This window comes from Zingiber officinale, chromosome 9B, assembly GCF_018446385.1.
Source record: "Zingiber officinale cultivar Zhangliang chromosome 9B, Zo_v1.1, whole genome shotgun sequence".
Classification (NCBI taxonomy): domain Eukaryota; kingdom Viridiplantae; phylum Streptophyta; class Magnoliopsida; order Zingiberales; family Zingiberaceae; genus Zingiber; species Zingiber officinale.
In genome coordinates this window covers 2,942,683-3,083,851 of record NC_056003.1, presented here as the reverse complement: position 1 = coordinate 3,083,851, position 141,169 = coordinate 2,942,683, and the positions used below count along the sequence as shown (strand labels likewise).

The following is a 141,169-nucleotide window of genomic DNA, read 5'->3' as shown; positions in this document are numbered from 1 at the left end:
TCCTCATGGCGACCTCCGCCGGTTTCAGTTTGGCCTCTGCTGCCTCCAGATGCGTGCCCACGACCACTGGACTCACCGGCATCAGCTTACCCTCCCGTGTCACCTTCTCCAAGCTGAGCAGAAAGCTGGTGGTCCGCGCTGAGGAGGAGTCGGCGCCGCCACCAGCTCCAGGCGGAGCTGTGAAGACTGCCGTCAAGGAGCCACCGCCGCCACCAATTGGGCCCAAGAGAGGTGCCAAGGTACAACATCCAATCGTTAATTACTTGCAATTCATCCAAATAATTGACACAAATGACAAAGTTCTGACATTTCTTTCTTCCTCTCTCTTATTGGTCTTTCAGGTGAAGATCCTCCGGAGCGAATCCTACTGGTACAATGGAGTTGGATCAGTAGTGACTGTGGACCAGGTAGATGATTAATAGTTAAGTCATTAATTGTGGCATAAATTTGACAGTAACTTGGAGCTCAATTAATATTCAGGACCCCAAGACTCGCTATCCTGTCGTGGTTCGGTTCAACAAGGTCAATTTTGCAGGCGTCTCCACCAACAATTATGCTTTGGATGAGATACAAGAAGTGTGATCATGTTTGATTCTTGAAGTAATTTGTAATGGTTAATAAGATTATCAGGAAGTATCAAGTTTGTATGATGTACAATTTCTATATATGCAGACTCTCGGGTCTGAATTTTCTTGTGAGTTTGATCCAGTGATGCAAGATGGAAAATGGGTTTCAATAGTATTTTCTATTAGAAAGAAAATACACATATTTTTTTAAAAGGATGCTGTTCAGTCATGCTGAATGGCAACCAAATAAAGATACAAAACTCATATGGAGCCAAGAAGCTGAAATTTGACTACACATCAAATAGTGAGCATAAGGAGAACCATAGATGGATATACAAGTTTAGATGACAAAAGTAGAGCACTGTGAACATATTATTGTTCAATGTGCATAGGAGGGCGAGGCTCATGTGGAACCCTAACTCATTATCCAATTATCTTTCTCAGCCACATCTTTTAGTAACTAGCTAGCTCAGTAACCAAGTTTTGATCAAGGAATTACTAATGTGAATGGCAAAGTTCATTTAGTTCATTGCTCAATCCGTGTCCTTGTGTTTAACACTGATGCCATTTTTCCAGACTATTTTCTTTGGAAGGATACGACAAGAAATCACCCGGGCAAAGTTTTCAGATTTTCTTTGGAAAACTTGACAGTATTCTGTAGGTAAGATAGGACAATTAGCTAGGCCAAGAAAAACAATAAGAATATATTCAACCTTTTTATAGTTTTTGTTGAATTTTCATAGGAGGATTGCAACAATCCAATAGCTTTGGCTTTAGCTTTAGCTTTAGTTTTTGTTGAACTTTTGGAATAAGTGATTGGCCAACTCTAACATGATAATCTTGTTTTATGTTCAAATCTTGCCAATATCATTCAGGTATACTAGTTAAGTTAGGTTAATCCGTGGGGTGTTGGAATTGGCTAGTACAATTCATGTTGTGTGATAACTAGAAATCAGAAAGCCAAAATGATTATCAAATATAGTGATGTGGTGATAAAGGAGGGGTCATCAAGTCCGAGTCAAGGACGGAGATAGCAACTGACGTGGAAGTCAAAGTCCCGATGGTCAACGGTCCCACCAAAGTTGGCTGAGTGGAAATTGACTTCAACCGTCGATCGGGCCTGCAGTGTCCGATCTGTCAAGCGATTTGTCTGAGCGAGTTGCCCGTCTGACCAGGAGCAGTACGACAAGAACATCAAATGCTCATCACGGATCGGAGGAAGACTATGGCGACAGGAGCACTGATCTGGTCGGATGGAAACAATCTACTGAGCCAAGGGATTACAGAGAAGAACAGCTAAGGTCGACCGGGCGGGGATCCCCGGCCGAGCGGCTCCCCACTCGGTCAAACAATGGGACCCCTATCATATCTCTCAATATCTTTTTGGGAGGTAATACCGCAGACAACAGGGCATAGTCAACAGACAAATCGTATGACGGAAGCTTCTATGATCATGTTAGGGATTTACATGTCCTGTTAAGGTATGATGTCAGAGACACTTTTCTAACATGTCCTTTCATAGGATGGTTAAGAAAACGTGTCTGCGTCTTGAGGAACGTGCATGCATGTCACTTACTGTATCACTATATAAAGGGGGGTCGTCCATGCACCGACGAAGGTATGTGTTATTCACTATTCATGCCGTGCTTTCCCTGTTGCTCCATTTTCTTCTACTATTCTGATGACTGACTTGAGTGTCGGAGAGTCAATGCCGAGGATCCTTTCCCTGACTCGGCACTGACATTTTTTATATTACAAATCGGAGCAGAGTTTACACGCGGTCACCCAAGGTGCCACATTCTCAGTAAACCTTCTTCATGATTTTCGGACGGGATCGTATAGTATATAATTAACTCTAACTTATTGGGCGTAACTATTAAACTAATTAAAATGCTTTAGTTCAAATTAGTTCACTCATCTAAGTCCTTCATTATCCTACAACTGTACTTGTGGGGATTAAAATAGGGTATGATTGTCTCACTCATTTATGTTTGTGTTTCCATTGATGCTATAATCCTAAATCATCGCTAATTTCTGGCAAAAATGGTCGTATGTCCAAATGTCTATGTACATCTCGACACCACTTATAGTGATGCACGAAATGAGAGAACTAATTTATTTATTTATTTATTAGGCCTATTGGCTTTTGAATCCTAAGCAAACAACAACAATTTCCCACTAAAAACTAGAGTGCCAAAGTTCGTTCGTTCGTTCCTTCTCTCTCTCTCTTTTTATGAAGATCCAATTCAATCGCCATGCACCAAACTGCATGTGTAACTTCTCTCTACCAATGAAAAACCATGAAATGAGACTGATGCTGGTGCTATTGATCTAGAGTTTCTCTGTTGCCAACCTTTTCAGTTGGGATTTACTTCGTTGCTCTTCATCATTGAATCTAGTGTTGTTTTGTGAGAATTTTTAGTCATTTATTCATACCTCTCTAGCAGTCGACCATTCCGATCCAACAAAATGTAAAAAAAAAAAAAAAATTCAACTCTTTCTACTTAAAAAATGTATATGATTTTCAGAAGATGAAACAGAGCAGGTGAGAGGACATCATATTTAATTCGATTACCAACTTGGTTTCCATGGCCAGGCCACATGCTCTCATCAAAATGTTTGCTACCAGTGCTCTAGTTTTCTTTAAAGCTACATCTATAAAAATTTGGGGGCCTTAATAATGATCATAGAACCCTAAGAATGAGTGGTTAACATGATTAATCATTCAAGATTGAGCAAGAAGGTTCAGCCCAAGTGCATACCACAATCAAGTGCCAGAGGTCAGGGTTGACATCATCATCAACAAAGAGGATAGTGTCTCTCGGTTAGTGGTGAGTGTGACAGGCACCAAAGTGGCTTTTATGGGCAAAGTGAACACATCAGATTACCACTGAAACATTGTGGGGGGCCTTTCTTTTAGGCATGGGCGAAGAAAGGGATTGAGTTTGGTCCATGAGTTACACATGAGCAATCTAGTTCATCAGACTATTTTTTAATAGAGTAAACAATATTTGATGATTTTTGGAGCTAATTGTGGTGTTGATTCTTCAAGCCATGGAGACAGTTAATATAGAGATTTCCCTTAGTCTCAGGATTGTCACTAACATTGTAGCTGAAGGAGGCAACATGGATAACGTCGACGTATTTTTCCTTTAAGAAGCTCTAGTTATTGTTCTAGTACTAGCGGATGGTCAAAGCTCATCAATTGAGAGATAAGTTATTGTGAAATTCGTCATCCTATGGGTCCTCCATGACTGTCCAACACTATCGAAGTAGAGTAAATTAGGAAATCGAAGCTATGTAATTCCTCGATCTTTATTAGAATTCAACCTTTTCTCAATTCTATAAATTTATCATGTGATGATCAACTCGATTATATCCTAGAGGTAATGAAGTGACAAACAACGAAGCTAGAGATGAAGGTGAGCTAGAACGAAAGGAATGCTGTCTTTGGGGAGTACATAGATTGTACTAAATCTAGATTATTAGAGTTGGAATGCGGGTTTAATTTAGAGTTATGAGAGAATTATTAATTTTTATTATCTAGAATGATTTTCAAGATTTAGGAGGATTCTTTTTTATTTTATAGGACGAAAATAAAGTGAAAAATAGATGAACCCCACAAAATAAATAAACAAACAAAAAGGAAGTAGGCATTGGAAAAAGGAAATGATGGATCAAGCAAGGAATGGTGGAGTGAACGTGTCTATTTCAGGCGACGTAGCATAATAGGTAATGATGTTGATCTACACAATGTCTTACTGCCTGATCTCATAGAAAGGGTTACTATTTACCTCTCTTTTAGATCCTGTGAGGCCATCTTAAAGGAGTCTCATGATTAAGGTTATCATCTTTTACCACAAGAGAAGGGATATCTATGTTGAGAATAAAGTGAAATGTGAAATGGATTTTTCCCCCTCTTTTTCTTTGCTTGCTTGAGGTGATCATGGCATGTGGGAAAAGGAGATCAAAGGAGATCCACTATATCATATTTAATTTGTCGCAGAGTTATCAACTTCATAGGAAAAGTTATAATTTAATAAATTAAAAATTAGAGATCCAATGTAATGTAAGGCTAATTGAGGAAACAAAACATGCCAGGGTCAAATTAGGAGTTAGCAAATTTTGGGGGTGATATGGAAATTCCAAAAATATAATATGTAGAGGTGTAAGTAAAATTATTAACAATGTACTAGATTAATTAGGTCAACTAAATTTGGTTGAGTTAATCATCCATTTGATATTATTTAAGGGGCTAAGGAGTACTTTTCCAGATTTTTTTTAATTAATATATACATAGCTATGTACTAGATGATGTGTTTGTGTTGAAATACATCTACCAATACCCAGAATCTAGAACTAAGCATACTGTTCTATCATAACAAATGACTTGATGACTGTGAACTAAAATATAAAAATGTGGCAGTAAGTCACACATACATCCAAGCTAGTCCTTCGTTTAAACTTTTCTTGGTGACCAAACTTTTGCATGGTTTATTCTGATGATCAGCTACTGATCTTGACTAAATCTCACTTGACCAAGCTAGAGAGTAGAGAATCTCACTTGACTAATCATCTTGGTGAATTTTCCACAGTCTAGCAAAACGAAGAGAAGTGGAAATATATCTTGGAATTTGTTCTGAAGCATGTAAACCAAAAGGCACTCTACTTTAGAGAGTTCCACGACATTAATCTAACAGTAAAAAACTAGTCTTGAAGTTCGAGCCCAACGCACACCTTGCACAAAAGTATTAAAATCGATCTTTTCTGGAGTTCGGCAGCTTGTGAGATTGAAAGCTTGCAAGTCTCGTGTCGACCGCTAGTTTGGTTTCTTTCTTTTCCCTTCTTCGCTCTCCCTCTTCAATCCTTCTTCTCAAAGGTGCCTCCTTTTTGATGCTCGGGGAGGAGTGGATGGGGCCAAGAGCGGGGCAGGCGATGTGGAGCCGTGGGCGCGTGCTTACTGGACGGAAATAGATTGAATCAGGCGGATTCGTCGCATAAGGGTCGAAGAAGGCGGAAGAAAAGAAGAAACATAAGGCTCATTTTTCACACGAAGGCATCCCAAGTTGTTTTTTTATCTTTTGTGAATTTTGCCCTTTATCGCGTCTCTTTCGCCGAGGAATTTGACTGGATTTTGTTGGATTCAGTTGATTTGTCTGGTCTTGTTTGAAAGCTATCGTTTTGCTGAAAATGTTAGATTTCTTCGCAGAAAGATGAGGGTTTTGGTGCCGTAACTGACTGAGGCTTCAAGTTTACAGATTGCAATCTTGGGCAATTATCTCGACCGCTGTGGTAGAGAAAGCGATTTGGGACGCGTAAATGTGAACGTTGTAATTGGGAAATTGCTGCCGTCTTTCACGAGAATTCAGTAAAAGTGGAGATGGATTCGGGCTGTCCTAATTTATTGGACCACTTGTGGACTTGTACAGTTCAACTCTGGTTGTGAGAATACCACTCACATGTTTGGTATGCTTAGACTCGTGACTGCAAGCTTTTGTAAGATTATCTGTTTGAGATCAAATTAAGGGAGGTGCAGTTGTGAAACCTCATTTTCCTGATTGCTCGTTCAGCTCACTGATCGGATTCGTTGCTAATAGAAAGTTAAGTTTGACATAGAACAGCCTTCTTCATCTTTGAAGAAATCATCTCCATGAGTTTTTTTTTAGGTGAGAAAACTCCCTGGAGACAAGTTCTAGCTCGGTCTGCTCGTCGATGAGATTGCATCTACAAGTTGCAGAATTCAGGCTCCGGAACTATGAAGGTATGCATGCCTTTTTGTTGCTTTTTTGCTTTTATAGTTTAGCTCATGATTTTGTTTATGTCAGGAAAATGAGGATTTACTATAATTGAAGTGGAGAAGGTGACTAAATGCTTGTATTTTTTTTTCTTGGTTCTCTGAGGCCTCACTTCCATCAGCACCAGCTCTTTAGTCTTATAATTTGATTGCTAAGATGCCAGAGACTTCGACGTTCAGACGAGGTTTTGCTCTGATGATTCTCAAGTTTCTAGTGTTACTGGTTTTCTTGTTCACTGTTATTACTGAAGGAATAAATGTAGAAGGACAATATCTGTTGGAACTAAAAAGCAAGATTGGGGATTCGCTAAACCACCTTGATAGTTGGGACCCTAGTGATCTTACTTCTTGTGGCTGGAAGGGTGTGAATTGCAGTTCCGACGACAACCAGGTAGTTCTCGGCCTTGATCTCAACTCCATGAATCTATCAGGAACCATCTCACCCAGCATCGGTGGACTCGTTCACCTAACTTACCTTAATGTTTCATTCAACGAGTTGTCAGGAGCAATCCCCAGGGAAATCAGTAATTGCACCAAATTAGAGGTTTTGTCGCTGAATAATAATAATTTTGAAGGCGAAATCCCTCCGGAGATAGGTGCCCTTTCCTCATTGTTGAAATGCAATTTGTGTAATAACAAGCTCCATGGCTCTCTGCCCGACTCAATCGGAGACCTTTCATCACTTGTTGAGCTTGTAGCCTACAGCAACAACCTTACAGGTCAGTTGCCACGTTCCATGAGCAAGCTCAAGGACCTAACCATATTTCGAGCAGGGCAAAATCTGATATCGGGAAGCATTCCGGCTGAGATAGGTGAATGCCAGAACTTGAAAGTCCTTGGACTTGCCCAGAACCAGCTTGGAGGTGAGATTCCCAAAGAGCTTGGGAGGTTGAGGAACTTGACCGATCTGATTCTTTGGGACAATGAACTTTCTGGGATCATCCCTAAGGAGATTGGAAACTGCAGTAGCCTTGTGATACTTGCACTTTACCAGAATAATCTAGCGGGCGGTATACCCTCAGAGATCGGAAACCTTAAGAATTTGGAGTACCTGTATTTGTACAGGAATTCATTAAACAGGACAATTCCGAAAACGATTGGGGATCTCACACAGGCAAAAGAAATAGATTTCTCAGAGAATGCTTTGACAGGAGAAATACCATCTGAATTTAGTAAACTTAAGAGTTTGCAGTTGCTTTACTTGTTTCAGAATATGCTTACTGGTAGAATTCCACCTGAACTGAGTGGGCTAAAGAATTTAAAGAAGCTTGATCTCTCCATCAACTCTCTCACTGGTTGGATTCCTCTCAGGTTGCAGTATCTTCCTGATCTGATCCAATTGCAACTCTTTGATAATAGGCTTTCGGGCATGATTCCTCAGCAGCTTGGCTTATACAGCCCACTTTGGGTGGTTGATTTTTCAGATAACAACCTCACCGGGCAGATACCGAGGCATCTTTGCAGACACTCAAATCTTATGTTGTTGAACTTTCGTTCGAACTTGTTGTCTGGGAACATTCCTAGTGGAGTCACTAACTGTAAATCCTTGGTGCAGCTTCGTCTTGGTAATAACAGACTCACAGGAAGCTTTCCATCTGATTTATGCAGTCTGGCTAATCTTACTACCATCGAGTTAGATGAGAACAGATTCAGTGGCCCCATTCCATCAGAGATAGGGCGATGCAAAGCTTTGCAGTGGCTCAACCTTCCTAACAACTTCTTCTCGCATGACTTGCCGGGGGAGATAGGCAACATGTCACAGTTGGTAGTGTTCAACATTTCATCCAATCTGATTGGAGGAAGCATACCTGTGGAGATTTTTAACTGCAAGATGCTTCAGAGACTTGACCTCAGTCAGAATCGATTAAGTGGAACAGTACCAAATGAAATTGGAAACCTCCTTCAGTTGGAACGGCTGATACTTTCTGATAATAGATTATCGGGGGATATACCGTCCATCGTAGGGGAACTCTCTCATCTGACAGAGCTGCAGATAGGTGGAAATGGTTTTGTCGGTGAAATACCAAAGGAATTGGGCGGGCTTTCAACTCTACAAATTGCAATGAATCTCAGCTACAATAATCTCTCAGGAAGCATACCAGAAGAACTGGGCAATCTTGCTATGTTGGTGTTTCTTCTACTGAATGATAACCACTTAACTGGTGAAATCCCGCCCACATTTGCCAATCTATCGAGCTTATTCGAACTAAATGTTTCATATAACGATCTCACAGGACCTATTCCTCCTATTCCATTGTATCAAAATATGGATACTAGTAGCTTCATTGGTAATAAAGGCCTTTGTGGTAGACCTCTTGCTCAATGTGGTTTGTCTACATCTGCATCTCCTTCAGCTGAAACTAGTGCATCCTTGGGGAGGATAATTGCAATAGTTGCAGCTGCTATTGGAGGAATCTCTCTTTTTCTTATTGCTCTAATCGTATATACCTTGAGAAGACCTCTGGAAACAGTAGCCCCATTGCACGACAAGCAATTGAGTACTACGGCTTCCGGTACATACATTTCTCCAAAAGAAAGTTTTACCTTCGATCAGCTAGTTGCAGCCACAAACAATTTTGATCAGAGCTATGTAATTGGACAAGGTGCCTGTGGAACAGTCTACAGGGCCGTCATGCAATCGGGGTTGACAGTCGCCGTGAAAAGGCTTGCATCTAACAGAGAGGGTAACAATTCAGAGAACAGCTTTCAGGCTGAGATTTTGACTCTCGGAAAGATCAGACATAGAAACATTGTGAAACTATATGGTTTCTTTTTTCATCAGGGTTCAAACCTCCTTCTTTATGAATACATGCAAAGAGGCAGCCTTGGCGAATTGCTTCACGGGGAATCTTCTTCTCTTGACTGGGACACCCGATACACGATTGCTCTCGGTGCTGCTGAGGGGCTTTCATACTTGCACCATGATTGCAAACCCCTAATCATTCATCGGGATATCAAGTCGAACAACATTTTACTTGATGACAACTTTGAAGCTCATGTCGGAGACTTCGGATTGGCAAAGATAATCGACATGCCGCAGTCTAAGTCAATGTCTGCTGTTGCTGGATCATACGGTTATATAGCACCCGGTAAGTCACATTGAAAGCCAATGTACTTTGTTTCTTTCAGTTAGTTTCTGTTACTCTTTAGAAATAGTGTTGCCTTATTAGCTATGACTGAATAGAAATTGTGTTATCTGCTGTTTTCTTCCTGCTTGTTTACCTATTTTATGATTCATCTTCTCAAGTCTTGAAGTTGCACCTCACATGAAACCCTTTCTGCCAGAATACGCATATACAATGAAAGTGACCGAGAAATGTGACACTTACAGCTATGGAGTTGTCCTACTGGAGTTATTGACTGGAAGAACCGCTGTGCAACCCTTAGACCAAGGAGGTGACCTTGTTACATGGGTATGGACTTACATAAGAAACAATTCTTTGAATTATGGAATCCTCGATTCTCGACTGGATTTGCAAGATAGATTGGTGGTAGACCACATGATTGTGGTTATGAAACTTGCTTTGTTATGCACAAATACATCACCGCTGGATCGACCAGCGATGCGGGAAGTCGTTTCAATGTTGGTTGAATCCAGAGAGAGGGCTGAGAGCTTGGCTTCCTCTACTGTTTCTGATCTTTCGACAAAGGAACAAACTCCGTAATGTATTTATCGTGTGCATTCATTAATATGATATAATTCCTTTTTATATTTCATTTCTTAATTTGGATGGTTCTCTTTAACATAGTTCCTTACAATTGCATATTACTATTTTTTTTCTTCCCACATGAAGAACTGTCAAAATAGTAGTTGAGTGGATGATAACATAATTCTTCCTATAAACAATTTGCAACATCATATTTCTATGTCCATCAATTCACACCATTTGAGTGCATCCAAAGATTGTAATTTAATTCTTCATTAACCTCCTTCATTGTTGGCCGATTCTTCGATTGGTTATTCACGCACCGAAATGCCAATGTTAAAATTTTAGCTATTTGCGTTGCAACTCGATCTACAGGAAGCGTCAAGCGATGGTCTAACATATCTTTCACCAAAGTTGATCCGCTAGGCGAAGAAGATGAAAGCATAGAAACAAAACTCCCTGGATAAGTTCCCATCAACACCTCGAGTGCGACCATGCCAAAGCTATAGACATCACACTTTGTAGTTACTCTCATTGTGTAAGCAAGCTCTGCAAACAACAACCAACCAGTTTATTATATGCAGTGGAATTTCCATTTTAGATGAAACATAGGAACATACCTGGTGCCATGTAACCATGTGTGCCAACAATCATGCTCCAGTTTGATGAATCTGTCTTCAGAAATTTAGCAATTCCAAAGTCAGAAACGCACGCCTTGAACTCTGAGTTCAGTAGAATGTTGCTGCTCGTTATGTCTCGATGAACAATGGGCAGGGCACAATCGTGATGCATGTAGCACAGGGCACGAGCTATATCTTTGATGATGTTAACTCTCTTTTCCCAATCCAATTCAGTTGCTGATTCACTTTGAAGGATGCACTGCAGACTTCCTTTCTCCAGGTACTCGTACACCAGAAACTTATGCTGCGAGGAGGAGCAGAACCCATAAAACTTGACTATATTTCGATGTCGAATTTGAGTGAGAGCACTGATTTCATTTTCGAAGCTTTTGTGGCTGAAAACACTTTCATTTTCCTCTAAGTGAAGCTTCTTCACTGCAAGGATCTCACCACTTGGTAGCTTTGCCTTATACACAGTGCCATTTGCCCCAGTACCAATACATAATCTGTCACTGAAATCTTCTGTGGCTTCAAGGATCTCCTTGTAAGCATACTGACCATCAAAATTCATTATACTGAATACTTCATTGTGATGATTATTTACATCAGAGTTCATATGTGATTCCTTCCTTTTTCGATGTAATACGAAGCTAACAATCGTCAGTAGGAAGAACAAGACGGCCGCAGAAGGAAGAATAATTGCAATGATAACTCTATACTGTTGCCCCCGATCCTCTCTTGTGGTAGCAGATGAAGCACAAGGAGGCAAACCTTTCACTACGCCACACAAATCTTTGTTTTGTAAAAACCACTGTACCGGAGCATTTCTGAAAATCTCGATATCAGGAACAGGCCCTCCAAATCCATTGTATGACAAGTCGATAGTCGATAAGCTAACCATGTCGGCTAAGGAAGATGAAAGGCTGCCCCCCAAGCGATTGTGTGAGAGATTCAAATTTTGCAGCATCTTCAGTTTGCCAAACTGTGATGGCATCTCCCCTGTGAGTGCGTTCTGACTGATATCAAGCTCGTTCTGAAGATTCACCAGATTGCCAATCTCTGCAGGAATTCTACCGCTGAAATTGTTTTGGTCTAGCTTCAGCAAACGGAGTTTCGAGCAACTTCCGATTTGATAAGGTATTGTTCCTGTCAAATTATTGCTTGACATATCAAGTACTTCAAGATTAGACATCATTCCAAACTCCTGTGGTAGCTCTCCGACAAGATTATTATCACTGAAGTTCATTTTGAAGAGTAGAGTTAAGGTACCCAAGCTCTTCGGAATCTCTCCTCGCAGTGAGTTGGAAGAAGCATCCAAATCTTGCAGTTGTGTCAACTGTCCAAACTCTTCTGGTATGGCACCTGTGATTTTGTTGTTTGAGATGCTCAAGAATGTCAAGTTGTGCCATTCTCCAATTTTTGGTGACAATGTGCCAGAAAATCTGTTGAAACTCAAATCCATGTAGGAAAGATGTGGATACACTCCCAGGCTTTCTGATACATTGTCTGTGAGCTGGTTGTGGTCAAGAGAGACAATTAATAAGCTTGTGCAATCTTTCAAAGTGGCAGGAAGGGGACCCCCGAAGCTATTGTCACTGAGAGCGAGGTATTGCAAGGCTCCTCGGCATAGATTTGGAGGCAAATGTCCAGTGAAGTTGTTACCTGACAACATAAGTGCTGTAAATCCCGTGATGTTGTTGAATTCAGGAGGCAAAGGGCCAGATAATTGATTGATGAACAAGCGTAGGTCAGTAAGGTTCCTTAAGTTGCCAAGTGAGGGAGGGACTGAAGCAGAGAGGTGGTTTTGCTGGAGAGCTAAGGTTGTGAGCTTGGTGAGATTCCCAAAACTGGCCGGAATTTGCCCGGAGAGGTGGTTGTCCGCCAGTAACATGCTTTCTAGTTGGGTCAATTTTCCAAGGCTGGAAGGAACTGAGCCTGCTAACAGATTCTCCGAGAGATCAAGAATGGAAAGACCAATCAGATTTCCAATCTCACGAGGGATAGAGCCTGACAAGCTATTGTTCCAGAGATAAACTACCTTCAACTTTGTCAAATTTCCAAGAGCAGAGGGGATGCCGCCGGTTAAAAGGTTGCTCGAGAGAGAAAGTCCGGTGATCTCGATGAGCTCACCGAACTCCGGCGGAATGGAGCCGGCTAACTCATTTGTGACTAGAAACAGAGATTGCAACTTGGTCAGATTGCCCAAGGATGGATTGAGCGTGCCAGTTAGCTTGTTGTCCGAGATGGAGAGGAATTCAAGGCGGATCAAGTTTCCAAGTTCATGGGGGATGAATCCAGTTAAGTGATTCTGCTGAAGGCGCAAGAAGTAGAGTTTCGTCAAGTTGGATAAAGAGGAAGGTATGGAGCCGGAGAAGTTGTTGTCAGCTAGGCCGAGCACTGCGAGCTCGTGGAGTCTCCCCAAGCCTTCAGGAATTGCACCCGCCAAGTTGTTTTCGCCCAGGAGCAATTGCACGAGCTCAGTGAGGTTACTCAACGACGGAGGCAAAGGGCCGACTAATAGATTGTGTCTGAGGCTCAAGACCCGGAGCCTCCTCATGGAGCCAATCTCGCCGGGGATGTCACCGCTCAGTTGGTTGAATGCGAGGTCGAGCGACACGAGCCCGGAGAGGGCCGCAATGGCCGGAGGAAGGCTGCCGCCGAGGTGGTTGTGAGTGAGGTTGAGGTGCGCAAGCCACGACCCAAGCTGCGAGAAGTTTAAAGCGTGGAGTGAACCGTCGAGGGACATACCAGACAACTGTAGCCCGACGATCACCGGCCGGCGATCTCTGCGGGTGAGGCGGCAGGTAACCCCTGTCCAGTTGCAGGGAGAGGACTGCGCGAGGTTCCACGAACGGAGGAGGGAATGGTGGTGGCCGCCTAGGGTGGACTTCCACCGGAGCAGCGCCCTTGCTTGGGAACCCAGCGATCCTGCATGGAGAAGGAGGAAGAACAAGTGCAGCACGGTGACGACGAAGAGAAACCGCAATTGAGACGCCATTGCTGCAATCTATTTGATTGAAAACTTCGACTCAAAACAAGAGAAAATTGTTGAGAAATCAGTCATACAAAGTAGCCAGGAAAGGGTCGACGACATGCGTGTGATCGACGCCATGGATGCAGACCTTTCAACGCAGAGTAAACGGCATGAGGTTTGAATTTCCATGGATTCCATGGTTGGAGTTCCTATCAGCGCAGAAAACCAGAGCCTCTGCTGTGTATACACTGAGAAAGGGAAAGCCTCTGTTGGGCTCAAGTCGGGCCCTTAATGGGCTTCAAACGCACGGAATGGATTTGGCCAAACGGCCCTTCAATAGGATTGCAACAACCCCAGTGCTTTAGCTCGAAACAATGTTATTGTAAATGACAACTTAGTTGCCATCACAAAATTGCTATCTAGAGAGTCATCTCATTTCCTTTTCCCTCCATGACCACCGAGAAGAGAACGCGCCAAATTTCAAAGTTTACAAGCAGAAAAAACCATACGAGATAAGGGAATTATTATTGCGAACAGTGGAGAAGGACAAGGAAGGCATAGAATTGAATGGATGCAATGCATCTGTATTAATCTGCACACATGCGCCATCTGTTGCCGTGCTTGTTCTTAGTCAAGCATATGATTGTGTCATCAATGCATAGGCTCATGCATCAGCGATAAAGCAATAGAAACTGAAAGAGCAATTGAAAGTTATCTCCAAACATCCCCTTCAGTTGTTAGGGACGCAACATCACGAATCACTATCTAATTATGGGAATTAGTACACTACATGTGGCCTTTTTGTCTTAGTTTTGGATCGTTGTATGCAAAGGCTTAGTGGCTATTAAAAGCTTTTACAGGATCCTTATCGGCCTACCCGTCCATGTTTCGATAAGTCCCAATCATATTATTCATAACTCCAATTTGCAGCATGGTCATGAAAAGGAGGACTGAATTATGTGGTTTAGTGTGCTAATTAATTAACTATCAGTGGCCGTCATGTATATACATACATGGTGCTTACAAGGTAGGCATCATGACCCTCGAAGTAAGGTTGAGTTGACTAGTACGGAGTAGAGTCGTTATAATAAGATAAGAGTTCGAATCTTGGTAAAGTCATGAAAAAAGTCCTTTCCACTCTAATCAACTATAGCTTTCCGATTTACCTCTTCACAAATGATCGTGAGGACGACCGTGTGAAGCCGCTGGAGTGACGGATTCTACTTTTTACTACAATTACAAGATAAGCATCATAACGTAAGTAAAGTATCAATACTTTATATATATCAATTATGTTATGTTGCGCACCACGCAGTGTGCACCTGTGCTTAAATGTGTTGTGCGTAGCGTTTTTGTTTGTTTATTTTATTTTTTTAAGTTTGAGGGGGGGGGTGCATCAGCAGTCGCCCCCCTTACCGACTGTGGAACTCCTAGTATTATGAGATTCTATCAGTGGAGATAGAGGATATTGTCTCTTGTTCTATATAATAATCGTCCTCCATGATTGAATTTCTAGATCTGCCACTGGATTTAGAGGTTAGGATATAACATTAAATTAAAAAAATTAAATTATGTGCTCATGGGTATTGAACATAACTTGAGTGTTTTTTTTTTAGTTTTTTTTTAAAATTTTTTTAACTTTAATATTATAATCCATAGATAAAGAAAAATTATACTGGCGCTTACCAGATAGATAGGTAAATAGGATATTAGTTATAACAAGTTGTTTGAAGAATTAATTTAACTATATTTCAAGAAATAAGTATTAATTGATTGATAGTCATCTTTTTTAAAAATATAAAAATATAAAACTTTTAAATTTTAATTATTTAAGTATAAAGTTAAATCCTTATTTTTTAAAAAAATTGTAAATTATTTAAGTTTATTAATTTTCTAGGACTGTCCTAGTCCATCAATTTTTAAAAAAAAAATATGAAAAATTTAACTGAATGCTTCTATTTGTCAAATTAAAAATTAAACAACTTTTTTTACCAATGTATCGGTTGGCACCCAATTCAATTGCACATCTTTCTCAAGATCTGCAAAATCTATATATTTCCTTATATCGTGGGGAATAAAGGAGAAGAGTGCCCACTCAGAGTACTTTAGGTTCATGAAAAATAAGCAAAATGCATAATTATGACAACTTGAAAAACAGTGACAGGCGATCACCACTGTTGGAAATTTCCAGTAGTGTAAAATCAGAAAGGAACAGACAAAGGCAAAAAACCCTGCTTAGTTCAATCTGGCAGTGAGTTGTCTACCCAACAGAAGATTACTAGTATCGGACACCATGACATTTCAGACTCCTATTTTGCATCTATGCACTGGATCACTGAGACAGACTGGAATGACAGAATTAAGACGAAGAAGAAGTAGAATGTAGGTGCTTTCTTTCCTGCCTCCGAAAAGACTTATGAGTATCAGAATAGACTAATTAAAGATGATGGTTTGAACAGTTTGCTTACTGTTAATTTTAGTGGAACACCAGCCACGATGGAATCTCGGGAGCTAACGATTTGGTGGGCCTTAATTAGCCATGTGGTTGGCTGCATGCATGCTTCAGTTTAGCCATGTACAGGAGTTCTGAGTTCTACATCCTTTTCGGAAACCACTGATAGAAGCATGAGAATAGAGATGAACCTGATTCAACTTAATCTTACAGATTATTGATATCTTTTTTTTTTTTCTTTTTGAATCATAATTCATTTATCTACAGTGGATGGAAAGTGGGATGGAAAGTGGAAACAGGGTCCTCACTAACTGTTTTATCTACAGAGGATACGCACATCTACCCGTGCTTCAAAACTTGGCCTCCATCTATCTACGACCTGTCTGTGTCCGTGGGGCGAGGAAGATGCAGGTGTGCCATCATCTCCTCTTTGCCAGGTTTGTCTCTTCTTGCCATTGCATGCCGATGTCGTTGGCGATCCTCACTGCATCTGAAGAAGCACCGGAGAGTCCTCTCCTTGTGAACCCGACTGCGTACACCCCACAGTTGCCCTTCCATCCGTCGGGGAAAGGACTCTTTGGCATCCCATCCTTGCTGAATAAATCACATCCCTGTCGACCGATCGCCTTTCAATTCAGTGTCTACAGCTTGCAGAAAAGCTAGGTTCAGTTCAGAATAAGTACCTGAAGCCACTGTGGGACGTTGCTGCGATATCCTGTGGCTAAGATCACGGAATCTACGTCGAGAATTTGGCCGTCGACGAGCTCCACTTTTCCAGGCGAGAAGCTCTTGATTCCGGAGACCACCTTGATCTCGCCGGACTTAATTTTGGCTAGCGCGCCGGTGTCCAACACCGGCGTCCTCCCCTGTTTGTTCTTGAGCTCGAAAGGCCCGGCGGAAGGTCGTTTCAATCCAAATTTGGCGACGTTTCCTAGCACCGCCCATGCCAACAGCAGCAGAATTTTATCCACCGCCCACAGCGGCAGCCACTTCAGCAGCAGAACGGCTAGCGCGAACGTCGATTTCCCCATCACCTCCCGCGGAAGCACGTGAACCTGAGGACAAGATTCAATTTTGTTAGCGCAGATCGAATGGAATTTAATTCGATATTATTTTAAAATATTTTATGGCGGAGGATTGGAGGAGTGCGCGCGTACCGAGTCTCGCACCACCATGGACGGCGAGGCATTGTGGTCGCAGAGGTCGAGGGAGATCTCCATGCCGGAGTTTCCACAGCCGACGACGAGCACGCGTTTGCCACGGTACCGCTCGCCAGACTTGTAGTCGCAGACGTGGATCACGTCGCCGGCGAACTCGTCAAGTAGTCCCTCCAGCTCGGGAACCACCTTCTCCGAGTTCTCGCCGGTGGCCACCACCAACCACCGCCCGATGTACTCCGCCACCTCGGCACCGGCGACAACGGCGGTGACCCGCCACACCCCGATGGTGTCGTCGTACTTGGCGGAGTGCACCGAGTGATCGAAGCGAGGGGTGATGGCGAAGCGGGCGGCGTAGGACTCCAAATAGTCGACGAACTGGTCCTTGGAAGGGTACTCCGGGAAGTGGTCGGGGAAGGGGAGGCCGGGGAGCTGGCAGAACTGCTTGGGAAGGTGGAGCTTGAGGCGGTCGTAGGAGCGACGCCGCCAGAGCGACGCAATGCAGTCGGTTCGCTCGAGGACGACAAAGGGCACCCCTTGCCGGCGCAGGCCGGAGGCCACGGCGAGGCCTGAGGGACCTGCGCCGACGATGATCGGGCCGTTCACCCACGTGCATGGCCGCGACAGGAAGTCGTCGTAGTTGTTACAATTTTGTTCCATTAAGTTCGGCGGCGCCATGGTTTATATATTTGACAATACACTCTTGCCTTACTTCCTTCCTTCCTTCAACTGTCGGCAATGGAGAATGGAGATTGAAATTAATTGGGAGAAGAGGAAGGAGAAGGAGGAGTTATTAATGAGGTTGATAAGGAGGTGGGTTATGGGGAGCCGAAATTAGCCGATGACAGTCCTGACTGGGTGGGGAAATGCTATAAATAGGGCTAGAAATAGCCCTGAAGGGTCCTTTTCAAATCATGAGTATGTATTACTGCTATATGTTGTCCTTTTTTTTAATTCTTTTTTAATAATAATAATAATAATATACTAATTTTATTTTAGTAATAAAATATTAATTTAATACTAGAGTATAGTATATAATTTGCATAAATCTATTTTTAGTGAAGAGTTGTTTAAATAGTGATATACATATTTGGATATCGCAGCACGTGGACAATTTAATATGCTTTAATAATAATAAAATTGCGATAAATTAACTATTTTTGAAATAACTATAAAGTATGGGATCAGTTTATTATTTAGAAAAGTACACATAAATTCTCTTAGAATTTATGAAATCTATGATGCTCTCGGTAATTAATTTTAATTCATTTAAAAGGGCACTGATGTGGTGATAATGAGGAGGTCCATCTCGTTATTATCATGGAAGTCAAAGGAGATCAAAGTTTAAGACGATCAATGTGTAGATTGTATTGATTGGTCGGACGAAACATGCTCCAACCGGGGAGAGGGCTTCGATCTGTCGTTCGAGCGGCTTCTCCGCTCGACAAGACACCAATATTTGTCATCGGCGGACGGAACTACGGGCGAGCGGCTACCTTGCTCCGCTAGACAGCCGAGCATGACATCAACAGAGTTCAACTTCGGCCAAGCGGCTACCCTGCTCGGCCGGGTAGCAGATCTTGACAGTGGCAAAGTGGAACTTCGGTCGAGCAGACACGTAAAGGAATATCGAGGTTCTAATCGACCGACCGAGACACCAGGGCGACGAATCACCGGTCGTTCGCCCCTGACAATACATTTCTGATATCCAGTGATATCCTTTTGGGAGTTGGTGTCATTGACACCTGACATGGTTGTCAGAAGATCGTACGGTGAAAGCTTCTACTGTCACTTTAGAAATATGCTCGGCCTGTTAAGGTACTATGTCAGGAATATTTTTCTGACAAGTTTTTTCAGGAAAAGCTTTGAGAAGCATGCTCACCTTGGAAAGCGTGCACGCGCACTACCAGAGCTCTATATAAAAGGGGGTCCAAACATCAGTGGAAGTATGCGATATTCACTGTTGGTGCTACACTAATCTTTTTATTGCTCCGCTTTCCATTTCATCGTCGGTGACTGACTTAAACGTCGGAGGGCCAACGCCAGAGACCCTTTTCTTGGCTTGACACTGACATAGTTTGTATTGTAGGTCCATGTAGAATCCACAGAAGGTCAGCGTGAGCACCACATCTCTAATTTTTCATCTCTTCGATTTACAGATACGATCAGACATTATTCTCTCGAATAAATAAATAGTTTTTTTGAGATGTAAATTAAAATTCAATCTATTTTTCATGATGTTGATATTACAATTCGGTTAATACTCTAAAACATATCAATTAATCTAATTTAATTACTTTTTTTTTAGAGACCAGTGGAATATTCTTCGTTTTAATATTAAAAATATTTTTAAATGGAGTGATGTGCATTTTCAATTCAATATGGTCCTAGAACTCTCAGTCATAATGAAGAACTGGAACTTCATAATTTAAAGGATATCTTTATAATCATGACTAATTATTTCTGAATCAAAATATCGCGTGACTCAAGGAGAAACTTAAATAACAATGCCGTCCATTTGATGCGAGCAGTTATGATATTTGACAAATGAAATATATTAATTAATTGATAACTTTATGTTCAATCATTAGGAAACAGTTCGTTTTCTGCAGTCACTTCGACAATCATTCATTCTTCTTGGATCTCCTTCAGTCATGATTGTGCTTATTGGATTATGAGCCTCCCTCATTGCATTCTGCACCTCTCATTTTATTCACTACATGTTAAATCAGTCACTTATTTTTCATACTGAATTGGCACCAGATCATCATCCTCGAGAAGTAGCTCTCCTGTTTCTTTCTTAAAGGTGCTGCCCGGCATCTAGTTGCGTATTCCATTTCAGTTTGGGACTGACTCCTTCAGCATATCGATGTGTTATCATAGTTTAATTTAACAATCGCAGCTTTTTTTTTTCCTTTGAAAATTGATTTCTGTATGGCTGCCAACAGTTTACGCTGGATTCATTGGACTTCGTCTACTTTGAGCTAAAACAGCATTATTTCATGTTTTAGACCAAATATTTTAGTTACGTGGAGTTATGACTGGTTAACAACTTTCAGTGACTGTTAAAGATAAAGGAGTTGCTAAAAAACTTATGGGAAAAAAAAATGTCACTCCCGTTGGCACTGTTTTGACTTGAGAAAAACGTATTGAGCCGGTTGTGAAAGCAGAGCCCTCTGTTCTTGGTTTTTAGCAGAATTTCTCTCTCCCACCTGAAGTGTTTTGACTTCTTCAGTTCAAATGACGGAAAGTAAAGGAAATGATTGAGAATGTGGGTCATTTTCCCTGAAACAAACAGCTCATGTGCAGGCCTTGATACAGAGGAGAGGAATGTCTTTGGATGTAGTACAGCTCTGAGTCTGCAAAGAGAATGTGACACCAGGGCTGACAACTCTGCCACACTGTTCAACTTTGCCACACTGATCTAGTGAAGTCATCGAGGATGTCATGCAGAAGAGGATAACAGTGCTCTACGAAGAAAATAGCTAGCAAATCAAGGAAAACATGAGCACGATTCATACGCTACATTTATGATTTTATCAAGAAAATTGTCGAAATTATGGGTAGGGACGATTGCGGTGGGGCAGAGAGGAAGGGCAGAGTGTGAGTGTGGTGTGGGCTCGTGGCCCCCACATCCTCACTGACACATGGCGATTCCCGCTGCCCATAACCACACCGATACCGACACTGTTCTTATTCCCCTCGCCCAAGCAACATCCTCTTCGACTTGTATTCTACTGTCCAAAAGTATCTCTGTTGTGCCTTCTCCATCCTCGAGCTCAAAAAGAATATTTATTTATATGTATTTCCTTGATGAGATTTCTAAGTGTTATTTTGAGAATTTGAAGATATAAGATTAATGTTTTATACATTAAAGAAAGCAAGAAAAGTCATGGTAGCAAAAAATTGAAATGGGTCTGAAAAATCAGGTATCAAGTGGAAAGAAGTAAATTAATTTTGAGTTTTGTTAATGAATGAAAAAAAAGGAAAGTAGATAAAATCAAAGAGAACCATGTTGATGAGATCTTCTATTGTGTGAATATATATGCAGGTCTTTTGCAGTACAACACATGAGGTGGATCATACATCATAATGGAAGTCACTGTTAGGCTTAACATGGGTCTTCTAATTTTGTGTAGGGTATATGGACATGTGCACACATGAAAATCTAAGTTCTTTATTTAATTTGATGCTGATATGAAATTAGAATTTAGAGTTGTTCTTGAATAGTTGAGATTTAGACTTGGTAGCTTTCTTTAAAGTGACATGTGAAATTAATGTAGTGTTTATCATATGAAACTGTGAGAAATGGGCTAAAACTAAAAAAAAAACTTTGAGATAAATACTTCAAAAGAATTCACAAGAGAAGAATTGTTTTCAATCTTTAAGAAGGCATATGTTGGAACTAAATGATGTCGCTTGTAAATCAATGACAAAATGTGTGCATATCAAAAATAAATACTCACCAAATCTGAAGTAAAAAGGGTTTCAGTACCCTAATTCTTTCACACTTAAACATTCAAGGATTTGTTGACATTGATTATCAGAAACAACAATTTCCTTAAGTAACTAACCTTGGCTATAATCCCACATGATTTAGATGCTAAACCTGGTTTCGCGATATAATTTATCCATGCACATTATTCCTTTACGTTTGTGTAATTTCATGTTGGCCATAGAAATCTTCCTTCAAGTGATACCTTTCATGATATCTGTACACGAGTGAAGTAGTTCTTTCTTACTCTTTCTCGATAGCTGATAAATCATCTCTTTTGAAATGCCATTGCTATTAGTTTCTATTGATTCCTTTTGTTTCTTTTTTATGTCGCATGCTCTTCAAACTGGTTCTTGGCATGAAAGCTTTATGATCTCAGAGTTTGGATGATCCTTTCTACTTTGCATATTAGGATGACATTTTTCATACAATTAGAATCCCTCTTGTTGTAGGTTTGGAACCCATTACATTTGTTGGAAAGACTCAGATGATCAGTTCTTTCCTACTTCGACATCATTTATCTTGCCTTCTACTTGTAGTTTGTTACTTCTCTTTCTTAGTGTACAAGTGTTTGACACTAAAAAGTGATGGGAGTAAGTATGACGAAAGTAAAAAATACTGAATACTAGTCAATGCACAGATGGTGAATTAGTGAAAGTAGGAATCAGTTGTTCTTCATTCATAGCCAATGCACAGATGGTGCAATTTAGCAACTCTTGTCCTCTGTTGACGAAAAAGATGCAACTGTTTGATTTCTTGCAAGCTCGTTGAAGTTTTTCACATGTTGCAAGGGCTAGCAAAATTTCAGTGCCCAATTGCCATGAAATGGCTCACACCAAGCACGCAAATCGGCAAAAACTTGGGGCCATGATCAAGTTTTTTTTATGAAAAATCAATGATCTTTTCACTCTTTTTCTTAACAGAGAAAATCAGTTACAAAAATATTTTCTTTCCTTGAACATTAGAGAAACAATTTCTAGCACTGACACACTGCCAGAGATTCAATTAACATTTTGTAAAACATTCTGAATTAGTTTCGTTGGAAATACTATGATGAGTCTTTTCAAAGACTAGCATCAAGATTGACTAGCATCATTTTAAGTCCCTTTCGACCAAATAAAAAGAGAAAAAAAAATAAAAAGCTTTGATGACTCACCTGACAACAGCTTCACGTTCTAAAAATGTTGTTCATTTTTGTCCAATGGCCTGGCAATGCAAATGGAGATGGCAAAATTTGATCTTTACACTTTTACAAACTTAGTCATGTTTGGTGCAATATTACTCGAAATCTATGCAACAAATACCTTTTAATCCAAGGTTTGATGCATCCAACGACATGGCATCCATTCATAATCCATCACTCCGCATGGGAGAAATAGAATTTCTGCACAGGAAAAAGCTCACGAGTCCAATCAAAAAAAAAAAAGGGGTCCAACAGACACCTCAATTAGTGGAAAGTAGCGGCTTGAGAGCCTCGAATTACCTTCATTTTGCTGTCATAATTCCATGAACCAAGGCCAAAAGCGTGAAGAAATGGTCAGCCGCCGCTTTGTGGAATGTAGGGGATAAGTTTATACCTTTAGCTAAAAGATTAAAGAAGAAGATTTTTGAATGAGAGAAAAGGATAGGTAGAGGGAGGTTCTCTTTTTGTGTTTGAAACATCCTTCGGAGGAAGTAATTCCAATGTTTTTTTCTAAGGAAAAGAAATTGTAAAACAGGGATCTCTTCGTGACTATGCAATCCAAATTTTGAAGTCATTTGAAAGCAACTGAAATGCTAATCTAAGTAGATCAAGTTGGATAGAACTATTTAAGTCGCCTAGATGAAGTTACAGTAGCTCTACACTACTGTTAAGCTCAATAACCAATTAATCTAGGACACTGATTAAGTTCTTACTTAATTGAAACTTTATGAAATGGATGAACTACTTCATTTTTGTTGTATGAACCGGAGATGAGTACATGTCAAAAATGTTGAACCAATGCATGCATGATCATGTGTGTGTAGATTGAATGAAGACTTTTTTCTTTACAGAACCTTCATTTAACTCAGTGAATCGTGTTTAATTTCTTCACATGTTCTTCCACAAAGTAACTCTCAGATTTTTGTTGAATTATTTCACAGTTCATAGACTGCAATCCATAACGCTCGAAGGATTTTCTCCAAAATCTTTTATCTCTACTTCCAACAAAATCCCGAATCACAAACACACACACACACGTGTTAAAAAAGTTCACTTTTTTTATGGCCATCTTGTCTTTTCCGCTTGCTTTCCACAATCTTTTATTTCCTAAAACAAAACATAGTTCCTAATTGAATTAAGCATATAGATATAGAAAAAAAAAATAGAAAGATGAATAAATAGAAGATAATTATTTTTTAATTAATTAATTATCATAGACTAATAAATCTAAGTCAAAATAATATATGGAAAAATATTAAGATAAATATGGTAACATATTACGCTAACTATGGTAATAAGAAATATATAAATAATGATAAATATAGTTTGAATTGCAATCTAAACATGGTAAATTATCCGTAATTAAAATCAATATATGAATTTTCTGAACTGCTATCTTTGTCGTTGTTACCTAATATGAGAATTAGGGTAAAAAAAAGACAAAAAGAGGCATTGCTCCATCTGAGAAGCAAGGAATGGGAAGGAGAGGTGGAGAAGAGGATGGATTTTGATTCCCTCTCCGCCAATTCTTCTTGCCTTCCTCTTCCTCTTCCTCTTCCTCCCTTTCATCTTCACTCTGTTCTCACCTATCAATGTCGCCATCTTTTTCATCCTTTTCCAAGAACCCTAATAGCAATAGTGTACCAAATAGCTATTCGTCATCTAATTTGTATAGTTTTTTTTTTTCCTCTTCAGTGTTATTATAAATAGCTATCTCGTTCCATATTTTCCTCACAACTCAATTCAACTCGTAGAGCTGTCTCTGTCTGTTGCAAAATTTAGCAGGGATGCTTCACCACCGCCGCCTTCTTCTCTTCCTCTTCTTTCCTCTCCTTGGCGCGTCGCCAGCCCCTAATGCTTCTCTCCTTCTCCTTCCCCACGTCCACTCCGACCCAGACTCTGTCGCCCGCGAAGTCCAGAGGTAATTGTGCGGTATCCCCTGATTTGAGTTCTCAGTGACATTGTTTCAAGCAGGCGATATGCAGTCTCCTCTGCTTCAATTCCCCTGAGCTAAGTTTTTAGTGGCATTGTTTCAGGCAGGTGGAGTCCTCCCGGCGGCGCGCTCTCTTGGAGGCGAGCGAAAAGGAGCAGCAATGCCTGACGGGGAACCCCATCGACGACTGCTGGCGGTGTTACGGCACGGACTGGCGGGAGGACCGACAGCGACTGGCGGACTGCGGCATTGGCTTCGGTCGCGCAGCCATGGGAGGTAAAGGTGGCCCTTTTTACGTCGTCACCGACCCGTCGGACCCCGACCCTGTGAACCCGCCGCCCGGCACCCTCCGCTACGGTGTCATCCAGGAGGGGCCCCTTTGGATCACCTTCGCCAGCGACATGAACATTCGGTTGAATGAAGAGCTAATTGTCAACAGCTTCAAGACCATCGATGGCCGCGGCGCCGTTGTGCACATAGCCGGCGGCGGCTGCATCACCCTACAGTACGTCTCCAACATAATCATCCACAACGTGCACGTCCACCACTGCGTCCCCGCCGGCGAGGCCAACGTTAGGTCGTCGCCCACGCACTACGGCTGGCGCACGCACTCCGACGGCGACGGCATCTCCATATACAGCGGGAAGCAGATCTGGATTGATCACTGTGCTCTCTCCTACTGCACCGACGGCCTCATCGACGCCATCATGGGTTCCACCGCGATCACCATCTCCAACAACTACTTCTCTCACCATAACGAGGTGATGCTGCTAGGCCACACTGACGACTACCTCCCCGACTCGGGGATGCAGGTCACCATCGCCTTCAATCGCTTCGGCGAGCAGCTGGTGCAGCGAATGCCCCGCTGCCGCCGCGGCTACTTCCACGTCGTCAACAACGACTACACGGCCTGGGAGATGTACGCCATAGGCGGAAGCGCCAACCCCACCATCAACAGCCAGGGCAACCGCTACGTCGCCCCCGCAAACCCTAACGCCAAAGAGGCAGACTCAAATCATCCCCAAAATCCCTTTTTTCCCCCTTCTCTCTAGCCGATTACTGACGTCAACGACGGCGATTGCAGGTGACGAAGCGGGTGGACACAGCGGAGAGCCAGTGGAGCGGGTGGAATTGGAGGACGGAGGGGGACGTGCTGGTGAACGGGGCATTCTTCGTTCCCTCCGGCGAAGGCCTCGACGCGATGTACGCCAAGGCGGAGAGCCTCGACCCGAAGTCCGCGACGCTCATCGACCAGCTCACCATGGGCGCCGGCGTCCTCGGCGGCGGGCCAAGGTAATCAATCGCCGCGCCTCTTTTTCTTCATCCCACTTCCCGCAAAGTTTTATCCACGAACGATTCGGTTTAACCGGACCCGGTCCAACGAAACCGGTCGAAGGAAAAGCCCCCACCAGTTACTTGATTAGATTCTACGGCATACCTTTTCCTTTTGTCTCATGCATCCTGGTGCGGACCTTCCTCAGTGGGCCCTTCTCGCGAAGGCATCAGAGCAGCTGTTCGTTCAGACACAGAACAGCTTTTGCATCCACGAGGAACCGTCTCAAATCTCAATTCTACGTTGGGGCCTAAAACCAGTCAGTAATCGCTTGGATCGAGGCTACGGAGCATGAACAGTGAAATGCTGTGCATTTCTCGTGCCAAGCTCGCAGCCTTTTCCCTGACCTCGAGCACCACTCTTCTTCCCCCATCGACATTTCTCTGCACTATCAGAAGAGGACTCCACCCATGTTTAAGGTGTACCAACACGCATGGCTTCCATTCTTTGAGTGGTCCTGTGACCTCAAAGATGTGCACACAACATAAGTCAAACACCTTGGGACCCTACTCTTACCCTGTTTCTGTGTCTCGTAGCTATCCATAAGTTATGGGGATGGACAAATAATTGTTTCTTGGAGGCACGTCTCTATCTATTCTCTATTCTCTATTCTGATGAATGTGGAGTTGATTAACAGGTGAAGCCGACAGGATTTTGAGTCTATAATGCTATCTCAAGTTGGAAGCTTTTCTTGTTGGTTTCCTTGTTTAAAGCGTATCCTGTGAACTCTCAATTCCTGTTCTGTTGTTATTTATGCGTTGAACTATCGTTTTATGTTTTATCTGTATATGTTAAACGTATCTTGAATGGGCCAGGGACAACGGAGATGGCACCGGGAATTCAGTCAACTACGGTGGGTCGGCCACGTCGGCAGGCGGTGGCGATAGCGATGGAGCAGGGTATGGCTACCTGGGGATGATGTTTGCCGGCCATGCGCCGCCGTCGCTGAGGCCAAACCTCTTCCTCTGCGTTGCTCTATTTTCTACATCTCTAGTTCTGTCCTTTTCTTTACAGTCTTTGCATTCTTTGTAGACTCATGCTTTCCAATTAAATAGAATATCAATCTTTAGAAAAGCAAAATCTAGAGCTCAAGCTCGAGAAAGTTAGGTGAGCTCGAGTTTTCAAACTTGTTTGTGGTGCACGTGCTAATCGTCTGTTTCTATGAAAACGATAACAGTGAACGAGTAGTCCATTCAGCATGCGTTAACGAGATGATTGTTCCGGTGGTTAACCCATCGGTCAACGAACAACCAAATAATGCTTTCCCTAGAGATTGCTAGTGCGGATGATGAAGAACCCTTAAATGCATTTCAACAGAGAATTAGATCGACATCAGAGATATCCTAGTAGGTGGCTCTGATGCTCAAGTTAAGTCTGGTTGAGGTGGTATACACGAAAAAGAAAGTGGAGAAGGACAAGAGAATCTTGTGGAATTTGATAGCTGCAGTCATCCTTGTATGATCCAATGAGCGAATCAGATCCGATAGTCGTTAGTTGTCTTTCAATTCACTAGGCATCATGTATTTAAAGGAGTGAATCTAGGATATTAGATCTATCAACCACGAAACCGTTTCTTCATCCATCTAGTGTTATATGTTCTGGAATATTCGTCGTCATCTGCTTCTTCTAGGCAAAACAACCTCATCAATAAAGGTTAGTGTGGGTCTGATCCGAGGACGAATGAGGAAATGACGTCAACGTGGAGTGACCTTGAGTATAGGCGAAGCCGGATACTGAGGCATGAATGATGCTGAGATAGAGAGGATGTCGAAATCTAAGGTCGAGGCCGAGATGTCTTGGCCAAGTTGCCGAGGGAGAGATATCTTGCCTGAGGACAAGATGTCTTGGTCAAGTTGTCGAGTCCAAGATATCTTAGCTGAGTTGTCGAGATCGACATATCTTGGTCGAGTTGCTGAGGTCGAGATGTTTTTGGCTGAGTTGTCGAGGCCAAGATATCTTGGCCGAGTTACTGAGACAGAGATGTCTTGGCCACCATGACTTTAACTGATAGCTCAACACGATTCATGACCATATAGAACACGTGGGGTTGTAGATTCCCGTCGCATTATAAGCCCCTCCAACAAGTCTAATAGAAAAAGATGTAGTCCAACTAACTTGACTATGTTGAGTTGTCATTTGCTTACGGGTCTTGCTAACAGGAAGATGTTGAACTTATCATAAAGCTAAGTCTCCACCTTAGAATATGAGATTCTAAGGTAAAGTCTGTCGTAAGGTAAAGTCACTAGCTCGAAGTTAGAAATTTTGAACATGTCGTACGGTTGAGTCACTAGCGCAATGCTAGGAGTTCTGGGTCTATTGTAAGGCTGAGTCGCTAGTGTGGGACTAGGAGTTCCAGGTTTGTCGTAAAGATGAGTTGATAATCTCAGGATGACAAGTAAGAAAGGATGAGCTATTTGAGATAACTGAGCTTCTTGAAAGACTGAGTTGTCTTGTGTGGCCAACATGTCATGGTCGGGTCATTGAGGTTGAGATGGCGAGTTTGTTTGAGGTTGAGTTGTCTGAGGCTAAAGCTGAGTTGTTCGAGGTAGAATTTTCAAGACCGAAATGTCTTAGCTGAGTTGTCAAGGCCAACATGTCTTGGCCAAGCCAGGAAAGGCTGAGGTTGAGTTGTTTAAGGCAGAATTGTCGAGGTTGAGATGCCTTGGCCTACTAGGAAAGGCTGAGACTGAGTTATTTGAGGCAAAGACAAAGTTGTCTAAAGCCAAGGTAGGGTTGTCTAAAGCTATGACTGAGATATCTTAGCCTAATTGCCAAGGCCAAGTCCCTTGGCCGAGCTGGTAAAGTTTGAGGCTGAGTTGTTCGAGGCCGAGATAAAGTTGTTTGAGGCTGATGCAAGGTTATCCGAGGCTAAGGCCAAGATGTATTGACCGAGTTGCTAAGGCCGAGATGTTTTGGTCGAGTCGAGCTCGAGATTCCATGGCAGAGTTGTTGAGGCCGAGATGTCATGGCTGAGTTGACGAGGCCAAGATGTCATGGCTGAGTTGCCAAGGTCGAGATGTCATGGTCAAGTTGTTGAGGCCAAGATGTCATGGTCGAGTTGGAAAAGGCTGAGTCGCTAGTGCCAAGCTAGGAGGGCTATGGGTTTTTGAGTCTGCCATAATGCTGAGCCGTTATTGAGTTGGGCTAAAAGGGATATGAGTCTCTGAGCCTGCTAGAATGTTGAGTTGTTAGCAAGTAGGGCTAAGAGAGCTATGAGTCTCTGAGTCTACGAAATACTGAGACGTTAGTGAGTAGGGCTAAGAGAACTATGAGTCTCTAAGTCTTCCAAAATGCTGAGCTGTTAGCGAGTGTGGCTAAGAGGGCTATGAGTCTCTGATTCTTCCAGAATATTGGAATTCAAGATTGAGACTGAGTCATTAAGGATGTTAACAGTTGAGGTTGAGATAGGATGCTATGATCTGAGACTAAGTCATAAGGCGGAGCCATTAGCGAGTGAGGCTAAGAGGGCAGGCGGAGTCTCTATCACTAACATGATGTTAGATTTTCTTGATATGTCGTTAAGTAGAGCCATTGGCGAGTGAGTCCAAGAGAGAAGGCAGAGTCTCTATTGCTAGCATGATGCTAAGTTTTCCTAACCTGTCATAAAGCGAGTCATTAGTGAGTGGGGCCAAGCGGGCAGGCAGAATCTTAGTCGCTAGCATGATGCTAGGTTTTCCTAGTCTATCGTAAAGAGGAGCCATTGGCTAGTGGGGACAAGCAGCTGGTCAGAGTCTCAATCGCTAGTGTGATGCTAGATTTTCCTAGCTTGTCATAAGGCGGAGTCAGTGACGAGTAGGGTCAAGAGGGTGGGCAGAGTCTCATTGCTAGTGCGATGCTAGGTTTTCCTAACCTGTCGTAAGACGGAGTCATTGGTGAGTGGGGCCAAGAGAACAAGCAGAATCTCTAAGTTTGCCAGAATGTTGAGCCATTAGCGTGTGGGATTAAGAGATCTATGAGGTTTTGAATCTGTCATAATGTTGAGTCTAGTAGAATGTGAATACTAAGCCGTTATCGAGTGGAGCTAAGAGGGATGTTGAGTCTGTTAGAATACTGAATCTGTTGAAATGCTGAGTTTGTTAGAATGATGAGTCTATCATAATGTTGAGCCATCAGCGAGTGAGGCTAAGAGGGCTATTGAGTTTCTGAGTCTTTCATAAGATTGCAATTTGTGTAACAATTTTTGCTAGAGATAGAGACAATTTACTGAATTAAAAATAATAAAATTTTAATTTCATATTTATTTATCAAGATGACCTGAGCTGACAATCTCAGGGTGTTAAATGTTGGTGCAACATCCCTCAGGTCAAGGTTGACCTGGTTGACCAAGCTGAGTCTTGGTTTGAGTTTAGATGTTTGACAATAAGATATTGATTGAAGAAGAGTCAAGTAGGTCAAGGGAGTGACCGGATACTTGACTGGGAAGTCCTAGTGAGTGAAGCTAGGCAGATGGAAAGTCCTAGTGAGTGAAGCTAGGCAGATGGAAAAACCCTAGTGAGTGAAACTAGGTGAAAGTCCTGGTGAGTGAAGCCAGGCAAGGGAAAATTCAGATGGATCAAGGATGATCGGACATCTGGTGTTGGGAAGTCCAAGTAGGTCAAAGGATTGACTGGATACTTGGCATGAGGAAATCCAGATGGGTCAAGGTTGACCAGACATCTGGTGGAAGTCCAAGTAGGTCAAGGGAGTGACCGGATACTTGGCACGAAGTGAAAATTCCAAGTGGGTCAAAGGGATTGACCGGACACTTGGTGGGGAGTCCTGGCAGGTCAAGGGAGTGACTAGATGCTAGGCATGATATACCAACAGGTCAAGGTTAACCGGATTTGGGTGTGAGAGGCTTGGGACTTGGTTTTGGGCAAAAACCAAGATCTGGATCGATCGGTGGATCGATCCAAGCCTTTCCTAGCGAACAGAGCCTCTGGATCGATCCGTGGATCGATCCAGAGGTCCCAATCGATCCGGGGATCGATTGGGACGCGGCTGCTTCGCGCGATAAGCGCTGGATCGATCCATGGATCGATCCAGGCGTTTTTCCCAGAGCACAGAGGCGCTCTGGATCGATCCGTGAATCGATCCAAAGCCTCCCCGATCGATTGGGAACATTCGAATCGATCGTGATCCGACCGTTGGCGTCGATAAAGGCCGCAGGCGCACGATTCCTTCGGCATCTCTTAACCGATTCATTCCAGCTCTTCACCAGCTTCTCCACAGCTCTCTACAAGCACGTGATCGCCAGTTCTTGAAGGTTCTTGGAGGCTTTCCAAGTCAAGAGGCGGATCCATTGCAAGAGGAAGAAGTTAGGGTTAGGGTTTTCACTGCATTTCTTGTAAGCTTTTACTTAATCTTTACTACCCTTTCTTCTTCTTGTACTGAGAGTCTTGTAGGGCTTCTCCGCCCTCGGTAGTTACCGAAAAGGAGTGTTTCATAGTGGAGGGTGCGTGCGTGGTGTGGATCCTTGGATTAGTCACCTCCTTTGGAGGTGGATACCAAGTAAAATCCTAGTGTTAGCGTGGTTGTATTTGTTTCTGTATTTTTCGCTGCATATCCTTGAAGAAACAAGCAACGCCAAGCGACGAGCACGCAACGAGCTATTCACCCCCCCCCCCTGTAGCTACTTTTGGTCCTAACAAGTGGTATCAGAGCAAGGCCGCTCTTCACCGGAATCATCGCCGGAAGGGTCAAGCATATCAAGAAAAGCTAGAGGGTGAAGAAGTTGGAGCAAATTCTTCAAGTTCAAGACTTTATCAAGCTCAACTTCAAGATGCAATTCCAAGATGGGCTTGGATTTGACACAAGGGTGGCTCCACCATACACTTCCACGAGTTTCGATTCTTGGAAATCAAGAATCGAAAATTTCCTTATGATAGAGATAGAGCAATGGTTTGCTCTCATGGAAGGATTTGAAGCTCCAACAAACTCCAAGGGCAAGCCTCTCTAGAAAAGCAAATGGGGTCAAGAGCAAGTTCAAAGGAGCAAGGCAAACGATAAAGTGACCAAGCTTTTGGTCAACTTATTGTCAAGCAATATTTTGGCTCAAGTTGGAGAATTCAAGGATGCCAAGGAGCTTTGGAGCAAGTTGGCATTAATCCATGAGATCCCCTCCACTGTACCGAATCAAGAGGAATCCAAAGAGGGCGACTCAATGGATCAAGATCAAGAGGAGGACTCCGAAGTTGAGAGATGCTCAACTTCCGAAGAAGAAGTCCAAGAGGAAGCTTCATCCTCAAAGGAGTGCAATCAAAAGAGCAAGGAAGTAGTATATTCCTTGTTTCATGTACAAGAGGATGAAGAAGAAGGAGAAGCCTCCACCTCTAGGATTGAGGGGGAGCAATCTTCATTGACACCGGATCAAGAAGAAGGAGAATCCTCCACATCCGGGTCAAGAGAAGAAGAGGATGAAGAAGCGTCCACCTCCACAAGTCAAGCAAAATCAAATGGAGGAGTATCAAGTTTGGATCAAGAGGAAGCTTCTACCTCCGGATCCAAAGGAAAAGATGCCACCCCTACAAGCAAAGGTATAAATATTTTAATTAATAATAAAAATCATATTATATGCTTTGAATGTAGGGAACATGGGCACTACAAGAGCAAGTGCCCTAAATTGGCCAAGAAGAAGGGCCAAGTGGCACAAAAAGGTAAGGTGAAGCCCAAGGAGACCATCCCCGGAACAAAGAAGAGCAAGGAGCACATTGTGTGTTTCTCTTGCAATAAAAAGGGGCATTATTGGAGTCAATGCCCTAAGGGGAAGAAGATGGTCAAGGCTCAAGGAGGAGGCATTAGTCAAGGGGGAGCCTCCAAGGTAAAGAAGAAGGTAACATTTATTGAGCCTACTCCTTTACATTATGGTAAAAAGCATGATAGTTCTAATTTTTATCATTTTAATGCGATTTACCATAAGAATAGGAAGCATGAGGGCTTTAAGGAAAAGCATGTGGCCCTACATGCCAAAACTACTACACCTAAGGCTAGGAATGTAGGTAAAAGTCTAGGCAAGAACTCTAAGGATTGTAGCTATAAGCCTAGAAACAAAAATGCTCATGGACTTAATGAAAAACCAAATTCTAAGGATTTAATGATAGAAAATCAAGTCTTGAGATCAAGACTTGATAAAATGGAAAAGACCCTAAAAAGGATGGAAAATATCCTAAAAGGGCAAAATGAGCAAAACCTAGGGCTAGGAAAGTCAAAGCCATCAAATAGCCATAGAGGTTTGGGATACAAACCAAAGGCTAAGAAGGATGTGCCTAGTTATCATAGGGTTCCATATAGTTATGGAACAAACCCTAGGTTTAGTGGTCAAGTCAAGAATACTAGGGAAGTCATCCCTAAGAGTATTTTTGCAACCAAAGTGACTAAGACTTCTAAGAAGTCTAAGAAAGTCACTAACAAGGTCACAAGGGAGGCTATCCCTACGGTTGACCTAGAAAATGTGACCAAGGCTTCTAAGAAGCCCAACAAGGTCACTAGGAAGGTATCTAGGGAAGTTATCCCTAGTGAGTACCTAGAGCATCCAAGGAGCACCAATATGTGTTGGGTTCCTAGGAGCATCTTCTCTACCCCATAAATGGGTTAGAGAGTGTCAACTCCAATTAGAAGGGTAGTTAACCCAACTTTGAGGAAATTGACACTCAAGGAGCATTTTCAAGGTTTTTGTTAACCTTTGAAAATGAAATGGAACTATTATTTACTCCTTGAAAGAGTAAAATGTGCCTAGTGGTGAAAAGTTGATTTTAATCTTAAAAGGCACATATTGGGAAATTCATAAGAGCTACCAAGTTGGGATTTTGGTATGTTCTTAGGAAATTTAAGGCAATCCAGGCCTTAACTTTAAAGTGCTACTCTTGTGGAAAAATGAAATATGTCAACATTTGAGGAATATGCTTAATTTCAATTGGCATAAATTAATCAAGGGAATTAGAAATGCCAATTTAGGTTTTGGCTTTTTCTTGACGCACTTAAGGGCAATCTAGGTTTAAGTTGTAAGTTTAGCTAAGGTTTTAAGGATACTTAGATAGTTAATCTAGGTATATTTTATTTATGCTAAATCTTGCCATGATTGTTTGCCCATCAGATGCCATGACATCATGTCTACTTTTGCATTCATGACTTATTATGAAAAATACAAAAATACCATGTCATGACATTCATACATCATATAGTTATAGGATATTTTCTTTTGAAAATTATTTCCTTTTGATGTATGTCATAACATTATCATGCATTAAGTTTAATTCCTTGTAATCAAGGACAAAAGGTATTTAACAACACTTATTAACAAGTGACATCCTAGGTGGGTGTCTAATATCTCCAAAATGCCTAGATAGTATGCATGATCCCTAGATTAGGGCAAAATCAATCTCTACATCTCACAAAGACCTATAAGATGACTTGTATGTGTTTTAGTGCACATTAGATACAAGTGAGATGTTAGGATGATGAACAAAACTCAAGATGTTGATTTAGTGCATTCTTTTGAGTTTTAGTTTCATCAAAACATATAGATATGTGTTTTTCCCATCATTGGGAAAGCTAATGTACAAGTCATGTGCATTAAGCCCAAGGAATATAGTGGGATATTGGTTTGAAAAAGTTTTCAAAATGATTTTGGAAAACCTTGGTGAAGGCTATCTTTTGATAGTAATCACCATTGAATAGTTAGACACAAACTTGAAGAAAACACTAAAGTTTTTGCAAGTTTTCAAGTTTGTGTCAATCTTTGAAAATATGATGTATTTTCATAGAAAACTATTTTTCCTTGATAATATATGCCCTAAACAATGTCTACACGAAATTTCATAATTTTTGGATTTTTTTAGAATTTTCTAGGGGTCTCTGAAGTTGAACTATCAGAGCTCCGATCGATCCATGGATCGATTGGAGTGCCTGAATCGATCCATGGATCGATTCAGAAGGCAAATCTCGCGAGCAGTAGCTCGCTGGATCGATCAGCCGATCGATCTAGGTAGTCTGAATCGATCAGTGGATCGATTCAGAAAGGTTCAATCGATTGGAACCCAACTCCAATCGATCCAGGACGCTGATTTTGGCTGGGAATGTCTGATTTCAGCACTCTAAACCTATTTTAGTCTAGGTAACCATTCCAAACCCTTAAAATATATTTGTATACATAAAAAGGGTGTTTTCGTGTTGAAAACAAGGATGGAATGGTTAAGGAAGACTTCATTGAAGTTTAGGTTGAGGTTTGTTTCAAATTTTGAACATTTGAACCTCAAAACTTCTAAATCTGGGTTTCCTAAAGGTTTAGGGATTCCAAGTCATTGTTGGTGCAATGACAGAAGTTACCACCATGTCTTTAGGGGGAGGGACTCTTTAAAGGCATGAAAATTATTTTTCATGAACCTTGGAAGGTGGTTAACCTTCTTTAAAGAAAATGCTCATGGACGAGCTTTTGAACTTGAAATGGGGAGTGGATATCCTCATTATTTCAAGTGGAAACTCAAGTGGTTAGAAAATGCTCAAGGTTGGGTATTTGTCTACATTGAGGGAGAAGTTAAGGATAAATGAAGGGTATGAGAACTTCATTGTCGTGTTGATCACAATGAGTGATGTTGTGAACAACGATGAGCAACTCTTCAGGGGGAGAGTTGTCAACAAATGGATTTGTTGATGTATACCCAAAATTGGGGCATGGGTTGATGTGTGCCCAAAGATGGGTTGATGTGTTTTATCAGTAGGGGGTTTGATGTGTGCCAATAGGGGGAGAATGAAAGGACTTGTGAATGGGAGTAAGTTAGGCTTTCATTACCTAGAGGGAGTTTGCCCTCTTAGGGGGAGAATGAAGAGTCTAACTTATGTGTTCATTACCTAGTGGCATGAAGAATGAGGCTATGGGATTAGCTTAACTTACATGTGGTATTGTAAGTGTTATTGTGGTATTGTCAAACATCAAAAAGGGGGAGATTGTTGGTGCAACATCCCTCAGGTCAAGGTTGACCTGGTTGACCAAGCTGAGTCTTGGTTTGAGTTTAGATGTTTGACAATAAGATATTGATTGAAGAAGAGTCAAGTAGGTCAAGGGAGTGACCGGATACTTGACTGGGAAGTCCTAGTGAGTGAAGCTAGGTAGATGGAAAGTCCTAGTGAGTGAAGCTAGGCAGATGGAAAAACCCTAGTGAGTGAAACTAGGTGAAAGTCCTGGTGAGTGAAGCCAGGCAAGGGAAAATTCAGATGGATCAAGGATGATCGGACATCTGGTGTTGGGAAGTCCAAGTAGGTCAAAGGATTGACTGGATACTTGGCATGAGGAAATCCAGATGGGTCAAGGTTGACCAGACATCTGGTGGAAGTCCAAGTAGGTCAAGGGAGTGACCGGATACTTGGCACAACTAGAAAAGTCCAAGTGGGTCAAAGGGATTGACCAGACACTTGGTGGGAAGTCCTAGCAGGTCAAAGGAGTAACCAGATGCTAGGCATGATGTACCAACGGGTCAAGGTTGACCGGGTGTTGGTTTGGTAGGCTTGGGACTTGGTTTTGGGCAAAAACCAAGTACTGGATCGATCAGTGGATCGATCCAAGCCTTTCCTAGCGAACAGAGAGCCTCTGGATCGATCCGTGGATCGATCCAGATGTCCCAATCGATCAGTGGATCGATTGGGACGCGGCTGCTTCGCGCGATAAGCGCTGGATCGATCCATGGATCGATCCAGGCGTTTTTCCCAGAGCACAGAGGCGCTCTGGATCGATCCGTGAATCGATCCAAAGCCTCCCCGATCGATTGGGAACATTCAAATCGATCGGGATCCGACCGTTGGCGTCGATAAAGGCCGCAGGCGCACGATTCCTTCGGCATCTCTTAACCGATTCATTCCAGCTCTTCACCAGCTTCTCCACAGCTCTCTACAAGCACGTGATCGCCAGTTCTTGAAGGTTCTTGGAGGCTTTCCAAGTCAAGAGGCGGATCCATTGCAAGAGGAAGAAGTTAGGGTTAGGGTTTTCACTGCATTTCTTGTAAGCTTTTACTTAATCTTTACTACCCTTTCTTCTTCTTGTACTGAGAGTCTTGTAGGGCTTCTCCGCCCTCGGTAGTTACCGAAAAGGAGTGTTTCATAGTGAAGGGTGCGTGCGTGGTGTGGATCCTTGGATTAGTCACCTCCTTTGGAGGTGGATACCAAGTAAAATCCTAGTGTTAGCGTGGTTGTATTTGTTTCTGTATTTTCCGCTGCATATCCTTGAAGAAACAAGCAACGCCAAGCGACGAGCACGCGACGAGCTATTCCCCCCCCCCCCCCCCCTCTAGCTACTTTTGGTCCTAACATTAAAGAGGGAAGGAAGAGCTACCTGGAAGACTAAATTGCCTTGTGTAATTGAGATGTTTTGGCCGAGTTGTCGAGATCGAGATGTCATGGCCGAGTTGCTAAGGTCGAGATGTCTTTGCCAAGCTGGGAAAGGTTGAGGTTGAGTTGTTCAAGGCAGAATTGTCGAGGGTGAGATATCTTGGCCGAGTTGTCGAGACTGAGATGCCAAGTTGTTGAGGCTGAGATGCCGAGTTATCGAGGCTGAGATGTCCGAGGCTAATACTGAGATGTCTTGGTTGAGTTGTTGAGGTCGAGATGCCTTGGCCGAGCTGGGAAAGGCTAGGGATAAGTTATTCGAGGTAGAGGTTGAGTTGTTTGAGGTTGAGGCAAGGTTATCCGAGGTTAAGGCCAAGATGTCTTGGCTGAGTTTTTGAGGCCAAGATGTCTTGGCCGAGTTTCCAAGGGCAAGATGTTGGTGCAGTGAGCACCAGATGATCGAACCTGAGTTTTGATTATGGCAAAGGGCTCAAAGTTAAGTGGTGGTGTTATCTAACAAAGTTCATGGAGCTTGCAGGAAAGTCCTAAGTGATACTTAGGCAAAAGTCCTAGCTGCGGTTAGGCAGGTGAAAACCCTAGGGGGTGGTAACCCTAGGTCATAGGGGGTGGTAACCCTATGCGGAAAGTCTTGGCAGGTCGATGGCTTCAGGCAAAAGTCCTAGGGGGTGGTAACCCTAGGTGGAAAGTCCTGGTGTCGCGAACCAGGTGAAAGTCTGAACTGGCCGGTGAAGCGGATGTTCAGCAGAAAGTCCGGAAGCATCGAGTGCTGAGCAAAAGTCCAGTCGATCTGGAGGATCGTACTGGCAATAGGTAAATCTCCTGAGTGGAGTAGGTGAGGACGCGTTCCCCGTAGAGGGAACAGTAGGCGTCGGGTCGACCTAGGGTTTCCGACTGGAAACCCGAAGTCAGACTCGGACAGTCCGGAGACTGTCTATACTTTATTTTATGTGTACTGTGCTAACTTTGTTTTGTAGGGTATGTGTTTTGGGACTAACACATTTTGCAGGAACAAAGGAGCAAGTTACGACTCGGATGAACAGTGTCCGAGGCGCCTCCATGGAGCTTGGAGGCGCCTCGGGTGCGAGCCAGGAAAAGGCCAGCGCAGCAGACTGGAGGCGCCTTGAATGGAGTTCAAGGCACCTTGGACCGGAGGTTGGAGGCGCCTTGGATAGGCTGAAGGCGCCTTGAACCAGATAGAGTTCGACCAGGTCAGTGCTGATCCACGCGGGTGACTCGGCTCGTTCAAGGCGCCTTGATGAACAGTGTAAGGCGCCTTGAACCCTCTTTATAAGGGGTCTCGACCAGCAGCTCTGAACAAGATTTTTCAAGCAATCTTTCTGCTACAAGCTGCTCACGAGACGATTCCGAAGTGCTGCTACAAGACACCGACGACCCGGAGCTCCGAACTTTCTTTTCTACTACTGTTGTCGGTATAATTTTAATTGCAGTTACATTTTGTAATTAATCTGTAATATTCATACGAAATTATAGTTGTTGCCCACGGAAAGCGATCAAGGATCGCGGGCCTTCGAGTAGGAGTCGACCTAGGCTCCGAACGAAGTAAACGACTGTGTTCTTGTGTTTGTTTCCTTTATTCCGCTGCTTTAATTACTCTACGAACATTTTACGATTCCGATAGTCGAACAAAATAGCCGCGAGCGCTATTCACCCCCCCCCCCTCTAGCGCGTCTCGATCCAACACAAGATGCCTTGGCCGAGATGGTAAAGGTTGAAACTGATTGTTTGGGGTAGAGGCCAAGTTGTTCGAGGCTGAGGTAGGGTTATCTGAGGCTAAGATCGATATGTCTTAGCTGAGTTACCGAGGTTGAGATGCCGAGTTTGTTTGAGGCCGAGTTGTCCGAGGCTGAGGCAGGGTTATCCAAAGTTAAGGCTGAGATGTTTTGACCTAGGTGTCAAGGCTGAGATGCCTTGACCAAGCCAGGAAAGGTTGAGGTTGAGTTGTTTGAGGCAAAGGCCGAGTTGTTCAAGGCAGATAGGGTTATTCGAGGCCAATTCCAAGATGTCTTGGCCGTGTTGCTGAGGCCAAGATGTAATGGCTGAGTTTTCTAAGGTCGAGGCCGAGTCTCCTAGGCAGAGGCTGAGTTGGGAAGCAGACTCGCTTGAGTCCGAGTGGTTTTATTGATTGTTCGAAAACTCAGAAACCAAGGCATATGTTACACATGGTTTCCTTAAAATATATCCATTTCCTCCTGTGAACGATATCACGAGTAGGGCTACCTTGTGAGTGCACAATAGAGAGAAATAACTAGAGAATGAAAGTAGAGGAATTTCTTTTACTATTGATATCATTGCGGCTTTTTTATTCAATACAATCATGATTGTCAATAGTTCTTCTGGTGTTAACCATCATAGCGTCATAACTCAGATTTTCCACAGACGGCGTCAATTTAGTCTAGTAAAAAACCATGGATGGTCAAGCCACCAGTCAACGAAGGATCCAACAGAGATGTTTCCGGGAGATTGTTGGTACGGATGATGAAGAAGCCTTGACATGCACTTTAATAAAGAGTTAGACTGGCATTGGGAGATCCCGACAGGTCACTCCTACGCTCAAGTTAGGGTTTACTTGAGATGATATGCAAGAAGAGAAAAGTGGACAAGGAGAAAAGGACTTTGAGGAGTTATGTAGAGTTAGGAATTTGGGATCCCTTGACTTTACCTTTTCTGGAGTTTATATAGTCGTCAGAAGAGCATCTTCACATCAGTCGCTGCAATCATCCTTGTATGGGTCAATAAGAGAACCAAATTCAATAGTCATTAGGTGTCTCTCCATTCACTAAGCATTACATGGTTGAATGAAGGTATTTAGGAGACCAGATATAACAACCATGTAACCTTCTTCATTCATCTGGTGTCACATGTTCTAGAATATTGGTCATCATTATCTGCATCTTCTAAACAAAATAACCTCATCAAAGGTTTAGTGTGGGTCCAATCTGAGAACGGATGAGGAAATGATGTCAGAGAAGCCGACGACTGAGATCAATACTGAGGCACAGATGATGTTGGGATCTGAAGTCGAGACAGAGAGGATGCTGGTATCATAGGCCGAGGGTGAGATGTCTTGGTTGAGTTGCGGAAGCCGAGATGTCTTGGCCGAGTTGTCAAGACAGAGATGTCTTAGCTGAGTTGCTAAGGCATGGATGTACATCTTGGCTAAGTTGCTAAGGCTGGGATGTCTTTGACCAAGTTACCGAGGTTGAGATGTCTTGGTCGAGTCTATAAGTACCCCATGATAGTTTTGATGTGGTCAACTAAGTTAAGATAGATTTTGTGTATTTGATTCTTATGTCTAAGTGTGTTGGAGCTTAGGAACATAAGAAGTCAAGCGGAAGACGCAACCAGCGAGAAGGATGACACGGGAAGGGAGTCGACGGGCTCGGTGCATCCAAAGGACGAGGTGCTGCAGAAGAGTACACCGGCGAATGAGAAGGCCTCGCGCAGCGGTCCAAGGGACGAGAAGTCGGGGAGGAAGGTTTGAGGAGAAGGTCAGAGTTGTGTTCGGGTGAACTCAACTCCAGTTAACCGGAGCATCACTCAAGTGAAGAGATTAACAAAGGAGCTAATCTGCCGTATGGAAGGAACCTTCTGTTGGATCGAGAATTTGCTAGAGGGGGGCTGAATAGCGATTTAAAAATATCGTAGAGTAAGAACGCAGCGGAAAAAGAAAAACAAAAAGAGAGCAACGCTAACACAAGTAATCTTTTACTTGGTTCGGAGCCTATGTCGACTCCTACTCCAAGACCCGCACTCGTTGAGTGCTTTCGTTGGGCAATCACTAATAATTCGAAAGGATATTACAAATGCAGTACAGGAATTAATTAGTAAAAGAAAAATCGACAATAAAAATAAGACAGAAAATGAACTTGTCGGAGAGCCTTCGCAGCGTCGCAGGAGCACAGAAGAGCAGATCGTTCGTTGTTTTTCTGCTACAACATTCACCCTCCTTATATAGGAGGTTCGGGGCACCCGGATACTTTTGGGGGTGCCCTGAATGTGACGTAGCCAAGCCAATTAGGGTGCTCTAAGTGGTGAAGCTCGTTTGGGAATAAAACTTACCTCCGGGCGCCCGGATCCCTTCCGGGCGCTCGGACCCTTATTTTATGCAATCTCCTTCCTGCAAGAAAACATTAGTCCGAGGCAAGTATAAATCATATCTTGCAAAACATAATTGATCCGGTGGTAAGACCGGAGGGCCCTCATAAGGGAAAGTCCAGCGACACGTGGAGGACGGCAGTCAAAGGGGGGTCAACCCCATGGACTCGAAGAGCAGGCGGGACATGCCGATCACCAGGCAATGACCCCCTATCCGAAGGGACAACCATATGACCGGGAGCCCATATTTCCATATGGCTGAGCGGATAATCCGCCCGGCCGCGATACAATGCACGACTGAAGGCCGAGCCGTTTGCCTGCTCGACCAGGGTCTCAGGCGATACGAGCCGAGCGGACGGACGACCCTCAACCTTCCCGGACGGACGACCACCTATGCCGGACCAGAGACGAATGCTCTGGCCGAGCGGCTTGATGGTTGATCCGAGAAGAGGAAGTCAAAGAGTAGAGGACAGTGTGAACGTCATCTCAGTAACCCCTGTTGCTGACAACAGGCATGTTCGAAGACCAGACCATACTCAGTATGGTGCGATCGAATGTTCTGCTATCCCATCAAGGAGATGCTCAGACTGTAGCGGTATGGAGTCAGACATGCTCTTTTGACAAGCCCAAGCTGCGGTATGGGATATGACACATGTACACCTCGGTTTGTGTGCACCAAGTTTCCGTGGCTCTATATAAAGGCCATTAGACTTCACCGGAGGTATGCAATCAAGGATCCTTGGAGCCACTTTCTTACTGTTCATCTTTATGACTTGAGCGTCGGAGGGTCGCCGCCGGGAACCCTTTCCCGGGCCGACTTTTTTGCAGGTTCGCGGGAAGCTTACACAAGCAGTCGAAGATCTACATCAGCAACCGGAGAGCGCCACGTGCCCAGCGTCCGTTGATTCAGCTTTCGGATAGGATCAATTTGGCATCGTCTGTGGGAACGCTCCTGCATCCGATCGGAAGCAATGGACGAAACTGGACGACAGCACACGGTGACGCTTTCCACGGAGGAACTCGACACTCTGATCGAGTCGAGGGCCGCTAAGCTTGTGGAACAAAAACAGAAGGCACAAGCCGAGCGGCCTGAGCAGCAGGCAACATCAGCATCTGGTGGCCAAGCGGAAGCACCACCAGCCACAATTCCATTCCTTCGGGCTCTATTCCGCACTCCTGAAGCCGCAGCAGTTAATCGTGATCGAGGATCATCTTCAGATGAAGTACCAAGACGAGACAGTAGAAAAGGCAAAGCCCCCCGAGCGGACGCCTCGCCCGAACGGATCACCCCGTCAATTCTCAGAGGTTATTCTACAAGACCCTCTGCCAAAGCACTATGTGCCCCTGGCGATCGGTGAATACAATGGAACCACCGACCCGGATGATCATTTGGGTAAGTTCGATAACACGGCTACTCTTCACCAATATACAGATGGAGTGAAGTGTCGGATTTTTCTTACCACCCTCTCGGGATCGGCCCAACGGTGGTTTCGGAGATTGCCGGACGGATCTATCTCAAGTTTCAAAGACTTCCGAACGACTTTCCTCCACCACTTTGCAAGCAGTCGGCGCTATCAGAAGACTAGTGTCAGTCTGTTTGCCATCAAGCAAGAAGCCCGCGAATCGCTCCGAGCCTATATTCAGCGGTTCAACAAGGTGGCCATGGATATCCCTACGGCCACCTCGGAGACTATGATGAATGCCTTCACACAAGGCCTCGTGGACGGGGATTTCTTCCGATCGCTCGTTCGGAAGCCGCCCCGAGACTACGACCATATGCTACATCAGGCCAACAAATACATCAACATGGAGGAAGCCCAAGCGGCCCGAAGAAAGGAAAATTCAACCGAGCGGACTCCCCTTGCCGAACGGAAGCCGCACACCGCTCATCAGCCGCCTAGAGGACCTAGGGCCGAAGCAATCCGCTCCCCCCAGGCTAGGTCCCATGTACAAGAGGTATCTGCCGAGCGGCCCAAACCAAAGAGGAAGGTATGGACCCCGATGTTCTGTTCTTTCCACCGGACGGACACACATAACACCCGAGATTGTCGGAGTCTTCCTCTAATCGCCCACCCGTTCCCCGAAGTGGCGGCCGCCGATCGCCATCGTCCGACAGGCGACAGAGAACTCACGGAGCCGATCGAACTATATCTGATTGCCGACAAAGACAAACTCCCGAACGGCAGCATACTCCTAGGCGTGAAGACAATCCTCGAATATCTAGGGAGCGGCCTAGATCGTCCGCTAGGGAAGAAGAAAATAGGAACAACATTTCCCGAGGAGAAATCAACATTATAGATGGCGGGCAGGCCGGAGGCGATTCTAACCGAGCAAGAAAGGCGAGCGTCCGGCAGCTCCAGATCCATGCGGTCGGCTGCAGCCAGGAACGGGTGAGTGGACCCCGAAATCAATTTCAGGCCCAGAGATTTGGAAGGAGTTGAAGTGCCCCACGATGACACTCTTCTCATCAAAGCGGTAATAGCCAATTACACTATTCACCGCGTTTTTATTGACACAGGAAGCTCGGTCAATATTATATTAAAAAATGCCTTCGACCAACTACAAATTGATGGGCCGAGCTGCTGCCCATGACGACCCCCCTCTACGGGTTTACGGGCAACGAAGTTCAGCCGGTTTGACAAATCCGACTGGTTATCTCGCTGGGAGAGGAGCCACTCAGGAGGACGCGGACAGCAAACTTCGTGGTGGTAGACTCTTCGTCGGCATACAACGTCATATTGGGGCGACCAGCTCTCAGTGAATTCCGAGCGGCCGTCTCCACTTTCCACCAGAAGATCAAGTTCCCCGTCGAGGATAAAGTGGGAGAAGTACGAGGAGATCAACTAGCAGCTCGGCGATGCTACGTCGAGATGGTCCGAGCAGAAGCCAATGCCGCTCGGAAAACGCCCCGGATCGAGGTGAACACTATCACTGAAAAGCCACCCTCTTTGATTTATGAAGAAAAAGAGGAAGTGCAGATTCACCCGACCCGATCGGAGGCCACGACATTCATTGCGTCCGATCTGGAGGCGAGCCAGAAGGAGGAAGTGATCCAATGCCTCCAGAGAAACCATGATGTCTTCGTCTGGTCGACGCATGAGTTGCCCGGAATTTCACCGAATATAGCGCAGCACGAGCTCCATGTCCAACCGGACGCTCGGTCGGTGAAGCAGAGAAAGAGGGACTTCAGCACCTAACAAAATGCCATCATCCGAGCCGAGGTCGAGAAACTCCTGGAGGTCGGCCACATACGCGAGGTCCAGTTCCCGAGCTGGTTGGCGAACGTGGTGCTAGTCTCCAAGCCGGGCAACAAGTGGAGAGTGTGCATCGATTTTCGGGACCTTAACAAGGCGTGCCCAAAGGATTTTTATCCCCTGTCTCGGATCGATCAACTGGTGGACTCCACGGCCGGCTGCGAGTTGATATGTATGCTCGACGCTTATCAAGGCTATCATCAAGTACCGCTCGCCCGAGAAGATCAAGAAAAAGTCAGCTTCGTTACAGCCGACGACACCTATTGCTATAATGTGATGCCGTTCGGACTGAAGAACGTGGGAGTCACTTATCAGCGCTTGATGAACAAAGTGTTCAAAGAGCAGATCGGGCGAAATCTGGAAGTATACGTGGACGACATTCTCATCAAGTCCGTCCGAGCGGCCGATCTCTTTAAAGATATGGAGGAGTCTTTCCGAACGTTGAGGAGGTATGGAGTTAAACTAAATCCCCAGAAGTATCTGTTCGGAGCAAAAGGAGGGCGTTTCTTGGGTTACATAGTGACCGAGCGGGGTATCGAAGCAAATCCTAGCAAGGTGAAAGCTCTACAAGATATGCCGCATCCAAGAAATCTGAGGGAAGTGCAGCGCTTGACCGGTCGGATAACAGCATTGTCCAGATTCATCTCAAAGACCGCCGATCGGAGTCTCCCATTTTTCAAAATATTACGCAAAGCCACTAAATTTCACTGGGACGAAGAATGCGATCGGGCGTTCGAAGAACTGAAGGCATATCTGAATTCTCTGCCCGTGCTAGCCAAGCCAGCTGTGGGTGAACCACTTTGTATCTATTTGTCTTCAACTGAACAAGCAGTCGGCTCGGCACTAGTGAGGGCGAGCGGAGAAGAACCTGTATATTTTCTGAGCCATATTTTAAAAGATGCTGAATCTCGCTACACTGGGCTCGAGAAGCTGGCTTTCGCTTTGGTCCTCACCGCTCGACGCCTCCGTCCCTATTTCTTGGCTCATACTATCATCGTCCGGACGAACAACCCATTGGGAATAGTGCTGTTAAATCCAGAAGCGTCCGAGCGGCTCATCAAATGGACAACCGAGTTGAGCGAATTTGACATTCAATACCAGCCCCGCTCGGCAATAAAGGCGCAGTCCTTGGCGGATTTTGTCACCGAAGTACAAAGGCCAGAACCCGAAGCCATGTGGAAAATATTTGTGGATAGATCATCCACTCGGCTTGGAAGCGGGATTGGAGTACTACTGCTCTCTCCCCAAGAAGAAAAGATGCACTTATCCGTCCGGCTGGAATACAGAGCTACAAACAATGAAGCGGAGTATGAAGCCCTCATAGCCGGCTTGCAGGCAGCTCGGCATGTTGGGGCCGGACGGGTGACGCTGCATTCAGATTCTCAATTGGCCGCTCAGCAACTCTCCGGTACTTTTGAGATTAACAACGCTCGGCTCAAACTCTACGCTGAAGCCTTTGAGAAACTTAAAGTCAATTTCAGAGAAGTCATTGTCCAGAAGATACCCCTAGCGGAAAATCAAGCGGCTGATGAGTTAGCCAAACTTGCAAGTTCAATAACGCCGGTCGCCATCCAGCAGCCAGTTGAACAAGTATCTTTGGTGGCGCACGTCGACCGGATGGAGGGCCTCACGTTTCCGAGCGACTGGAGGACACCCATCATGGAGTTTCTCCGCTCGGGCGCTATACCGACCGATTGGGATGAAGCCCAGCTGTTAAGGAGGAGAGCCGGCCGGTTCACACTCATTGGAGATCAACTATACAAGAAGGCTTTCTCCAGCCCGCTTTTGAAATACGTGAGCTCGGAAGACGTAGCTTACATCCTCCAAGAAGTGCATCGTGCGGAGGTCATCCGGGCGGACGATCGCTGGCCAAAAAGGTAATGCTGGCCGGATACTTCTGGCCAACCCTACAAGCAGACGCCGCTCGGACCGTTGCGACGTGCCTTTCTTGCCAAAAGTATCATAATTTCTCACACCGACCGGCGGAGGAAATGAAAGCAGCTACTGTGTCCTGTCCGTTCGACCAATGGGGAATAGATATTGTGGATCCGTTTCCTATGGCGACCGGGCAGCGGAAATTTCTACTGGCGGTCGACTATTTTTCTAAGTGGGTGGAGGCCGAGCCGCTAGCCAAGATCACCGAGCAGATGGTCAAGAAGTTTATCTGGCAACATATCATCTGCCGGTTCGGCATCCCCAGTCGACTTTTTTCCGATAACGGGCGGCAGTTCGCGGGAAAGTTGCTCGAAGATTGGTGCAAAAGCTATGGCATCGAGCAACACTTCACGTTCGTGGCGTACCCCCAAAGCAATGGTCAAGCCGAAGTAGCCAATCGGGAAATTCTTCGCATTTTGCGCGCTCGACTCGACCATCTGGGAGGAAGTTGGGTGGATGAAGTGTCGGGCGCCCTATGGGCCATCCGAACGACCCCAAAGGAAGGAACGGGCGTCACGCCTTTCCATCTGGTGTACGGCGGCGAAGCGGTGATTCCTGTCAAAGTCGGCGTCGAGTCCGTCCGGATCCAGAATTATGATGATGGCAACGCCGAGCGGAGGAACATGGAGCTGGATTTAGTTGATGAGGAGCGAGCCAAGGCGTCCGTCCGGCTGATGGCGTACAGGCAACGGATGAAGCAAAACTACAACCGGCGCGTAATCCCCAGATCATTCCAGGTCGACGACCTTGTCTGGAAGAAAGTAAAGCCGGTTGGCGACGTCGGCAAGTTAGAAGCTCCTTGGGCAGGCCCCTTCAAAATCATCGAAAAGCTTCGTTCAGGTACTTATTATTTGGAGGATGAAGACGGGCGGCAGCTGGACCGACCATGGAGTGCAAATCATCTCCAGCCGTATCGAGCTGGATAAAAGGTGCGATAATATAATTTTACATATACTGGGGTCGCCTATGTACTTGTAATGCAGGGAGCAAAAATGATTAAAGGATGGCCAATAGCTTCGCCGAACGGCCGTATTAAAGGATGGCAAATGACTTCGCCGAACGACAGTGTTAAAGTTAGCCTTAACGGCCATCGAGCTCCGACATTAAAAATCGAGAGACGAGCCGGCGTCTATAAACCCTCCGAGCAGAAAACCGTCGAGCTCCGACGTTAAAAATCGAGAGACGAGCCGACGTCTATAAACCCTCCGAGCGGAAGACCGTCGAGCTCCGACGTTAAAAATCGAGAGACGAGCCGACGTTTATAAACCCTCCGAGCGGAAGACTGTCGAGCTCCGACGTTAAAAATCGAGAGACGAGCCGGCGTCTATAAGTCCTCCGAGCGGAAGACCGTCGGGCGCTGACGGTAAAAATCGACGTTAAAAGGCGAGCAACCAGAGTCTATAAAGCCTCCAGATGGATAACTTTCTGCGAGGTCCTGCTCGGTTGTAAAGGCCGACCTCTGATTGGGCCTGCCGCTAAGGTAAGAATAAATATATCGGGAGGCCGAGCGGCTCCTTCACAAAGTGTACTTAGCGCGAGAAAATTTGGACCGAAACAAAAGTTAAGGATTGGACGCTGGTCGAACAAACAAATAACAAAAAAGCAACTCATTTACGCCGAACAGCGGATAGACAAAAGTGATAACAGTGTTCGCCCCGAACGGCAGACATACAAAAAATAGCAGGATACTTAAAAGAAATTTCCTAAACCCCTCATTCACAATCATCAAAATTAAAAAGGGAGTCGGGGATAGAGCCCATCATGACCGCTAGATCTTCGGGGGAGGGGGGGGGGGGGACAGACAGCTTGGCTGGTAGGTGGCCCTTAGTCTTCAGATAATTGATCGCCACCTTGATAGCCTCTTCAAAAGTTAAGGACAGCTTGTCGCTGAACTTTTCGCCAAATTCGTCCGAGCGAACGAAAGCTTTGCGCACTTCCGCCGACCGACCGGACTCCCCATCTTGATATTCTTTAAGAGTGGCTCTGGAAGCGTCAAGGGCAGCTTGAAGATCTTTCAAAGCTCCTTCTGATTTAGTCTGGTCAGCCGAGCGGCCCTCCCGTTCGGTGGTCAATAGGGCGTCCAAGTCCTTCACTCGCTGTTCTAGCCCTCGATTTTCCACCTTCATCAAGTCCATGTCGTCGATAGCCTTGCGCTTCCGGGTGGTTGCAGTCTTTATCTCCTTGTCCCGCTGCTTGACCAAAGCCTCAAGTCGAGCCACTTCACCCGACAAGTCGGAGGACTTATTCCGTTCGGCTTCCAGTAGCTTCTTGGCCTTCTCCAGAGCGGCCGTGGACTGTCCTCTGCTTTCCTCCGAAGCTTTGAGCTTTTTCAGCTCGTCCTCCAGCTCGGCTAGGCGGTTGCTGATAGCAATATGCTCCACCTAGTTCTGCAAATGGATATGATCTAGTTAGAAGTTAAATCAAAGTAACTAGCAAGGCAAAGGATATACCCCAGTAGCCTGCTGCAAATTGCTATCGCCTAGTTGACTGGGAGTCATAAGAGCGATACGGAGCCGAGCGTCCTCCCAGGCTTTGGCGAGGGGACCCGTAAGAGTGATCTGCTGCTCGGGAACCGTTGGCCGATCAGCAGCCGCTAAGTATTCCTCCGAAGGAAGTCGCAGGACAGTTTTTCTCAACCGCGGGCCGCTCGGGTCACCTTGAGGCACAGTTGCTTTACCAGACGGCTCGCCGCTTGAGGAAGGAAGGTCGCCCAATCGTCTAAGGCGACGCATAGTCCGGGGAGGACTGGAGGGCGGCACCTCGGATGTGGCCATAGGAGAGCCGAGCGGCGTGGGGGTACTCTCTATGGAGACTGTCCCGGAGATTACTGGAGCTTCATCACCCCGCTCGGAGCGTTGTTCATCAGATGGAGTTGGCTGAGAGACTTGCTCTGGCCGTCTGCGCTTCCGAGTGGCTAGGGGAGCTTCATCGGCAGAGCGGCTCTCTACCCCGACTTGAGAAGACGCTATATCGCCCGCAGCCTCGTTGAGAGAGGCGGAGGCGGCTAAGGCCTCAGGGACAATCTGAGTCCCCTCACCCTCTCCGGTGGTCGGGCCAGCTAAGACCAAGCCCCGTTCGGAGATCTCCCTATTCTTTGTCGCCTCAATCTCAGCGGCTCTCAATTTCAGCCGCTCGGTGGTCTTGGCGCGCCACATGACTTCGGCTGCAGAAGCACAGAATAAATCAGTTAGAACAAAAGAAAGATGACGATAAGAGCACTTACTCATACTGCAAGGCAAGTCGGCTGGGACGGGGGACAAGCCGAATATATACAGCACTCCCGGAAGGAGCAGCTTGTCGATGTGGTAGCGCTGGCCGACCAGCCGGTCGGCTGCATGAAGATAGGCCTGATCGCCCCTAAACTTGCCGAGCTCCGGTTGTGCCGGCATCGCCGTCTGCCATTTGATACGGAAAGCCGGTGGCTCGGAGAAACGCATATAGAAAAAATGCTCCTTCCAGTGTTTGTTGGAGGTCGGCATATTGTCGAAAAGAACAAAACCTATCCTAGATTGGAAAATGAAGGTACCCCACTCGGCTTGCTTAGGATAGTAGAAGTAGTGGAAAACTTTAGGGTCCAAGGGGATGCCGTTCAGTTTAAAGAGAATTACCACCCCGCTCAGCAGCCTAATGGAGTTCGGAACTAGCTGGCCGAGCGGGATGCGAAAGTAGTTGCACACTTGTAAGAAGAATCGATGTGGAGGAAATCGCAGCCCGACCAAAAATTGGTCTCGGAAAAAGAGAACGGTGTCGGGCGGCGGGTCATGAGGTCGGTCGGTGGGTGTGGCTAATACTATGTGGTGGTTGGCAGGCAGGTTATACGTCCGAGTGAGGCGCAGGGCGTCCTCCTCGTCAAACCGGCTCTCCATGGTCGTGTACCAAAGACCAGGAGCGCCGGCGGTCGGCTGGGAAGTGCTAGTCATGGTCGAAAGTAAAAAAGAAATGCGGGACAAAAAGAAATGGAAATCAAGCAGGGAAGAAAGGTGGCAGAACGACAAGGGCAGCTAACAGAAAGCATAAAGGAATGAGGAAGTGAAGAAAAGAAGGGCTTACGATTAAAAGGATGATCGAAAGGGGTTGCAAGGTCGTCGGAGAGCTGAGAAACGGAGTCGCCGGAGCAGAAAGAAGCAGCAGGGCGTCGAAGTGCGATGGAGCAGAAATGCGGCGTTGAGGAGATATCGGGAGCTTTATAACGTTGGCCTCGAATAGCCTCGGTCGTCCGATTCAGGTCGTAAAAAACAAAGCTATCATCCGACCGCTCATTTCAAACGGCGACTGTCCCATCGGAGGTGAGGCCAGCGCCGTACGCTGACGACAGTGGGAACGCCACGTGTCAACAAGACACAGGGCGCATTTAATGAACGCCTGTCATAGCACGCAACGCCCATGACGCCAGCGTTAACACTGATCATCCACCCAGTGAAAGAGTCGAACGGACATGACAAAAAATGTAAGTTGAGCGGATGAGCATTCCCTAGCCCGGCCGAACGACACGGTACAACGGCCCTTACTCAATCAGGTCGGCAGTCCAGTCAGTCGGACTCCGCCTCCTTCGACTAGACTTGAGGGGGAGGCAAGTGGTCCGGTGGTAAGACCGGAGGGCCCTCATAAGGGAAAGTCCAGCGACACGTGGAGGACGGCAGTCAAAGGGGGGTCAACCCCATGGACTCGAAGAGCAGGCGGGACATACCGATCACCAGGCAATGACCCCTATCCGAAGGGACAACCATCTGATCGGGAGCCCATATTTCCATATGGCCGAGCGGATAATCCGCCCGGCCGCGATACAACGCACGACTGAAGGTCGAGCCATTTGCCTGCTCGATCAGGGTCTCATGCGATATGAGCCGAGCGTACAGACGACCCTCAACCTTCCCGGACGGATGACCACCTATGCCGGACCAGAGACGAATGCTCTGGCCGAGCGGCTTGATGGTTGATCCGAGAAGAGGAAGTCAAAGAGTAGAGGACAGTGTGAACGTCATCTCAGTAACCCCTGTTGCTGACAACAGGCATGTTCGAAGACCAGACCATACTCAGTATGGTGCGATCGAATGTTCTGCTGTCCCATCAAGGAGACGCTCAGACTGTAGCGGTATGGAGTCAGACATGCTCTTCTGACAAGCCCATGCTGCGGTATGGGATATGACACATGTACACCTCGGTTTGTGTGCACTAAGTTTCCGTGGCTCTATATAAAGGCCATTAGACTTCACCGGAGGTATGCAATCAAGGATCCATGGAGCCACTTTCTTACTATTCATCTTTCTGACTTGAGCGTCGGAGGGTCGCCGCCGGGAACCCTTTCCCGGGCCGACTTTTTTGCAGGTTCGTCGGAAGCTTACACAAGCGGTTGAAGATCTACGTCAGCAACCGGAGAGCGCCACGTGCCCAGCGTCCGTTGATTCAGCTTTCGGACAGGATCGATAATGTTAGCACAATTTATAAATAAGCAGAATACTAATTAGATTCTGTCTCCTCGAGACTTGAATCTAGTCACGATTTTGACTTAGATCTCCGAAATGGATCTAAGTCGGATCGGCGCCTAATATTCCCTTCCCGGGAACGCGTCCTCACAGTCACTCCCCTCTAGTGACTTACCTTCACTTACCTGTCAGACGTCCGGTTAGCCCTTCGACCCGTCTGAACTTAGTGTCAGCTACCTGATTAGCTCGTCGACCTAGCTAAGCTTCCCTGCAACACTGAGTTAGCACAGTATTAACAGAATTCAAGTATAACCTAGGGTTACCTCCTATGGTTGCCTAGCTTCACTCACTAGGACTTCCATTGCCTGACTTCACTCATCAGGACTTCCTCCACCTAGCTTTACTCACTAGGGTCTGGCTTCACTCATCAGGACTTCTTCCACCTAGCTTCACTCACTAGAGCCCAGCTTCAGTCACCGAGACTTCCACCACCTAGCTTCACTCACTAGGGCCCGACTTCACTCACCGGGACTTCCACCACCTAGCTTCAATCACTAGGGCTCGACTTCACTCACCGGGACTTCCACTTTGCCTAACCTTTGGTTAGGACTTACCTTTGCTAGTCATCTAGTCCTGACTAGACTTCTCTCTCCCATACATCAAGTTCTGTTTGGATCAACCCTTGGTCATATTGTCAAACATCGAAACCCTAGAGGTCGATTGCACCAACACCTTCCATGACTTGGAAGGTGCCTTCGATGAACAGTGCAAAGACGTCTTCCAAACTATTGAAGATGCATTACAATGGTAGTTAGTGAAGATAAAATTTTATCTTCATACAAATAAAACTTGCCATGTTGGAGGCACCTTCCAGCCAATTGAAGGCATTTTCCAGTCTCGGATAAAATTTTTCAGGGGCTATAAAAAACCCCTGGAGCTAGGAAATAGAACACAACTGAAATTACAACTCTTGTACTCTTTCCTAGTCTATTTCTTGAGTTGTCAATGTCTGTAAGAGACTTCTCCACTTGCAATGAATGAGATCTTCTAGTGCTTTTTACTGTCTTCGATTAACAACCATCTATGTTGTAACCAAGTTAATTCTTAGCCTTTTTATTGTTTTATTTTAAGTTGTTTAGTTAAGTTTTATTACTGTCATTTTTTGTACTACTAATCAAGTCCAAAGCACGAGAAGGGGTTAACTTTATTTTGTAGGCAATTCATTCCCCTTTTTATCGGTCTCCGCTGAGCCAACAAGTGGTATCAGAGCCAGAACACTTCAGAAAAGACTAACCACCACTGAAGCAACGAGACGATGGTCGGTGCAAATATTCACCCACCGCTAGATGGAGGTATTTTTTAAAATAGATTTTAAAATTCTTTTAATTATAAAATATGATGTTGTAGCCCCAAGGACCAACATGGAGCTAAAAAAGAAGAGTACTTATAGACAAAGAAAGAATAAGTTGACTTCATGGCGAACGGTAAAGCAGAGTTCCATCTACTGAGCGTTCTTTCGCCCTAGGAGGTCAATCGCTACGACTCCACTAAAAAGCTTTGGGAGAAATTCCTAGAACTCCATGAAGGTACTTCGAAAGCAAAGTTAGCAAAGCAGAACATCCTTCGAACCCATCTAACGAACCTTCGGATAAACAATGGAGAAAAGGTAGTGCAACTCTAAGCACGGATCAAAGAACTCATCAATCAGCTCAACAATCTTCAAGAATCGGTAACGAACCGAGATTCAATCCTGTATGCATTCAACGCCTTCCCAAGAACTCCAGAATGATCATCCTTAGTAGATGCATACTACATCTCTAAGGACTTTGAGGTAAGTACACTAGAGAATTTGTTTTCTATTTTTGAACTTCACAAAACTCGATGTGCAGATCCTAAAAAATCGAAAAGTCGAACAACAATCTTGCCTTAAAAGCCAAGAAGGAAGATCCATACTCCGAAGCATCAATCAATGAAGACGAAGCGTCCCTAATGGTAAGAAATTTTAATAAATTTATTAAATCTAATAAATTTAAGATGCATGCTAAGAAATAATCTCTGAGTAAAAGGAAGGTCCAGTGTTACAACTGCAATGAAGAACACATCAAGAACGATTGTCCTAAACTGAAGAACAAGGGCAAAAGACCAACAAAATCGAAGCTAGAAACCCTGAAGGCGACGTGGAATAAAACATCATCATCAGAATCCGAAGTTGAAGAATATGTCAGACTAGCCCTTTTGGTAGATCATCAAAGAGAAGAGGAAAATAGTTTAGAAATAAGCATCGAAGAAGGGGGAGGATCCTCAGAAGAAAGCTGCGATAAAGGGGGGGCATCATAATACGAGGTAAGTGAGATATATACATTATCTCCTAAACAGTCTTTCAAAGAATATAATATAACTAGAAAAAGAAAATGCTAAGATAAAAATGACCTTAGCTAATTCATGACCCTTAGAAATGTATGATAAATTAAACATAGAAAACAATAAATTTAAAGTACAAATAGAAAAATTCAAAAATGACCATGCATGTTCAAACAATTTTCAAAAATCAATATTTAGAAATTATGCTAGTACATAAGAAATCACTAAGGAAAAATTACAAAAATCTCTAGAAACTTATATTAGGTTTCGAGTAGGTAGGAACCTATATTGAGTTCCAATTTTTAATAAATCTAGTAGGTAGGAACCTATATTGGGTTCCAATTTTTTTTAGATTAAATTTCAAATTTTTATTAGGATAGAAATTGTCTCAATTAGAAAAATATTTTTTTATTTTTCTATTCGTATTTCGAGTTGAAAATTTTTCCTATGCAATATGATGATTTAATCTATAAACAATTTTTTTTTTCAAAATTGTTTACCGTTGAGTTATTTGTCTTATAAAATTATTAACGAAAATTATACTTTAAAATTTAAAATTATTTTACAAACTTAAATTTTTAAAATTTTTTTGGTGATAAAACATGATTGTTAATATTTTGTCAATTTTTTTTCAAATAATGTCTGAATTATTACAAATTATTTTTAAAAAAAAGATAATTGTTAATATTAAAAAAATTTAAAAATTTATTTTTCTACCATTAAATAATGTGTTTTACAGATCCAAGAAAAATAGCAGAATTTTTAGAGTTAAAAAAATATTTTTAAAAATTAGTTTCTATATTGAAATAATTTATTTCTTTTCAAATACAAAGTATTTTTTCTTGTGAATTTTTATACTGATCTAACATTGTCTGGTTGCAATGGACAAAACTTTTCAGAATTTTTCAAACCTGATAATTTTTAAACATTATTTTTGTCATACAGGGGATTAACTAGTCAAAATAGAATATTTTTTAAAAAAAAATATTTTTGAAAAATATTAGCTTATTGGTAATCATTGTTATGTACCCATAAAAAAGTTTTTAAAATTTTTCTAACAGTTCATTTTATTTTTCCCAAATGTTTTAACTATTAGTGTATTTTTTTCCCAAATTTTTTTTTATGTGATTAAAGAGGAAGAAATACATGAAAATTAAGGAGGAGTTAGGAATTTTTGTACTTATCATTATAAACTTCTTAACTTAGTTATTTCATTGAATTGCAACTTATTTAAATAATCATGTTATTATTTCTTGTTTAAACCCTAACCTTAACTTGGGTTGATGCATATCAAAAAGGGAAAGATTGTAAGTACCCCGTAGTAGTTTTGATGTGGTCAACCAAGTTAAGATAAGTCCTGTGTATTTGATCCTTGTGTCTAAGTGTGCAGGAGCTTAGGAACACAGGAAGTCGAGCGGAAGACGTAGTTAGCGAGAATGATGACATGGGAAGGGAGTTAATGGGCTCGGTGCATCCAAAGGACGAGGTGATGCGGAAGAGTTCATCGGTAGACGAGAAGGGCGCGCGCGACAGTCAGAGTGACAAGAAGTCGAAGAGGAAGACTGCTCGAGGAGAAGGTCAGAGTTGGGTTCGAGTGAGCTCAACTCTAGTTAGCCGAAGTATCACCCATGCGAAGAGATCAGCAAAGGAGTTGATCTACCATATGGAAGGCGCTTTCGATGAATAGTGCGAAGGTGTCTTCCATTGACCGTTAGCGAAGATAAAGTTTTATCTTCGCACGGATAAAACTTACCATGTTGGAGGCGCCTTCCAACCTATTGAAGATACCTTCCAACCTTGGATAGAATTTTCCAGCATGTATAAAAAGACCCCTGGAACTAGAAAATAAAACACAACTGAAACTATAACTCTTGTACTCTTTCCTATTTTATTTTTTAAGCTGTCAATGTCTGTAAGAGTTTTCTCTACCTATAACGAAGGAGATATTCTAGTGTCTTTCATTGTCTTGGATTAACAACCATCTAAGTCGTAACCAAGTTAATTCTTAGCTTTCTTACTGTTTTATTTTAAGTTGTTTAGTTTAATTTTATTATTGTCATTCCTTGTGCTACTAATCAAGTTCAAAGCACGAGAAGGGGTTAACTTTATTTTGTAGGCAATTCATCTCTCTTTTGTCGATCTTTGCTGGACCAACAGAGTCAGCGTCTGATGTCGAGTCAGAGATGACTTGTCCCTGGGCGAGCTCAACTCCTTGGGATGAGTGTATTGAGCAGGTTAGATTAGGCCCAAGTCCCTTCTAGGCTGAGTCTAATTCCTTTTAAGTCACATTTGATCCACCTTGACTTTGATTGACAACTTAATATGATTCTTGACCACACGGGACATGTGGGGATGTATGCCCCCACCACATCAATGATCAATCCAATGAAACTATATAGAATTCAAGAGGCTTTTAGAGTATTAATTCTTACCCATTTTTACAATGAAAACAACATCCTAAACATCTAGAAAGGGACTAATTAGCTACCATCTATATATGCTTTTAAATGATTTTGTTGTCCATGGGACAGGCTGATTACTCTAGGTTCCATGTTAATTATTTTTTCTTAAATGATTGCGTTGGAACTATAGGTTCCCTCTTAAATGATTGCGTTAATTGTTTGATAGTTTTATCAGATAAATGAAAAAAAAATTCAAAAAATTAGCTGATGCATCTCATTCTATCACGTAGCATCACTAATTAACAACTCCACAAGGAGAGTGATGGTGATGTCCACTCACTAGTAGAGTGACTAATTTCCACCGACCTTGGCTTTCCATATAGTATGGTTTGAGTCTATTTTCTGATTAAATAGATATAAAATTAATTAATTTATTAATCATGTGAATTTGATTAAATAGAACACTCTTTTTAATTCACAGTGTTATTTTGTATTGGGCCTTTCTAAATGGGCTTTCTACCGACTTGATCACCACCTACAAGAGTACGAGTGAGCCTTCCTAAATGCGTTAGCATTCATTTAGATTTAGTTAGGGTTAAGGTATTTAGATTTGTGTATGACTTTATGCCCTCATCTAATTGTAAATTAATTTCTTAAGGATGAACTTTTTATAAAATAAATTAGTTTACTTCTTATTTATAAAAAAATATTCAAAAATAGTGGCTTGTTGAGTTATTCGTTATCATAGTGATTTTGATATTCTAGTTTAGATGTCATTAAGTTTGTATAATGGAGTGTAGAATATAGAAAAAGAATAATTCTAAAATTTTCTTTAAAAGAAAAAATCAGCTAATGAATTAGCATGGACTTTATCTGATTGGCGGCCCCATAGTTTCAGCAACTTGAGAGAATATTTTGGCTTAAATAGCATACAAGAGTTGCTTCATCTTAAGACAACCTTGTACGCTACTAATTAATTAAGTCGATTGGTGGTTATGCCAAAAGAATTTGGCCTTCTTACTCTCAAAGTCATCCCCAAATTAATGCCTTCTTCCACTTGCTCTTTACTAAAGCAAACATTTTATGCATTATTCACTCAATTGTAGATTTGTAAGTCACCCTTACTTTAATGAGCTAATCTAACATAAAAAATACTGTCAATTAGGGACTAATTTTACAATAATTTTTTTAAAAAAATTATTGGTAATTAAATTTACGATAAAAAAAAATCATTGCAAATACGTCGTCCTAAAAATTGTGAGAAAAAAATAAAAAAATCATTGTGAATTTTACAACGAATATGATATTCGTTGTAAAATTCATTGCAAATTTTGCAACAAATGTGATATTCGATGCAAAATTCGTTGTAAATTTTACAACGAAAATAAATATTTGTCAGAAGTATCGACAAGAAAAATCTGGGACGACCCTCAAATTCATCGTAAATTAACAACGAAAAAATACATTCATTGCAGATTTGCGACAAATGATGATTTGTTACAAAACTTGGGACAAAAATATATTTGTTAGAATCCACGATGAAAAAATAGATTCGTCGGAAAACTAATGAAAATTCAATTTCCACAAAGAATTTTACCTTTTGTTGGGAATTTCCAACTAACTTTCATTTTTGTTAGAAATTTTCAACGAATTTTGATTTTCGTTGTAAATTTTCAACGAATTTGACCTTTCGTTAGGAATTCACATTACAAATTTGAAACGAATTTATAGATTCATTACAAATTTACAACAATTTCAAGAATTTGTTGTAAATTCTCAATAAAAATTCATATAAAAAGACTCATTGACGAATTTAATATTTATTGTAAAACTATGACGAATTATTGATTCGTTGGGAAATCCCAACGAATAATACTTTCGTCGTAATATTTGCGACGAAAATTTATTCGTTTTTGTTGCTAATTTGTAATGAATTAATTTTTGTTATTAAATTCGTTGATAATTTACTATAATTTACTTTTTATCATAAAATTTGTTAGATATTTTAGGAAGAAAAAAAAATCGTCCTAAACCTTCGTCCCAAAAAGATTTTTTTTAAAGCTAACTCCATATATGTTTTGGATAACTTTAGGATTTGTTAAACATATAAATGGCTTAGTGTGGGTTAGTAAATCCCGCACAAATTGAGGGGGAAAAAAGGTAAAAAATTTATATATATCTATATTTTTGAAAAGCATACTTGCACAATGCATATTGCCTTATCATTTTCACCATGATGTTGGCTTTGTGGCCAAGTGGACCATGAACAACTAATTTAGCTACATCTGTAGCTACTTCCTGACATGTACAGAATATCAAAGTGCATATTAGTAAAGTAGCAAGTTGCAATTGACTTTGTACAATGGAAAAACCCTAAACTCCATTTCCTTCCCAATTAAAGCATCTAATAATAGAGTTGCTTACAGCACTGCCACTACTACCTCCAGTGAACTCATCCCCCACTAATCAACTCTTGATCAATAATATTAACTATTGGATCAGTCACTTAACACAATTCTTAAAAATTTAAATTTTATCTTGTGTTTTAAAAAGTCAAAAATTATTTAAATTTGTAGATAGAGCAAACTTCTTTGTGTACACAACATATATAAAAGTATAAAACAAAACTCAGTCAAACAAAAGGCTATTTGTGAGCAACAAGCAAGGAGGCCGTTCTACTTTGAGTGAGACGTGGGTGGCCAACTCTTATCGCCATAAACACTAATAATATAAACCAATAATCTAATCACTAGAGTTAAATAATTAATGCAATTAGGGAAAAAGGTTAATTAAAGGGGGCTGGTTCGTGGTTAGATGCTCTTGCTAGCAAATGGCGGCTTTTGACTCTCCCCCTCTCCTTCTCGAACAAGTGTTGTGTGCGTGCAACTTGCAGTGCATGGCCACAACTGGACAACTCCTAAAGTAACAACTGATCTCTCTAACTATCTTCTTCTTCATCTTCTTGTTGCGTGTTGCATCGCCACTGATCCCTCTCTTGCTATATATAATTGTTCTTCTGGTTCCTTTTTTTCACTCCTCTAGCTTCAGTTCGTCAATTCCATTCCCGTCTCTTCAATTCCTTCTCGGCTTTATTCCGTCCGATGTAGTAGGCAGTGATTTGGGTGGAGGAAAGCTAAGGGATCGATCGAGGAAGGCATGAAAGCGCAGGAAGAAGAGAGCAGTAGCATCGCCGCCGCCAGGGGCAAGCGCACTAAGCGCCGGAGAAGGCACCGTCAGGCGGAGCCGTCGCCGTCGACGGCTTCCTCGGAAAGCATCGTGACGGAGGAGGAGGAGGACATGGCCAACTGCCTCATCCTTCTCGCGCGCGGGCGTTGCGCGGCCGGCGGCTGGCCGCCGCTGCGGGAGTGTTCCGCCGCAGAGAAACAGAGGATTGACAGAGGAGTCACTGACTCCGCCGCCGCCGGAGTGTTCGAGTGCAAGACGTGCAACAAGCGCTTCGCCTCGTTCCAGGCGCTCGGCGGGCACCGCGCCAGCCACAAGAAGCCCAAGTTGGGCGGCGCGGCGGAGAAGGAAGGTGCGACGATTGGTCCGGATGGTGCTAATGCGCGAGAGAGTAATATAAGCGGCGGCAAGCCGTCGACGGCGACCTATAAGATCCACGAGTGCTCGATATGTAGGTCGGAGTTCAGCTCCGGCCAGGCGCTCGGCGGGCACATGCGGCGACACCGGCCGCCGGCGCCGGAGACCCAACAAAGCGGCAAGAAGGATACGGTGGTCACGAGCCACGCCTTCGATCTGAACCTGCCCCCGCCGGCCTCCTTTGACGACGTCGACGACGCCAAAGGAGTAGTTCCTTCTCCAGGACCAGATTTCGCCTGGGCTGAGACCCCACTCGACCTCCTTCCGGCGACCGCGACGATCCACTAGTTGAACAAGAAACTGATGAAGAAAATCAAACCGTTCATTATTTTTGCAATAATCTTCCTCTAATCTCAGATTCTCCATGAACGATCCTTGAATTGCAATGTAATTAATTTGAATTGGGAAAATGCTGATAATTAATTAATGCAACAATTTGTTGGTTGAGAGTTCACGTAAAGGGAGTGGAGTGGAGTGGAGTGATTGGTATTTTGTTGGTGCTTAAATTTTAATTGGTTTTTCCACCACCAAGAAAAAGGCTGTGGAATGGAATCCTTCCTCTTCTCAATTTTCCTATCCATTTCTGAATGGAATAATACTACAAAACTAGCTCAACCCCAAAATAATAAAACAAAAAAAAGAAAACAAAAGCACAAATTATTATTATTATTATTTTAAAAAAACAAATATCCAGTTGGTTAGTCAGTAGACTTCTATATCAATTACTTATAATGTTGCAAATTGCCAAATGGCACTGATACATGTATGTGCCAAAATCTCTGTTGGTTAGCTTATAATTGAACAGGGAGTTAGTATTAAAGGACAAGATTGGATGAAGATTCCCTCAACCCCAATCTAATCTGATAACAGTGCCTTCACCATATGAGATTACATAAGATTATAAAGTGTAGCAGTTCAATATATACAAGTATATAAAATGGAAATAAAGTTCACAAGACTAGCTAGGTGTTGATTCCACATCAAATAGATGTATTAGTTTAGTATAAATATGTGCCTTTATATACAGTAGTTAAAAATACAGTATAAAATAATACAAATATCTAAAGAAGGTGCCTTGGAATTCAGAAGTCGCATTTGGCACTCCTCAATAGCTTATTGAGAAAGGGAAGAACAGCTTGCAATTGCTGTGGCTTCACATCCAATTTTGCCAGCAATGCTCAAACTAAGTTTCATACATCACCATGAATGGAATATACAGTGGATCCACCAAACTAGCTAGCTACTTGCCAATATACAAAGCTGTGCATCACTATTAATTTATTATCTAAAAGCTTATACTTTACGGCTCCAAGTAGTAGTTTAAGTTGGCTACGACCTCGTCTGTTAAAGATAAGGCAAGTGGAAATTAACCGAGCTTACCAATTCAGTTCAGTAGCCTTCTTTTACTCTTGCTCGTATAATGGAGATACACAGACCAAATATTCAATCCTAAGTCTTTGTTTTAACTCATTTTTGTTCACCAAACAGGTACGCCAGCAGTCCATCTGCTTTGAAAAGACACCCAATTACTGAGAGCTTACTTCCTTGATAGGGAACTGAAGCTAGTTAGGAGAGTACTATATCATAAGAGCAGATGGAAGATCCCTTCTTGCATGTTGTAGCGCAGTGTGAAAATCAAGAGTGGGAGTTGGGATGGGGAAGCGAGCGAGCGAGCGGGCAGGTAGGGTTTGTGGTGGTTGCCTGATCAGCACTCGCAGGGAGTTGGAACTACTTATTGATGCTACAAAACATGCAAGTGGACGGGTTTCCAAACCTCTTCCAAGGAAAGCGACATTGCCACCAATTCCCCACCCTTCAGTCAATTCAACTGTTTCACTGACTACCGATCGGACGCTGCAGCAGTACTCATCCGAATTTGGTTAGGCAGTGTTTTCTGTTCGTTGCGAGAAGATGGACTACTGTTCGATGGAGCCAATGGAGTGTGCTGCAGAGCAGTGCAGATAAGCGTCTTAGACTGCTCTAACCTGCCTACGTTTTTACTGATAGCTTTCGCTGTCTGTTAACGTCGAGGCCCTAGGTGTTTGATCGCCAAAGCATGTTTTCTTTATTTTTGGAATCGATGATGAACCTATTGAAGATGGTGATACAGTTCTTCACTTGGCTTGCCTCCGTGGCTATTTTTCATGTTTGCTTATCACGAAAATTATGTGCTTTTTCTCGCTCCTCACTTTGACAATGTCGCCGCCGCTGCCACCGTGGTGCAATGCCAGTAGTACAGTAAGGTAAGAGCAAAACCCCTAGAGCTAAAATGATGCAACTCGATTCAATGGCAAAAGATGGAACCGCCACCCTAGCGGCCCCCGGCCCCGGCCCCACAAGGATGCAACTCGATTCAAGAATTTGTAAGACATGGCTAGGAAGAAGCACCAATCGATGGCTTCGTATGCCTAGGAATTTTGCTACACTTTGCTCCTTGGTTATCTGACATGTAACTCAGATAATATGAAATATTTGCTAAACATTTATCTGGGTTTAGAGGATATCAATCCATCACGTGTTAGACAATTATTCTATTCATACACTATTTTTGATTTCTCATCAGTTCAATCAGTCAAAACTATTAGTGAAGTGGCCAAGTATAGATCAATATTTTTAGTTCCATGTCTCTCGATCCAATTCATTTGAATTAGCCAGTCCAACCATTTCTTTTGATCTATACATTGACTCGCCTACCCAATTAACCCAAGTAGGTCATCCAACTTGACTGACTCACTTGGCTTCTCTAACCAAGTTTGACTAATTTGATCGACTTAATTGATCCACATGGTTCACTTGACCAACTTAACTCTTGGCCCAACCAACATGCTCAGTCTACTCACTCATGCTGGCCCATTTGCATTGCTTCATAAATTTAGTTGTGGTGAAACATATTATATAACTCCCTTCTTAAAATACAAAAGAGTGTGCAGAATGAATATTTTTCAGAATAGATTATTCTATTTTAAATTGCTCATGCAAACATTTGAATGAATTATACTACAACAGATTTGCAACCCAGACAAATAAAATCTCAAATGACAATAAAATATTAGAAAACGTAACGTGTCAACATGCGAAGCTGTTTGCCATCTCGGTCAAAAGGAAATAAGGTGCTGGAGAGGATCACATAAACATATAAAAAGTAACGACCAAACATGTATTTGTTCTGCAGACAAGTATTGGGGTTTTGAAAGACACTGACAGTTTTCTTGCTTCCAGGATGGCGCAAAAGCATCGAACACATACATTGGTGCTGTTAAAAAACAGGGCCTCCAAGCAGCTTTTCTTACTGTAACCAAACAGTTTTGTTTTTCTATGAGCAAGCATTACATGAGCACGCATAGAAAATTAATCCTTGTGAATTCTCAAAGTACATACCTTGCTAGCGATGTTGCTGGAGAGCCAATCGAGCCCTTCATACAAACCTTCACCGGATGTTGCACAAGTGCTTTGTATGTACCTGAAAATAAGTGCACAAAACCATTTGGAAGAATTAACAACCTCGATATTATTGATCAATCAGGAGTGGATGGCTTTTAATCGAAAAACATAAAGAACATCCCTTCATTAACACTACAAAAGGAATACAATTGTCTGAAAGCTAGAGATAGTCTTTCCCTTCATTATGAGTACATGACAAGCTAAACATCCCCTTCCTTGCTGTCTTGCTTCTCGGCAGCACCATTGGAGCTCGTTTGAGGTTGCCAGAGCTCGCCGGACCACTAGCTAAGATGGGAAAGCGAAGCCCTAGTTGCTGCCCTGTTTTCTAACCAAGCACAGCAGCCGTCGAAGCTAGCTGTGGCTTCGCCGGAGCTTGCCGAGAAAACCGGTGAAAAGGAAAAAGGTTTCCTCTCCCCTTGGTATTCCAACAACCGTTCTCTCTGTTTTCAGCCTTCCCCAATTAACATTGTTGTCTTTCTTCTCCAACAATCAAGAGCAGCGACCCTAGTTGCTCTCTCCTTTTTCCCCACCAACAGCAGCATCTTGCTGCCTTTTGTTTCTCCAACAGCAGCCCTAGCTGCTGTCCTTTTCTTGGCAGCACCGCCGGAGTTCGCCGGAGCTAGCTGAGACGGCCAGCGACGAAGCGAAAACAACCCTAGTTGCTGCTCTCTTTTTCCAGCAACCACAGTAACCCATAGAAGGTATATTTTATGCTTCGTGTTAATTGATGTGTAGTTAGGAGGACTATCTAGATTAGAACAAAGGATTCATTTAGGAATACGAAGTGGTACGAGCTAACAAGATCAAAATAATTCACCAATTTCGAATCATAGACAATATTTAGATTTTAGGTCATTATTCTTATTAGATAGTGTTTTGATTATTTGAGTTATGTTTGGTATTATGTTTGTAGACCCGAGCTCGAGTGGAGCATAGTGACCTGCCGACACTCGAAGATTTTGTTGTATATAAGGTGGGTGCATCTCTTCTGACTCATATAATTATCCTTGTGCATGAATAAAGAAATGATGAGATTATATATATTTGTATAATTGTTTTCAAAAGGAAATTAAAATGATATTACAAGTAGCGAAATGAGTTATAATAATAAAATTGTGGAGGGTAAATAATTAATATTATTTCTTGTTCACATGTGGGTTCATACTGGGATTAATAGGGGAAGGGTTGTTTTAAAAAATAAATAAATATTCTGAATTACTCTTCAGCTCTTCTGTTGATACCTGTCTTTTTGACTTGCTTAACCTTCTACACTCCATGCTTTTGATATTCTATCTGTTCATACTTATAGCTTTTTATATGTGAACCCTAGGATGATAAATTAAAAGACTTGATACAAAAATATTAACTTGATTGACCATTTGATATGAAAAGAGAATAATTATGATACACGAATAAAATGGAATCCTTAAAGTGAAATAAGAAAGATGGTATACGAAGAATATTAAACAGTGAAGACCATGAACCTAGCTTTATACTAGAGCTTTATATTGGAGTACTGGACCCCACATGTTATTGTAGTAGCGCGGTGGCTCGCGGTCCAGAGTACCTAATCGTACATCCGAGGCATGGTGGCGTGATGTAGCCCTCGGTCAGTGTTTATTATGTCTTCCACGGAGGGTCGATAGCCCGTACGTCAGATGATGTATGCGACAGAATTATACTCTGAGAAGACTTTTAGCCTATACATATGACTCTGATGATATTAGCTCCAGTGATTCACTTTTTAGTTGATTTATCAGATTTAGACCATTGATATACATATTGATATTACCATGATAACTTGTATACCAATTGATTAAATAATAAAACTAGAGAATTTATTTTAATTGATGATAACAAATGATAATAAGGTGAAGATCCTAAACTCTAATATAAAAATATTACCTGATTATAGATAATGATAATTGAAGATGACTATACATATATATTTATGTATAAATGGAGAATTAAGTTGTAATAAAAGATGTTGATTTACTCTACCCCTTTGATTTCTTAAACAAGATTAAATTCATGCACATCTTTCTTAATTACCCACTTAACCATTTGGCTAACTTTCTACATTCCTTGGCCTCCAGTTTTGCAGGCACAGGGATATTTTTGATATCATAGTTAGTCCCGGCTTTACATAGAGGTGCTCAGAGATCTCGACGTATCGATTCCTGGTTTGTTTTACTTTTGTTTCGTTGTATTTACATTTTGTAATTTTATTTCAGATGTCATCTATCTATATAGTCTTGTGGTCTACAAAAACTATGATATATATAAATTGATAAATTTCCTGATTATTCTGTTTAGATGGTTTTAGGGTTTCTTATATTATACTGTCACCGAGTGGGGTACCGGGAACTATACCCCCGGGACGTGATAATGAAAGAAAAAACAATATGATTTTAACTAATATTAACTTGCCACAATTTCTTTTACAACGTTTGCATACATATTAAAACAAAAAATTTGTCTAATAAAGTTTGCATGGTACTAAATAAATACTGGAAATATTTGTCAAACTATTGAGCTACGTCCAAGATCAATCAAGATAAGGCAAAGAAATAGAATAAATGTTTCTCGATCTCCAAAAATCAGTATAGCAACTTCTTAAACTATAGAGTGGGATACTTTGCATGATTAGGAAGTTGAAGATTGAAAAACCAATGAGACAGAAAATAGGGCATTGAATTTAGGATAACAAGCCAGAGTTGCTATGATTAATTCCACAAGTGACACAATGACGACTGGCTTCAGATCCATAAGGAAGAAAAATAAAAGAATGAAGATGAACCTGTGCATCCTAAATTAGCGAACTAAGCTCAGAAAACTAGATTTGGTTGTTCTGTGGACTATCTAAACTGCAAAAGGACACTGGCAAACTGACTTAACTGTCTCTGTGAGCTCTCAAGACCATAGTCAGGATAGGCCACTTGGAATTATTGATTTTAGAGAGGCCATCAATCTATGCTAACATTATGCAGCCAAAGGCCATTAGCTCATGGAACATTATGTGTTATCTAAAACTCATGAGATCTGTTTCCTCATATTTCTTCCCAAGCCACAATATGGATCAATATATTCAGGAAAATAAAGTAAAACACAGTAACTTGTAAACTATTCTATCTCAATTACCAATTTGGGTTTTCTTAAACTAATGGGAGATTGTTTTCATCTTATTTCTATTCGAGTGATATATGGATCATTAAGAGAGGGCAAGGACCAGTAATAACTTGCAAACAAATCTTCTCTGTTGAAGATCAATAACGTTTTTCATCCTATCCTTTTTTCCTTAGACAACACTGACCATTCAAGAAAAGAAACGAGAATGACCACTAATTCAAAAACTGATCTTCTATTTTGATTACCAATTCGGGTTATAGGAGAGTGGGGATTTTGAACCAACTTACTCGGCATAGAAGAGATAATAGCCCAGCATTTTGAACAGGAAATTAGTGTCAACAGTCCTCTAAAGAATAATAATATGCATCTAGGATTAGGCCTATCTAATAATTCAGTATATATCATAAAAACTAATAGCTAAGAAACAGATAGGATGCCAATTTCTGCAAAGTAGATAACCAAACGGAAACAGATAGCGCAAGAAGTATAATTTACCAGTGACGTTGACGGAGGGAATGAAGACCGAGCTTATCAGTTATTTCAGCAGCATTCATGGCATTTGGAAGGTCTTGTTTGTTAGCAAACACAAGCAAGACAGCATCCCTTAACTCATCCTATCAGTAAAAGATCACATGAAATCAAATAAAAGTTAGATCCAAGTAGGCATTAATGCAGGTTTACTATAGCAACAAAGACAGCTGGGGAGCTTTCCAGTTTCCACTACTGGTTAACTGAATCAGGAAAGGAACATGTCATGTGAAGACAATTAATAACATTTAACTTCAGTAAGTTATAAATGCTGTATGCTTCTCCATTTTTGCTCACGATTTGCCATTGATTATTTAGGAAATTTCCTAATTAGGCAAATTACAGGAAAAATGAACATAAATAAAATAGTTATGAAATCACAGCCATGGAGCTCAGATCCACAAAGAAAACTACTTTAATTCTCCAGGATACTTCATGCGGAGGCAGGATTAATAATGAAAATTATAAGAGACATATATTATTAATGACACATATTACCTCATTAAGCATCCTGTGAAGTTCATCCCTTGCTTCAACGACTCGATCTCGATCATTGCTATCGACAACAAAAATAAGTCCCTGTGTGTTCTGGAAGTAATGCCTCCACAAAGGTCTGATCTGTAGTTCACCAGAACAAATGTATTTAGAAATGGCCATAAGTTAATTATGAAGAGACATCCTGAGAAATCAAGTCATCTCTGAATGTCAGGTTCATAACATTTACTGCCATACTTACTGTGGTACCTCCTTATATCAAATACCCATATTTCATTATTCTGTTAACCACTGAAACTCTTGTAATCAAGTTACCAGTAGAAAACAACTTTTCTAAAGTAACATAATTGTTTATATAAGAAATACTGGCTAACACGAACGGGAGTCGTACCTTGTCCTGACCACCGACATCCCATACAGTGAAGCTGATGTTCTTGTACTCGACAGTCTCCACATTGAATCCTGCATTAAGACCCATCTTAATTAGAAAATGCATAATGAGATAGCAAGCATATTCAAACTAATCAGAACACCACGAACCCTTAAATGATCTATAAGTGGTGCAAGCTGCACCTAAATGCCCATGAATTGACTATTCAAAAAGAACACTTTAAGCAAATATGACAACTTAAATTTAAGAAATAGAGTAGTTTCAAATGGAAACCAAGTATGAAGGACCTATTTTAAAATATATTGTTGATTTCCATTAATATTTCTCAGTTCTCACCACTAAGTTTAGTATGAAATTAAATTTTAGTGTTGAACACCTGGTTTTACTGTGGATAAAAAAAAATCAAAATAAAAAACTCATTTTGCATGATTTTTGTTTTTTCAGAAATTGAACAATTCTTGCAAAGTAGCAAACATTGCATAGTTTCAATAATTTGATCTCTTGTTAATTCAAGTATTTGGTAATGGTTTGAAGATGGACCTAAGCGTTTTAATCGGTTGTTCATGTTTCATTCATATTATTGCATTGATCTCCATGGCTGATTTGGCGATGTTTTAGTTATTTTCATACTGTAGATTCCCTTCTCCCTCTTTGTTCTCCATGATCCTGACTACATGACATTGACAAATGACATTCACAAATTACAACCACAATCAAATCTTTGAAAATTACTGATTCATTAGGTAAAGTAATGCATCTCTACGATCCATAAATCACTGGAGATAAAAGCGATTTGGTAAAGTAAATCTATAAACCCACACTGAAATAAATTATGGAAAATTGGATAAGAACGAACGATGACGAATAATACTCACCGATTGTAGGAATGGTGGTAACAATCTCTCCAAGCTTTAGCTTGTAGAGGATGGTCGTCTTACCAGCAGCATCGAGCCCGACCATCAGGATCCTCATCTCCTTCTTCGCAAACAGGCGGCTAAATAGCTTTGCGAAAGAAAGCCCCATCTTCCCTCGGCTATCATGGGCGAAACTTAAATTTAATAAATCCAAAAATAATTACGATCACAAATACACGGATCAAGGAACCGACAGTAAAACCAACAGATCTAAATCATAAACAAACATCCCGTTGTACTTTTACACGAAACAGCCAAAAATTGAAATCGAGACAAGGAGAAGCATTAAAAACCAAAGATCTACATGAATACGATTCCGATCCGAGCGTCGACGGGCGAAAAGAAAGATCAATCTACATTTTAAGACGAAGGAAGCAAATCGAGCATCTCATGATCTTAAACGACGGAGATCGACTTGAAAATACGGGATCGGGATCACCTGGAGATCACAGGAGTCGTGTATCACGGAGGAGACGGGAAGGCTGAAGGAGATGAGAACGCGAGAGGTCGTGGTCTCTTCGCTTTTTTCTCTTCAGCGGGGAGAAGGATTGGATGGACGAGGAAAATTGCTATAAAAGTGGCAGTGTAACTCTCTTCGAAGTAACGGTTGTGACGGTATCAGGTTGGCGTAACTGTCCGATATAACCGTGTTATTACTAAAGCTGTGAACCAGGCAAGCCCAACCTTATTAATTATTATGTTCAAACACTTTTTTGATAAAATAAACCCATTCGGGCCGAGTTTAACTCAAAATGAATTAAATCATTAAAATAACTATTTAAATTTAAACTTTGTTTCTTTTGTTTCATGAACTTAGCTTAATTTGAGCTTCACTCGTTTAAATACTATTAAGTTCTCAATTCAAATTTATTTGATTATTTGAAATTTTTATATTTTAAAATCATTGGATTAGTTATTGAGTTTGATAATATAAATTTATTTATTTATTTATTTTTAAAGTTTATTTATTTATTTAGTAAGTTGATGAGAGTTTTTATTAATAAACATAGTTGACAAACATTATTCACGAATATTGTTCACGAACATTATTTATAAATATTAACAAGTTGAACATATATGTGTTCAAGTTTATTCGTTTAGTTAAACAAGTTGTTCTAGTTTATTCATTTAATTGATCTTATGTACATTGAATGAATATAAATAAATTCTTATCAAATTGATCACTAAACTTATTTATGAGCATTCAATTCATTTATAATCCTAGTTATTACTTTAGTAAAATATAATAGTGTTACAATTGGTATTTCACTTCTAAGCATTTCTCATTTCTCCCTCCCTCTATCCAAATCCTTAGCTAGATCTTCATAGAATTGCCAAATGGAGCGGGGTCAATTCCTTGTGAAACCAAAAGAAATACCTTTCCATATGGTGGGCTACTCAATTTTTTCATTTATACGTATGGCTATGGGACCGGCCATGTGGAGCGTCCAAGGTCATTATATAACCCTTTTACTAAATCTAGCAGATCTCCATGCCACCCAGATAAGGTGCGATGATGATAAACGGACGAATGAATTTTCCTTATTTTCACACAGTCCAAATAAACAGCACTTGAACCACTTGTGATGCTGAGTCATTTCTCATGGCACATATACTTTCCGAATTTATTCGATGATCGGCAGAAAAATTTTATACCGACCACATCAAGTGAATGGAAGATAGTCTCCATTCTGAGGTATCGTACGTATGATATATCCGAGTTTATTGTTTCATTCTGAGGTTTCTCTCCGTCGGTTTCACTTTTTTTTATGCCTAAGTGAACTAGCCTTCAGTAGTTCTTAGATGAAAGAGGAAAGTAGCTTTTGTTTGTGTAGATCTTACTTATATGCTTACTGCTTAGATGTAGTTTACAACTTGTATAATATGGTTAATAATATAAATGCTTGTTCTCATATTTCTTATATTTCATGCTCTTTTTTTTTCCCAGTTTTTTGGCAGAAAGATATGAAGTCTGAGGACAGATGATGTTGATGTCCTTTTTCGATACTTGGTCCACTAACTATTCTTGCAGCTGCTCAACTCAAACCTGGTGACCATGGACACGGTTAGTCCTTGCCTTTCCACATGGCGTGGGCAAGCACGGAAGCAGAATTGTTCTCTGTTGTTCGTGTTTTTTCTTGCTTCCGTATGGCAGATTGATATACACTTGTTAGTGTAAGGTGAAGCAAATTGTTTGTGTTGTTTCCACATGGTGTCAAGTATTTCCGATGGGGACGGAATCACCTTTCACTATAAAAGTGAATCAAATTGTTAGACTTCTGTTTGCGGGGCAACAGCCCCTGCGACTAATTTTGAGACAAACAAGTCATCTGCAGAGTTTGCTGATTTGTACAAGCTGGACGAGGTTACTGGTGGACATGTCTCATGATGGTTGATGGTGAGGTCGCCAACCTTCAATCTGCAGCCATTGAGCATCCACATTGGTTTGATTGGTTGACTGATCAAAGTGTTTATTTTTTTATTAAATATCTCTCTTTGTTCAGCTCCACAATCTGACTATTCGTAGTTCTATTTTTGGTTTGTTCAATTGCACAGGTTAAAGATAGCCTTACATCTGATGCTTTTTTCTGGATGCACACACTAGAAATAACACTGGATTTTAACAGAAGAGATCAGCTGAACAAAAGCAGAGAAGTGATCAAAGCTCAACAAAGCAACCCCTAAAGCCAAGCCAGGTAGGAGACCAAACTATCAGAAAGGGAACTTTTCCAATTATTGAAGAAATCTTGAGAACTGTCTATCAAAACAAATCGAATTTTCTGCAAACGAAATCCAAAATTGATTGCCAAAGAAAAGGACAAGTCTGTTTATAAAATCTTCCAATCAATTTTGATAGACCAATTGCATAACAATTGCAATGACAAATACTAGTGAATCATCTCACGTAACAAGATACCTTCTACAGATAAAAATGTGCAACAAGGGTGACCAGTAGGTCCTAAACATGTGGAAAATGCTTAACAAAACAAATTCCTATTGATTCTATGTAACCAACTCCAGAAGGCAAATGTAAAAGCAGTTAAATGCCCTAGAAATCCTTCAAAGACTCACCTTACCAAGCAATTGCATTATCAGCATCAAGCAGTAGCAGGGCAGGTATTGACACCATCCTTGCAGTCACTGGTTAGATCATTGAAGGTCTCAAGCTGCTTCTTTCCTCTCAAGAACACTTCGGTATCAACTTCCACCCTCATGTAGCCATCGAATTCCACAGCTACACCGTTATTGAGTTCCTTTGTCTCCTGATACCACTCACTAGTATCGTTCCACAAATCTTTGAAGTCGTCTAGGAAATAGGTGGTATACTTATCCTTGAGGGGGTCGAAGAAGGAGGTATCAGGCTCATCGGTGGCGATGTACAACCGTCTTCCGTTGTCGATCTTGTCGGCGAGAATCGCGAGCAGGGAATCAGGCGAGGTGTCCCTGGCGAGGTTGGGCCACAGCTGGGTGTTCCTCGCCTTGTCCCCTCGTACGATGTGGACGGAGTCGAAGTCCCAACTCAGGCGCGTGGAGATGGCCGAGACGATCTCCATCAGCCGCCGGGACTTCCAGAGGAGGTTCCATGGGCGCTGGATCACGGCTTCGGTCTCCCCTTCGCAAACCCTATACCAGTAGTTGTCTGGCTCGACGTCTCCAAATTTCCTCATGATGAGTGTGTCCTTGACGCCAGCCAGGTTCATAGGCGTCACCTTGAGGTCGTCCACGAAGTGTAAGGGAAGCTTGTCCTTTTTCTCCCATTTCCCCCAATCCGTCCAGAACTGGCGCTGGTCGATCACAGAAGCCGAGTCCTTGAGGTGCTCGAAGTCGAAATAGAACCGGAAGTCCTTGCCGTCGGCGTCCTTGTTCGTACCAGTGTAGATCGAGGAGAGGCAAATGTTGAGATCCATGACAAGTGTTCGATTTAGGTACTGGGCTTCTCCCAGCGCGCAGAGGAAACTCCACAGATAGTGGTTCATGCTCTTACAGCGGTCTCCGCCACCGGAATAAACGAGGTACTTGCCCGCGCTGAAGGTGGACTCCGACTCAATCACGGGGAGGGTGTCATTGATAGCTTCTCCGACCACGGGCACCGACTCTGTCTTCGACTCCACGGCCTCTGGGAAGTTCTTCTTGGGTTCGAATACGGCCTCGCTGGTGGGGGCAGATCCAGATCCGCGTTTGGAGCGGCGGCGTTTGCGCGCGTTGACTCCCGAGTGGTAGTCGCCGATCTTGGCGACGGTGAGGGTGCAATTGGCGGATCTGACGAGGTGGAAGCGGCGGTAGTCCTTGTACAACGTGGGGCGGTTGGCGTCGCGAGGGCGGAAGCGCCACGCCATATCACAGACGTCGGAGGCGTCCGGGACGGCGGCCGGCTTTCCGAAGCGGTAGAAATGGATGTCCTGGAAGCCCTCTATGGCGGCGCGCATCATCACGTTGAAGAGCTCGCGGTCAGAGCAGTCAACGGGTGCGCCGCGGTCGCACTCGACCGGAGCAACGACGGAGGGCGCAGCGGTTGTAGTCTCGATGTCGGAGATCTGGATGAAGGGGGCGGCGTCGCCGACGACGGGGGTGTCGGAGGCGCTGGAGGAGGGGAAGGAGGCGGAAGAGGAGTTCTGGAAGTCTTCGCCGGTGCGGAGGACGGAGACGTCCGCAAGGAAGGTGGCGTTGGAGGTGGAGGTGAGGAAGGAGGTGAGTTTGGAGGAGGGAGAGGAGGAGGAGGGGTGGAGGAGGGGGTCTTCGGGTTGGTAGGTGGCGACGATGATGGTGAAGACGAGGACGGCGGCGACGAAGAGGGCGAATCCGCCGTTGCGGATGAGGTGGTCCGGGCGGAGATGGAAGCGCCGGTCAGGTCCCATCATAGCCGGCGAAGAAGTCTGATCTGGAAGACGATTAGATCTACTGATCTGAACTGCGAGTGCGACGCGGAGTCTTTGGGTCTTAATAGCTGCTGGTTTAGCCTATTGCTTGGTCCCATGGGTGCATCCACCGACAAGCACTAACAAAACTAATAGTTTGAGAAAGAGATAAGAGAAATTATGATCATACTAAGAATTGAATTTAAGATATAAAAAAAGTCTAATTATGCATTACCTACTTTAAAAAATATATAAGATTAAAACAATAGCATTAATAAAGCCATGATTTGCTGGTATATGAAGATGAAAGTCAACGAATATTTTTATAATATAAAATATGTTTTAGCATAGATATAATTTTGAATCTTTTATTTGAAAAATAATAGGGCAAAAAAATGGCATGGCCGTTCATTATTTGCGTGTTTGCCATACGGAAGCTCCATCTGATTAAAATTAAATGAGCACCCTCTGTATCTGTTTTTCAAACTATTTATCTGTTCTCATAGCTTAATAAATATCGTGGACATATAATATCTTTAACATAGTAATCAGGAATAAAATTTTAGAAATTGATAATCTAAAATTTATTTCATCATATATTTGATGTCTGTGTATCTCCTTCATATTCGTGGGATCGATACTAAGAAACTATTAATACGACGGATCTATATTTTTTTAAAGTTATTTATCTAAATTATCATTACATTAAAATAATAATTCAATTGTGTTGTGTCTCTTTTATAAAATGACTTGTACAAAATATCATTGTATTAAAATAAAATTTGATCCTATAGAAACTAGCAACTAGATTTGATAATTATAGAAGTTAACATCTAACTTCTAGATAGGTAGAAGCTAAAAACTAGTATATATAGTATATTGTCTAATTATTTGATCGTGTAGAAACTAGTTGTTAATTTCTACCATAGTGACTTAATATCAACTTGATTTTGCTTATTCAAGTGATAATTTAATTAAAATAATATTTTAACAAGCAAAATATATGATTGAGACTCCATGACACTTATTATATTTCAAATTAATATTATTTGATCATGATCATATTTAGTTTTTATAATGTGTAGAAGCTAGTGGTAACTTCTACAATATGTAGAAGTTAGTTATTAACTTTTAGAACGTATAGAAGTTAGTTACTAGTTTCTATAATAGTACTTTATATCATTTTAATATTTTTTTGAATGATAATCTAATTAAAATAATATTTTAACAAGCAAACCAAATGATGAAGATACTATGATACTCGTTATATTTTAAATGAACATAATCTAATCATAATCAAGCATGTGAAAACTAGCATATAACTTCTACAATGAGTAAACACTACCCTCTAGCTTCTACGCGTTGTAGAAGTCAGTCAGTAGTTTTTACAATATTACTAAATTCAAGAGTCTTTTCGGGATAAAATCATGAGAGAGACATAAAGGGATGCTCATTTAACTTTTTTTTTTCATATAAAAAAGGTGTGAATATGATGTTTTTATTTATTTAGGGTGCTCTTTTGATTTTTTTTTTCAAAAATAAAACAAAAAATATTATTAGAATAATATAATTTGTAGAATTGTGATCCTATACCGGATCAATTGCATTCTAGTATAATAACATTCAATAGTATTTATATTTTCATATCACAAATGAAAGATTATAAAATTTCTACTGACAGAATAACAATAATCGCATTCAATCTCAAGAATACAAAATACTCATAGTTTTGAAAAAAAGAAATGACAGAATATTATTTATAAAAAATAACTAAATATATATTTAAATAGTCTCAGAACCCCAACACTAACTCTACAAAAAAAATGAAAATAATCTAAATTATAAAATAATATAAAAGATAATAAAAAAACTAAAAATCTTTTAGGCATTCGAAAAAAAACTTCAAACCACATTTTTGGAGACTGAAATTGGCTAATTACATGTTTCACACTATAATCAACTATATATATCTGAACAGACTTCGAATTGATATATTATAGGTCTTATGGTTCAATTCGAGTCAAAAGTTATAATCTTTCAAAACTTCTACCAATACTATTGCGATGCTGCTCTAAAATTATTGATCTTATTACAATCCCACTGATCCCTCAATCCTACTCTAATTCCATTATAAAAATGATTTTGCATGATCCAAGATCAATTCAGTATTCTGAATCATATGATCGTACAATCTTATGATCCAAGACCATATAATCCTACAATCCAGGATCATTATTTTGCAACCACTATGATATAGTTATACTTACTCTATGATAGTAGATGTTAATAATAGGAAAAAAAACAATATGAAGTATAAAATTACTTATCTTGGATTCAAAATAGTATGCCATGAACATATATGTTCATTTATAATATTAAGTTATTTTACATAACTTAGGGACAGACAGTAAGAGATGCCTAAAATAAACATAATTATTTTTTACTATAATTTAAAATATTAAATTGGCTATATATATATACTACCAATAAAATTAGAATATCGTATTAGGCATAAAATATGAGACCAAACTATATACTGTAATTTACCAAATGGTGCATCTAAGTTTCTGAATTGATCAAAAGGCGTATGTCACTTTGATATTTACATAAGGGGTCACTTTGGTATTTACAAAAGGGAGCACTTTTTTAAGTGCACTTCCAGTTCTACCCTCCTGATAAATCTAACTTTTTTTTACATTTTTTTTCTCAATCATTTTTCTCTCTCTTCTCTTTTCTCTCTTATATGTGTTAGGATCCTTGGTGGCTAGCTAGAGGGAGATGAATAGTCCTACAAACAAAAACAAAAAACCTTCCCTGAAGTTTATAACTTAATAATTAACACTTGCATAAAATTAATTTAAAAGACGAAAACTAAAAAGAAGAGACATAAATAAATTACTTGGTTAAAACCGGAGAGGTTGTTAATTCAAGAAAGATGAAAAACGCACTAAATTATCCTTTAGGCGGAGAAGCCTCTTTACAGCAGTTGAAGTACTCAAAATATGAAGTTAGATAAAAGAAATCGTTTACAAGTATTCTCAAGTATTATTTTTAAGCTTTTGGGACCAGGACTGTATTTATAGCCCTGGTCGGGGCACCTAGAGGGGGATAAAACTTGATCCCCGTCGCAACGGATCGCGTTTGACGTGATCCGGATAAAAATCCTGATTCGAGCGCCCGGACTCGCCGCCGCTCCGGTTCAGCTCACCTTGGTCTTGGTCTTCCGCTCTGACTCCGCTCGCTTGGGTGATCTCGACTATCAGGAATAGGGCTCACCCAAACCTAACTCCGGCCTTCGAGCAATCTTCCGCTCCGATTTTGCTCGCTTGGGTGATCTTGGCTATCTGGAATAGGGCTCACCTGAACCCAACTTCCGGCCTTCGAGCAATCTTCCGCTCTGGCTTGTTGTCCCTTGGGAATGTTGCGTGCCTCCTTCTTGTCCGCCCGCGTACTCTTCGGCAGCACCTCCTCTCTCAGACGCACCGAGCCCGTCGGCTCTCTCTCGTGCCGTCCTTCTCGCTAGTTCCGTCTTTCGCTCGACTTCCTGTGCTCCTAAGTTCTTGCACACTTAGACACAGGGTTAAAAATCAACAACACCTAACCTGACTTGGTTAATCATATCAAAATTATCTTGGGGGTACTAACACTATGCATACAACTTCTCGCTTATTTTTTCTTTTCTCTCTTATCTTTCTTCCCTCTTTCATAGATGAATAACATATGAATAACATTTTATAAGGTTTAATTGCTTTTTTTATAACATTTAAATATATTTAGAGAAGCCTAAATAAACAACGGATAACCTATTTGAATTCCTTGCAACCCCATAAATCCACAGAAACTAAAATGGGTGCAATCGAAGCTCTCTAAGTCCATTAGTAGGTTTTGGTCTCATTGTCCACTAATGGACCGAGAGAGCTCCAATTGCACCCATTTCAGTTCCTATGGATTTCTGGGGTTGTAAGAAGTTCAAATATGTTATCAATTATTTATTTTGGTTTCTCGGAGGTTTTAAAATGTAATAAGGAAGAATTACCAAAATTCTCAACATAGGGCCTAATATCATTTCATATCAAGTCCAACCTAGAGAATTTTAGTGATTCTTGCTTATTATATTTTAACATCTTTGGCCAAAACACACTGATGGACCTAGAGAGTTTTGATTGCACCCATTTTAATTTTTGTAAATTTTTGGGATTGCAAGGAGTTAAAATATGCTATTCATTATTTATTTTGACTTTTCGGAGGTGTTAAAATATAATAAAGAAGAATTATCAAAATTTTCTACGTTTCGCCTGATATGGCCTCTCCAATATATTTAAATGTTATAAAAAAAATCAATTAAACCTTGTAAAATGTTATTCATCCATGCAAAGAGGGAAGAAAGAAAAGAGGGAAGAAAGAAAAATAAACAAAAAGTTACATCCATAGGAAAAAGGAAGGAGAAGAGAGGAAAATGATTGAGAAAAAAAATATATAAAAAGTTAAATTTATCAGGAGGGTAGAATGAGAAATGCATTTGAAAAGATAATTTTTTTTTTTGTTTTTTTGATAAATATCAAAATAGTATGTATTTTTTGATCAATTTAAAAAGTTAGATGTGCTAATTACCGACTGTTTATTCAAGATACTTAGTATAAAAAAATATATATAATATTAAATTACCCTTGGACACAATACGACGGTAAAAGATTGGACCATTAATCCATTCAACAATATTCGATTCTCTTGCAGAGTTATATTCTTAGTTTTTTAAGAATACAAGGATCAATTGTAAAGGTAAGCATTTTTTATGAATTTATTTGATTTTTTTAATAATATATTAAGTTTACATGAAAAATCTATAAAAAAATGTATATTTTAGTGGAAGAGAAAAGGAAGGGGAAGAAAAATAACATAATAAGGCACATTCCTCACTATATACGGTTTACCTGACCATATCTGGCGAAGAACAGTCCACTAATTTAGGGGTGTTTAGTTGATGAATTTAAAAATGAGAGAATAAAATGATAGTAAAAAATAGTATTTAGATTATGGATTTGGGAATAATAATTTGGGAATGATTATTAGATTTATGAGAATCAATCAAACCCATATAACTAGGTGGAGTTCATTTTCATTCTCATTCCACTATACTATCAAATCCATATTTATAATCATACCTATCATTTAACCAAACGTCACCTAAATATAAATACACCTAAATATAAGTATTCCTATGGGTTCGTTCTCATAGCTAGCACAATTCATTCATGTAACAATATTATTGTTAATAGGCCTAAGCTTAATTTTCAATGAGGGTGGAATATTCTGTTGATTGCTTCACTCCATATTCTTGCATGTATTGTTATTGGGTAAATCTCACGAGATTATCCGAGATGATAAGTGGTAGTTACGTTTGCAATTGAAAATACGGGGTCGAACCATAAGGATATCTTAACATAAATCTCTAGACCCTGTGTATCTCACCCCACCCACCACTTGTTTTCTCGGTTATCATGATTTATCTCTTTCGTAATAACTTTGGGTTGAGTACGACGGAAGCCCTGGAGCAAACGATTTTACCTTTTTACAGCAGATGTATTGTTATTGGGTAAAATCCTCCATGATTTATCATCCTTCTGGACAATAGGACTATCTGGAGGGACCCTCGAAGTGGCCATTTCACCTGCCAAGTACTTCTGTGGGGCATTAGAAGGAAATTACACTCCTATCTTCGTCTGTGCATGCTCGGTGAGGTCGAAGGTGTAAGAGGACAGAAACAAATGCCAAAGCCTCAAAAGGGCCAATAGGATATTGCAAAGTTGGCCTTGGAAGACTATAGACAAATCCAGAGCTTACGTGAGGTCAACAAACAATGTATATACAAGCTCAAATGAGTTCGACAATGTCGATGGTCAGTTCGAACTCAAGCAATGAGTTCTTCCTCTTCCACACTCCCTATATCTGCCCAAACATGTAGTAACTGAATGGCAATAGACATCTGTTTTTCATAGCATTTCTCAGGGTTCCCACAGCTGCCAGTCAATTAACAGAATGAAAGGAAGACAGCACAAAAACATTTTAAAAATGGTATCAAATTGCTACACTGCACGTCTAAACTGATTTGTTTTCCCCTCTTCTTTTAATTGTCACGGTGACAACTTCACAGCTCATCATGCTCACCTGAGTCTTTGGCTTCAGCTTCCTTGTGCAAACTAGCAACCACTTCATCGAGTGGAGGATCACCAGCTCTTCGATATAGCTGTTCCCCAACCTTCATCTCATATGCTTCTGGCTGGCTCAAAACAAATTCTTTCAACTAGAAAAAAGGGACCAGCAGAAATCAGTCAATGATGGTACAACTCAAAAAAGAAATGAAACAAAAATATTCATAATCTTAAAAACTCTTATCATGAAAAAAAGGAATAGAGATGGCATTCACCAATTCAAAACCAACCTAAGCATACTGAACCAGTCCAGGTTTCTAATATTTTTTTCATGCTTAAGTCTTGCTTAATTAGTATAAGCAAATAAAGAAGTTGAGAGAGGCATTCACCTCTTCCAAATCTTGGCCTCTTTCCATTGTAAACATGATGGTATTGCGGTCAACAGCCATAAACTTGACCTCCACAGCTCCAGTTCTCAGAACCTTGCTCCATCTCATAGCAATTACTGGCACCTCATCCTGAATGATTTATAAATTGATCAGTACTGAAAAACCATAAAGATGGCTGTTTTGAGTATAAATAGAACTGAACCATAAATATGGATGTTTTGAGTATGATCAGGGGATGAACATAAATATGAAACAACAATTATAAATTGGTTATATATCATTCAGGTGAATTTAAACTGAAGGTCTTCTTCTTGGCACTGATGATTATACAGTTCATATTTATCAGGAGTCAAAGAGCAAATACCATGGCAAGATACAAATAACATCAATAAACTTTCTTGTATATCAGAATCACTAGAGCACACCTACACTGATGCACAATTTTGATCAATATGAAAGTTCTACCTGACAAAATTTATGAGGTTGAAAACTTCTGCTAGATATTATGAAAGCATGTTAAGGAGAAAATGGGATAGGAGCACCAGTTTCTTCCATAATATCAAAATTGAACAAAAAAAGGAAAAAGTCAAAACAGTAGGCACAATTTTGAGGGCAGTATTGTTGGGCCACACAGGAACGAATTTTGATAACTTCCACAATCATTTTCAAGGCATTTACTGTGAATATCAGAGACCAAGATTAAAGCCAAACTGGGCAATTCTCTTGGACCATCGTACAAAGGAACTTAATTTTGGTTGCTGTTACTGTGAATTTCAGAGACCAAGATTAAAGCCAAACTGGACAATTCTCTTGGACCATCCTCCAATGGAACTTAATTTTGATTGCTGTTGACTGGGACTAAGGAATCCATCCATGATACGAGTCATGAGAGAACAGATGGATCCATCCTCTTCGACCAACTTATTGGGATACAATGGGTGCAAACTTAGTATTGACGATACAGCATGACTGAATTGGATATGTTTCGATGAAGCTTTCATATCCCTCATCCAAAAAATTGAAGGATCCAAGATATCTGAATTTCGTGCAATTATCTTAATGGTTAGCCCAAAACATTCTAAGGTGTTCCAAAACCAAACAACAATTGTAATCCATCAACTTGTTCTACCATCTAAGTGTGTCTTCATAAGTAGATGATCTAGATATGTTTGTTGCTTGACTGTGCCACACAAAACCATCTGCTCCTGTAAAGACACGCACTAAGGCATAGCTATGATCAGACTCGACTTGAAAGCATTCAACAATATTGACTGGGACTTCCTCCTAGAACAATATTGGAAGATCAAGGGGTGATGTATTTGTTCACTTCATGCAGCAGGTAAACATACATTGCATCAAAAAAAAAAAAAAATCAGATTTAAACAAACATGGAATCCACAGATGAGATCACCATCTTCTAGCCACAACAGAATATATCTCACGTCAGGTTGATGTTGTCCCCATCCCCTTCCTAGTAATGAGCTTCCCCAGACAAACAAGGGTTTCGGCAAGATGGTCGATGTAAAGACGAAAATGAGTATGATGAACAATAAAATGAAAGTCTATTAACTTGCTCTCAACCATGTAGTGGAAGATGATAAGCCTTGATCGACACGAATGTGTGCCACAATGACAAAATCAGGAATAAGAGGAGAGAAAATCGTGCACTAAAATGAACAAGGGGAATTGAGTTCATTATGTAACATCTAGTATCCAACTAGGGCGTGGTGAAATATAGTTTGATTTGTCTACTAATGCATTCGTCAAGTTGGCTTGCGCAGGAGAGAGGCAGCGACAGTATTCGATATCTAAACACTGATTCAGTCATTCAGATACCTGCCTAGGTCGGAACTAAGCATAACTGAACCAAAGATCTCAAGGAAAATCACCTTAAATGGCTAATTTTTCTGTGAAAAATAGAAAATAAAGGTAAAAGAATGTCGACTCATGGGCTTAATTGGTGGTACCGAGGAGCGGGGAACGCCCGGCCGGAGCTTGACGAAGCCAAGGGAAGGGCCGGTGTGGCGCTTCATTATCTCCGCCTGGATCTCTGAGGGGCTCATTCTGGAGAAGTCCGGCGGCGGCTGGAGGTCGGCCTTGGTCGTCCTCTTCTGGCCCCATCGCTTCCAATCCTCGTCCTCCTCGTCGTCCACCACGTCGTCGAGGTCATCAGGGATGCTCACCTTCTTCTTCCCACCCTCCGCATATCCCAGCAACAGAGACAAACACAGAAAGACGAGGAGAAGGAGGAGGAGGCGGAGGCGGCGAGCTCGAAGGGTGAGCGCGAGAGGCCGGTTCGTCCCCATTGATCCGAAAGCACCAACATTGAACGGGAAGGCGAAGGCGAGGATACCTTTTATGGGCTACTCTTCGAACATGGAACCTTAATCATAATTTCGACGTCATAAACCGCAGTGGCTATTCCGCTATTGTGCGAGACGAACGAGGGTAAATTAGTCATATGCCAAATGTCGACGGTTTTCCCAAGTTGGGGTTTTGGGCATTGTCCTGATTGGGGCGGTTTCAGGCTTCGCTTCCTTCTAGGGTTTCCCCGTGCGCGTGGGAAAGGCTGCGATTCAGAGACTTTTGCATCAATTTTCGAGGAGATTCCATCGGATTCGGCGACATGACTTCGTTTCTTTCTGTCGATTGCTGAAAAGATGTTTGCTGGAGCTTGAATCCGCGCTGAGTTTTGTAGTTGTTCCCGAATGTCTATTCGAAATCCGTCGATCTAGGGTACGTTTCGCTCCTTTTCCGGCATTGTTCTGATCTAGGGTTGCAATTTGCTTTGAGCAGTACGAACTGAATGTCGGTTTCCTGTTGGATGTGATTCTCGTAGGTTTCTTTGGCTTCGACTGCATTTGAGATCCTTTTAATAGGATTGGAAATTTGGGGTTCTCCGTTGCTTAGTTCCTCTAGAGCTTCTTCTTATTCAAAATTTTCATTCAACCGATTCTGATATTTGATTTGCAAGATTGCTGTTCCATTTTGGAAAAAATGATTCGGGGAGCCTTTTTTGCTGCAATGCCGTTCAGAACTTGAGTGTTCATCGTATTTCTGCCCGTAACTTTCTTTAGCAAGGGTATTCCTCTCCCCTTCATTGGTAATAAGTTGAGATTTTGGCTTCACTAACTTAATCTGATGCTTGTTCCCTAGTTCACTACTTTGGAGTTAAGTGTTTTGTAAAGATGAACCTGGAAAATGATAACCTCTCTAGGTGTGTCAGACATCCGGCTCAGCTCTTCATTGGGTTCTGTCCGACTTGCTTGGTTGAGAGGTTGTCAAATGTAGGAACTGCTGAACAGAGTGTGGAAGAGCCTAGAGACACACAGAGTGAAATAGTTGAGATCCCAGGGGTAGTTCCTGATGTCAAGAGTAAAACTAGTGAAATCAGGACTAGAAAGACTCTCCAATATTTGTTTCAACTGGGCGATGATTTGGATGTTGACGGAACTATACGTCGTGTGCCAGACAAAACTTTGCCATCGACTTCAAATGCTTGTGAATTTGAAATTTGCACTGATGATGGCAATTGCTCTAAGGATGCTAACGTCAAAATCAGCTCTTGTGGAGGAACTAAGATGATGGAGAATGATGCCAATTCTTATGAAGGGATTACTATTAGTGCTTATATTGCCAAAGAGATCAGTGACTCCGAAAAGAGGAAGCAAAAGAATGGAGGTGTAACTCTTTGGCTCAAATTGATATCTGCAAAGAAGGGATTTTCATGGAGAACAAGGAGCATTTCAAAGAAGGAAGAAATGCCCGATGGTAAAACTAGTTGTGTGTCTGAGGATAATCAGTCAGAAAGCAATCTTAACTTACGGCAATCTTGTGACTGGATGTTATGTCATAATTCGAGCAGGAACTCCTGGGACCCTCCTAGACATTCATGGGATGGTTCAATGGTGAGCAGGGCGTTGGCATGTTCATTTTCTTGCCGTGAAGAACGGGACCATGATTTGACAAGAATTAAGAGAGACATGCATGGTGAAACCACTGGAAAATGCAACCAAACTATTGGTGGCATTGGCAGATGCAAAGTTACTACTAATGTGGCTACGGCTGATGAGAAATCCATTTCCTCTGATGGCATCATACAAACTCTTTCTGTTGAGAGACTTTATGAAGCATCTCAACCAGGGGACGACGTCTCAAGAATTAGAGGGAAAAAGTCTCGCCGATTGAGCAAGGTTTGGGATTGGAATATAGGTAATTCTTTCCGGGACTTGGTAAAAAAGCGTGATCATATATTGGAGAGGTCTGCATCAGAGACCTGGTATGGACGTAAGAGTACTAACGTGGAAAGCATGGAAAATAGTGGTGTATTGCAAAATAGTGGTTCTGGTGGTTCTTTTAGAGTGAATCATAGTATATGTCGAAGTATGAATGCCGCTAATGCTGATATGAAGTCTGAACGGCGAATGAAAAATGAATTCAAGCTTGGCCGTAGCCGAAGTGTCCATTATTCTTCTCCAGGTAACCTTGACTATGGACTCCTACGCTTCTACCTCACTCCACTGAGAAGCAGTAGAAGAAGTACGAGTAAGGTTAGGAGAAAAAACACACATTATTTTGGGAGAGGCATCTTTGGTTTGTCTTAAGGGTCATCTTGAAGTTTCTCGACTGGAAATTTCTAGTCATGACTCCAGACTAAATGATATCAGCAAGTGAAGAAGACATTTTAGTGGATTTTCTTCCTCTGGATCATCACTTTGGGGGAAATGTCTGTTGGAAGCAGCATTCCACAGTTAGCAATGAAGAGAAAAAGTGCAACGGTGTCTGCACAACTCTATTGCAGCTTCCTTGTGTAAGTTCAGCTGCATTCTATTTCGATTTGATTTAGTTGATACACATTAGATCGCTAGAATGCCAAATAACACATTACTGTCGTAATCAGTGTTGTTAATAAAGCAGAGTTGCTGTTAAGCTGTAATATTTTGTGCTTCAAGGAGATTATAGTGTTGAAAAATAGTTTTCTATCATTGCTTGTGCGCTTACTATCCTTATTGCAGTCCACATTGATCTCCTTTTATATAATGCTAACAACACCATTTGGTTCGTAAGTGCTAGTGAAAGTTTCAAAATCAGATTGAACTTGCCAATCTCTTTTTTTTGTTGCACTCCATGACCTTTCTCATATGGCAATTAAGCTTCGTTTTAGCAGTTTTAACTTAGATCTTCATACTACATGTAATTCAGAATATGATGCTGAGGCTAGCATATTGTTGAATGTCGATAGCTCTCTGTTCATAAATATGCCAAGTCTTATACTCATCCTTGTTGGCCAGACCTTAACAAGTTTCTTTTTTTTTTCACAAAGCAATTGATGAAAACAAAACTTTTAATACGGTTTTCTTAAATTGAGAGGCCTTTATTTTTTCTGTGACCATAATTTAAAGGTACCAAAAGGGTAATTGGTGAACCAATGAGTCAGCTGTTCCAGAAGACTGCAATTAATTGGTTCTAGGAATTGACTTAAAGTTCTTAACGGGACGTGGCCTTGAGCTTGTCAATTTCTATATTATCTTTTCAATCTAGAAAAAAAAAACTTGACTGCAATTAAATGGTTCTAGGAATTGACTTAAAGTTCTTATCGGGACGTGGCCTTGAGCTTGTAAATTGATAAATAGGTTTTTTTTAATGACGTCTCTATTCTTTAAGTTTGACATCAGATATTTAATTTATACTGGAATTTTTTATTGACTACCAATATAAATTAGATATTTAATTTATACTGATTCGTCTCCATCTCATTAAAATTTTTCCTATCAATATAAATTAGAAAATATTCATAGTGGACGATCCGTTATTAACGGAAATTATTTTATTAATTTATCAAAATTGAAATTTAATTATTAAATATCTGAAAAATTGAGAAGATATTCTGCCGGCACTGTATCAACCAGGCTATATCTATTCAACTCGTATCCTTGGATACTCACACTCAAATCCTTGCTCCGTCTTCTTACCATTCCCCAAGCTTCTTGGAATGGTGAACATCCATGATCCAACTCTTTATTCAATTTAAGAAAATGTTTAAGGATAATCTCATATTTTTAGTATTGTGAAAGTATTCGCACTTATCTCTTAGTCATTATACCTTCAGAGTTAATGACGTGTCAATTTTAAATTAATCAGGTGGCTAAAATTATTTTTTTTTTAAAAAATTGATTTTGAAGTAAATATATCGCATGATCCTTGGTATATTAGCATAAATAATATTAGAATAACTTAGGGTGTTCTTTAAGTTAACGTATCTAGAAAAGAGAAATAGCAAATCAGAAAGTGCAAATACATAGAACTCATGTAATTTTTGAAGATGCTTCCTTTCATGGATCAAATGAACTGACAACAGAATTCACGTTACGGCTGTAGATGATTGGATTTCTGTTTAAGATTATTGATCATGCACTTGTGGATTTAGTTATAGATTTGTAGTTGTTTGGGCACCAGAATCAATTTAAATTTTATCCAAGTATAATTGTATGATAACAGTCAGGACTGTAATTTTTCTTTGGATGAAATTAGGTAAATACATCAAAGATCAAGAAGTAAGTTTGTCATCATCAATGTGTCTTATAATCTTCAAAATAAAAAATTATATGTTTTAAAAAAATATAAACTTTTAAACTGGAAACTGTTTTTGGTACACATGAATGAATAGGATAGAATAGAATAGAATGGAAATTTGAATAAGAATGAGAATAGATTAGAGAGAAACTTAGTTGGATTATGAAATAAAATGAAAACATAAAGAATCATAATAAATGCTTTTAATATTAGAAGCAGTTGAATCTGAAATGAATCATTCCATTTCAGAATTGTTTTCTGCTTACCCAACAGAGCCTGGGAGGAAACATTCTAAAAGCCATACAGGACCAATGTAATTGTTTGATACAGCACTTGTAATCCAATGTAATTTGCTAAACACCTTCCAAGTCTGATTACATGGTTCCTTACAGAGTCGAGAGTTTCTGGTATTCCAACCAACGAATAATATTATCTACAAAAGAATCACATTTCTATACCACTAGTACACCAGTCAACTCTCAATATTTCCTCTGTCCCCCAAGAATTGTATAATATAGCTCCACCATGTCTTCCGTCAATGTTAGATATCATTTTCCTCTGAACCACACTGGATCATTGCTGCTTGGTATTATTCTCACGGGAATGCTCACGGATGGCATAACATCATGATTAGTGGTCTCCACAATAGAACTCTGGCCTATTTCATCTGTAAAATGAAGATTGAATGCCTCATCGTTATCAGAGTTGTTGATGTACATTGTCTTGAACATGGAGTTAGGGGCTTCCCACTCATCGTCGGCAGCAACATCAGACTTTGCTTGCTCCTCGCTTCTTTCAGATCCATTATCATGGTGGAAATTCAGGTGTTGCTCACCAAAGGTTGGGGGCTCCATAAAACTTGTCTGTGGAACGGATAACTGAGGGCCAGATCGATTCCACCAATGGTTCATATTGTGAGGCTCCAAAACTGGGTGTCGAAGATCATAGTCCTCCCTGAATAAAGGTCTGGATGTAGAGGCCTCCATATGACTTTGGAGTCTATCTGAGAATTGAGATTGCCAGGCTGTATCTACAATTTCACTTAATTGTTTATTCTGCAGTGACCACATAGAATCTGATGGTCTGGCTATCTCTTCTTTGGCAGATGGATGGAAGTCAGTCGAAATGCTAGCTGGATTGAGCAAGATGGTTGTGTAATACCAATCCAGGATATACGGATGAGTCCTTTGACTAGGATTCATTGACAACAAATAATCAAGGTTGTGACGAGGAGACATTCCCTGGGTGTTTTGCTGCACTTCCCTTGAGAGGAATCTCTGTGTTAGTTCACGTTTGTCGTTCCATCTGAACATGGAGTCCCATGGATGATCTGATGTGTTATCCTGAATAGCTCGGGAGTAGGCAAGGTGGGTCTGCCTTTCCCTAAATTTGTGAAGATTGGACAGGAATTGATGGCCATGCATGTCAGGTTCCCAATATGGATAGGTGCTCTTGAAGCTGCAGAAGAACATGAATTAAATGTAGATAAAGAAATGAGATGAATGTTTGCTGTATCACAGAGTAAGGCATCGTTGCAACAACCTCTCAACAGTATCTGAAAATGCTTGTAATGATAGCATGGATATGAAATGAAGTTGAATAGGAAAACTGAATGAAAAGGAATCACAAATGGATGTTTATTTCCATTTCCATATTTGGTTTCATAAGTAATGAATTAATAATTATTTGTGATCTAGTTCAATTCAGTCTGTGTGGAATAGGTAAGTCAGCCACACAAAGTTGGAAGGGAAAATTGTTGGTATCAAGCCTTTACTCTTTGTCAAATAAAAACAATGTCATTTGATAAGATAAGGTTTTAGGTAATAGAAGCAAGGTATATGAATGAAAGGTGTCCTGATGATTTCAGGTATTAGAAGTCTCGATGGTCATTCTCCTACTCTCAGGATGAACAAATTACCTTCAACCTCAATCAACTGGCAACCTAACAAGGGAACAAAATCCCAAAGGAACACTGATTTAATTCTTCCTCTAATTCTACAACATCAAACATGTCATACGATATTTAGAATTCTACAACACATTATGTTTCTCCAATGAACATCTTTGTGAAATAGAAGTAAACTTGAGTAGATGATAGTTTAATTCTGTCCCACACGATAAGAAGTTCTTGGAAAGGACATATTAGATAACAAGTCATACCCTCAGGAAAACGTACCTCAAAAATGACTTTTCCATTTTGCCCTGAGAACTCTTATCTTGCTCTGCATTAGAAGGTGAAGCATAATTCCTGTTTCCGTGGTTTTGGAAGTCAAACGAACTAAAGCTGCATGTAGATAAAAGAAAAAATAAAGTTCATGAGCAAGCACTATAACCTTTAATGAAAAAATAATAGACATCAGTACAATGACTAACCTGCATACATCACCAACTCCATGAACATACACCGTGAAATTTGAAATAAATTGCAAAATGTCATCAACATGCTGCGTCTCAGTAAAAAATACATGTATATATTTAATAAGTTGCATATGATCTTATAATGCAAGTGATGAATGTCAAGCCAAATTTTACCTTCGGCACAACAAATATGAGCAAATAAGGAGTAACGAAAATGGATGCCATCTCTTCCAGTAGCATCATCCCAGTGTACTGCACTAGAAGGAACCAAATAAGAAAACTTTTCAATGCTCCAATCAGAAACTTAAAGCAGCTAAGATTTAAAGAAATTCAAATGTTCTATACGCATTGTTATTAGTAAACTAGTCCATTTATGCACATGCATATGCAGCAGTTCACCGCACCTAATAGACGCCACACACTATCATCGTATATCAGTTCCTGATATGGTCTCAGATGAGAAATTATATAATCCGCAATATAGATGGAGACCGCATATGTTTTTAATCATAGATTCCCTCACACAATCAAAGGAAAGTTAGAGCTTGAGTCAACTAATATTGTCAAACTAAAAATTAAAGTCCATCTCTGCCTGCAATCAACAAAAGATGTCACTCATGACCTTTCTTTTCATCTCCTATATTCTCTCCTGCTATAGCAAACAAGAAGTTCATCATTGATGCTAACAATTTTACGTATCAATTTTTAAGGAGGCTTAGGTACCTGTTCTTAAAATGTCTTGAAATCTTTAGTTTTTAATTGCATGTGATCATTTATAATGATATATATAAAAACTATTCTGTATATGGTTGTGATGTTTCATTGATTAGCCTTTTCAAAATTATCACTTTCTAAAAATGTAACTATATTTTAATAGCAGCCTACTGTTAATGGAAAGATCAATTGCTTCAGACATTGGTTTATAATATTTGAAAAGCTAATATAATTCTGAAACAAATTCATGTAACACAAAACTAATAATATATCAGATAGCATCTTAGCCACTCATAGGCAGTGAACACATGGGAGCTGTAGCTTAAAAAGAATTTCTTTGTGCTCCAGCACTTGCAGAACATAGAAAATATATGCTAAAGAAATTCAACCTATTGTAATGAACAATGATGCAAATCTGTTGCCCTGTTAATAATGAACAACGAATGAAAATCTGTTGCATCACTATATGATCAGATGCATAACATAAATCAATTAGATCACAATCAAATGCACAACTATGCATTCATTTGTGTCAAGTTTAGCCTCAGCAAGACAGGTTAGCAGGTATAGTTCAAACACCCTCCAAATTAAGGAATGTGCAGATCAACCAAAAACCAATATCTAATTAGAGTTGTAGATGAGACTTTTTTTTTTTGTAAGTATCAATGTTTGGAACCATTAACAAATGCAGAAATTAACCCCAAATGCAAAATGTTTTAGTTATCGAACTCGTGCATGTTTCCATTTTAAATTTTCTGTATTAATGAGAAGGAGAATCATATATGAAGAAAATAACAACTGTTTGATACTTAGAACACCTGCTTGTAGTCAACTATAATTCTGAAGATAAAAAAGCCATTTCTATCACAACTTTATTGATTAGTATAAAAGGAAATAACAAAGAATATAGTTCAAGAAATAAGGGTGCACAAGTATGATACCTGAAACAGGGTTTCAAATTCTGCACGAACAGCATCACTATTTTCTCTTCCACGCCACTTCTTGGGCATATAATGTGTGTTTTGGACGACAAGAGACATTGCACCTTCTGGGTCACGAGCTTGAAGTTCATCTGTTATAACAGCTCGACTGATGGCAGTGACAGTTCCAAAAACAGCAGCATACCAAAACAAATTGCGACCAAATATCTGAAATCACATTTAAGCACAAATCAAACTCTCATAATTGACTTGAAATTCATAGTAAAGAGCACAAGATAGATAACTTACTTGACCCTCAAGTAGAGATTCATCCAAGAAAGCAATTATAATTAGAATTGCAGCAAAGCCTCCAGACACGAAAGAAACAAATTTGGCTAATATGGAAATTAGAGGGGATGGAAACTGTTTTAAATAATTTGAAGCATCTACCACACTGTTGTTTAATCGATGCATAAACAAATGATCCACCTGAAAAGTTGTTCAAATAGTCATTGCAAAGAAAATGAAATCATTGTAGGCAATTGTAGCACATTAGGACTGCAGCATACAATGCAAATAAGTTTTCCGATGATCTAATTTAGTTGGTGAGACCTTTTATCTTCAAGCCATCTATGGGTTAGTATGATGAAGGAAATTCAAGCCATCTAATCATATGACTTACAAGTAATTTCTTGTTAATAAGAGTGCCAAAAGGTTTGTCCTTACTGAGAACTATAAACCCTTTACTGTAGGCTTTAGACAGTTTGGAGTCCAGACTTGCACAATCTGATCAAAGACATAAAGGTGGTGCCAACCAATATCAAATATGATAAATACAACATCAACAGATTATCAAAAATGACAAACCGTCATGAATAATGACAAATTTTCTTATATATCTTGCTTATATAAAAGGGTATTCTTGACTTTAGATAGGCTCTGGTAAGATTAGAACATTTATCCGTGACTCTGCTAGGTCGATATTTTCCAAAAGCCAGCCAAGTAAATCAATTCACCCTGGATTGTCACAATTCTGGTGTATGAGTTCATTTGTGCTGGTAAAAGATCCATTTCTTGGGGATTTATTCTCCTAGTCCAACCATCGATTTGATTTGACTCTTATAACTGCCCATGGAAACAAGAATTAGAGAAGCAAAAGATGAGTTCCGATATGCTCAAGCAGACGATCCTTGACAAACAATGATTTCTGCAATTGAGATCCTACCCCTTTTTTGTCGTATTGGATAGCACTTTTAGATAAATAATCATAGATTATAAGATATTTTACCTAATTGCATGAGATAATGGATTTTGATGTGATGTGTTGGTAAATCCAGTTGACAAAAAAAGATGATTAGATGTTTATCTTGTAAAGTGGAGAAGATGACAAGCTGGGGATGTGGTTTGGAAGTTAACGGTGCGAAGACTCCACGCGGTCCTGCAATATAAAAGCATTAGTGTCGGGCCAAGAAAAGGTTTCCGGCGTTGGTCCTCCGATGCTTAAGTCAGTTTCCAATGATGTGAAGAATAGTAAGAATGCTGAAACAAAGAGCGTGTTGAATAATACAGTTGTGCATACCTCCGCCTGTAGATGGGAACCCCCCCTTTTATAGTGTCACTAGTGTCCACGCATGCATCTCAAAGCATGGTCCCTTTTCCCAAAATGTCCTAGGAAAAGACAAGACAAAAAGTATCTCACACCTTTTATTAAGTGAGCATGCAAATCCTATAGGAAACTTCTAAAGTACGATTTGTCTGCGGAACATGCTCTATTGTCAATGGTACAAACCTCCAAAAGGGTATGAGGAAATATGTAGATGGGTCCCCCTGTAGGCCGATCGACGTCAGCTCGGCCAGGGCACCCCAGCTCGATCGTACTAAACAAAGTAATCTCCCCCCGCTCGACTTTCACCGTTGCCGGAGGGCCGTCTTTTACCCACGCACCGCTCACTCAGCACGGACGGCGGTTGGGGAATGCATTGTCTATTTCTCTTAGTTTTGTGCTATCTGATTGGCCTTGCTCATCCGTTCGGTCATGTCGTCCGTCGGGCCATAATTGGTCCACTCGGCCGAAATTGGCACCTTCCTTGACTTTGACTTCCATGTCAACTGGTCTTCCTTGCTTTGACCTATCTTTGGTGGGTCCCTCTTTATCACCGTATTACAAGTCTTTCCCTCAAATCTAGTCGAAGGAGGTTGCAAGTCTGACTGACAGTTAGTGTGGTCTGGAATTCTTTTCTTCCCCACCGTGTATCCTAGGGTTTTGAGCCGCTGCTCGACTATTGTCGTTGATGTTCTTTCGGCTCGCTTTGGCGTCCCAAGTTTAAAGTCGCTGCCCAGCTATGTCACTAGGCTATTTTATAAAAAGATATCTTGCCTCCGACCGACTGTATTGGGGTTTAGAACCGCCACTCGACTATACTGTTCACTAGCACAAGAGTTTATAGCCGTCACTCAACTATGCTATTCACTGGCACAAGAGTTTATAACCACCGCTCGGCTATGATGCTCACTGTATAAGAGTTTATAGCCGTCGCTCGGCTCTATCATGGCCAACACTTAGCATTTTTTAACTTCCTCCTGATCTCTACTCCGACCACTCACCCTAGTGCCTTTTAATTGTTGTTGATGTCACCATAATTTCTCGAAAACCATTTAAATTCCTAACCATTAACGCAAAGCACGTTTGGTCATATGCCCTTTAATGATGTCTTCTCCTTCCTCATTAATGCAGTCTGTAAACGAATGCCACGTGTCGCTTTCTCCTTGCCGCCGCATGTATGATGTGACAGGTAACTATTTGACTGTAATGTGAAGATGCCTCTTTGAATTCAACGGCCTAGATCAAATTCCGTATTCCAAAATCCTGGATTAGACAACCCAGGGTGGCTGTAGAACGGTTTTTAAGCTCGTAACGTCCTCTCTTCACCACCTATCTTTGTCATTCTTCGCCTTCTTCTCCTCTGTTCTTTGCTCTTGCTTCATCGTCGGCGATCTTTCAGTAGTAAGCTTCTCCCCTGTTCCTCCCTTTGATTTCCTAATTTCCCTCTTTCATTCTATGGCACAACTTACCTCTCACCCTCCACTGTCCTCGGGTTATGGTACACCTCTACTGAGTTCGATTTTAATAGTGATGAGGTCGATCAAATAAAACTAACCTATCATTTTCCCGACGATTACCCATCGTCATTCCTTCTGAAGTTTGTTGATATTTTCATATTCCCTTGCCTAAGTTAGTAACTAATTCCTTAGACTACTGTGTAGGGTTGTTTTATTCCATCTGTATGGGATTCCCCTTGTGCCTCGCGTTTTCCACTACTTCTATTACCCGAAGCTTTCCAAGCCGAACACCTTCCTTTTCCAAGCCCGACGCTGTATATTTTGACAAAATGCCCTCTTCGAATAAGCACTGGAAGGAGCATCACTTCTTCGTTCGTCTTCCCGATCGGTCCGCCTTTCCGACCGAGTGGCAGATAGAGTTGTTCAAACCTCCTCCGGTCGGGAGATATCGAGGCCAGTTGGCTTACCTCCAAGCAGCCATAAGTCTGGCCGATCAAAATCATACACAAGTTGCTTCTGGAAGGAGTTTTGTATGTGTTCGGATTAAGCCCGATCCGCACACGACTGCCCGTCAATCTAGGTACGCCATTTTTCTTCCTATCATCTTTGAATATAACTGATTTCTCTCTATTTTTTTGCAAATTAAATCATGAACCGAGCATTGCTGAACAACAAGTGCAGGCTCTCCGATGTGGACATCAACGCCAAGGGGTGGCCGAGCTAGAGAGTCGCGACCCTAGTCAAGCACTCTGAGGAGCCAACCGGCAAAGCAAGGGGAAACCAGGTGGCGGCTAGCGACACAACCACTCATACTAGCGAGTTGCCGCCCGAGCACCCCTCCATGGTGTTGGTCGCAGTCCCGTCCAAATTGGCTACCTCTGGTGAGCCGTTGATTCAGCGCCGCAAGCAACACCGAGCGGAGTCTTCCTCCCACTCGGCAACTTCGGCTTTATAGGCCCCCGCTCCTGCAAAGACTCTTTGACCTCTGTACGAGCACGATGAAACTTTTTTCTCAACACTTCCCAAGGGGGAGGCTGTCTTACCAACTCCCCCTTCTTCTGATCGAACTCCATCAGGGGAAAATTTTGCTTCACCGATCTCCTATCTGTCGACGCGGATGCCACTACTTCCATCATCCGTTCCTCCCTCATGGCCAAGTCCAAGGGCTCGGCCGCCTCAGAGCCTTCAGATCCGAGCAGCCACAGAAGCATCAGGGCCATTATCTACTTGCCCATCGATGAGTGGCACCACCCAAACGACATCGAACCGCGCTCCCCAGAGCACCTCATCAAAATTCAAGGCCCCCTGACGCAGACCTGGGTAGACGCTAGGGCCCGAGCGACCTCCATCCCGCTTGGGGCGCTTACTGATGGTTTCACTCTGGGGTAAGTTTATCGAAATCTTTTCTTTACTTTTCCCGGTCAATAGTAACCAGCTTCTTCCGCTTGCAGTTCTGGGTGGAGAGTTTAACTATATGCCAGAGGCTGGCGTTTCTTGAGCATGAGATCTAGCAACTACGAGCCCCGATTAGGCAAGCAGACACCTCACGGGCTCGGGTCAAGCAATTGACTGCGGAGGTGGCATAATTGAAGAAAGACTTAGACACGAGCTCCGAGAAACTACTGGGTCCATGTGGGCCCTCACCGTGGAGAAGAACAAGAATCATGATCAGGCTCTCCAGCTCAATCGGCTAACCAAGTAGGCTCATCACTTTGAATCTAAGATTAATTCCGCCAACGCCAGGAAGATTTGAGCCATTGAAGACTTGGATATCAAAAACAAGGAGGCTCGGGTTCTGGCAAAGAACCTTGAAGAAGTAGAAGCTACGTTGGCGACCGAGCAGGTTAGCCAGACCGTCGAGCAGGCTGCGAGCGAGCTCCAACTCGGGAGCACAAACGAGTAATTGATGAGAAAGACGTCGAGCTAATCTTGTTGAAGGCCGAGTTGGAGGCGTCTAAGGCCGCACTCAACAATTTCAAAGAGGAGAAGCCTGATCAGCTGAAATCTCTCAGGGCGAAGTATCTTCGCTCCCTGGAATTCAAAGAAATGTTCGCCAACCGGACTCTCTGCCCTTTGACTACGGTATCAATGGGACCCTCCAACAACTGAAGGACGGCGGCTACCTCTCCCCCGAGCTGTCAAGCAAGATTATAAAAGGGTGAAGATCTCGGATTCGCTCCCCGAAGATGTGCTTGACTACCTTGTGTAGTTTTTTCTATAAGTTTATCAGCAACTTCTTGAATCCGCCAAAGGCATTTTGTAAAATTTTCTAAGTATGAATCCAAGCGCGTTCGTTCGGTGCTTTAGAGTTCTCTGTTCTAAAGTCTTGTCGTCTTTTAACTTATCCTTAGCGTAGGAGACTTGGCTTTTTTATTTGTCCGTGTGATACGTAAAACAAAGGTTGAACTTGCTTATAACATAGTTGAACAATGCTCGAGTCTTTAACACTTAGGCGCGAGAGCTTTAGTCGCTTATAACTTGGTCGAATGGCTCAAGAGTCCAAAGACGTGAGAGCACCGCTCACTTATAACTCGCCCGAACGGGTTGAGAGTTCATAACAGTTAGGTGTGAGGACTTTGCTCACTTATAACATGGCCGAATGACGCGTGAGTCTTTGACATTTGGACACAAGGGCTCTACTCGCTTATAACTTGGTCGAACGACTCAAGAGTCTGGAGGCGTGGGAGCACCGCTAACTTATAACTCGCCTAAATGGGTCGAGAGTCTTTGACACTTAATGAATTTTCGTTTAAACTTTCCTAAATTCATAGAACAATTAGCTTTACAATTTACATGAATTGAATTGCGCGCTTACTATCCGGCCCAATAGGGTTGTAGATAGTTCGCGCTCCATGACCGATTAAGTTTCCTCACATTTTCATCTTGTAAATAATTAAACCCCGAACTGAGCTTCTGTATCACTTTATATGGTCCTACCCAAGGGGCTTCCAGCTTGCCTACGTCATCGACCGACTTTACTCTTTTCCAGACTAAATCGCCGACCTAGAAAGATCTCGAGATTACCCTTCTATTGTAGCTCTACTTCCGAACGATTGTTCTATCCCTGATTTCATCAATTAAGTCTAATTCTATAAGACGCCGCTCGGGATTTTCATCGTCGTAGAGCTGCATCCGATCGGACTCAATTCCTATATCGACCGACACCACATCCTCCCCTCTATATATTAAATGGAACGAGGTTATGCCGGTGGCTTCTCTGGGCATGGTGCGGTAGGCCCATAACAAGTTCAGTAATTCGTCAGTCCAACTTCCTCCAACGTGGTCAAGCCAAGCCCTGGGTCCTCTGAGGATCTCTCTGTTGGTTCGTCTTGCCATTCCTCGGGGGTATGCTATTGAAGTGAAATCCTATGTGATACTATAGCTGGTATGTTGGTGCAATTTACACTAATGATCTAACTCATGTTTTAATGAATGACAGGGGGATTAAAGTTAGAGTGTTTTGTGGTCTAATGGCTTTATCAAGTGTGTAGAGTTGACTGGTCTGAAGGACCTGATACCAAGCTGAAATCTAGCTAGGTCAGAATTGGACCATGGTCTCAGGGAGACAAGATCTAATTACTACTATTTTACTGAATTGGACTAACTCTATTTTGCAAAATATACTTATTTTTTCTACCCAGGACTAACTCCTTTTTTACAGGGAAGAGGCTGGAAAAAGAGGAGTTCGGGCGCCTGGACCAGCTGGCCTAGGCGGGTGCCGCGGGCACCCAGGCGGTTCGGGCCCCCGAACCCAAAAACTAATCCAAAAGCTGAGGTGGAGCGCGGAGACTGGCCGAGTCACGTCGACTGGCGTGGTCCAGGCGCCCGGAATGGGCCTATATAAAGGCCTTCGACCAGGAGCTTCACAACAACAGCTGCTACGACTTTCATATTCAAGTGCTACTCTGAAAAGGCTCCGACGACACCGAAAGGCTGCTCCGAAGCTTGAGGAACGAGAGACTTCATTTTCCTTTTTGTTTGTCGGTACTTTGTTATTTTTAGTTCTTGTACTTAACTTTTGTAATACTTTTACGAACTAATAATGATTGCCCAACAAAAGCACTCGACGAGTGCGGGCCTTGGAGTAGGAGTCGTTGAAGGCTCTGAACCAAGTAAAAATTGGCTTTGTTAGCATTGTCTTTTATTCTTCCACTGTGTACCTATTTTTAGTCGCAACTTTTGACGAACGCTATTCATCCCCCTCTAGCGTCTTTTCGATCCTACAAGTGATATCAGAGCGACTACCGCTCTGAATTGGTACATCCACCAATCAGGCAAGGGGGTGACTTTTAATTTTTTTTATTTCTCTTTCGATTTTTGAGTTTTTTCGATACAATCCAAACTAGTACAATGACCTCTTTGGATAAATTTTCCCATTGCAAACTACTCTGAATTGGCGCAACACTAACCGAGTCTTGATATCTTTATTTTCTCCCACACTGCTAATCCAAGACCTAGTCTTGGAACTTCTTTTCTCTGTCTCTTTGTGAGCAAGGCTCCTTAAATGGCCCAAAACGAGGAATACAACACTGTTCGTCCCCCCTCTTTAACAGGGATGACTTCCTGTACTAGAAGAAGCGGATGTCGGTGTACCTGAAGACCGATATCGACCAATGGTTCACCATCCGACGAGGATACCGGGCGCCGGTAAACGAAGCAACAAAAATACTAATTGACTCAGAAAGATGGACTCTGGAAGACAAGAAAAAGGTCCAAATCGACTCGAAGGCAACGAACACTATCCAGTGCGAATTTACCAAGGAAGAACTGAACCGTGTCGGGCACAAGTGATGCAAAGGTAACGAAGCATGATTTACTGTTAAATAATTTATTCAATATTAAACTACAAGATGGAGAAACAACTACTTAGCTACACGCAATAATCAAAGACATTCTGAATGAGTTCCACCTAATCGGACACCAACTAGATAACAGAGATGTAATCAGGTATACCTTAAATTCTTTTCCTCAAAATGCACCATGGGCATCTATAGTAGATGTATATAAAGTTTCGAGAAACTTAAATAAATTAAAACTAGATGAGTTATTTTGTGAACTTGAACTCCATGAACAGGCTAACTAAAAGCAAGTCGAGAAAGGTATTGCACTTTTTATAGGTCTCTTAAAAGAAGCCAAACACAAGAACAAACCAGAGCCAGAATCTGACTCGAAAGACGAAGAAGAACAACTCGTAAACATGGTTAGAAAAATATTTACGAGAAGGAAGAACAACTTCACAAAGAAGGACCTACAAAAGGTAATCAAATCAAATGATGCAAAGGCAAAGTTCACATGCTATGGGTGCAACAAGAAAGGATACTACAAGCACAAGTGTCCAAAAATCAAAGACGACAAACCGAAAACAACCAGAAAAAAGAAGGCACTCAAAGCGACGTGGAACAAATCGTTCTTAAAAAAATTGAACGTCGAAGACCATAAGCATCACAACTACCTCATGCTAATAACATCCAGACCGGAATCAGAAAGCGAAACAAAACAAGACGATGAGTCCGAGTACAAATAAAGCCACAAGTCTGACTCGTTTTCGAAGGTTCGCACGAGGTATCTTTTATCTTAACCTCTAAATTTTTTTAGAATAATTGCATGCTTGAATAAAAAATTAATAAATTGTGAAATTAACAAACTCAAAGAATTGTTAGAAACATTTACCACAAGATCAAAAAATTTGGATCTAATTCTTAAAACACAAAAAGTCGTATATAATAAGTCCGGGCTTGAATATAAATCCATTTCGACAAATAAAACATTTATCTCTCTAATAAGTCAGAACAAGAAACTAACCAAAGTCTGGATTCCAAAAGTGTATCTAACCACGCAAGTAGGACTCAATCAATTCTATATATCCAAAAATGAAATTCAATACCTAAAATCAAATCTACCTAACCCAAACCTAAAACGTAAAAACAAACCAAATTCAAATTGAAAGAATAAACTTAAATCAAACAATTACAAGGCTAATTTAAATTACTATCAAGTTTATTATAACTACAAAAATAATCGACATGAACCTAAAACCTAAAAGTTCAATAATTCACGGGAGGCTCCAAATTAGTTGGCACCTCCAAAATAATAGTTTACCTGGCAGAGTAATTAGGATTAAATTAAAAAGGGACAAAAGTTTAACTTGAAAAACAACACTAAAGAAATTTTGAATGATAGTAGGTTAGGGAAACTATGTACATGTCTAGGAAGATATGGCTTCAACCTAGTGTAGTTGGCTTAGTGGAACTAGCTGAAGCTACCCCTTACTAATCCTAGCTGGTTAGACTAAAGTTTGGTTATTAAGTTCAGTGGATAGGACTATTTGAAAATTTTCGAAGGCGTGATTACTCTAATGATATCCAAGTGACTCACCACAGCTTAGAAGTTTATCCAAGGAATGTATGTTTGTTGAACCCAAAGCTAAACTTAAATCTAACACAAATTAAACCAAATCCTGAAATACACGTAACTCATCTTACCAAATCATAGGATCTCTTTTGTTTGAAAATTTAGACTGGTGAGATGAGTAAGAGTAAATTAAAATAAAATTCTAATTAATCAATCTGAAATTCAATAATCATACTAATTTTTAAAAACTAAGATCTTAGATTAAGGGGGAGGATGCCTATTCGATTAATTTTCAAATTCTAGAAAAACTATTTACTTTTTCTAAAAATTTCCCTTTTTCTCTTAGTGTTGCGAAAATTATTTTGGCCTTAGCCTATATCAAACCCATAGAAAGCATATTCCTAAAAATCTAAGAATCGAGCATCTTACAAACACATTAGGTTCACCTTGATTGTATATTCAACAACATAGAATGACGTAAGATGCGTAGACCTCTTGTCTGGACTTTAGATGCTTATATCAGTGCATCAACATAAGTCTAAGCGAAAAATACAACAATGCATTAATCAAGTTAAGCAATCCTTTTTCAGTAAATTCTAACTGGACATTAGCACTTAATTTGACTAATCAAGTGAACACTATAGTCAATAACTAAAGGTTAGACATTTAAGGGCTAATTTTAGATGAGTACATTGTTGATCTTTTTGGGCTGCCCACACCTCCAGTCCCTCGTACGTTAGATGACAGAGTTACCGAACTTGAGGGATTAATGGTCTTCGGCCTTCGACAGGATGTCTCTAATCTTTGAAAGGAGCAGACTCATCATATCGAGTTGATGGACCTGATACGATCCTTGGGCTCTGACCCCTCTTCCTTGTCTTCTCAATAGATCAACTTTTAGTTTATATGTTATTTAGTGTTCACTTTAGATATTTCTTTTATCACATTAGGTTGATTATTTCAATAGTTTATGCGCATTATGGTTACTAGATGTTTCAATTCTTTTATCTTATTATATTTACGATTTCGTCTATTTTTCCTTTAATTGTTCAATAAAGATATCAAATTCAAAGAGAGAATCGAACTTCAAAACAATTGTCAAAAAATCTAAAATGTTTCCTTGAGAAATTTTTCCTTAATTTTTTTTAAAATATTCCTTAGAAATTTTTTCTTTAAAAATTATTTCTTAGAAGATTTTTCTTTAAAATTTCCTTTGAAAATATTACTTAGAGACTTTTTAAAATATCTTTTGAAAATCTTACTTAGAGATTTTTTTTTGAATTTTACATAGAAATTTTTCTGTACAAGTTTTTTTTAAAAAATCTTACTTAGAAAAATTTCTCCTTAAAACTATTTTGAAAATCTTTACTAAAAAATCATTAGAAAATATTTACTAAGAATAACATTCCTTTGCAAATATTTATTTAGAAACTTTTTCCTTAAAATTACTTTACAAATATTTACTTAGAAATTTACTCAAAAATTTTTGAAAAAATTTTCTTAAAATTTTTGAAAAAATTTTCTTAAAATTTTTGAAAAAATTTTCTTAAGAATTTTTAAAGTTTATTTAGAAATTTTTAAAAATGTTTACTTAAAAATTCTTGAAAAACTTTACTTAAAAATTCTTGAAAAACTTTACTCAAAAATATTTGGCAAAAGTTTTTTAAAAAATGTTTGAAAAACTTTACTTAGAAATTTTTGAAATTTTGTCAGAACTTCACTTACAAATTTTTGAAAAAGTCTACTCAAATGTTTTCAATTTTCTTAGAAATTTTTTTAGGATTGAGTCGGTACTTTTTGTTCAAATCTCTACCTAAGCCTGAAATATACAAGCTATCTACTTTCAATTATTCTCTACATTACTTGTATTTCCTTTATCCTAGTTTTTTTTTATGAATGCCAAAGGGGAAAGTAAAGGTTAATATAGAAAAACAACAAACAAATTTGATCACGTAAAACAAATGCAAAACAAACTAAGATCATTTGTTTGCTTTTTACATATTGTCTCAATATTATTTTTTTCTAACTTTAACCAAGGTTATCATTACATCAAAAAAGGAGAGATTGTTGGTGCAATTTGTACTAATGATCTAATTCATGTTTTGATGAATGACAAGGGGATTAAAGTTAGAGTGTTTTGTGGTCTAATGGCTTTACCAAGTGTGCAAGAGTTGTCTGGTCTGAATAACCTGACACCAGGCTGAAATTCAGCTAGGTCTGCGAGACCCGATAGCTGGTGGAAAGTCCAGATAAGTCCGCAGGGCCCGATATATGGCGGGAAGTTTGGTTGGGTCCGTAGGACGTAACAACCGACCGAAGTCCAGTTAGGTCTGCGGACCTCTGGCAGGAAGACCTGAGTCAAAGGCAAGTCAAGCAACTGCAATGGTAAGTGAAGGTAAGCAACTGGAGGAGAAATCCAGTGAGGGTGCGTTCCCCATTGATAGAACTCTAAGTGTCAGTCTAGCTTAGGTTCATTTAGGAAACTTAAGCTGAGATCCTGACTAGATCCTGGTCTTGGGGAGATAGGATCTAACTACTACTATTTTACTGAATTGAGCTAACTATATTTTGCAAGATATACTTATTTTTTTCCGAGGACAAACTCTATTTTACAGGGAAGAAGGTTAGAAAAAGAGGAGTTCGGGCGCCCGGAAGGGATCCTAGCGCTCGAACAAACTCGCCCGGGCGGGTGCCGCGGGCACCCGGGCGGTCCGAGCGCTCGAAGTCTATCCAGGCATCCGGACCCAAAAACTCATCCAGTAGCTGAGGTGGAGCGTGTCGACTGGCCGAGCCACGTCAACTGGCGTGGTCCAGGCACCTGGAGGGGTTCCAGGCGCCCGGAATAGGTCAGGCCTTTGACCAGGAGCTTCACAACAGCAGTTGCTACGACTTTCATATTCAAGTGCTGCTCTGAAAAGACTTCGACGACACCAAAAGGCTGCTCCGAAGCTCGAGGAACGAGAGACTTTATTTTCCTTTTTGTTTGTCAATAACTTTGTTATTTTTAGTTCTTGTACTCAACTTTTGTAATATTTTTGCGAACTGATAGTGATTACCCGATGAAAGCACTTAATGAGTGTAAGAGTAGGAGTCGTTGAAGGCTCGGCACCAAGTAAAAATTGACTTTATTAGCATTGCCTTTTATTCTTTCGTTGCGTACTTGTTTTTAGTCGCAACTTTTGACGAACGCTATTCACTCTCTCTAGCGTCTTTTAGATCCTACACGGTATATAATGTTTTGCAACTTGATAACCATCTGTTCGGTTATGTTGGTGAGCGACTCGATTTCCACCCATTTGAAGAAATAGTGTACCGCTATAAGGAGAAATTTCCTTTGTCAGGTCGCCAAGGGGAAAGGTCCAATAATATACATGCCCCATTGGTCAGCATATAGCAAAAGTTCAGCATATAGCCTTAGTTTGGCATTGTTTACCTCAAAAGTTCAAGTTGCTACGCTGCCAGTTGAGAGTCCAAATGGATAAGGACCTTTGTAGCTCCCACATGTCGGGCTAATTGCAGACCGACAATCAACGTTTCGTACTCTTCCTTGTTGTTCGTGGCCCGATAGTCCAGCCGAACGAACAATTACATTCGATCTTCATGTGGTGATATCAAAAGTATGCTCACCCCATTGCCTGCTGGATGGACGATCCATCCACATAGATCCTCCAGGTTGCCTCTGGCTCGGTGTTCTGTACGTCCGTCATAAAATCGGCTAAGGCTTGTGCCTTGATCGTCGATCTGGCTGGTACTATATATCAAACTCGCTTAACTCCATGGTCCACTTGATTAGCCGACCAGACACTTCGAGGTTGAGTACTCTTCCTAGGGTGCTATTAGTTAGCACAACTATTGGATGCGATAAAAAATATGGGCCCAACCTCCGAGCGACGCGGACCAGCCTATGCGCCAGTTTCTCAAAATAGGTGTAGCGACAATCAACGTCTTTCAATAAGTGGCTCAAAAAGTACATTGGCTACTGCGTAGCACTATTCTATCACACCAACGTTGATCTGACCGCTTGCTCTGTGGACGATAAGCACATCTAGAGCGGCTCGCCGACGATGGGCTTGGCTAGTATAGGTAAGGAAGTTAAATAACTTTTAAGCTCCTCCAACGCCATATCACCTTCCGCATCCCATTGAAATTTCGTAGCTCGACATAGAACTTTGGAGAATGGATGGCTCCGATCGGACGATTTGGAGATGAACCTTGACAAGGCTCTAATTCGTCCGGTCAGCCGCTGAGCCTCCTTCAAGTTGTGCAGAGAGGGCATGTCCTGGAGCGCTTCGCTTTGTTCGGATTAGCTTCGATCCCCGACTCAGTGACGATATACCCGAGGAATCGGCCACGTTTTGCCCCAAACAGACACTTGCTAGGATTGAGCTTGACTCCATACTTTCTTAGCATTTGACAGGTCTCTTCTATATCTGCACAAAGATCAACAACTCAGAGGGATTTTATCAAAATGTCGTCGGCATATATCTTCATGTTTCAGTCGATCTGCTCCGAAACACCTTGTTCATCAGCTTCTGTTAGGTGGCTCCGGTGTTCTTCAGTCTGAACGACATTATGTTGTAGCGGAAGGTCCCATCCGCCATAATGAAACTGACCTTCTCTTGATCCTCTTTGGCGAGCAGAATGTGGTGGTAGCGCGAGTCCAGCATGCAGATCAGCTTGCAGCCAACTGTGGAATCCACCATCTGATCGATACGCGACAATAGGTAATAGTCCTTCGGGCAAGCTTTGTTGAGGCCACAGAAGTCGATGCAAACCCGTCATTTGTTGCCCGGCTTGGAGACTAACACCACATTAGTGAGTTAGCTCGGAAACTGAACTTTGCGGATATGCCTGGCCTTCAGTAGCTTCTCTACCTCCGCTCGGATGATTTGATTCTGCTCCAAGCTGAAGTCTCTTTTCTTTTATTTCACTGATCTAGCGTCCGGTCGGACGTGCAATTCGTGTTGCATGATGGTCGGCAATATACTCGTGAGTTGCCCAGGTAAACACATCGTGGTTCTGCCTTAGGCAGACAACTAGCTCAGCCTTCTTCTCCACACTCAGATCAGCTGCTATAAAATTAGTGGCCTCCGGTCAGGTAGGATGCACCTGGATTTCTTCCTTTTCTTCGTAGACTAGCGCAAGAGATTCTTCTAGAATTGCATTTACCTTCAACTGTTGAGCCTTCCGAGCGGCACGTGACTCAGTCTTGACCATTTTGACGTAGCACCACCGAGCTGCTAACTGGTCACCCTTAACTTCGTTAGCCAAGTTATCCACGGGAAACTTGATCTTCTAGCAGAATGTGGACATAACCACTCAGAACTCGTTCAGTCGCAGACAGGGCGTCCACCACAATGAAGTTTGTCGTCCTTGTCCTCTTGAGCGGTTCCTCCCCAAGGGATATAGCCAGCCGAGCCTGGCCGATCGACAATATTTCATTGCCCGTAAACCCATACAAGGGCGTTGTCATGGGTTGTAGCTTGCTTCGATCGATTTGTAGTTGATCGAATACCTTTTTGAATATAATATTTACCGAGCTGCATATGTCTAAAAAATACAATGAATATTATAATTAGCAATTACCGCTTTGATAATCAGGGCGTCATTGTGAGAACCTCCACTCCCTCTAAATCTTGAGGATCGAAACTGATTTCGGGTCCTTCTGCTCTTTCCTAGCTGTATCCGACAACATGTATCTCCAATCGTCGGACGTGCAGCTTCCGAATCCGGTTAGAATCATCGTCGATCGGGTCTCCTACGATCATTCTTATATCGCCTCGAGCGGCATTACTGCGATTCTCTTCTTCCCGACCTGACGGGCGTGCACGCTCAGCAGATACCCGGGCGGGCCTTTGATAATTTCTTCATGGGGGTTGTTGTTGGTGCTCTTTGATCACTGGCCTTCCCCCCTCATGCTGCCCTCCTGCTCGGCGGTGATGGTGATGGTCGGGAGATGGGGGTCAGCACCAAAATCTCGGAGGAGTCGATCGGCACGACTTTGACTTGAGCTAGTAGCAATCTCTAGTGTTGTGGGTTGTCGACCGATGATAAGAACAGAAGAGTGGCGTCCATGATCAAGGCTTGGCGAACTTCGTCCGCTCGGCCTCCATATGCTGAGCCACATGGGTTCGGGGCTCGAACTATGACTGTGCTACTCCCATTCGCGGTCCCTTTGGTGGTTGGTGTGTATGAGCCACTCAGTGCTCCGAGGCCGCGGTTAGCTCAGGAATCACTTCTTTCTTCCTCCTCGACGTTGATGTATTATGTAGCCCGCCCAAGCAGATGATCGAAATCACTTGGGGGCTTTTGGATGAGTGAGCGAAAGAACTCGCCAAGTCCTTGGGAGAAAGAACTCACTAGGATTTCCGTAGTGGTTGATGGGACTTCTATGGTCACTTGGTTAAACCTTTTAATATAGGCCTGCAACGCTTTCTTGGGCCCTTATTTGACTGCAAACAAGTTGACATTTGTCTTCTGATAGTGGCGGATGCTCGCAAAGTGCTGCAAGAACGTCATTCGGAAGTCTTTGAAGTTGCATATGGATCCAATTGGCAGTCGCAAACCTGCGCCAATCTGGAGAGAGTGGTGAGGAATACTCGACACTTAACCGATCAGTATACTGGTGGAGCATGACCATGTTGTCGAATTTGATCAGATGATCCTTGGGATCAGTTGCCCCCGTGTATTCCCCGATCATCAGCGGTCTGTGTAGTGAAGTGGCAGCTGATCATCCAAGATCTCTTAAGAGAATTGCCTATTGATCCGCTCGGCCGAATCGTCGAGTTGGAATGCTTTGCCCTTTCGCCCGTCCCAGATGGGTGCATCCTCTGAAGAAGATCAACGTCTTTTTCACACGGCCTTGTTCTTCTGAAGACGTGTGGAATAACACCCAATGATAGGGAATTGGCACGTTCAGTGCCTCTCCATAGGCATCAATCAGCCTATTGCTTGGTTTGCGGGCAGCATGGTTTTCCGCTCAGGCTCTGGACTCAGCTTACCGGGCTTGTATTAACATTTCCAAGTCTTCTTATATTAGCGTTACCATAGTAAGTCGTCGCGTCTTCCATCTTCACGTTCCAACTATAGGAAACTTCTCACAAACGGCGTCAAATATGATCCTGTCCGAAAGCGGAGAAAATGGGAAGTTGGAGATGTGGTTTGGAAGTTGATTGGGCGAAGACTCCACGCGGTCCTACAACACAAAAGCATTAGTACAAGGCCGGGAAAGGGTTCCCGACGTTGGCCCTCCGACACTCAAGTTAGTTTCTGGTGATGTGGGGAATAGTAAGAATGCTGAAGCAAAGAGCGTGTTGAATAACACAGATGCGACATATCTCCGCCTATAGATGGGAATCCCCCTTTTATAGTGTCATGGTAGGGTCTGCGTATGCATCTCAAAGCATGGTCCCTTTTCCCAAAATGTCCTAGGAAAAGACAAGATAAAAAGTGTCCCTGATACCTTTCCTTAAACGAGCATACAAATCTCTGACGTGACGGAAGCTTCTAAAGTACGATTTGCCTGCGGAACATGTTCTATAGTCAGTGGCACAAACCTCCAAAAGGGTACGAGGAGATACATAGGTGGGTCCCACTGTAGGTCGATTGACCGGGGCACCCCTGCTCGGTTGTACTGAACAGAGCAATCTCCCCCCGTTCGGCTTTCTCCGTTGTCGGAGGGCTGCCTTTTACCCAGATGGACACGCCGCCCGCTCGGCACGGATGGCGACCCGGGAATGCATTGTCTATTTCCCTTAGTTTTGTGCTATCCGCTTGGCCTTGCGCATCCGTTCGGTAATGCCATCAATCAGGCCATAATTGGTCCGCTCGGCCGACTTTGGCACCTTCCTTGACTTTGACTTCCACAACAGTCAGTCTTCCTTGCTTTGACCTATCTTTGGTGGAGTCCCTCTTCATCACCGTATCACATGTCAACCTAAACATGTGGTTTGTAATGTGTTTATTGGCTGTGTATTGATGAGTTAGCAAAGATCAAAGTCAATAACTGACAACTCATCTACTGTGTTGTAGAGTGATCCTGCACAATAAAGTGTGTTTTCAATACAGGCATCAAGTTAAGCAACTCATGGTGGAGTACTGTGCTGGCTTCTGTTCAATGTTCACGTGAATCTTTGATGTTGTAATATGAAATGTGTTATGTCGAGAATGCATGGGTGTGTTCAATGTACCCCAACTGAGAGACCAGTGAAATAGAGAGGCAATATAAGTGAAGTCTGAGAAGAAATGGTAGGATAAGTTATAAGCCTAGTTTGAGGGGGTTGATCCTCGGTGCAAAAATTTAGATAGTTGACTAGGTTCAACCCAACTATTTTTTCAAGGTTGGTCACAACAATTGAATCATATAGAAATCCCAATTTATCATACTGACTTTTATGCTTAAATTGTTTATTATCATGAGCTGCTTCTATTGGTCATTCATGATGTGCTTATCATTCACGTGTGACGAGTGTAGGTTAGTATTAATGTTGTAATACCATACTTTTGTATTTACAGTTATTCATGATATGATATAGTGATAACATGATTATAGTGATTTATTATACATCCTACATATCTACCACGTTTATATATTATGTGCATGATTAATAGTTGTTGGATGTTAATTAATAGTTTATCCCTGCCAGCATATTAATTATGATTAGAGTCATGGTAGATATGAGATATTTGTATGATATCCTGATATGAATGATCTATTGGACGATATACCATGTGACCTTATTAATGAATGTCCCCGGGGTCATGGTGCCGCGGTAGGACATCCAGATTGTCACCAGGCACCCGCGGTTCGAACCCCAGCTACGATATATTTACAGAAAATTTTCCTACAAATGGGGGGCGTAACCAAAAGGATGTTGGATTACTGGACTCGACACCGCGTGCGCTTCCCGATTTACTCTGGTGGCTGGTGGGATTTACCCTGATGGCCGGTGGGATTTACCCTTGTAACCGGTGGGAAACTTCTGTGGGGTCGGGCTGCACACCTCAGAGATAGTTAATGAGACTAACTGAAATTATCATTTTTTTATTGATGATATATAAAGGTACCTACAAGTGATGCGCACGACTCAAAACAAAGAGCAATCTATATCTAATGTTGCTTTTGAGCGGAAGTCAGTAAGGGTGAAATTTTGGATGCGATTCCTTTGTACTACTATGCTTGTTTGATAGCAGTACCCACATTTAGGCAGACATGAGGTATCAATCTCAATTGTAAGAGAGTGCAAGGGGAAAACCTTCCATATACACACTTTCTTGATTACAAGATGTCATGTCATTTATAGGTAGTTCATATAATAGTTAAAACAGACAGACAGCACCTAAACATTCAGGGAGACAAATGTGCATCTAGTGGTCACGTTACTTCATTATAAATGTTCCATAGATGCATTCAAGTATGATGGAATCATATTTGTTTCATCCTAGTCAGCCTTTCTCTCAGCTCCTTCCATGCCTCGAGCATGTCAGCAGGAGGATTCTTTGCATGTCTTGAGGTCAAGTTTAGGCGATGGACTTGGCTTAGAGTGCAAAATAAGTTTTGTAGGAGATTCTCATACTGTCATTTAATCTATTTTTACTCATTGAACATTGAACCTAAAAATATATGAACAATTTATTATTATAATTATTGGAATTCAATTGATGTTATGATAACTGCTAATGCTTCATATGGATTTCACTGTGTATGACTCATGTGTGGGTTATAAGTGTGCGTTGAGTAGCATTACGACATCATCAATGGACTACTGAGTGTTGACAAGAAGTTGTGAAACGAGACTGTCACATAGGCTTGGGGGCATTCATAGGCTAATGGAAGTTGGAGCAGGGACCCCTCTTAGTAAGTGACTGACACATTCTAAGCCAATGCCACAGCAGTATAGATGCCATACACTTTGACAAAGCTTATATTTTATCACTAACATATCAAAATTGTTCTTAATTGAAAGTACAAGATAGTGTCAACAGAGCTGCTACTATGGTAATTTCTATTGATTAAATTTCAAGGTATAATTAATCATAGCTTTGCATATTTTTTTAATAAAGAAAACCTAAGAATATTGTAAGTAGTCTTTGATCATTCATCTATCACATAAGTACCAGTTTAATCTTGAAAAAAAGGAATATATGTACCTCATTGAACTCTCTGAAAATCCATTTCGATAAGTTAGACCACCTACGAGATGATGCTGTGCTTGGATGATGGTAAAACTGTTCAGCGTGTCTTAGAAAAAGGTGAACTAGCATGAAGATCAGAAGGCATGGTGATATGAGAAACATTCCGATCCCAAGATAAACAAGTCTCTTTCTCAATGATGTAGGGTTGGATAGGAAATCCCTCCGAAGACAAAATTTGCTGCAAACAGATAAAAAATGTAATCATGGTAATAAGAAGTGACCATCAAAACTTGCATTTAAATAATACTCGTATTACACATAAAAATTTATTTTTTAAGAGGAAAAATCACTCATGACAATGACATCATATCACCTGGGAATTCTGTTATTAGAAAGAGTATTAAAAAGTTCATTGCTGTAGACTTTCTAGGATTTGGTATTTGACTAGCTTCCTTCAGGATCATAAATCTAATGTACAATTCCATTGTATTATGGCATGCAAAGAACCAAGTTGTGCATTGTGGAATACATATTGCACTAACAATTTCGGAAGAATTGTTTGTCAGAGCCAAAGTAATTGTGTGGTCGACTAAAAAACTGTTTCGATCAAGAAAATAGAGTGCAAAATTTATCTGTGTTTGAATAGATAATAGAAAAGAACAGTTCTCCACTTCTCCCCATAAGATAAACACAGATACACTAAACTAATGTTACTTGGCTAACGCAATTATAGCATATATAATGGCAGAGATATTTAAGCTTGTACAGTTGATACACACACAAAAAAAAAACAATGATTAGGAATGATACAGTATTAAATTCTCTGTGATTAGTAAAATAAAATATCAGTTGTTTTGCCTAGGGTTGTTAATGAACCGAACGTTCGTGAACAAGCTTAAGTGTTTGACTTGATAAGAGTTTTTTTTATGTTTGTTCAATACACACAAGATCAATTAAATAAATAAGATTGAACAACTCATTAAACTAAACAAACAAGCTTGAACACATATGCGTTCAGCTCGTTAATATTCGTGAACAATATTCGTGAACTATGCTCATGAATTATCAACATGCTAAATAAACAAAAAAAAAACTTTTAAAATTAACAATCAAATTTAAATTATCAAGCTCAATAACAAATCAAATATGTAAAAGTTTCAAACAATCAAACAAGTTTGAATTAAGAGCTCAATAACATCTAAACGAACCAAGCTCAAACAAAGTTTGATTTGAGAGTTCGATAACATCTAAATGAACCAAGCTCAAACTTGAACCAAGCTCAAGCTCATAAAAATAAACCAAGCCAAGCTTAAACAATCATTTCAAAGGCATAGTTTATTTTAGGCTCGGCTGGGCTCGGTTCGATTACCTTATCAAACAAGCTTAAACACTCCAAAGTTTGGCTCGGCTTGGCTTGTTTACAACCCTAGCCTTTGCCCATATTGTGAATTGTATCGGTTTGAATAGTCAATGAGAAGAAATAAGTTTTGCTTCTTGTTCAAAAATGCATTTTTTTAAGAATTGTTTTCTATCGAGCATTGGCAACCAAACCCTCACTTGGTGCTTCTCATGTAGTGCTTGCCTAAACACTTAATAAAAATTGCCCAACTAGAAGGCTTGGTTGAATGCCTATTGTCACTCAATCTCATTATATATAATGTATAAAAATTGCAAAGCATATTTGATGCATATCCAATATATAGCAACCGCCAAATCAAATACTCAAATAATGCTGAAAAAATACTAGGTAGTTATGTGAGAGAAACCCCCTATGCATTATTGGTAGGGGAATAAACTGGCTAGTGACTAAATTTGAATGAGCTTCCATTCCTTCTGCCAAAATCTTATTGGTACTACTTTAAGCACTATCTTCATGTGTGTACTTCAAACTATAGCTATTATTGGCTGTCATTATTTAACCATGTTCCACAAATCAAGAAGATTCTAGTAATTCTTAAGAGTAATGGATAGTTCTTCCTTGTTAGCTTGGTTTGTGTCAATTTGCATAAATCATCAACCCCAGTGTGATAACCTTGCTAACCTCTTCTCCACAAATATCATACCACAAGATAACTTCCTCAATACATACTTACCTGTCAAACATGCTTTGGAATATGCACCAACTTAGAGACCATTCAAGAATTTTCGGAAGTATCAAATGATTTTTCTTTCCTGTGATTCTAGATTTGACAGTTGCACCAGCTCCAGGAACCCATGAGGAAATGGAAAATGCTAGAACACCTTTATTAAGCATTGCAATCAAATAATTCTGCTTCCGCATTATTCTCATTACCACATCATGAGCAGAAAGATCCTTTACCACACATAGTTGTTGAGACTTCTGTAGTTGAACAACTTTTTCCAGAATAGTAGGCCAAGGTGTTGTCTGAATTTCACGATCTGTAACATTGAGTCTGAAAGAAAATTATTACTCAGAAAAATTTTTCCTGCATGATTCTGAACCAAATAGTACATAAAGTTACAGTTGCAACGATACCTGTTATAATAGAAGTGGCGAATTTTGACAATATTTTTCAGTTGTACAAAGAATTTTAAAAAGTTGAGAAGCCCATAGAGAGTCAATATAACCATGGAACCAATAATAATCGCTTTACCAATCGTAAAGGGAACTAAAGGATGTTGCTTAATAACTTCCTTAGGAAGATCACAAGGTTTTTCTCCCAACTCAACTGCCTCCACTCCACACTTGGCTTTGCCCAAGGCATCCCAATCGACATAAAGTAAGAAAAAGGCAATAAATCCTACCATGAAAATTACATATAAAAGTTCAACTATCCACTTAATGATGATGCACCAAAGACCCTTCTGGCAGTAGTAACTGTATAGCCTTTCAAAGAATAGATCTAAATCAATGATCAGTTCTGAATCTAGGCGTTCATCATTTAGAAGCCCAGATGGGGAATCAGGTCCTGAACTCGGTAATTTTCTATAATCAGATAATTCTATCTCCGGTGGCACATCTCTCAGCAATTTAGTAGTCAGTGGCAATTCAGTTTTATGTGGCCATTTCCATCTAGCAGGAGCAATTGATCCCTTTTTCAAACTGAACATCATTCATGCATACCCAGGACAAGCAAGACTTTCCAGTCCATATCACAGAATTATCATCTGAAGGAACAAAGACCAAAAGTACTGATGTAAAAAAAGTGCAGTATAAGCAACATATCACAAAAAACAGCAATTCTGAAACTTAAAGATGGAGAAGAAAAAGAGCTTAGAACAAAATGTAAAACTAGTCCTTTAATAGAATAACATACCATACAAACAACTGGTGACAAACTTAGATACAACAAGCAAACATAATTGTATGTCTAACATGAGCCAGAAAGAAATGATCTCCTTAATTGAGATATATAATACACTATCATCTCCAATATGGTGAAGAGAAAAACAAGTGCACAGGGCTCAAAAGGAAGGACCAATCCTTAGGGCAAAGTTTAACCTTAAATCAAAATGGTAGATCTTGGGACACAATCCATATTAAGCAAGCTGCAAAAAAACAAGTGTTTTCAGGTATACCAATGATCCCATGCAGGAATTATATAATTATAAATCTAAATAGATGTTCAATCATTGTTCATTTCTTGAAGACTAATTTGCCTCCTACCAAAGATTACACCATCACATTTTCAACCATTAGATATCATCTTTGATCTTTCTATCACTAGTCATCGTCATCAGCAGCAGCATCAAAACATGCTTGCCTCAACTATTTGAGGTCGGCATTAGGAAACTTATTCCTCCATGCTAGCTATATGCAAGGTGATATCATTAGTAATATTTGAATCATTTGTTTAATAAATTGACTACTGTTTTCTTTGGTCATTTTCTCACATTTTTATCCAGGGGATCAAATTTCTCTTGTTTCCAGTCAGCACAGATGAAAGTTTTCTTTCAAAGTGATATCACTAGTAATATTTAAACTAATTAAATCATTTGTTCAATGCCCATCGGCATGTAAGGAATGAGCTATTATGTTGCCTCCTCACTTGATATTATCCATGCATCTGAAGAAAAACTTCTAGGTTCAGTGCACTTGTCTTACTCTTTCACTTGCTTTGAAGTTGAAAAAAAACTTTCTAAAAGGATAAAATATTGAAAGACACTATTCATATATCTGAAGTGTTATTTATACAACAATTGCTAATTTATAACCAAGAAAGCTCAAAATTACCAAATTAAGTTACTTATTATTTTTTAGACTTTTTTATTTCAACTATATATTTATTGGTCACAATTTTAGATTCAAATAGCATGACCTTGATTGAAGAAAATTGCCCTTGATTCAATAGTTATCATAACCGGATACTTGCATTGTATAAAAGAAAGCCCTCCTGCCTAATTTCATGGATCTAAAAACCCAAAAATCATAATCAATAAAACATTTCTAGTGTACTGTTCTTTGTTTTTTCTTTAGTTCTTTTAGAGCTTCATGTTTACATATTCATATTAGTTTTGTGACTTATGTTTAAAGGACAAATACACGAAATGCATGCCATCATGTTGGCATGACAATATTGGTTCGAAGGCGCTACAAGAAAGAGCATTCTCAGTACAATGTTTCCATCTTCAACTAAAAGCAAAAGTTACATTTGCCTCTGTTTTTTTGTTCTTAATCCTATTATTTCCATCTTCTGAGATTTATTGAATTAGTCTATTACATTGTTCATTTTTTATTGATGACTATATTTCTTGATCTGAATTATCAAACTTTGAATTTATACCAAAAAAAACTGACTTCAGTTGCAATTTGCAAACGCTAGTAAATTTGACATGGTATGAAGAATAGCATACACCCTACGACCCATCCTGACTAGAATTTGCATCTACGAGCGTGTTTGACAGGTGCAAACTTGATTACCTAATCCAGGTAACCTAAGTCTCAAATTGTAGTACTAAACGATGCTCCAAACAAGACAACCAAGTATTCCAGAATCTAAATCACGCAACCACGCGTTCGGCGTCAAAAGATGATCGAAACAAAATTGGGGAGAACAAGCTGCACAAGCAGGATAAAGGAAAAGATGAATCTTGATGATCAATCATCAACGTGCGATGCAACAGAGGGGATGAGAAACAAGGGACGGAGAGGAGATAGGTCAAGAGCAGAAAAGAAAGGTCAAAAAAGAAGGCGAGGAGAGTTGAGGTACTCACAGAGGCGAAGGAGGCGTCCACGATGGGCATATGCAGATGAGGAGGGGTCGGTGCCTTGCCCTAGAGCCGTCTCCGTGGAGATTGGGGCGAGAAGGAGGAGGATGGCGGCGATTGGGAATTCAGGAAGGGAGGAGAACGAGCAAGGCTTGATAAAGGGGCTGGCAGCTTGTATTATAACAAAGGTGAGGGGCAAAATAGTCATTTCGCGTTTCGGTTGGACTAGTTCAGTGTGGCCGATTAAAGGAGGACTCATGTTGCAACGGACGGACTCGCGTCCAATAAAGTACGCTCCCGCCATGCCGCAATCCGACGGTTAGATAAAATTGTGTGCTTTTTTCCTTAAAATAGGCTTAAGCATCTGCTGCTTAAATTATTGTATTTATTATTGTAGCTATAGACACTTTTCGATAACATCTCAGTTTCTCTTGATCTACCATTACAATTTGTTATTATGATCTATCAAATGCACAAACTCAATAAAATAAAAGAACGGGACTATCAGCGGATCAAAATAGAAGACAAGTAATGGAGATGAAGGTTAAAATTAAAGCAGTCAAAGGCTTCCATCTAGGAAGCAAACTAATTAAGTTGAGCGGCAGTATTATCTATTTGATCGGGCGTGACCCTCCGATTAGCCCTAGTCATTCTTGAACGATTGCTCTAGGAAAGCCTACAATTAAAGTTAATAGTCAAGCAGCAACTCCCCCGAACTGCTATCCCTGAGCGGGAAGCATGCCCGATCAGATAAAGAGCAGCCCTCTGACAATAATACAACCTAATGAAAAGTAGGACAATGGTTCTGTCATCTGTGTATTACGTCGGGATGAGAGCTACCCGACCGAGCAACGGTTAGTCGGTCGCATGTGGACCTACTAACTATCTCATTATATTCTTTTGGGAGATTATGCCACTAACAACAAAGCATGTCCAACAGGCAAATCGTATTTTAGAAGCTTCCCGGCTATCACATCAGAAAATTGCATGGCTGCTTAAGGAAGAGTGTCAGAGACACTTTTTGATTTGTCTTTTCCTAGGACACATAGGAAAATATGTCTACGCTTTGAGATGTGTGCATGAACACTACAGTGGCACTATAAAAGGGGATTTCATGTACAGGCGGAGGTATGTGCAACTTCGTTTTCTACACGCTCTTTGCTACTGTTCTTCATTTTTCTACTCACTGAAAACTGACTTGAGCGTCAGAGGGTCATCGCTGGGAACTCCTTCCCGGCCCGGCACATACGCCTCATGTGTTGCAGGTATACGAGGCGTCCTCGTCTTCAACTTTCTAGCGACATCCCCAGCTTGCCCTTATCCCCATTTTCAAACAGGATCATATTTGGTGTCGTTTGTGAGAAGTCTATTTATAGTCGAAATGCAAAGATGGAGAACACTGGACGACTCACTGCAATGACATTGACACCAAGAGAATTAGAAATGTTGATACAAGCACAAGCTGCAAAGATGTTGGAGTAGCTGCAGACAACGGTTGATCGCTGAGCGAACGAGCCCGCGATGTCGGCGACAGGACATCAAGCAGATCATAGAGGCCGAGCAGAAAATCCCACCGCTTGTAAGCCAAACAACAGGCCAATCGACACATTCGGAGATGCACTACTGAATGCACCGATCCCTTACCACCGAGCATTGTTTCTCACCCCTTCAGAGGAGCAAGACCGAGTGGAGAGGGCACAAGGATCCTCCTTGGACGATGTGCTAGTTCGGGATGAGCAAAAGGGAAAAGCTCCTAGACTCGATGATTCTCCAGAACGGATAAATAGATAGTTCTCTCAGGAGATCTTGGACGATCAACTATTGTGACACTATGTGCCATTGATAATAAGAGAGTATATGGGGGTGACCGACCCCAAGGACAATCTGATCAAATTCGACAACATGGTCATGCTCCATCAATACACCGACGGAGTCAAATACCAAGTATTCCTCGCCACGCTCTCGGGATCAGCACAGAGGTGGTTCAGGCGATTGCCGATCGGATCTATACGCAACTTCAAAGACTTCCAAGCGACATTCTTGCAACACTTCGCAAACAGTCGTCGTCATCAGAAGACAAATGTCAACTTGTTCACGGTTAAGCAAGGGTCCAAGGAGGCATTGCGGGTCTACATCAAGAATTTCTAACTAAGTGGTCACGCAAGTCCCATCAGCCACTCCAAAAAACTTAGTAAGTTATTTCTCCCAAGGACTTGTAGAAGGTGAGTTCTTTCGCTTGCTCATCCGGAGGCCCACGTGAGACTTTGACCACTTGCTTGGGTAGGGTACCAAATACATTAACATGGAGGAAGCCCGGACGGCCCGGAGGAGGGAAGTGTTCCCCGAGCCAGCCATCGTCATGGAGCACCGAGCGACCCATACTCACCAACTATCGAAGGGGCCTCGAGTGGGACCAGCCTAGCCACAACCCAAGCCCCAAGCACATATGGTCCAGTATATGGAAGCCGAGCGGACGAGGTTCCTGGAAGGTCAACCATGGATGCCGCTCTTCTATTCTTATCATCGGGTAACAACACACAACACTAGAGATTGCTATAGTTTCAAGCCGAAGCCACGTCGAGCATCTTCATCAAGATCATGTCGATCCCCCTCCTCCTGATCAACATCATCATCACCGATCAGGGGGCGACATGAAGATAGAAGGCTAGCAACCGGACCACACCAATAGTTAGCTCAACGAAGAAACTATGAGGGGCCTACCAGGGCAATAGCTGAGTGGACACGTACGTCAGCTCGGGAAGAGAGCCACAACAACACTACTTGGGGCGATATATGTATGATTGTGGGAGGCCCGACTGATGATGACTCCAACTGAGCCTGGAAGTCACACTCCTGGTGTCTAGAAATCCACGCTATTGGGTATAGCAAAGAAATAGTAGAAGGACCAGAGATCAGTTTCGGTCCTCAAGACTTAGAGGGGGTGAAGGTCCTTCACAATGATGCCCTGATCATCAAAGCAGTAATCACTAATTATAATATTCACTGCACTTTTATTGATATAGACAGCTCAGTAAATATCATTTTCAAGAAAGCTTTTGATTAACTACAAATCGACCAGAACGAGTTGCAGCCTATGGCAACACCCTTATATCAGTTTCACAGACAACAAAGTATTATCGATCGGTCAGGCTCGGCTGGCCATATCTAGAGCCGCTCAAAAGGACAAGAACGATAAACTTCATCTTGGCGGACGATCCATCCGCTTACAACATAATATTGGTTGACCAGCGCAGAACAAATTCCAAGCGATAGTCTCCACATTTTACCAGAAGATTAAGTTCCCTATGGAGAATTCTAGAGGTAAACGCAATTCTAGAAGAGCCTCCTTCACTGGTCTATGAAAAAAAGGAGGAGCTACAAATTCATCCTACCCGATCAGAGGCTACTACTTTCATAACGGTCAATCTGAGTACAGGAAAGAAGGTGGAGCTGGTTGCCTATCTGAGACAAAACCATAATGTGTTCTCATGGGAAACCCATGAGCTCCCCGGTATCTCACCAACAATCGCCCAACATGAATTGTACTTTTGACCAGACGCCAGGTCGGTAAAATATAAGAAAAGAGATTTCAATGCTGAGTAGAACTAGATCATCCAATCAGAGGTTGACAAGTTACTGGAGGGTGACCACATACACGAGGTTAAGTTTCTGAGCTGGCTAGCTAATGTGGTGTTCGCCTCCAAGCCAGACAATAAATGACGGGTCTATATCAACTTCTGATATTTGAACAAAGCTTGTCTAAAGGACTACTACCCACTGTTGTGCATTGATCAGATGGTAGACTCCACGACAGGTTGTGAACTGATTTGCATGTTGGATGCATACTAGGGTTACCACCAGGTCTCGCTCACCGAGGAGGATCAGGAGAAGGTCAGTTTTATAATAGCCGAGGGAACCTTCTGCTACAATGTGTTGTCTTTCGAACTGAAGAACGCCGGAGTCACCTATCAAAGATTGATAAACAAAGTGTTCTGAAGGCAAATTGGTCGAAACATGGAGGTATACATCAACGATATCATGATAAAATCTCTCCGAGCCACTAATTTCTGTGCAGATATAGAGGAGACTTACCGAACACTGAGGAAGTACGAGATCAAGCTCAATCCCAACAAGTGCATGTTTGGAACCAAGAGCATCCGCTTCCTTGGTTATAGAGTGACCGAGGGGGCATTGAAGTAAACCCAAGCAAAGTAAAAGTGCTCCAAAACATGTCTCCTCTACGTAATATGAAAGAAACCCAGCGAATGACCGAATGGATTACAACATTGTCAAGGTTCATCTCCAAATCATCCGATCGAGTCACCCGTTCTTCAAGGTTCTGCGTCGAGTTACAAAATTTCAAAGGGACACCGAGTGCGACAAAGCGCTGGAGGAGCTCAAGAGTTATCTAACCTCCTTATCTGTATTGGCAAAGCCCATCGCTGGTGAGCCACTCTAGATGTACCTATTGTCTACAGAGCAGGCGGTTGGCTCAACGTTGGTGCGACAGAACAACACTGGACAGTAGCCGGTGTATTTTTTAAGTCATATATTGAAAGATGTCGAATGCCACTACACCTATCTCGAGAAGATGGCATACGGGTTGGTCCTCGCCGCCCGGAGGTTACGCCCATACTTTTTGTCGCATCCAATAATTGTGTTAACTAATTGAGCTCTAGGGAAAGTTCTCCTCAACCTGGAAGCATCTAGTCGGCTAATCAAATGGACCACAGAGCTGAGTGAGTTATATATACAATGTCAGCCAAGAGTGGCGATCAAGGTATAAGCCTTAGCCGATTTCGTGACTGAGTTGCAGAACGCCGAGCCAGAGGTGACATGAAGGATCTACATGGATGGATCGTTCACCCGACAAGGTAGTGGAGTAGGCATCCTCTTGATATCTCCATGAAATGATCGGATGCAGCTGTCCATTCGACTAGATTACCGAGCTACAAACAATGAGCCCGAGTATGAAGAGTTGATCGTCGGCTTACAAGTAGCCAAGCACGTGGGAGCCACTTGAGTCCTTATCCATTTGAATTCTCAATTGGTCCCCCATCAGTTGTCAGGGACTTTTGAAATAAACAATGTCCGACTAAGGCTATATGCTAGGGCGTTTGAAAGATTGAAGATCAGATTCAAGAGGTAGTCATCCACAAAATCCCTCTAGCGGAGAATCAATATGTGGACAAATTGACAAAATTAGCAAGTTCCTTAGCACCCCTATCGCTGGACAAGTATATTGGGGTTGCAAGGTTACAAACATAGTCCCATATTGGAAACACATGGAAAAGATCATGGGTTTATAAGAGAAAAGATATCTCCATTGGCATGAGGCCCTTTGGGGAGAGCCCAAGAGCAAAATCATGAGGACTTAGGCCCAAAGTGGACAATATCATGTTATTGTGGAGATATCTAAATTCTTTTCGATCCTACAAGTGGTATCAGAGCCTGATCGTCTCAGAAGGACTAACCGTCAACTGAAGCACTACGATCAAGACGATGGCCGGAGTTGTAGCTTCCGATCCGATTTACCTCCTGAGGCGGCAGAACGTTGAGTAAGTGAAACTCAGCCTTTCCGTTGGCAACGAAATCTGCTTACTCCTTTTTCGTCCAGGTGTTTTCCTCCTTGTCTTTCGGGACTGCATAGCCATATTTCATTATTAAAAGAATGTCAAATTCAATTTTAAAAAATACCTCCATTTTGCGCTTCCATGTGGCGAAGTCTCCGTCGAACTTCGGGGGATGGATGTTCGCTCCGACCATCGTCTTGATCGTAGTGCTTCAGTTGACGGTTAGTCCTTCTGAGGCGATCAGACTCTAATACCACTTGTAGGTGCAGCGGAGGCCGGCAAGAGGGGGTGAATTGTTGAAAACAAAAAATAAACTATACCCTCCTCGTTCTTTCAACTCAATTAGTGCAATAGTAAATAAAGCAATAAAGTAATTAAAATAGTAAGCAGAAAAGAAACAGGAATTTAACCTGGTTACAACCAAGGAGGTTGTTAATCCAGCGCAATGAGAAGCGCACTAAAAAAAATCTCCTTTACTGAAGGCGGAGAAGCCTTTTACACTTTGGAAGCTTAGAAATATTGCTAGGAATGGCTACACAATTGATTGCTTGAGTTGTTGTTTAATTCCTAGCTCCAGGGGCCTTTAAATAACCTCTGGAAATTCTATCCCGAGGGTCCAAGGCACCTCCAACAAGGTCCAAGGCGCCTCCAACAAGGTCCAAGGCGCCTCCAGCTCGGTGAGTGGATAGAATTCTATCCGGTGCTTGAATGGTCATTCTGACCTGGCTCAAGGCGCCTTCAACAAGCAATGAAGGCGCCTTCAATGTTGAAGGCACCTTCAATGCATGTTTAAGGCACCTTCAATGTTGAAGGCGCCTTCAATGCATGTTTTGTTGGTCCCTTTGGAGGCCGACAAGAGGGGAGGGGTGAATTGTCCTACAAAATAAAACTCTAACCTTTCTCAGATTTTAACTATATCATAAACACTTGTAATAAAAAGTAGAGACTAAGTAAAGAAATCATACACCAGAGATTTACTTGGTTTGCAATAAGAGGATTGCTAATTCAAGGAAAGTAAGCGCACTATGATCTCCTTTGGGCGGAGAAGCCTCTTTACAACGTTGACAACACAAAAGAAAAGAACACAACTGAAAGCACAGAAAGAATTGATTACAAGTGAGATAAATGATCTGTGCAAACCAGTGCTATATTTATAGCACTGGTCGGGGCGCCCTGGGGGGATAAAACTTTATCCCCCAACGTTCAGATCGAGTTTGACTCGATCTGGTAAAAAACTTCGGTCCGGGCGCCCCGGACCCCAAAAGTCAACTCTGGTTGACTTTTTCAGTCCAGTCGCTCTGCTTTGGTTCAGCTCGTCTCGGTCCGGGTTTTCTGTTCCGGCTCCACTAGCTTGGGTGATCTCGGCCATCCAGAATAGGGCTCACCCGAACCCATGTTCCGGACTTCTCCTCGAGCAACCTTCCTTCCCGGTTTCTCGTCCCTCGAACGCCGCGTACGTTCTTCTCGTCCACCGGTGTACTCTTCCTCGGTCACCTCGTCCCTCGGATGCACCGAGCCCGTCGGCTCTCTCCCGTGCCGTCCTTCTCGCTAGCTGCGTCTTCCGCTCGACTTCCTGTGTTCCTAAGCTCCTGCACACTTAGACACAAGGGTTAAACAAACGCAGGACCTAACTTAGCTTGTTTGATCACATCAAAACACCTTGGGGTTCCAACAATCTCCCCCTTTTTGATGTGAGCAACCCAAGTTAAGTTAGGGTAAACACATGCAATAAAAATAATTTATATTCAAATAAGTCCAAATATTTTTCAATTGAAAAATTATATTACCTCCCCCTAGACTTAACATACTTCTCCCTCTTTGATCACATAAAAATTGGGGTTATAAACAAGTCTAAGGTAAATTCAAAAAAACATTGAGTGTAAAATATTTAAAAAATTTTAAGTTTGAAACTTATCTCAACATTCCCAAAAAAAATTTCTAATTAAAAACAATTCTAAGTTAATATTCATAAGAAACAATTTTAAGTCAATTTGAAGAAAAATTATAAGGCAATATTATCATAAAAAAAATTCTAAGATAACTTTCATAAAAAAAAAATTCTAAGTCAATTTTCATAAAAATTTCTAAGAAAAATAAAAAAAAAATTCTAAGTCAAGTTAAAAATTTTAAATATTTTCTAACACAAATTGAATAACTCTTTTAAAGCGTTAAGTAATTTAAATTAATGCTTTTTCAGTTAGTCAATTAAACTTTTCATTTCGATACTTGGCTTCCAGGTCGTGGCGAGGCACTAGGCCTTCTTGGTTATTGGAGCAACAACCACTTCCTTAGACAAAGCCTCATAAAGAAATTAGTTTAATTTTCTTGCTGAAAATGCTAAGTCTGATTTTAATTTTAAATTAAATAGGTTTTTGGAACCCAGTAGAGGTTCCTACCTACAGGATTAACCAAGTATTTCCTAGGTACATAGATTTTTGATATATTTCTAATTTGACTTTGATGAAATCTATAATACCAATTTAAACCTCTATAATTTCTAAAAGTAGAAATATTTGAACCATTAGATTTTTTCAATCTTTCTATTTCTTCTTTTAGTTTTTCATTTTCAATTTTCAATTTTTCAAAATCCTCTATAAGACATGATTTTGCCAAAATTCTCTTTGTTTCTAGAATTTCATTTTCTAATTTGCCATTTTTATTTTCTAATTTATACATGGATTTAGTCATAGCTTTGATACCAAAGTAAAGTTCATCAGGGGGTAAGAGACATACCTCACTTACCATATCAGACTTGAAGCCTGAATCTCCCCCTGCTTCGCTACTTCCATCTGAGGTCGCTCTCCCTTCATCGATGCTGGGTTTGATGTACTTTGTCCTTCGTAGCTTGCCATCAGTGCTATCCCGACATATTCTTGAGCTTCTGATTCGGATGAAGAAATGTCGTCCCAAGTTGCTTTTAGGTTGTGTTTCTTGGGTGTCTTCATTTTGACCTTCTTGAGTTCTGGGCAGTCTTCCCTTAGGTGTCCCTCCTTCTGACACTGGTAGCACCGTACCTTTCTTCTACCTTTTTGATTCTTTTTATTCTGCATTTTAAATTTATTAGATCTAAAAAACTTTTTAAAGTTTCTTACCATATACGCTTCTTGATCGTCTTCGGAGTCTGACTCGGGTTCATCCTTATTGGTTGCGTTCAATGCCATAGTCTGGGTTGTGTCCTTTGATATCTCTGCACATCTAGTTTCGTGTAATTCAAGGGTAGAAAAACATTCCTCTAATGTACTTACCTCCAGGTCTTTTGAGATGTAGTAGACGTCGATGATTGACGTCCACTCCGGAGTTCTTGGAAAGGCGTTGAGTGCGTAGCGTATGCTGTCCCGATTTGTTACCGTTTCTCCGAGGTTCTCGAGATCAGTAATCAGTTCTTTTACCTTTGCGTGTAGATTTACTACCTTCTCACCTTTTTCCAGACGAATGTTCATCAACTTGTTCCGGAGGATGTCTCTTCTAGCGAGCTTCGCTTCAGACGTGCCTTCATGGAGTTCCAGGAACTTCTCCCAGAGTTCTTTAGCAGATGAATAGCTTCTGACGCGGTTGACCTCTTGAGGTGGTAACACACTCAGAAGGTGATATTCCGCACGGCTATTTGCTACAGATTCACTCTGCTCCTTCTTTGTCCAATTGCTCTCTTCTTTTTCTTTTCCATCTTGATTCGTCGGAGCTAAAAAATCATACTTCATTATAAACCGAATTTCGAAATCAATTCTTAGGAATACCTCCATACGACGCTTCCAGTCTGCGAAGTTCCCCTCGAATTTTGGTGGGACGATGCTTGGTCCAGCCATCTTGTTGCTTCGATCGACGGTTAGTCCTCCTGAAGCGCCTTGCTCTGATACCACTTGTTGGTCCCTTTGGAGGCCGGCAAGAGGGGAGGGGTGAATTGCCCTACAAAATAAAACTCGAACCTTTCTCGGATTTCAACTATATTATAAACACTTGTAATAAAAAGTAGAGACTAAGTAAAGAAATCATACACAAGAGATTTACTTGGTTTGCAATCAGAGGATTGCTAATCCAAGGAAAGTAAGCGCACTATGATTTCCTATGGGCGGAGAAGCCTCTTTACAACGTTAACAGCACAAAAGAAAAGAACACAACTGAAAGCACAGAAGGAATTGATTACGAGTTCTAATGATCTGTGCAAACCAGTGTTATATTTATAGCACTGGTCGGGGCGCCCCGAAGGGGTTCCGAGAGCCCTGGGGGGATAAAACTTTATCCCCCAACGTTCAGATCGAGTTTGACTCGATCTGGTCAAAAACTTCGGTCTGGGCGCCCCGGACCCCAAAAGTCAACTCTGGTTGACTTTTTCCGTCCGGTCGCTCCGCTTCGGTTCAGCTCGTCTCGGTCCGGGTCTTCTATTCCGGCTCCACTAGCTTGGGTGATCTCAGCCATCCGGAATAGGGCTCACTCGAACCGATGTTCCGGCCTTCTCCTCGAGCAGCCTTCCTTCCCGGTTTCTCGTCCCTCGAACGTCGCACACGTTCTTCTCATCCACCGGTGTACTCTTCCGCGGTCACCTCGTCCCTCGGACGCACTGAGCCCGTCGGCTCTCTCCCGTGCCGTCCTTCTCGCTAGCCGCGTCTTCCGCTCGACTTCCTGTGTTCCTAAGCTCCTGCACACTTAGACACAAGGGTTAAACAAACGCAGGACCTAACTTAGCTTGTTTGATCACATCAAAACACCTTGGGGTTCCAACATGTTTAAGGCGCCTTCAAGTTCCTGCTACAGTAATTTTCAGCCTCTTTTGACTCCCTTTTCTTCTTCGCTTTGGCTTCCGAAGCTCCGTTCTTTTGGGTGATTGCGACCAACCGAAATAGGGCTCACTCGAACCCAATTCCCGGCCTTCTCCTCGAGTAGGCTTCCGTCCGGCTTCTCGTCCCTCGAACGTCACGCACGTTCTTCTCGCTCCACCGGAGTACTCTTCCGCAGCTCTCTCGTCCTTCGGACGCACCGAGCCCGTCGGCTCCCTTCCCATGCCGTCCTTCTCACTAGCTGCGTCTTCCGCTCGACTTTCTGTGCTCCTAAGTTCCTGCACACTCAGACACAGGGATCAAACACAAAGCAGGACCTAACCAACTTGGTTGATCACATCAAAACTACCACGGGATTCAACAAAGTCGGTTGAGCAGGTAATGTTGGTAGCTCATCGAGAGGCCAAGGAGGGACACCGAACGATTGGAGGACGCCTTTGATCAAGTTCCTCTTGTCGGGCAATACTCTGATCGACCGAGAGCGGACTCGGTTAATAAGGAAGAAAGTCGGACGATTTACTTTGATTGGAGATCACCTGTACAAAAGAGCCTTCTCAAGACCATTGTTAAAGTGCATCGTGTTAGAAGATGTCCAATACATCCTGCAAGAGGTTCACCAAGGCTCATGTGGTAGTCATCCGAGTGGCCACTCTTTGACAAGAAAAATCCTATTAGTAAGGTATTTTTGGCCTACTCTACAAGCAGACGCCGCTCAGACAATAGCAACATCCTTATCTTATCAAAAATATCAAAACATATCGCACATACCCATTGAGGAGTTGAAGGCATCTTTAGTCTCTTGCCTGTTCGACCAGTGAGGTATGGACATTGTAGGGTCGTTCCCAATGGCGATCGAACAAAAGAAATTTTTACTTGTAGCGGTAGACTACTTCTCTAAATGAGTTGAGGCTGAGCTGCTCGCTAAGATAACCAAGCAAATGGTTATCAAATTTCTATGACAAAATATTATTTGTCGGTTTGGCATCCCTCATAAACTTATCTTCGACAATGAAAGGCAGTTCCAAGGGCAGAGGCTCAGAAAGTGGTGCACCAGTTATGACATTATGCAAGCTTTTACTTCAATGGTTTACTCCCAGAGCAATGGCCAAGCAGAAGTTACCAATAGAGAGATTCTCAGAGCACTTAGAGTTCATCTCGACCATATGAGAGAAAGCTGGGTGGATGAGCTGCCAAGCGTATTATGGTCTTATCACACCACTCCTTGGGAGGCCATTGGCATAACCCCATTCTACTTAGTATATGGAGGAGAAGCAGTGGTGCTAGTTGAGATTGTTATAGAGTCTGATCGGCGACAGCTATACGATGAAGATAATCCCGAGTGATGACTTATGGAATTGGATCCGATAGATGAAATCTGAGATAAAGCAGTCGTCCGGTTGATGACATATCAGCAGAAGATCAAGCAAAAATATAATAGATGGGTTATTCCCAGTTCGTTCCAGGTCGACAACTTAGTTTGGAAAAGAGTAAAGTCGGTCGATGATGTAACCAAACAGGAGGTGCCTTAGGGAGAACCCTACAAAGTAATACAGAAGCTTAACTCAGGGCCATACTATCTACAGGACGAAGATGGAAGAGTCTCGATCAGCCATGGAGCACAAACAATCTATATCCTTATACGGAGGGATAGTAAGCGTACAATAAAATCAATGTAAATTGTAAAATCATTTATTCTATAAATGCAGAAAAGTTTAAACAAAGATTCGCTAAGTGTCAAAGACTCTCGACTCGCTCAGGTGAGTTATAAGCGAGCATGCTCCCGCACCTCAAGATTATTAGTCACGGGGTTTAGACCGGGTGTGACAAAGACTCACGAGTCACTCGGCCGTGTTATAAGTGAGTGAAACCCTCGCGCCTAAGTGTCAAAGACTCTTGTTACGCAACCGCAAGTGTACGATTTCGTTGTCAGTAATAAAAATATTGAATCCGCAGAGACTGTTGATTAAGCACTAGAGATGTCGCAAGGTAAGTTATCTAGACGGTCGAAAGCTGGCTTGAGCGTTTGTAAACTAACGAGGGTGATTGAAAAGGGAAAGAGAAGGATGAGAGAAAGAGAAAGAACTGATCTTGGATGGAATGAGCTTTGGGAGATGGATTCTAGGATTTCGGTTTCATTGTAATACTAGGAGATACTACATAGATTGCTTAGTTTATACCCTCTATGTCCATGCTCTTGTAGGAAGTTAGATTGGTCAATATCCCTAAGTATCGAATAGAGACGATCCCTGTGAAATCCTGTAACGGTTAACCCCCTGTCACGAGGGTGCCTCGGTGTTGGTTGCTACTCGGAAAACCTATAGGTTCCACTGTACAAAAATTTTGTACAAAGGTCTGAACCTTTTCCTAGCTACCATGTGTTCTTTTAAATTAAATTTTGGATCGCCTGCGGAACTTAACACGTTTGATCCAAAACTTAATCTATTTGTTCTTTTAGGTTTTGACTTGGATCTCCTGCGGAACTTAACACGTTCGACCCAAGTCTCCTTAAGTTATTAATTCCATTAAATATTAATTTCCATAAAAGGTTCCCAGTACTGACGTGGCGAGGCACATGGCCTTCTTGGATATGGGAGCAACCACCACCGACTAGACAAAACCTTTAATAGAAAGCTAATATTTAATTTCCTAAAATAACTTTAGGTTAACCAAAGAGAACAATCAAATCACAAGGAAAAGAAAGAAACAAAAGAACACAACTTCGAAAAAACATTTTCGAAATTCTAGAATCGTAAGCCTCTTGTATTTGGTATTATTTCCATAAATAACTAGCATGATGCGGAAAGAAAAATTACTAGTTATACCTTTTAGAAAGACCTCTTGATCTTCTACCGTATTCCTCTTCTAACCTCGGACGTTGTGTGGGCAACGATCTTCCGAGACGAGAAACCACCAATCACCTTCTTCTCCTCCTAGCTAGGTTCGGCCAACAAAGAGGAAGCTTCACCAAGGAAGAAAAACAAAATACTAACCAAGCTCCAAGAGATGCTAGCTTTCTCTCCTTCTTCTTCTTCTTCTCCGAGTAGTATCCGGCCACCACAAGAGCTCCAATAGAAGGGTAGGGTTCGGCCACCACAAGAGGAAGAGAGGGAGAGGTTGGCCGGCCACACCAAGGAACAAAAGAGGGAGAGGAATAATAGATGTTGTGTCTTGTGAAGGCACCCTCACCCCTTCTTTTATATTCCTTGGCCTAGGCAAATTAGGAAATTTAATTACAATAAAATTTCCTTAATTTCCTTGACATGATTTAATTGAGAAAAAATTAAATAAAATTTCCCAATTTAATCTCTAATGGCCGGCCACTTCTAGAGGAAATAAATTAGACAAGTTTTAATCAACAAATTAAAACTTCCTAATTTGTTTCCGGAAATTTTAAAAATAAAATTTCTCTTTAAAAATCTCTTCATGGTTGATAAAGGAAATTTCTATAATTTTAATTTTATCAACATGTGGATAATTTTTAAAGAGAAAATAAAATAACTCATCAATCTACAAATAAGGAAAGAGATCTAATCTCTTTCTTTAATCTTTTGTAGATCTTTTACAAGAGAGATATTTTAATTTTAATTCTCTTTAAAAAATTATTTCTTCCACATAATAAAAACTAAAATTAAAATCCCTTTTTAATTTAATTTGGCCGGCCCCACTAGCTTGGGTTCAAGCTAGGGCCGGCCACCCAATAATATACCTAGGCCGGCCCTAGCTTGGTTCCCAAGCTAGCTTGGCCGACCCCTTATTAGTGGGTATAGAAGGTGGGTATAAAACTTCTATAAATAAGAGGCTACGATAGGGACCGAGAGGAGGAATTGGTTTTGGTCTCCCGATAAAATTAAGCATCCCGTGTTCGCCCCGAACACACAACTTAATTTTATCAATGATAATTCATTCCACTAGAGAACTATCATTGAACTACCGCACCAATCCCAAATTACATTTTTGGGCTCCTTCTTATTATGAGTGTGTTAGTCTCCCTGTGTTTAAGATATCAAATGTCCACTAATTAAGTGAGTTACTGACAACTCATTTAATTAATATCTAAGTCCAAGAGTAGTACCACTCAACCTTATTATCATGTCGGACTAAGTCCACCTGCAGGGTTTAACATGACAATCTTTATGAGCTCCTCTTGAGGACATTATCAACCTAGTATCTCTAGGACACAGTTTCCTTCTATAATCAACAACACACACTATAAGTGATACCATTTCCCAACTTATCGGGTTTATTGATTCAACGAACTAAATCTCACCCATTGATAAATTAAAGAAATAAATATCAAATATATGTGCTTGTTATTATATTAGGATTAAGAGCACACACTTCCATAATAACCGAGGTCTTTGTTTCTTTATAAAGTCAGTATAAAAGAAACGACCTCAAATGGTCCTACTCAATACACTCCGAGTGTACTAGTGTAATTATATAGTTAAGATAAACTAATACCTAATTACACTACGACCTTCCAATGGTTTGTTCCTTTCCATCTTGGTCGTGAGCTACTGTTTATAATTTATAAGGAACCGATAACATGATCTTCTGTATGTGACACCACACACCATGTTATCTATAATATAAATTAATTGAGCAACTACATTTATCATAAATGTAGACATTTGACCAATGTGATTCTTATTTCTAGATAAATGTTTATACCAAAAGCTAGGCTTTTAGTATACACTCTAACAATCTCCCACTTATACTAAAAGACTAAGCTATATATCTGCCATACATCCGATTCCTAACCCTTCAACATGCCCATCAAAAGCTCTTGCCTTAAGGACCTCAGTGGAAGGATCAATAGGTCATTACTGATGCAATCTAGGCAGCAACACCTTCTCCTCGTTTATACGATTTCTCGTATTGGGTGGTACTTGCGCTCTATTGTGTTTACTTGCCTTATAGACTTATGGTTTCTTCGAGTTTGCTACTGCACCAACATTATTACAATAATTGTAATAATTTTGGACAAACCAAAATCATATCTAAGTCTATCTTGAGGTTATTGAGTCATACAGATTTTAATGGCTACCTCGAGGCTTGCCATATACTAAGCTTCTATGGTGGAGTCCAGAAAACACCTATGCTTATCACTCTTCCATAGTTATGACTTTACCTCCTAAAATAAACACAAAAACCCTGAGGTTGACTTATTATTGTCCCTATCCGATTGGAGGTCAAAATCCATACAACCCATAGGAACCAAATTAACTGCCTTGTAAGCTAGCATATAATCTTTAGTGCCTCTAAGGTACTTTAATATATACTTTACTGCAGTCCAATGTCCTTGTCTAGGGTTACTTTGATATCTGCTAACTATGCTCTTAGCAAAACAGATTTCTGATCTCGTGCATAGCATACATTAGGTTGTCTAACTGCCGAAGCATAAAGAACTGCCTACATGTCCTCAATCTCCTTTAATGTCATCGGAGACATCTCTTTAGATAAAGACACTCCATGCTTAAAAGGTAAGAAACCTTTTGAGGAGTTTTGCATGCTTAAAACGAGCAAGGATTTTTTTCGATGTATCAAGCTTGGAATAAATATTTTTTTTCTTGTGATCCCTTATTACTTTGATCTTAAAGAATATATACATTCTCCCAAGTCCTTTATATCGAATTATTTGGACAACCATACCCCTACTTCTGACAACATTTTGATATTGTTTCCAACTACCAAAAATGTTATCTACGTATAGTACAAGAAATACCACCACGTTTCCATCACATCTTTTGTATACACAAAACTTTATCCGTTTACTCAATAAATCCATAGATGTGGATTACTTTGATAAACTGGATGTTCCAAGACCTTGAAGCTTTGTGTCAGTCCATAGACTGATTGAGCTTGCACACAAGATGCTCTTAGCACTTTGCAATGAACCCTTCTGGTTGCTTTATATGGATGCTTTCTTCAAGACTTCTATTAAGGAATCTTGTCTTGACATCCACTTGCCAATAGATAAAGAATCCGGATAGACTTAAGCATGGCTACCGGTGAAAAGGTTTCCTTTTTCATCAAGCTTGCTTTGAAGGTTTCTACCTTCCTGTCATCCTCTTTTCTATTATAGACCTTTACACCCAAAGGCTTTTACACCACTTGGTGGTTCTACAAGCTTCCAGATTTTATTAGAATACATATATTCTAATTCTATTATTCATTACTCTTTGCCAAGATGCTTCATATTTATCTTGGAGTGCTTCGTCATATGTCCGGAGATCAGGTTCATGTCCTTCAGGGATCGAGTTCAAAAACTCTCCCAAAACATGAATCTTTTAAGGTTGCTTAACAACCCTTCCACTACGACAAGGCATTTTCTGCAATTGTGTATCATTTGTGATACGTGTTGCAGTTTTCTTGTGGTATCTCATCTTGTACAGTTGGTACTAGATTAGACATGTCTTTTATTATTTTCTTAAGAACAAATTTACTTATGAGCACGTGGTTCATTATATAGTCCTTTTCTAAAAATCGATCATTGATGTTATCAATGACCTTCTGATTTTTAAGACTATAAACCTACTTTTGTTTATCTAGGATAACTTACAAACAAGTGAACTCCTATCCAACTTATCATTATCTCTCTTTAACATATATGTTGGATTACCTGAATCCGAATATGCTTCAAAATAGGCTTACGCCTATTCAGCAATTCTATATGAGTAGAGAGTTATGACTTGGAAGACACTATGTTCACTTTCATTTTCAGAGTTTATCCTTAAAACAAATTTGGTAATTTTCTGAATAACTCATCATCTATCTAATTATTCCATAAGAGTTCTTTACCTTCTTTCTACTACACCATTCTGTTGGGGTGTACCAGATGCAGTTAGTTGGGATTGAAATCAACTTCTGATAAGTAACTCCTAAAATCTCTCAAGAGGTACTTGCCACTACGATCTTCCATAGTGACTTTTTACTTTATTCCTTCACATCAACCTTGTACTCTTTGAACTAATCAAAGTACTTAGTCTTGCGGTACATTAAGTAAATTTATTTGTATCTTGAATAGTTGTCTATAAATTAGACAAAATATTCAATACTACCTCTTGTCTGGATAGTCATAGGATCACACAAATCAGAATGAACCGATTTCAACATATCTTTGACTCCATACCCCTTGGACTTAAAAGCTTCTTGGTTATTTTTCTTCCAAGTAAGACTCGCAGGTTGGAAAGATTTCCACTACCAATGAACCCAAAAGTTCATCAGCTACCAATGAATCCTACTCAAGTATAACCTAGCTTTATATGCAAAGATATAATTGGTTCATTTCCGAAGGTTGCTTTCTCTTAAAATTAGAAGATGTGTTACTAATTTCCATTTGTTGCATCGTGGGAGTTATTGGATTATAAATTGTCAACCATCATACCAGAATAGATAACTTTCCTATTTTTCTTGATAACAACTTTGTTATCAAAATAGACACAATATCTATAATAGTTTAGAAACTGAAATCAGTTCTTTCTAAACTTGGTACGTAAAGACAATTACTTAAAATCCATATTTTATTCTTATCAAAGGATAAACATCTCCCACTGCAACCACTTTTACAGTAGTGCCCATGTGGACGGTGATTTACCTTTCATTTAGTTGTCGGGTTTCTCGAACCCTGCAATGAATTGCAGACATGATTAATGGCATCTTGTATCTACACTCCAGGTTCTGGTAGATAACACCACTGGACATGTTTCAACTAATGAATTAAATACATCTAAATTGTTCTTAGTTCTAAGAAGACAGTCTACCTTAATGTCCAAGTCCTATTTCTAATCATTACAATTGGGACTAATAAGTCTTTTCTATAGTATGACTACTAGGGATTGACAAACATCCTAAGAATCACAAAATATTTGGTCAAGATCAACTCCTTAAAATCTCCATGAATTTTGTGTATACAAAATCGAAGAGGAGATTTTATTCATTAATTTTATTATCTCGTCAACTTTACTTTATGAATAAAATTAATAGTTGATCTGTCTTTGATCAAATATTTGGTCAAAACTCTTTGAATTTAAAATAAAATATTGATTCCTCAAACAATATTATTTAAATTCACCAACACCTCAAACACCGTGAATTTTGCATGCCACGTTAGTGTGGACGTATACAAATTCAACATTTGTAAAAGGAGGGTTTTACCCATTAACTATCTTGTCAACGTATCTTTATGACAAATAAAATTATCTCAAACACCGTTAATTTTGTATGCCACGTTAGTGTGGACTATACAAAATCAATCATTTGTAAGAGGGTTTTAACCCTTTAATTTTATTATCTTGTCAACCTAGTTTTATGACAAATTAATAGTTGGTTTCATTTGGTCACACAAATAATAGCATGACTTCGATGGGGAGGATACTATTAGATGTGTCTAAGTGTATACCATTACTTGACACTAAGTCCATTAATAAGATTATGTCCCTTCCGTTGGGAAGATCACACGCTCTTAATTAACTTCCTATAGTCATCCAAAATGGAAGTCATTCTAGTGATCCACAAACAAGCTCATCCGTTATGGAGGAAGGCACTCGAGCCAACGCAAGCTTGTTTGCATCACTTACAAACCGATAATGGAGACCATGGGATTTAAAAATCCTCTCCCACTTAGTTATTTATAAACGAGGAATTTTAACTATGCTAGCCTACTAGTCATGTATACTAACATGCACACACAGCACAATATAATAAAGCAATAAATAGAAAATCTAATTTTCAACTATTATGGCTTTTATCTCTAGTTGTTCTCCGTGTGTTGTCATCCCATCTTCTGCCATATTTGGCCACCGCCATCGGGTCTAGTCGCATCCATCTTGCTACTAGTTCCACTGCCCTCTGGTCCTTAGAAGGTTCCACGCTTTGCAAGATTCGATCCATGACATACATAGAATTTTACATTTTGATCCTATATTCCATAAAAGGAATACATGTATCTAGATCAAAATAAAATCCTAATAAAACTAAATACAGCTCCTGCTGTATTTTAATACAATCATGCACACACAGATAAATGCCCTTGACATGTCCAAGGGTCCAATCACACACATAATAACTAAAAGTCATAATAGTTGGATCCTGCATCCACAAAGTTAGCACATCCTACTATTAACCTGCTTAAATTATGTGTACATGTGTAATTAAACTAATACCAAATACACAGAAACCTAACTACACTACTAATTGTTGGTTGCTACTCGGAAAACCTATAGGTTCCACTGTACAAAAATTTTGTACAAAGGTCTGAACCTTTTCCTAGCTACCATGTGTTCTTTTAAATTAAATTTTGGATCGCCTGCGGAACTTAACACGTTTGATCCAAAACTTAATCTATTTGTTCTTTTAGGTTTTGACTTGGATCTCCTGCGGAACTTAACACGTTCGACCCAAGTCTCCTTAAGTTATTAATTCCATTAAATATTAATTTCCATAAAAGGTTCCCAGTACTGACGTGGCGAGGCACATGGCCTTCTTGGATATGGGAGCAACCACCACCAACTAGACAAAACCTTTAATAGAAAGCTAATATTTAATTTCCTAAAATAACTTTAGGTTAACCAAAGAGAACAATCAAATCACAAGGAAAAGAAAGAAACAAAAGAACACAACTTCGAAAAAATATATTTGAAATTCTAGAACGTAAGCCTCTTGTATTTGGTATTATTTCCATAAATAACTAGCATGATGCGGAAAAAAAAATTACTAGTTATACCTTGTAGAAAAACCTCTTGATCTTCTACCGTATTCCTCTTCTAACCTCGGACGTTGTGTGGACAACGATCTTCCGAGACGAGAAACCACCAATCACCTTCTTCTCCTCCTAGCTAGGTTCGGCCAACAAAGAGGAAGCTTCACCAAGGAAGAAAAACAAAATACTAACCAAGCTCCAAGAGATGCTAGCTTTCTCTCCTTCTTCTTCTTCTTCTCCGAGTAGTATCCCGCCACCACAAGAGCTCCAATAGAAGGGTAGGGTTCGGCCACCACAAGAGGAAGAGAGGGAGAGGTTGGCCGGCCACACCAAGGAACAAAAGAGGAGAGGAATAATAGATGTTGTGTCTTGTGAAGGCACCCTCACCCTTCTTTTATATTCCTTGGCCTAGGCAAATTAGGAAATTTAATTACAATAAAATTTCCTTAATTTCCTTGACATGATTTAATTGAGAAAAATTAAATAAAATTTCCCAATTTAATCTCTAATGGCCGGCCACTTCTAGAGGAAATAAATTAGACAAGTTTTAATCAACAAATTAAAACTTCCTAATTTGTTTCCGGAAATTTTAAAATAAAATTTCTCTTTAAAAATCTCTTCATGGTTGATAAAGGAAATTTCTATAATTTTAATTTTATCAACATGTGGATAATTTTTAAAGAGAAAATAAAATAACTCATCAATCTACAAATAAGGAAAGAGATCTAATCTCTTTCTTTAATCTTTTGTAGATCTTTTACAAGAGATATTTTAATTTTAATTCTCTTTAAAAATTATTTCTTCCACATAATAAAAACTAAAATTAAAATCCCTTTTTAATTTAATTTGGCCGGCCCCACTAGCTTGGGTTCAAGCTAGGGCCGGCCACCCAATAATATACCTAGGCCGGCCCTAGCTTGGTTCCCAAGCTAGCTTGGCCGACCCCTTATTAGTGGGTATAGAAGGTGGGTATAAAACTTCTATAAATAAGAGGCTACGATAGGGACCGAGAGGAGGAATTGGTTTTGGTCTCCCGATAAAATTAAGCATCCCGTATTCGCCCCGAACACACAACTTAATTTTATCAATGATAATTCATTCCACTAGAGAACTATCATTGAACTACCGCACCAATCCCAAATTACATTTTTGGGCTCCTTCTTATTATGAGTGTGTTAGTCTCCCTTTGTTTAAGATATCGAATGTCCACTAATTAAGTGAGTTACTGACAACTCATTTAATTAATATCTAAGTCCAAGAGTAGTACCACTCAACCTTATTATCATGTCGGACTAAGTCCACCTGCAGGGTTTAACATGACAATCTTTATGAGCTCCTCTTGAGGACATTATCAACCTAGTATCTCTAGGACACAGTTTCCTTCTATAATCAACAACACACACTATAAGTGATACCATTTCCCAACTTATCGGGTTTATTGATTCAACGAACTAAATCTCACCCATTGATAAATTAAAGAAATAAATATCAAATATATGTGCTTGTTATTACATTAGGATTAAGAGCACACACTTCCATAATAACCGAGGTCTTTGTTTCTTTATAAAGTCAGTATAAAAGAAACGACCTCAAATGGTCCTACTCAATACACTCTGAGTGTACTAGTGTAATTATATAGTCAAGATAAACTAATACCTAATTACACTACGACCTTCCAATGGTTTGTTCCTTTCCATCATGGTCGTGAGCTACTGTTTATAATTTATAAGGTACTGATAACATGATCTTCTGTGTGTGACACCACACACTATGTCATCTACAATATAAATTAATTGAACAACTACATTTATCATAAATGTAGACATTTGACCAATGTGATTCTTATTTCTAGATAAATGTTTATACCAAAAGCTAGGCTTTTAGTATACACTCCAACACTCGGTAAATCACTGGGATACACATCTAGTAAATAGCAATAAGAATAAGGGTTACCTACCTCCTTATGGAGGAATTGTCTCTCCCTTCAAGAGAATGCCCTAGACGTCCGTGAACGGGTTACCCTTGTTGCTAGGGCCCCTCGGGTATACGATCTAGAGCACTCTCTTTACGAGAGCAACAGTTCCTAAGGGATTGTTTCTCCTTTTAAGGGAACATCTTAGACGTCCGGAAAGGGTTACCCCTGTCACTAGGGTGTCTTGGTCAATACGCTCTAAGGTATCCCCTTTGCGGGATCAACAATCCTCCACATCAAGCAATCAAAGCATAGAAACGTAAACATGGCACACACGCAACTCATCAAGCACGAACAAGACATCAAGAGGTCATTAAATAGAAACAAGACGAATCTACATAGTTCTACATCTCCATCATATTACAAATACTTCCTAATCCTAGAAGAGGATGTCTACTCCATTATGGGGGGAAGAACACCCCCAAAATATAAAGAAGAACATACTTACAACCCTTGATATGAGAAGGAAGGGAAGAAGCGATGAGATTTCCGATGTCTTGGGGATGCCTCCTTGCTCTGGAGATGAACGGAACGTCAAGGGACGGCGGTGGATAAAGCTCTAGGGTTTCCCCCGAAGGAGAAAACCCTTTTCCAAGGAGAGGGACGAAGTCCCTGAACCAAAGATCCCTCAAAAATATGTTTCTTGACCCTTTTATAAGCTAGGGTGGGGGCGCCGCACGACCCGTGACACGGCCGTGCAAGGTTGGCACGACCATGCCTTTCTTCTCTACTGTCTAAGTGGCACGACCGTGCGAGTCCGCACGGCCATGCGCTCCTGCTGCACTGGTTAAATGGCACGGTCGTGTGAGTCCGCACGGCCATGCGCTCCTGCTGCACTGGTTAAGTAGCACGTCCGTGCGAGTCCGCACGACCATGCCTTCCTGCTGCTCTAGCAACACCGCACACCCATGCAGAGTTGACACGACCGTGTGTCAAGGTCGTGTGGACTTTGTAGACCATTTTAGTACATCCTAAAGTGAGATTCTTGAGTTGAGGTCTTCATGAAAGTTGTATATCTTGAAGTTATCTACAATTCGGTATAAAGAATAGCCCAAAACTCCAACAGACGACAAAGTTATTCCTATTTTACTCTTGGTGTGCAGTGCAGGATTTAACATGGCAAAACAAGAAATATAACAAGAAATAATGTAAAAGAAAGAGCAAGAAAGATAATGTAAAAACAAAGAAAAAGAAAAATTGAACCTTAAACTAATAATAAGAAATAAATGCAGAGTTTTAAGATAAAAAAGAAAATGCATATTTTTTTTTGAATTATGAAAATGGAAAAACCAAAGTTATTCACAAGTCTAGATTAACTAAGTTACTAATCTACTAATGTTAATGCGAACAGTCCCCGGCAACAGCGTCAAAAACTTGTTAGGCAACCGCAAGTGTACGGTTTTGTCGTCAGTAATAAAAATATCGAATCTACAGGGACTGTTGATTAAACACTAGAGATGTCGCAAGGTAAGTTATCTAGACGGTCGAAAGCTGGCTTGAGCGTTTGCAAACTAATGAGGGTGATTGAAAAGGGAAAGAGAAGGATGAGAGAAAGAGAAAGAACTGATCTTGGATGGAATGAGCTTCGGGAGATGGATTCTAGGATTTCGATTTCATTGTAATACTAGGAGATACTACATAGATTGCTTAGTTTCTACCCTCTATGGCCATGCTCTTGTAGGAAGTTAGATTGGTCAATATCCCTAAGTATCGAATAGAGACGATCCCTGTGAAATCCTGTAACGGTTAACCCCCCTGTCACGAGGACGCCTCGGTAAATCACTGGGATACACATCTAGTAAATAACAATAAGGATAAGGGTTATCTACCTCCTTATGGAGGAATTGTCTCTCCCTTCAAGAGAATGTCCTAGACGTCCGTGAACGGGTTACCCTTGTTGGTATGACCCCTCGGGTATACGATCTAGAGCACTCTCTTTACGAGAGCAGCAGTTCCTAAGGGATTGTTTCTCCTTTTAAGGGAACGTCTTAGACGTCTGGAAAGGGTTACCCCTGTCATTAGGGTACCTTGGTCAATACGCTCTAAGTTATCCCCTTTGCAGGATCAACAATCCTCCACATCAAGCAATCAAAGCATAGAAACGTAAACATGACACACACATAACTCATCAAGCACGAATAAGGCATCAACAGGTCATTGAATAGAAACAAGGCGAATCTACATAGTTCTACATCTCCATCATATTACAAATACTTCCTAATCCTAGAAGAGGATGTCTACTCCGTTGTCGGGGAAGAACAACCCCAAAATATAAAGAAGAACATACTTACAACCCTTGATATGAGAAGGAAGGGAAGAAGCGATGAGATTTCCGATGTCTTGGGGATGCCTCCTTGCTCTGGAGATGAACGGAACGTCAAGGGACGGCGGTGGATGAAGCTCTAGGGTTTCCCCCGAAGGAGAAAACCCTTTTCCAAGGAGAGGGACGAAGTCCCTGAATCAAAGATCCCTCAAAAATAGGTTTCTTGACCCTTTTATAAGCTAGGGTGGGGGCTCAGCACGGCCCGTGGCACGACCGTGGAAGGTTGGCATGGCCATGCCTTTCTTCTCTACTGTCTAAGTGGCACGGTCGTGCGAGTCCGCACGGCCATGCGCTCCTGCAGCATTGGTTAAATGGCATGGTCGTGCGAGTCCGCACGACCATGCGCTCCTGCTGCACTGGTTAAGTGGCACGGTCATGCAAGTTCGCACGGTCATGCCTTCCTGCTGCTCTGGCAACACCGCACACCCATGCAGAGTTGACACGGCCGTGTGTCAAGGCCATGTGGACTTTGTAGACCATTTTAGCACATCTTAACGTGAGATTCTTGAGTTGAGGTCTTCATGAAAGTTGTATATCTTGAAGTTATCTACAATTCGGTATAAAGAATAGCCCAAAACTCCAACGGACCACAAAGTTATGCCTATTTTACTCTTGGTGTGCAGTGCAGGATTTGACACGGCCGTGTGCCAAGGTCGTGTCTCATAGAAATGAGCTTTAGACATTCAAAGCTTAGTTTTAT

At 41.2% G+C, this 141,169-nt stretch overlaps 11 protein-coding genes and 1 long non-coding RNA gene across 15 annotated transcripts in view; 5 read left to right on the top strand and 7 right to left on the bottom strand.

Annotated features, from left to right (window-relative positions):
• Positions 1–698, top strand: part of LOC122023829 (photosystem I reaction center subunit IV, chloroplastic-like) — an 837-nt gene extending 139 nt beyond the window's left edge. Inside the window, exons 1-3 of the mRNA XM_042582205.1 lie at positions 1–239; positions 342–407; positions 481–698. The exon at positions 1–239 is cut by the window's left edge and continues 139 nt beyond it. Coding sequence (XP_042438139.1) covers positions 1–239; positions 342–407; positions 481–582 — 407 coding nt within the window. The 3' untranslated portion in view covers positions 583–698. The remainder of the gene's footprint in view (positions 240–341; positions 408–480) is intronic.
• A 4,346-nt stretch (positions 699–5,044) lies between these two features.
• LOC122023827 (probable leucine-rich repeat receptor-like protein kinase At5g63930) lies at positions 5,045–10,085 on the top strand. The gene is made up of 3 exons (XM_042582203.1): positions 5,045–6,327; positions 6,392–9,449; positions 9,646–10,085. Exons 2-3 carry the CDS (start codon positions 6,518–6,520, stop codon positions 10,023–10,025), a joined length of 3,312 nt encoding a protein of 1,103 aa, XP_042438137.1. The 5' UTR covers positions 5,045–6,327; positions 6,392–6,517; the 3' UTR covers positions 10,026–10,085.
• Position 10,086: 1 nt separating this feature from the next.
• LOC122023825 (probable leucine-rich repeat receptor-like protein kinase At1g35710) lies at positions 10,087–14,277 on the bottom strand. Of its 2 annotated transcripts, XM_042582202.1 has the most exons (3): positions 13,694–14,262; positions 10,628–13,555; positions 10,087–10,556 (listed from the first exon to the last, which is right to left on the bottom strand). In XM_042582202.1, the coding sequence occupies exons 2-3, from the start codon at positions 13,371–13,373 to the stop codon at positions 10,234–10,236; spliced, it is 3,069 nt and encodes a 1,022-aa protein (XP_042438136.1). In that variant the 5' UTR covers positions 13,374–13,555; positions 13,694–14,262; the 3' UTR covers positions 10,087–10,233. The 2 variants fall into 2 exon arrangements, with proteins under 2 accessions (XP_042438136.1, XP_042438135.1); XM_042582201.1 differs by having other exon boundaries at positions 10,628–14,277.
• Positions 14,278–16,226: 1,949 nt separating this feature from the next.
• Positions 16,227–18,028, bottom strand: LOC122024616 (probable indole-3-pyruvate monooxygenase YUCCA9). Its single transcript, XM_042583270.1, has 3 exons — positions 17,211–18,028; positions 16,737–17,108; positions 16,227–16,664 (listed from the first exon to the last, which is right to left on the bottom strand). Exons 1-3 carry the CDS (start codon positions 17,886–17,888, stop codon positions 16,473–16,475), a joined length of 1,242 nt encoding a protein of 413 aa, XP_042439204.1. The 5' UTR covers positions 17,889–18,028; the 3' UTR covers positions 16,227–16,472.
• Positions 18,029–22,865: 4,837 nt separating this feature from the next.
• LOC122023566 lies at positions 22,866–23,410 on the bottom strand. The gene is made up of 3 exons (XR_006123168.1): positions 23,189–23,410; positions 23,010–23,089; positions 22,866–22,911 (listed from the first exon to the last, which is right to left on the bottom strand). It is a non-coding gene; the product is annotated as an uncharacterized LOC122023566 (long non-coding RNA).
• Positions 23,411–24,362: 952 nt separating this feature from the next.
• LOC122024035 (probable pectate lyase 5) lies at positions 24,363–27,242 on the top strand. Of its 2 annotated transcripts, none has more exons than XM_042582539.1 (4): positions 24,363–24,809; positions 24,925–25,825; positions 25,906–26,114; positions 26,970–27,242. In XM_042582539.1, exons 1-4 carry the CDS (start codon positions 24,676–24,678, stop codon positions 27,184–27,186), a joined length of 1,461 nt encoding a protein of 486 aa, XP_042438473.1. In that variant the 5' UTR covers positions 24,363–24,675; the 3' UTR covers positions 27,187–27,242. The 2 variants fall into 2 exon arrangements, 1 of the variants encoding a protein (XP_042438473.1); XR_006123290.1 differs by having other exon boundaries at positions 24,364–24,809; positions 25,906–26,791; positions 26,970–27,110.
• A 32,529-nt stretch (positions 27,243–59,771) lies between these two features.
• LOC122024079 (zinc finger protein ZAT11-like) lies at positions 59,772–61,094 on the top strand. Its single transcript, XM_042582618.1, has one exon. It carries the CDS (start codon positions 60,115–60,117, stop codon positions 60,844–60,846), a length of 732 nt encoding a protein of 243 aa, XP_042438552.1. The 5' UTR covers positions 59,772–60,114; the 3' UTR covers positions 60,847–61,094.
• A 2,488-nt stretch (positions 61,095–63,582) lies between these two features.
• On the bottom strand, positions 63,583–70,055 carry LOC122022716 (ADP-ribosylation factor 2-B-like). Its single transcript, XM_042580788.1, has 7 exons — positions 69,896–70,055; positions 69,418–69,575; positions 68,543–68,613; positions 68,155–68,274; positions 67,624–67,742; positions 63,937–64,018; positions 63,583–63,847 (listed from the first exon to the last, which is right to left on the bottom strand). The coding sequence occupies exons 2-7, from the start codon at positions 69,563–69,565 to the stop codon at positions 63,845–63,847; spliced, it is 543 nt and encodes a 180-aa protein (XP_042436722.1). The 5' UTR covers positions 69,566–69,575; positions 69,896–70,055; the 3' UTR covers positions 63,583–63,844.
• Positions 70,056–72,283: 2,228 nt separating this feature from the next.
• On the bottom strand, positions 72,284–74,399 carry LOC122023704. The gene has a single exon (XM_042581975.1). The coding sequence runs from the start codon at positions 74,313–74,315 to the stop codon at positions 72,555–72,557; it is 1,761 nt and encodes a 586-aa protein (XP_042437909.1). The 5' UTR covers positions 74,316–74,399; the 3' UTR covers positions 72,284–72,554.
• A 5,856-nt stretch (positions 74,400–80,255) lies between these two features.
• Positions 80,256–83,207, bottom strand: LOC122023705. Its single transcript, XM_042581976.1, has 3 exons — positions 82,818–83,207; positions 80,851–80,979; positions 80,256–80,613 (listed from the first exon to the last, which is right to left on the bottom strand). Exons 1-3 carry the CDS (start codon positions 83,154–83,156, stop codon positions 80,458–80,460), a joined length of 624 nt encoding a protein of 207 aa, XP_042437910.1. The 5' UTR covers positions 83,157–83,207; the 3' UTR covers positions 80,256–80,457.
• A 135-nt stretch (positions 83,208–83,342) lies between these two features.
• LOC122024075 lies at positions 83,343–85,835 on the top strand. Its single transcript, XM_042582609.1, has 3 exons — positions 83,343–83,586; positions 83,690–83,932; positions 84,007–85,835. Exon 3 carries the CDS (start codon positions 84,039–84,041, stop codon positions 85,452–85,454), a length of 1,416 nt encoding a protein of 471 aa, XP_042438543.1. The 5' UTR covers positions 83,343–83,586; positions 83,690–83,932; positions 84,007–84,038; the 3' UTR covers positions 85,455–85,835.
• A 1,769-nt stretch (positions 85,836–87,604) lies between these two features.
• On the bottom strand, positions 87,605–116,270 carry LOC122023820 (autophagy-related protein 9-like). 2 transcript variants are annotated; one of them, XM_042582187.1, is made up of 10 exons: positions 116,136–116,270; positions 113,458–114,089; positions 113,054–113,374; positions 110,976–111,198; positions 91,725–91,904; positions 91,437–91,643; positions 89,956–90,033; positions 89,797–89,867; positions 89,600–89,707; positions 87,605–88,881 (listed from the first exon to the last, which is right to left on the bottom strand). In XM_042582187.1, exons 2-10 carry the CDS (start codon positions 114,033–114,035, stop codon positions 87,972–87,974), a joined length of 2,676 nt encoding a protein of 891 aa, XP_042438121.1. In that variant the 5' UTR covers positions 114,036–114,089; positions 116,136–116,270; the 3' UTR covers positions 87,605–87,971. The 2 variants fall into 2 exon arrangements, with proteins under 2 accessions (XP_042438121.1, XP_042438122.1); XM_042582188.1 differs by lacking the exon at positions 116,136–116,270 and having other exon boundaries at positions 113,054–113,360; positions 113,458–113,596.
• Positions 116,271–141,169: the final 24,899 nt, after the last annotated feature.

What these genes read in the sequence shown, in the direction of transcription:
- LOC122024079 (XM_042582618.1), top strand. Translation starts at nt 60,115, where the DNA reads ATGAAAGCGCAGGAAGAAGAGAGCAGTAGCATCGCCGCCGCCAGGGGC.
- LOC122023825 (XM_042582201.1), bottom strand. Translation starts at nt 13,625, where the DNA reads ATGGCGTCTCAATTGCGGTTTCTCTTCGTCGTCACCGTGCTGCACTTG. An exon ending in ACATGGTTACATGGCACCAG is followed by an intron (nt 10,557 to 10,627) that starts GTATGTTCCTAT and finishes TGTTGTTTGCAG; the next exon opens with AGCTTGCTTACACAATGAGA.
- LOC122023704 (XM_042581975.1), bottom strand. Translation starts at nt 74,315, where the DNA reads ATGATGGGACCTGACCGGCGCTTCCATCTCCGCCCGGACCACCTCATC.
- LOC122023820 (XM_042582187.1), bottom strand. Translation starts at nt 114,035, where the DNA reads ATGATGTTCAGTTTGAAAAAGGGATCAATTGCTCCTGCTAGATGGAAA. An exon ending in TTCCAAAGCATGTTTGACAG is followed by an intron (nt 111,199 to 113,053) that starts GTAAGTATGTAT and finishes ATCTGTTTGCAG; the next exon opens with CAAATTTTGTCTTCGGAGGG. An exon ending in ATGGAAAAGTCATTTTTGAG is followed by an intron (nt 88,882 to 89,599) that starts GTACGTTTTCCT and finishes GTTCTTCTGCAG; the next exon opens with CTTCAAGAGCACCTATCCAT.
- LOC122022716 (XM_042580788.1), bottom strand. Translation starts at nt 69,565, where the DNA reads ATGGGGCTTTCTTTCGCAAAGCTATTTAGCCGCCTGTTTGCGAAGAAG. An exon ending in TACCACCATTCCTACAATCG is followed by an intron (nt 68,614 to 69,417) that starts GTGAGTATTATT and finishes GTCTTAATGCAG; the next exon opens with GATTCAATGTGGAGACTGTC. An exon ending in TCCCTCCGTCAACGTCACTG is followed by an intron (nt 64,019 to 67,623) that starts GTAAATTATACT and finishes ACTTATTTTCAG; the next exon opens with GTACATACAAAGCACTTGTG.
- LOC122023827 (XM_042582203.1), top strand. Translation starts at nt 6,518, where the DNA reads ATGCCAGAGACTTCGACGTTCAGACGAGGTTTTGCTCTGATGATTCTC. An exon ending in ATACGGTTATATAGCACCCG is followed by an intron (nt 9,450 to 9,645) that starts GTAAGTCACATT and finishes CCTTTCTGCCAG; the next exon opens with AATACGCATATACAATGAAA.
- LOC122024035 (XM_042582539.1), top strand. Translation starts at nt 24,676, where the DNA reads ATGCTTCACCACCGCCGCCTTCTTCTCTTCCTCTTCTTTCCTCTCCTT. An exon ending in CAAACCCTAACGCCAAAGAG is followed by an intron (nt 25,826 to 25,905) that starts GCAGACTCAAAT and finishes CGGCGATTGCAG; the next exon opens with GTGACGAAGCGGGTGGACAC. An exon ending in GTCCTCGGCGGCGGGCCAAG is followed by an intron (nt 26,115 to 26,969) that starts GTAATCAATCGC and finishes TGAATGGGCCAG; the next exon opens with GGACAACGGAGATGGCACCG.
- LOC122024075 (XM_042582609.1), top strand. Translation starts at nt 84,039, where the DNA reads ATGAACCTGGAAAATGATAACCTCTCTAGGTGTGTCAGACATCCGGCT.
- LOC122023705 (XM_042581976.1), bottom strand. Translation starts at nt 83,156, where the DNA reads ATGGGGACGAACCGGCCTCTCGCGCTCACCCTTCGAGCTCGCCGCCTC. An exon ending in CGGGCGTTCCCCGCTCCTCG is followed by an intron (nt 80,980 to 82,817) that starts GTACCACCAATT and finishes TAAATCATTCAG; the next exon opens with GATGAGGTGCCAGTAATTGC. An exon ending in GAGGCCAAGATTTGGAAGAG is followed by an intron (nt 80,614 to 80,850) that starts GTGAATGCCTCT and finishes CCTTTTTTCTAG; the next exon opens with TTGAAAGAATTTGTTTTGAG.
- LOC122024616 (XM_042583270.1), bottom strand. Translation starts at nt 17,888, where the DNA reads ATGGCGCCGCCGAACTTAATGGAACAAAATTGTAACAACTACGACGAC. An exon ending in CCATGGTGGTGCGAGACTCG is followed by an intron (nt 17,109 to 17,210) that starts GTACGCGCGCAC and finishes TCTTGTCCTCAG; the next exon opens with GTTCACGTGCTTCCGCGGGA. An exon ending in ACGTCCCACAGTGGCTTCAG is followed by an intron (nt 16,665 to 16,736) that starts GTACTTATTCTG and finishes ATCGGTCGACAG; the next exon opens with GGATGTGATTTATTCAGCAA.